General features: G+C 40.5%; 1 protein-coding gene across 1 annotated transcript; it reads left to right on the top strand.

The window, feature by feature from the left end:
• The first annotated feature begins 18128 nt into the window (after window positions 1-18128).
• On the top strand, window positions 18129-86156 carry KCNK10 (potassium two pore domain channel subfamily K member 10). The gene is made up of 7 exons (XM_075104474.1): window positions 18129-18180; window positions 42336-42664; window positions 54764-54881; window positions 57508-57668; window positions 79588-79774; window positions 82948-83090; window positions 84913-86156. Exons 1-7 carry the CDS (start codon window positions 18129-18131, stop codon window positions 85534-85536), a joined length of 1614 nt encoding a protein of 537 aa, XP_074960575.1. The 3' UTR covers window positions 85537-86156.
• The last annotated feature ends 40968 nt before the right edge of the window (window positions 86157-127124 follow it).

Genomic DNA, 127124 nt, shown 5'->3' with positions numbered 1-127124 from the left:
CTGTTGTGGTTAAGCCCCAGTTGGCAACTAAGCACCACACAGCGACTTGCTCACTGCTCCCCAGTGGGATGGGGAGAGAATCAGAAGAGTAGAAGTGAGAAAACTTGTCTGTTGAGATGGAGACAGTTTAATAGAGCAAAGCAAAACAAGGAATTCATACACTCCTTCCCATGGGCAGGCAGGTGTTCAGCCGTCTCCAGGAAAGCAGGGCTCCATCATGTGTAACAGTTACTTGGGAAGACAAACACCATCACTCCCAATGTCCCCCCTTTCCTTCTTCTTCCCCCCAGCTTTATATATTGAGCATGACGTCATATGGTATGGAACATCCCTTGGGTCAGTTGGGGTCAGCTGTCCCAGCTGTGTCCCCTCCCAACTCCTTGTGCCCCCGGCAAAGCACGGGGAGCTGAAAAAGTCCTTGGCCAGTGTAAGCGCTACTTAGCAACAGCTAAAACATCTCCACATTATCACCACTGTTTCCAGCACAAATCCAAAACATAGCCCCGTACTAGCCACTATGAAGAAATTTAACTCTGTCCCAGCTGAAACCAGGACATCATCTATAAATGTAGTTTGTGTTAAATTTGTCTGGGAGAGGTCAGGAGAGGGAATACATGCCTTGGAGACCCATTGGTCCTCCATCTTCTGGTGCTCCTCTGTCTTTCTGACTGCTTTTCTTATAAAGCATCTAATCCCACAGCGTTTCAACTACCATCAACCATGATGCCACAAACACAGAATCACGGAATCACAGAATGGTGGGGGTTGGAAGGGACCTCTGGAGATCACCTTGTCCAACTCCCCTGCTTGATCAGGCACACCCAGAGCAGGGGGCACAGAACCGCGTCCAGGCGGGTTTTGAATGTCTCCAGGGAAGGGACTCCACAGCCTCCCTGGGCAGCCTGTGCCACTGCTCTGTCACCCTCACAGGAAAGAAGTTTTTTCTCATGTTTAAGTGGAACTTCCCGTGTTGAGTTTGTGCCCATTGCCCCTTGTCCTGTTGCTGGGCACTAATGAAAATAGTCTAGTCCCATCACGGCATCAGTGGTATCCTAACCGTTAGCTGTAATACTCTGGTGGCTGCTTGCTACAGAAAACACTCTGTTTTTTTTTTTTAAGTGAGCTGCTCATAGTAATATTTTTATACTTTTTAAATACTTTTTTTGTCTCATTATCTAAATTCTGAATTTCATGTTCACAAACTCTCAGTGTGCCATACCCAACGTGCTGTAAGTAGACTGTTCTGTCCAACCCAAATGAAGGATTTCTCATGGCCTCATCCCTATTGTTCCTATACTTTCTTCCACAGTGTAGATAATTAAAACACCCAAATGTAAGTGAGCGTTTTTAGAAACATAACACAACTATTCCCCTGGTTTCTAGGCAACGCTGAGGGAATGTAGCAATTTCCACTGGTTCCCCCTCAATCAGCAGCCACAGCGTCCTGGGGATGTCCTGGTTCTGAAATATTTGACCTCCAATGGCAACACATACCAGAGCTTTATGTATTTCTAATTGGTCTGACTTACGGTCCTTTGGCCCTTGGCTCCCTTTGGTCTGTGAGAGTATATATATTTTAAGTGTAATTAAAAAGTAACCCAGATGTATAGTGATGTGCTAACACATTGAGTCCTGTAACATGTACTAAATAAAAATAAGCCTTAAGAAAAATTGAATCAGTCCTGGACTTTGATCCATCCAAACAAGTACAGAAATAAATTACACAGATCATTGCAGAAAGCCTACCATTGCTGAAGAAGCAATAACATGACAAAACCTGGAAGATTTGTCCTTTCCCAAAGCGAAAAGAGGAAAAAACACTGAATGTTGTTAGCTGTCTTTTTCAGCAGGGCATTTTCCCCTTTTCCTTGGACTGCATTACAACAGAACATTGTTTTTAAATGCACCTGCACTGTGAAGGAACAAAAGTAGCAGGAATGTATTATGAGGGTCACATTTGCAAGTGTAGGTGGGCATCTGCCCCGCCCTGACACGGACTGACAGATCTATTGCCTTCTTGTCTACTACCTCTGCCCTGTGTATCATCCGACGTAGACACCAAATGGCTATGGAAATGTACAGTTAATAGTATTCAGCAACAAAAGAGCATTTTTAAGCCCAGGGTAGTGTTTATTTTTGTGGTAGAAACAAAGTCATTACCAAAAAAGATTCCAAGACCAGGAAATACCCTGTATGATGACCACTTTCTTGTGCACACTTAGCCCAGAGACAGGATGAGTCTCCTCTGAAAAAGGCTGCGTCTCTGGCAGGACCTCAAACGGTTGCTTGCTTGCTTGGGACAAAGATCTGTTCATAATGTCAGAACTCTGTATTTGTGGGATTTGGCTTTCTTGGAAAAAATAGTTTGTATGTACACTGGAAAATTCAAATCTGCAGTTTTTTGGAGAGTCTTCACTTATTTCAAGCCATTGATTTTTTTGTTATGTTTGCTTTTCCTAACAGCTGTCTACGTCTACCAAAGTAAGCGTACATATGCAGGCATAAAACATCCCAACAACCAGGTCTGCACACCATATTCACAGAGTATTCTAGGAAATCCCTAAATTCATTACACTGTGTACTTTATGATGGAAGTAAATCTCCTGTGTTTACTTGAGTTTTTATTTGGCATCAGTGCCCTTTCTCATCGCGGGTTTGTCGCTTGCCTGTGGCTCAGGGTGTCAGTGTTCCAAGCCCCTCGCTGCGGCTCGCAGCAGGCTGCCACTGACTTGCAGCATCCCCAGCCGGCGCATTCAGACCATTAATCTTGCAATCCATTCCTCTACAACTATCTGGAAAGAAAAACGTTTCCCTGAAATATCAGAGGATGCAGTGCTTTCCAAATGCATTTAAACAGGCTGTCTGAGCAGGTTTTATTTGCTACCTATTTAGGAAATTCTTGTGTTGAACAATTGGAGTAGCTCTCATGCAGCTGGTGTGAGGGGAAGAAGACTTAATAACTACTGAAATAGGGTTGTGTTTGGTTTTTTTATTTCTTTTTTTAAAAAGCACACTTTTCCAGGAGGAACGGTAGGTTCTTTTCTGTTCGCTGCATGTTCTTTGGTCATATGGTTCTTTGAGTTATTTAAAATCACGGGCAGTCTTGAAATATCATTGCAACTTTCTAAATGACAGAAAGTTATGTGTTCTGGCAGGGCTGGAGACTTATTCTCTTTCTTCATGGCAACTCATTTAGTTGTTTTTTAATTGTCTGTATGGCAGCAGTAGTCAGAGATTTTTGTAAAGCTAGGGCTCCAGTGGGAAAGATGATGCAGAAACAATTCAGAGGAGATGGTCCATGTCTTAAAAACTGCAGGTTTTAATACCCTGTAATTATGAATGCAATAAGGGACCTAATTTAAAGTAAGAGGGAATGTGATAAGGAAGATCAGGGGAACTGTAGGAATATATAATGACATAAGGTTTCTATGAACACAGTGTTGAACCACCATACTATTTTTCAGCTTAGAAGAAAAAAACTCCCCTGCAGTATGAATAACTACTACCAAACCCCCTTCAAGAAGCTTCTGTGCAGATGTACTCTGTACAACCATTCTTTCTCTTCAGGTCTATACAGAGTCTTATAATGCATCTATCCTTGTGATACAAGAGTATTTTTAAATGTGTCAAGGAAGAAACCTCTATAAATTGCATAAAATGTTATTCTTGGCTGTCATGTAAAACCTAATAGCTGGGGTGACTCAAGATCTGTTTATATTTATCCTTCTACTGCGTTATTTTCTGTTTATCTACTATTCCCATGAAAGTTTGCAGATGGGAGGCATGTATGTGAAAAACTGTCCTTTATTAGGGCTGACTGCTGAGGGCGGTTCTTTTCTCATTACTTCACTTGAACTATTAGGTATTAAAGAATGCAGACTGCAGTAACTAATGGAGTAATTGGAACTTTAAAGGAAAAAAACTATGTAAATGTCATAACTCAGTTATCTAGACCATAAGAAATGCTTTATTTTCTAACAGATTTACCTATTGTGTCACATGGAAATGCTCATTCATAGTAATTAATGAGAAAGAGAATGAAAACATATTTTTAATATTTGTCAATATCAGAAAATTAGGACTCAGATTACACATATATAAATTATACAAATTCATTAAATCCAGTGAAGCTATTCCTGCTTAGGCTGAGATGAACCATCTACCTCTACCCAGCCCATGGCAAGCAGACAAAAGAATGTCATTGTGGCATTTTGTGTGGCACATCCACCTTCTGCACAGCTACTACGGCATGCTCAGGCTTGCCTAGCAGTGTATTCATCCATGCGCATGCTTGAACAAGTAGGATCCTATGTGCTGAAGAGAGTTCCTTCAGCTTTGCCAAGGTCAGAAGAGCAATTCTCGAGGGCAGCTTTAGCTTGCCTACAAAAGACAGTACAGATGTACTGTGATTTTCCACAGCACTTTGATACATTTTCAATATTTGTATGAATGTGAAATATAGTTTTACTAGAAATAGGCTGAAATTCCCAACTGGAAGAATTTGGGGGTTTATTTCGCTTTAAAAAGGTACTGTAATTACATTGCCTCTGTGTTTATGCATATTGGAAGTTGAAGAAAACAGACTGAGAAAATCTCTGGCAGACTGTGTTTCATAAGTAGTAGCAATTTCAGTCACGTTAACCACTTCTAACTATGTGTGAAAGAAAGCAACGCACAAGAAAATAGCAGGAATCAAAATGGAGTGTGTGAAGTTTAACTGTTGCAATGAAATAATCTAGGAGTAATTTTTCTGTGGAATCATTAATGTTAAAAAAACCCAGCGTTTGGAATAATTGCCATAAGTACTTTCTGTTACGTTGTCTAGGACTTCTCTTCAGCTAAAAGTTATATTCCAAGGAAAACGTCTGCTACTTACTAAAGTTGTATGTCGTTACTGACATCAGAAGACTTCAGGAATATCCATGTTCAGATTTAGACAGAACATGAATTTCACTGTTTTAAATTTGGTATGAAACCTTTTTTATTCTCCCTTCCCATGAACATGTTGCATGCATCAGAAAAGAGAGGGACTTCAGTTTGATGGATGTTTCACAGGCCCAAGAGTCAGGATGCTCAGGGTCTGTTTATAGCTTTGTCAGTGACTTGTGTGACCCTGCGTACACTGGTTCGGGTGCTTGAGTAGGTTGCAGTCTAAATCACCTTAATGTGATTGGTAGTTGATAGTAAAAATGGAGACACTTTGTGCACTTGTCTGCAATTTTTGGATGAGTCTTTTTGCACTGTACTTGTCATCAGTAGAAATGGAAATTATATCTATCCTTTGAATAATATGTATTAAAACTGCAGATCACATGCTATGGATGAGAGCTAAACATAGAATAATATTTATTCCTAATCTAATGTCACAGAAGCCAGTGGTGCTATTTTTAATATTAAACATGAGTACTCATAATGCAGTATAGCAATTCCACACAAGACTAGAAGCGGTTGAATTTACTCTGAGTAAGAAAATCAGTTATACAATGCAGAAATAAAGGAAAACAGAACTAGGATAGGGAGAGGAGTTATGAGTTATAATGGTTTCTTAATGACAACATCATTGTATAAATGTCTTCCATTAGATGTTCAATCTCTGTCTTCAAAGCTGTATGCTTTCATTCTTGCAGCCCTCTTTAAAAGTTTGCTCAAAAATTTGATTCCTTAGATGGCTGGAAACCTTTAAATTAACGATGAGTGGATACCTGGTTAATGTTGTACCGGTATTAGTCTCATGCTCTTCTATTCACCTTTCAGAAGTTAGGATTCCCATTGCCCCAGTTCATGTTCTTCATATGTTCTAGTAAGATCTGTGCTAGAAACATTTACCTGATTCATATGAATTTTATTTCCAAGACTTCCCATGTTCAGTTAATATCCCCATATCTCTTTCCTCCTATGTCATCTACTGTTCATAATAACAATTCTTTGTCTTCCAGTGCATGCCTTTGCACTTGGTGCTACTAATACTAATTGTGTTCTAGTCTTTACCACACAGATTTGTAGTATTAATAAATACTTTCCAAATTATAATTTGTTCCTCCTCAGTATTGGCAATACCTTCCAATTTCTGTCATTCCCACATCCTGTACATTATAAATATGTAAATTAGCTATTTTACAATTGTACTGTGAAAGTATCAAAAGTCTTCCAGGACTGGTCTTCCAGGATCATCACCAGTAACCCCTCTCCAATCCTTGTAGTCTACCTATTAGGAAAACCTGTTTTGTCTTTTAGCTAAGTGCATCTCAAGAACATCTTAGGTTCTATTTGGTTAATAAAGCCTATTAGGTTTCACTGTATTTACTAATTACTTCCAAATGTCCTTGGTTTCTGCTTTCTTTAAAATATATCCTTGAAGAGTGTTGAGGTCAAACTAGCAGGTCTGTCACTACCTGGATCTTTTTCTTCCTTTATACATGACAGATACTCTGTTCACAATTTTACAGCTATTTGGTATCAACTTGACCTTGGTAGCTCGGTAATGGCTAGTCATGTTCCTCTCCCCCGTACAGTTCTCTTTTCCTTTTTTAGTTTTCTCAGAACTATGGAAGGATTTCTGGAGAAATTTCACTGTGTTGTGAAACTTCATAAGCTTGCTCTGTCTGATAGGTAAGGACCAGTGTCCTCACCTTCATCCGCAAAGGGCTACGACACCAGATAACCGTAAGGCAACACACTCTTCAGTAAGCACCCAGTAAACTATACATTAATAGCGAGTTAGAAAATATTATCAGGTTCTTTCCACCTTAGCAGAAGTTATGGGGAAGGAATTTCGGTTCTCCTTACAGGTGTAGTAATTTGATTCCTAATGATGTTTGTTAATCATAGGTCTAGGTCTAGGGATTGAAGAGATAACAATTTCAGACACGATACTTGATTGATTAAAGCTTAATGCAAGTTTCAGACAGCCTCAGTTGTTTTTGACCTTAACAACATTAGCAATTTTTAAGTGGAATAAAATATCTGAGAAGGACGATAACACATGTAAAACAAAGCATTCATGATCAAAACAAAGTGGAGGTGAACACAAGGCTCCCTGTAAGACTGTTGTCTTTAGATTTGCAGATATAGCAATAAAGTTTCCTTATTGCTTTGGAAATGACTGAAGAAAAATCGGTTCTTTTAGTAAAAGTCAAGACAGTAGCAAAAACCTTTGATTTACAAAGTACAATGGGGATGGGGGTAGTTCAGCCATGTCAATTCTGCTGCTTTTTCTTTGTGTGTAAGAAAAAATGATTGTCATTTCATTTGCTGAACGTAGAGCTAGACTGCCTTTTTCTTTTGGCTGCTGATAATTTTCTTTTCATTTGAAGATTTCACTGGCCATTTCTTTTGGATCTTGGTAGGTTTTGAGGATTACATTACTGGTAACTAGCTCATGTTTGCTATGTTGTGGCTGCTGCAGTATAACTGATCTGAAAACTTGTTTCTCCGAAATAATGAAGCATATAGCTATATTGGTTTACTTTTGTCAGTTCCCATGGCAGCCTCTCCAGCTCTAAAGATGCTGTGGGCTGTCAGACTGTTGTGTATCCAATGTTTGCCACAGCTGGATTTCCTCCTACCACTATGTGTGAATCAGAAACAACTGCTAACAAAAGGAAGTTGACTGCTTTTTATTACTAACCCCTGATTAAGGAATAATGAATGTTGTGGTAGAGGATAAAATAGGCCAAAAACAGATGTTTGTTTTAATGACATCATTCCTAAAGGCGAAACGGAAATATTATTAATTTTGTAAAATTTCATGGCAGACAGACACAATGTTAGAGAATTTTCATGCACAAAGCACCTATTCTCTGTATCTCAAAACTTGTTTTGTGTTTGTTGCATAAACAAAGAGAAAAACCCACTTGTGTAAATATCCATCCCAAATCAGAGTGACACAGAACTGAATCAAACCAAGTCCTATCTGCCATGAGGATGCTACACCTCTGAAGCAGAAAAAACCTGTTGAAGAGTCAAGTATCACCTCATTTGTTTTAGTTTGTCACAGCTTAAGTGCTTAATGTTTTCCGTACTTCAGTGAATTTCCTACAAGAAATGGGGAAACAATAGGATCACAGCTTTTCTGTAGTTTGCCTTGAGTGTATGTTTTTACCCAGTTATGAGACAAACAAAATGCATTACGATGCTGAAAAGCATGGAAGGTAATGCAAAAAAAAAAAAGTTTGCTTTGTAATTAAATAAAGTTGCAGTAGATCTTTAATGAACATATCTGTGTTTCTTTCAGATTTGGACACTGCCTCTCAAGACAGTGGAATGAAAATTGAAAAGACAAAGAGAATCATGGGAGTGAGAAAAAGGAAGTTGACACACAAGGATAAATCAACAGGTAGAGATTCCTGTGACACAAAATGAAAAATTAAACAGCCTTTGTGATGTATTCTTTTTGGACTGTTACAAAGTCAAGCATGAGATGTGTGTTATAATTAAAAGATGATGCTATATCGCCAGAAAGTAAAATGAAATGCTGATTTATAATCCAAATAGCCAGCAAGTATAATTCGTAGATGCTTGTGGTAATAGGGAGGGAGGGTGGGTTTATGCAAAGGTTTTGTATGGAATAAACTGCTGGAATAAGAGGTATATTTTTACCAAGCAAAATGGTAGTGACAGATATGTGTGTGTATTGATGCTTGTATTATTTATTTAATAACAATATTTTTCAGTATACCAGTCTGGGTTCTTATGTCATAAAATTACCCTTTTTTCTCTGATTAAGTTGTTGGGCTTTGGAAAATCTCATTTTCGTTTTTCACTGTGTTCAGGATTCTCATGAAATCAGATGAGATGCTAGACCATTCTATAGACCAATTACCTCATCTGTAAATGGCCATAATAATATTTATTCTAAAAGGTTTCCGTGATTCACTTTTCCTAGTAGAGTGTTTTCAGATACTCAGCTGGAAGATGCTAAAGAAAATAGAATTAGCTGAATTATGTTTCTCCTTGAAAGATCAAGTACAGGCATTGGCAAAGGCAAGTTATTGATCTATCTAGCAAGGACCTGTAACAGTAAACTTCCATGCCTGTTTATATAATCAGTGGCATCTAATGTTAGTAGAGTCAAATTTCTGTCAACATTTTCATAACTATAGCTGCTCTGAGTTCCAAATTGGCATTCAGAAAACTTGCACCATAAATGTACATGTTTACACTACTTCTGAACTCTACAATGGAGTCTGTTTTTACCACTGTCTGTGTGGACAGCTAATGATGATGGTGACAGAGCCTTCATCCATTCTATCTCCCTCCTTTACTCAAAAGGCTTGCCAACGTAGTTCTGTGCTAAATTCTTCACTTCTTTAATTCCATTAGCATGGTTACAGTACTGATGGATTTGGTGGTGTGAGCCTAAAATGAGATCAAAATATTTAGGTGCTTAACTGCCATTGACACAGTCAGAGTTTCATGCCTAAATACCTTTGGGAACTTGTGCTATAGTCATTTATAACTATGGATCAGACTAATTGGTTTGGATTCCTGAATTCTTGAATGGTCAACTGGAGATCTTTTAAATGGGCATCTTTTTCTCTGAGTGAATACTCAGCACTATCTGAAAACTCTTTCTTTCAAGGTGTCTTCAGGTGGGGTTGGAAATCACTTGTCACTTTTGAAAGCTTTGGTTGACAGCTGCTGTAATAAAACAGTCACCAATACCCAATACTCTTCAGTATTTCAAAGAAGTGTTCCAAACGAGGGGGAGGTCTTTCCCTTAATAGACAGCCTTGTGAATCTATTTCTTTGTGACAATAAAAAAAGAAAAAAAACCCAGAGTGCTTTTCTGACTTGTACATGCATTTTGTAATACAAGTAGTTTTGATCTGGCTGTTCAACAACCATGTTATGTCTCTGGGAACTAAAGATTACCTGCATCACATTATTTTGTATGGTAAGGAAGCAGATTAGAACTACTAAATGGGATCTTTATAAACAAATACAATGCAAAGATGTAAAAGGTATATAGTGGTTTATATTGTTCCTCTTAAATAGAAGATCCCAAGACTTTTCTGTGTATTACACACAGGTAACTGTAGCTGTTAGAGCTGTAAGGATGCATTCCCGAATTACTCCATAAAAGGCATAAAGAATGTGTGCATTCAGAAAGTAAATGGATAAAGGAGGCTGCTTGGAGACACCCTGTAACTGTTATCTTAGGAAGTTAATGTACATTACATTTTTCCATTCTTCAACATAAAGATATGTTATCTCAGTATAATTCCCAACTCATGTAATCTCTTCATCACCTTTATATTCCCAGACTACATATAGTCCAGAAGCTTGCTATAATTCTATATGGTAGCACATTTCTTTTCATGCGTAGCAGAATGAAATGGATGTCACCTGTTGGTCTGTAGGCTGTAGTGGATCTACTAACTGTGAGAAGCCACTGCCTATGGGTTGATTTACAGTGAGCTTCTCACTTTGCTGAGAGTACGTCATGTGTGAATAACACTGCAGTCTCTTGCCATGTTGCATCTAAACTGTTATAATTCCACTATATCTTTTCCTACATAATACTATGAAACAGTTAATGAAATGGAGAATATGTTCATCAGGGTAGTTGTTGTAGAAGGTGATGTTATATACTAGGATGAATCTAGTCTTTTAATTGCTTTCTTTTTTACCAAGTCCGCTACATTACACTCACAGGGTTGTATTTGTGTTTCTTATTCATGACTATATGTCTGTGCTTGTACGGTTTGTGTAGAAACTCAAATTGGGATGCACCTACTGTTAGGCTACGCATCTTCAGAAATGCAGGAATAGCGTTTTCCTTGCTGGTATATTAAGACATGCACTCATGAGCTGTTTTCCTGATTGTTATTATAGTGCCTGTCACACTGTTCCTATAATTAATATTAATGTTTTCTAATTCACACTCAGAACATAGCCCCCACTCTTCCTACAACAGAATAATAATTTACTGATTTGATTTTGCTTGAAATATCATCATATTCCAAAGTCATCTTTCCTCAAGAGATCCAGCACTGAAAGTGCCAGTGGTGTGTAGATACAGAGACCCAGGCAATTCAGAGTGTTAGCCTTTCAAACAATGGCTAAACTACTGATTGTAAAAGTTCTACGTCTGTGTGGCTGAAAACACACATATTTTGGGCTACAAAGTTGAGGGAAGGTGGGGGAGAGTGCTGGGAGTAAAACTGAATAGGAAGCCTTATCTCATTCCTTTTTCCACAGCTCCATACTCAATACCATTGCTTTCATATTTTGGGAACAGCTTCTTACTACATGAGCCATGTGAGAAATAGGTTACCTAATTTAGAAAGTAGTAAAGCTCTTCTAAGTACTGTAAAAGTGATGATGATTAATGCAAGAGTTGTAGTCAGCCCTTTAAGTGCTTAGTATAGCTTCTTTCTTCCCCTGCTGTTCAGAGTAGAAAAGAAATAGGCACAACTGAAAGCTATAGGAGGACTGGTCACAGTGAATGGTGTCTGGGCAGGCTGTTCCTCCCAACTTTAACTATACTATAGCTGCATTAATCCCTGCATTTAATAGGCTGCTGAGATGATATACTGCATTGAAACACACTGAAAGGAACAGCTGCAGTTAGTGGCATATGTGATTCTAAGAAATGATGAAGGTTTTCAGTAAAATGGGTGGTAAGACAATGCGTCTGAGACCAGCATTAACAGCTTTGGTGTGCATGGCCCCTGACCCTGCCCTACTGGCTGATAAGGCTGCTGTAATGTCTGCAGGAAGTAAGGTCAGAGTACAGGATAAGCATCCTTCCGTGCAGCTGAATTAGTTCTACTAGTCCTGCAGACTAAGAAGGAAATAGGTTATGCAGCAATACAGAAAATAACCTCAAGTCTTGCCCAAAATCCCTGTGTGTTCTAAACACAAAGCTTTGTAAGTGTATTTCTTACACCTGGATGCGTTAAACAAAAAAGCATTAGAGCAACAAGCATATACATAAACCCGTGCTACTTGGCTCTATTTTCCTTGATCTACTCAAGTAGAGCAATTTTATACTACTCCTTGAATGACTCCTGTATGTGCAGGTGTAATTTAATATATTTTACACTTCCACTCATTCATCCCCCATTCTGCCTTAAAGCTGAAGAGCCTGTGTCCCATTTATCCTCACCCTTTTCACATCAAGGCCATCTATTCTCCCATTCTTCATTCGTATCACAAGCTCTGGGCTTTTCCCGTTCACTTTTTACCTCATCACTATCATGGTTGCCCGTACTTCTGTCAGTACCGCCCCTTCATCCACTGCCCCTCATTGTCCCTCTCCGGATATTTTGTGTGCTACTCTTCCCCTGTGCCTGCTGCTACGTTCTTCTACAGAGCCTGCGTTGTCACCGCGTTCGGCAGGCCAAACTCTCACATGGGGTCGGGAAGCTCATGCACCAGGGAGGGTCAGACCCATGTTTTCTTGTGCCGTCAGCCCCGGGGTCCGCCCAGAGCCCGGGGCCGGCGGGGCCGGCGGGGCCGGGGGTGCCGGGGGTCCGGGGGGTGCCGGGGGGTGCCGGGCCGCGGGGCCGCCCGCCGCCCCGCCACTGTCCAGGGTGCTGAGAGCCGTCACCCGCCGGCTGGCGCCTGCCCGCGCCCTCCGTCCGGCCGCGGGCGAACGGCAGAGAGACGCAGGTACCTCCGAGAGCCAACCCCCGCATTTCCTGTTTAGTACAGAGGAAAGTTATCAGCCTGCTGTGGTAAAGCATCGTGTATCTTTCTAATAAGAAATCTTAAAAAAAATGACATGAGGGAAGAGACTGCTATAAAATGAATATGGTGGCTTGTTTTTATTAATCAGGCTTGCTATTTTTGTCAGATATCAGCCTTTGATCTTATGAAGATTCTTCAGGGACATGATGGAAAAACTAAGAGCCAGATTGTAATTCTCCCATGACTATGATTCAGGAGTAATTGTACTGAAGTCAAATTAAACTAATGTGGAACAGATGTAAGTGGGTTCAGACAGAGACTCACTACTATGCAGCTTGAGTTAAGACTTTTCTACATGGCAGATCTTTTACTGAAAAAAATTGCTGTGTTATACTATAACATTAATAATGTGCATGTACTGTACTTTTTCAGATAGAATAAAAATGGGAAGTAACTGCTCCCATGTAGTCCGTGCTGGCCTTACAAAGGGGTTGATATAACAGGTGTCTGAAGGCTAGAGTCTGGCTAATGAGGAATGGTTACCAGAAAATAACTGAGGATGAAGAAGGTGATTACAAACTGAAAACCAGGTACCCCCTCTCCTGTTCTGCCATTTAGGGGATGGATGCTTAAAGTGGGTCTGAGGATATGAATGATGGGTTAGGATATGAGAGGCAGGATCCATAGTGTATTCTGCTTAGTGTCACTGGCCAAAGGAACCTGCAGACCAGCTGTGGTAACTCAAACAGGTCAGATCTGAGAGGATATTATCCTGGCAAAGGTGTAGTTGCCTCAGGTAGACACACTGATTTCAGTGAAACCATTTCTGCCAATAAGTAAATTCTCTGTTCTGTTGATTCATCCCTGAATGAATGAAGACACAGCACTGCATGCTATGGCTTAAAAAGTGCTAAGAAACTGCATGCAGTAGAAGACAATAAAACCAGTAAGTTGCTTTTCCTTGCACAGTACATAGCAGTCCTGATTCTTAGTTAACTTCTTGATTCCTAATGATACTAAAGCTTCTGAAAACCATCTGAAAAAAAAGATCTTCAGGTTATCCTAGAGAGAAAGCTTTAAATGTCTTCCTAGACAGAAGGCTTCCTAGAGAATAAAGAAGTTATAAAAGGATTCTGCACTGGATCCTGTTTAAATCCATACTACTGAAGGATGGGTCAACAGTATATAAAGAACAGAATGCATTTCACTTGGGTTATTCTCTGGCTCTCTCGGTGTAGCATAAATAACAGCAGCCCTGTGGCGATAAACTGAATGAAGAATGATCTTCACAATCAGAAATACCAGATTTCAAACAACCATACTGTTAACCATAAACTGAATAGTTGTTATATATACAAATAAGCATATTGCAAAGTGATGACATGAAGACTGTCTAGACTTCCATCTCACCATGTCTTATCTCTTCAGTGCATCCAAGATATGGAACTTATAAATTACAGATTATTTCTACCTAATATTGATGCATTTTTCCATTCCTGCTTACTGGATTTAAGTAGGTACAAGAACTATTTATTCATCTGTTCTGCTATGGCTTTCTTTGCATTACATTAGAACAGCTCCCAAATCACTCATGCCATATTATTAATGAACAGTAAAGGGGCACTTAGCATTTTACTTTTCTTTCAATGAGATTACTTGTAATAGAAAGCCTCTTGTCTATTTTGTGTCACAGGCCCAGTCCCGTAAGGCCATGATTCTCAACTAACACCAACTCTGAGGATATTGAGTCTGAACAATGAGCCCTAAATGAAAAGACAGGTGAGTTTGATAAACTACTGATATAAAGTTGAGTCCTGAAAATTCTTATGCAGGTACTAAAGTAGATTGATCATGCTATCTTTATTTTTTTGTCTTGGTGGTCTTTCATTTAAATAGTAAACATTACTGAATCCACTTAGCTTATAAAAGTTGACAGGGTAACAGCTTGAAACACTATAGCTTCAAGGCACCAGTTCTCCCTATCACGAGAATTCAACATCACAGAGGGGTGAAAGGCCTTTTATTTGCATAAGATAATAGTTACGTTTCTATGCAACAGCTGTGCTGTCAGTGAAAGATGCGCTCTTTGTGCCAAATCCATCTCTGGAGTAACCCCATCGATTTTAAATGAGTTACTTTGGGAATAAATTGGCCCACTAGATAAAACTGCAGGTCTGAGGCATTGAAATAATTGAGCAAGATTTCCATGATTATAACATGGTGAAAAATTGCAAAACAATTACGTGATGTCATGCATTTATGTACCTGACAGATCACAATTGATTTGCAACAAGATTTTTAAACCATACAGCTAGAGCAAACGTTTATGTAGAGCTTACAGACACTTTTTGGTAGTATGGGAACATTAAGAGGATACAAGAAACAGGAATATTGTATCATGTCATTATTATCTACTTAGTGTTATTGTAAGTCAAACAAATATGAGATGTCTCTCTAAGGTCAGTTTAATAATAAAGGATTCATGCGGCCACATGAAAATTTGTCTTCTTTAGACAGTATCCATCAGGATCTGTTTCTTGTAATGAGCTACCTGAAGATTTCACATCTAGACTATAGACTTCTGTGTATGTTAGCAGGAATTTAATGCTGTTGGCCTTTCAGTAGCCTCTCTGACTTTGGTGATCTTGGGTGAGTTCTCAGTGGACAGATGGCTGTGGCACAATACCCACCTCATCAGTTAACTGCTGGTAGTTATCGCACAAAAACAAAGTAGTGCTTGGGTTAGGGTGACTGAGCTCCAGATCACAACTGAGTAAAACATGTCTATGTGTTAGTTTTTCCCCAGTAAAGTACAAGGAAGATGCCAGTAAACTGGGAACTGTTTTGAATGCTCAGGAAAAGTTATATACATGCGTATATAGCAGATATATTTGTGGGTGTAAATATGTAACTAGTTCTTTAATGACACATATTCGATAAGTGATCTTTTGGGGGGTTCTGAAGCCTTCTTTGAAGACTTTTTGGTTATTAGAATAATGAAAGGATTTCCCAGTCATGACAAAAGTGACCGCACGGCACAATTAGCAAAGCCTACCCTCACTTTTGTTTCCATTCAGTTTGCAGAAGTAGCATCAACAGGAATCCCAAAGCCCATTCAGAATGCATCGTGGTTTGGTTGCAAAGGAAATACCTTGTGCTCCTGATGTCATCATTGCAATCATCTCAAATTCAAGTCTGACTGAGCAGGCTCATTATCATTCTCACCATGTCCTCCCTTAGAGCAGCCTCTCCCTCCTCCTCCTGTACAGCACAAAACAAGAGCCACAGGGGTGCCTGGATTAGGGAAAGGAGAGACACCCAGCACCTCCCCCCAAGACAACTTGCTGCACTACTTCCATCTAGTTCCTTCAGACTGCACACTGCTTTAGAGGACCTTGCACGCTACCACTAAATGAAGGTGTGCGTTCACAAATATTGATTTCCCCTTCTTGTTTAGGGTTGAACAAAGACTAGGGACAAGCATGGATGTATTTATTTAGCTTCTGAATGTGCATATGAAAGAGTGTGCCAGCCTCCACAGTAAGAGTTTCCTGAGAAAAGCCACACATTTCAGACAGCTTTTTTTTTTTTCACCAGGGCAATTTTTTCCCTTTTGTCTTACAAGGTTAACTACCATCTGAGCAACAGATAGGAATGAAAGACAGAGAGGGCAGTTGAGCAAAAAGAAGTACCCGGCAAAAAGCAGGGGACAAATTGTCTCAGGCACCAAGTTTAGGTCACAATCATGTTTCCTGAAAATTCAGAAGGTCCTGACTACGGACCTCGGGACTGATTCTGTCTCTGACCCACGGCCCACGTGAATTTGTGGCTCTCTCCCCCAAATCATCCCCAGACAATGATCCCTTCACACAAGGAGTTGCTTTCCACTGTGGAAGAGAGGAGGCAGGACAGGGTTAACCTCGCACAGTCTTCCTTCAGGCCCCCAGAGGGGCTGGGGTTTTGTTTTCCTGGCTGAGGGAGGGGAGCTGGGGCATGTATTGTAACTGGAACTGGAGACCTTTCTGGTGTTACCAGCCTGTTTGGGTTTGAGGGAAAGCCTGGAGCAGGAGGGAGAGGAGGGAGACTGCAGCTTGGAAAGCAGCGAGTGTCTGGTAATTGCACAAGGTAAACCCAAGTGTCCTCCATTTCCCTGAAGCCCCCTGAGAGCTTAGGGGGGCTCCGAGAGGCCTCCAGCCTCCCTCCCGGCCCTCCTGCCCCATCCCCGCCGCCTGGCCGCATCTTTCAGCTCCGCCGAGCCAGCCTTTCCCTTGAGGCCAGGTGTCTGTCCCTGGCCACAGCGCAGAGAGGAGCGGGGACAGGAAGGGGCGCAGGAGCCCCCTGGCTTTCGTGGTGCCCGGTCCTGGTTCCCCAGGGCCTGCGGGGGCTCGGAGCGTCCCCTGCTCTCCCCTCCCCCTGTGCTGCAGAGGCTCTGGATGCTGCCGTACTCCTGCCATGTGCTGCCGCCGCCGCTACTGCTGCTCGTAGCTTAGTCGAGCGTGTCTCCGGCTGCAAACTCCGCCAAACAAGCCTGCATCCTCCTGCAGGGAAGGATACCCAGTGAGTACCAGCCGAAGCCTGCCCCCTCCCTAGGGCACCTCGCCACCGCCTCTTACAAAGGGACTCGCAGCCTCTTCCCTCGCTTCCTCTCCCCACCCCCTTTTTAAGCCAGTGCAGAGAGGGGCTCCGTGCATTCCCTCCAAAGCTATAGGGTGTCTCCCTCCTCCTCCTCTTCCTTCTTCTTCTCCTTCTTCTTCTTCTTCTTCTTCTTCTTCTTCTCCTCTTCCTGCTCCGGCCCTCCTCGGAGAGCCGGGCTGCTGCTGCATCAGCCGGGGTGGTCCCTAGCCTCGCCCCAGCCATGCCGCTGCGCCTTACCCGCCGTGGCTGACTTTTGTTACCCCTGTAGTGCCCGGGGCTGAGCGGAGGTGTGCTCATTTTCGGGGGTGGCGGAGGCTGCAGAGTGTGTGCGCGGGTGGGAGGTGCCCCGGGGGCGGGGGGCTGCCTGTCCCCCCGAGCTGTGCCAGCCTGCGGCTCGCCGGCCCCGTGCCCCCTCAGGTGGGCGCAGCGGAGGGGCCGGGCTGCAGCGGGGACCCCGCCACCCTGACATCTGCAGGTGGACCTGGCGAGCCAGCTGCGGGAGCCTCCCAGGAGCCAGCAGCACCCTGGACCCGCTGCCCATCTCAGCCTGCTTCGTTCCCGCTCCTCCCCAGACCCTCTCCGGTCCTCACTCCATCCCTTCTCCCCCTCTCTCTGCTGGGGTGCCGGCACCCCTCCTCACCTCGCTGGTTCAAACCCCTCCGCTCCACTCCCCTCCCCGCCCCTCCCCACCTTCTTTGATTTATTTGTGTATTTCTTTCCTTAGCAACCACCAGTTCCCCTCAGTCAAACAGCACAGGCTCCCTATAATTTGAAATTAATTTGTTTGACTGCAGCACTGAGACAGGAAGGTTGGGAATTTATTTAATTCTTTTTCCTCCCTGTGCAAAAAGGAAGCGATGAAATTTCCAATCGAGACTCCAAGAAAACAGGTCAACTGGGATCCTCAAGGTTGGTGATTCTCTATTACTATCATTACTATAATAATAAAAATTATTGTTGTTCCTTGTGTCTAGTGACTCGTAGGAGACTATTTGACTCCAAATGGGAGGAGACGTTGGATGCTTGTCTGCTGCCCATGTGCACTGCTCAGTCTTTCTTGCTCAATCCTGGCAGTGTGTTAGAAAATGCTCTTCAGATGTGGGGTTGGGTGGGTGTGTGGGGAAAACCTCTTCTAGGTGTAAGTTTTATGGTTCTATATTTGATATCTCTCTTCCTTCCCCTCCTCTCCCTTTTTCTTGAGTATTTCCATGGCAAACTTGCCTGGGATGGCAGAGATCTCTGGCTCACAGCTTTGTTTGTTTTATCTGTGGCTCCTTTGTTGTTTCTAGTGATCATTGTCTCTGCTAAATGGGTGATACAGGAGTGGACACAGATGTGTCTGCTTGCTCAGGGCTCCTCAATGGCAAATGTTGGTTGGCAAGCAACTGGAGCAAAATGTCGCTGCAATATAACTCAAAGTGTGGATGGTATAAAAAGACACATTAAATAATGGAGCCCAAAGGGACCTTTAGGCTCTTTACTCTGTCCTGTTAACAATTGATCAGCCCAAGTGGATAGTTTGATTAACTCTATAGTTAGGCTTGGAGTCTGTCTTGGGGAGTGTGTTTGTGTGATGGGGGAAGGAGATTTACGCCAGTGCAGTGGTTTTCAATAAAACGATCCAAGTGGTGTTTTAAAATAACCCATAATGAAATGCTGTCCTTTCCTGGCATGGGGAGGAGGTTTGTACGCAACCTACAGAAGAAGTGACTGAATAAAACCCTACTGGTAATTTGTATACTGGTGTGTCATATTTCTGTGCATCAGTACAGGAGCAGAGCAACTTGAAGCCATATGCTCAGGTTTGCAGCAGAACTGCTGGCAGCCAGTCACTGCACAGCAGTGCTTGCAGGAAGTATGAAGTGATAGCACGGGCTTTGATTATTCAGCTTTATTCCGCAGGTTTGGTTTTAGTGGTCAATTTGTCTGTCATCCTCCGTGCCCTCACATCTACACAATGAAACGTTAGAAACAGTTTCTCCTGCTGTAGAAGGAATACAGCAGAACAGGCGTCTTTCTGCTGAGCAGATCTGATGAGTTGTTTGAATAGTATACACAATTAAGCTTTAGTTTAAGCCTTACTACATCTTTAATTAGGTGAAGGCTGAAATCAACACATCAGCCTCCTCTGCCCTCAGCTTCACAATGAACACATGGATAGTAGCGCTAAGAGAGATTTTATTATTTTAATAACAGTATATTCCTTATCTTAGGGTCAAAATTCTGTGTGGTGAAAACTTGCTCTCCCCAGGTGCTTTCTGAATGTATGTTTGCTGCTGCTTCATTTCAAGTCCTTTTTTTGTATTACAAAATGCCTTTTAATGCAAAAAAGCTATTTCCTGCCTTCCCCTGACAAGGCACACGGGAGGCTGTACTGGTGGCATTCTGTGTGCACCTCTTTGCTTGGCAATCAGCTTTAAAGCATATGGATCCAACAGGTGGCTGGTCACAATTTACTAATGTGTCCAAAACCGTAGAGTACCGTAACAGGTAAAAGACTTCAAACCCAGCACGTTTCCTCTCTGCTAAGCTGAATCCCTGCTAAGGACTGCAGAATCTTACCTGTTATTTCCCCTCAGTGTATTGACTTCATTAGCCAGGCAGCAAGGGTGCTAATGTATACCCAGGAAGAAGGCAAAATATGTTAATTTCTATTTCTCCAAGGGACACAGGAAATAGATAAAATTTGGTGGAACAGAAAAAGGCAAATTGTTAAGAGAAAGTTACCTAAGGCCCAGTCCTTTAACTAATAGAGGAACGGTGCAATGACATTGTACTAACATAGTTCCACTGAAGAATTAGTGATGTCAGTAGAAGAAAAGGTAGATCAGAGTTCCATTCTTTTTGAAATGAAAATATATTTATGTAGATATAAATGTTAGCAAAGATCTACACAAAATCACTTAGAACCCTAAAATGAATTTGATTTACAGTCACATACGTAGTCTGTTCTCTGCATGTACCTGTGAAGGATGATGTTGTTTTGCATCCTATGTGATACCCTTGGAGTTAAGAACTGAAGTAGCTTTTCTCAGATACAAAGATCAACATGTAGAAAGCTGGTGGTGCAAGGATACAAACAGTCCTAAGTCTTAAAAGCAGAGCTCATGTCCAGTTAATGTTCACATACATACACCAGGTTCATTTCAGTGCGTATTGTATGATCATGCCCTGTTCTGGTCGTCAGACAGAGAACGTGCTGTTTCCACAGTTCTGTCTAGTAGGAATTGTGCTAACTTGTGCTAACAATACTTGAAATATATCAACTGATGTTCCTGGCAAGCAAGCTAGCAGTCCAACAATGTGAGAGCAATGGTATCTCAAAGGTTGTTTAGATCTGATTGTTTCAGGCAATATTTTCTAGAAACTATACACATTTCTAAAGGCCAGGGCCCTTGTTGTGGAGGTATGGCTGGCTTGGGACTGATAATGTTGTTGCTTTGATCCCAGGTCAAAATGATAGTCATTGAAATGAATTAATGCTCAAACTCCATAATGCTGACTGAACTACAAATATTTACATAGATAAATAGATTAGACTCTGCTGGTAGCTTTCATCTGTCATAAAGCTGGTATTCTCAGTTCACATCAGCAAGGATCGATATACCATAGAAAAACTTTGTGGAGAGAACAGTTTTAAAAGAATAGAATTGACATGAGGGATGGTGTCTGACAGACATCTAATGGGAGGCTGATTTCTCAGCCATTAAACTGGAATGAATAGGGCATGGAGACTGAACTGTGCTTTTATCCTGTTGTGTAGTATCTTCACTTATCTTGGGTATAGAGTCTATCTGTGTGTTCCCTGTAAGTGCTGAGTGTGCTTTCTAGATAAACCAAATATTTCATAAACCTAGAAGTATACCAGGTCCAGATTCCTACAGTGAAGTCCCCTACCATCCCAGGCAATCAAACTATATAAACCCTTTATCAAACAGATCAAACTCCATCCCAAAAGTCATTGGGACTTGCCCCTAACAATACAATGTGAAATATGTCCTAGAATCTCATATACACAGATTAAAAACAAGACTATTCACATACAGTGAGTGAACTGGGTAAGAAATGAGTAAGACCCAAGAAGGCACCTCAAGAACGGTTTAGGAAGACTGGACACACTGAGTAGGGGTACAGGATCTCACACCACTGGGCCTACATTTTAAAAAACAAGCCTGCCATTGTGTTACTGGTGGAATCAGCTTGGATATACACAACAATAAAACATTTGATCTGCCTATCACTGATTTTTGCTTGTCCCATTTGGTGCACTTCAGGTAAAGCAATAATAACTGAAATTAGTGAAGGACCAGATTTTTAGTCTCACACCTCATACAACTTCCCAGCTATACTTTTCAGAACATAAGATTGGGTTTGTAACAGCATATGAAGATATTATTGGAATTGCTGTTCTAATCTCACCTCTTCCCTGCTTTCCTCTTGCTGTTTGTTACACCTATCTGTTGTCTGTGCTTAAATTGGTTTATAATCTCTTTGCACATGTATTTTTATACAGTACCTAAAACACAATGGGTTCCTCATCCTGACTGAGAAACCTGGATGTTACAGCAATATAAATTTTTTTTAATATGAATTATCTGCTTAAAATTGCTGTTTCTTTGTAGAAAAGGGTAGATGAGACTGTTTCCAATATGCTCAGAAATTATCCCCAAGCATAACTGTCTTGCAGGATGATGGTGAGATGTTTTTTCCAAAGGAAGGATGTCTGTCTTGGTGATGCTCTGAGTAGGCAGACAATCGAGTTCAATCTTATGCCATCCTTTGTGCCAAAAGCTTTTTGCTGTCATTGCAGTGATATGGATTGTCAAAGCCTTTTGCTTTTCCAGGTAGATGTTTATCTCTACATTGACCTTTTGGAACTCTGAAGTTTTCATACAGGTTCCTGCATCCTTTCACAAATACATTGTTTGTGTAGGATGGCTTTCTACAGTTTGGAACTCTAAAATCGTGCATTTGTTTTCATCCTTACATTTAGTGTGGGAGTTAGTGGCTGGGGGGGAATTCAGTCTGTGGTTAGGAGTCTGGAGCTCCTCTTCAGATTTTGCCACTGATTTACTGTTTAGCTTACTGACTTACTGTTCAGTAAGCCACTTACCCTTTCTTTTCATCCCTTTTTCCTTGACTGCAAAAAGGGAATATTAATACTTACCTAATGCACAAGGGTGTTGTGAAATATAATTACCTTGTTTAGAGCAATCTAAGATCTGCTATCGAAAGTAGAGCATACGTATTGCAATCAAATACTAAAACAATTAGGAGGGAGCAAAACAGCCTGTCATCATACACAGATCACATCAATTAAGAAATAAGGTTATCTCTGTACTTTACAACTACAGGAAACTAGTATTACGTGTGCTTCTTTACAGACACTGAAGACTCAATTGAGTTTCCTATTAGAGGTATCTAAAGACCTTTGATATTCCCCAGCTGCCACTCCAGAGGAGCTCAAGTCTTCCATAGGTCCTGTGCCACTTGCCATGGGATTTCTCCCTTCACCTGAGACACCTCAAGCAGCACTGTACACCTATGTGTGGGAAACCTGAGCTGAATCTCAAATGCCTTCAGGTAGGTGATGAAGGCATCTTGATGACTCTTTGTTGGAAAAATCTTCAGCAACAGCTACTCAGTATAAATTAAATTGACGCTGCCTGCAAAGTCTTACAAACTGCTGCAGTACCTGCTTTATCTGCTCTTTGTCTCAAAGAGACCGGTGCAGAAGGCGTTGATTATAAAGGCATAGATGAGTAGAATGAGGGTGTTCATTTCTGTCCTCTGTTTTTGAGAAGATACATAAAAAGAAGTGGAGTGCAATTGTGAGCTAGACAATATCTTTCAGCACTAGTAAGTCAGTTCTTAGTAGCTCAGTATAAGAAGACCGCTATGGAAAGCTATAATATGTAAAAAAGTATTTCTGATCCCAGCAAATGATGCATGGTCAGCAGGGAACTGACCATGTGCTATTTGTATCACAAAATCTTGATAGCTACTGACCCATCTGATAGAGCAGGATTCTGCTGTGCCTAATGAGCATGGGTTGCAGAACAACAGTAATGAGTTTATTTTAAAGAGACATCTGAAGGAGAATAGGAATTGGATAAACAGGAGGACACTCCTGGCAGTGCATGGTGTAGGCACAGTAGTGCCAAATACAGTAAGGTGGAAAAGTTGAAGAGTTCGGAAAACAAAAAAAAAGAGAAGGAAGAAATCAGAACTTTACTAAAGGCTATGTGGTGCCTGCACGGGAGACAGATTTAATGTGGTAAAAGATAGGAAGATGTGACTGAATTAGCAGGAGAGGAAGAAAGACAGCAGATAGCTATTAGTTTCATCACTGTTGTCTTTAGGATGCCCTGGAAATGTGAAAACTAAGGATTCAGAAAAGTAAAATTAGTAATAAGAAAGTGGCAGAGTGAAAGGCTGGACAGCAGCTTTCTTAGTAACAGTGAGGAAGGACTGAACTCTAGTCAAGGTAAGAAAGATGAAGGGTAGGGTATCATTAAGATGTCATCTGTATTGTGAGAAAAAGGGAATGAAAAGAATCAAAGGCAATATGAAGCTGTAAGTCTAAGACAGAGAAAGCAGTAGCATTGGCAGCAGTGGAGGGGTTAAGACAGAATTATTATTTCAGTGAAGAACACCAATGCTATGTTTTGCCACATACATGCAAGAGTAATCCATTAATAGGCTTTCGGACTGAAAAGTCCCTGGGGCAACTCTTGAATACTGACGCTACCTGAAGTGATGGAGTTTGCTTTTGGGAGAAAGATGTATTACATCGGTTGTGATTGGGTAGGTTTTGGTTCAGCTTTTGGTGTTTATGTGGATTTAGGTAGCTAGTGTGTGGGCTATATCAGCTTCAGATAGAAGAGTGCATATATATATGGTGATACAGTTTAATTCTTACTCTCTTGATTTATTCCAGAGCTAGGAATTTTACCACTCACTTCAGTGTGAGCAATGTGAGATTCTTCATTTTAACAGTATCAGAACTGTGTTGTCCCTCCAGGCTTTACTGAGTTAGAAGTAGAGTGCTTGGAGTCACTGGGAACAGGGACCCTAGATGTTGTGCTGTAAATAGGGTAAGTACCTGGAGTGAAATGGGGAGAGAACAGTGAGGAGGTCAAGATACAAAACAGGTAACAAGCACACTACCATTCAACAGGTAGGATATTACAGGATCAGTGTAATAGGAATGCCTAACCTTTATTTTGCAATAATCTCAGCATAATAGCAAAAGCCAAAGCAGTTAATAAAAATGCTGAACAGTTGTCTGTTTTTTAATAGAATTTTTATGTAAAAAAGTGACATTCAGCAAAAGGCTAAATACTAGCTTTTTAAATACCTTTTATAGGAATGCCTCTGGTTTTTGTTTTCTGAAAGTAAGAAACTGAAAACATCCTGGGACCTAGACTTTGTCAGACAGAAGCTGCTCATATTCGAGTTCCTGAGACATTGGTTATACTTCTATTGTTTGCCTATAAAGCACGTATATGAGAAACATTTTAACTGAAATGGAAAATGTGCTCTAAGATGAACCCACTGACTTTCATAAATAACGTGCCATGCAGTTCTCACTGGTTACCTCAATGAGATAAAACAAGTGAGAACAGCACATATCATATACCCTTGTACTTCAGGGTGGTAGTACCAATCCCTTTTAGTCCATGGATCATTATTATTCTCCCAACATACTTTCTGGGCTGCTTTTCACAGGCACAATCAAACATTAGCTCAGATTGTTTAAACAAAATGATATTTCAAAAGTGAACTATGAATCTTTTACCATGTTAACGAACCACAGAATTTAGGAGATATTTCCTTGGTCTGGGAATGCCAAGCCCAAGAATTCAGATTTCGTCTTTTTGTTTAACTGCTAATAAAATTCTTATGCTATTACAAATCTTATTATTGACAAAGTGTCCCAAATGTGTGTATTATTAGGTGTTATTCAAATGTCCCAAAACACAAGCATAGGAGATCATTGGTAAGATTTTGATGTTAGAGTAGAAATTTCAGTGTGGGTATATCTCGGTGTTGGAAGTGGAAATGAAAGCCAGTAAGGTGATAGAATCTGTTATTGAAACCTGTATAGAGGGAAAAAAAGGGTGGAAGAGAATACACAAGCCTGGCTTCACTTTATTTTTTCTGGTTTTAAAATGGAAGGTAAATATCCTGCTGAAAGCTGGAGTTGTGACAGGGGGCATGACATATAAAATATATGAAGGGGATTAAAACTTGTTGCACTAGGATCTGGAGTCCTGACTCGGGGCAGTGTTCAGCTGCAAAGTCTGGGTGTAGGTTCAGTTTTTTTTTAGAAGTCCAGACATGGTTAGGCCTAGCATTTTGTTTGAGTTGGCTATTTGAATTTTAGAGGACATTTGAAAAGAAATAAAGACTTAACAAGGAGAGACAAAGGAAAGCTGCTTCAGGTAATGTAGATTACAAAAGAATGGACTCAAAGTATGACAGGGTCAGATCTGCTACCGGAGGTGCAGAAAATGCAGAACGAAAAGAGTGCACCCGTGGTAAGTCTGAAAATGCTCAGAAAAAAAAAAAGGGTGGACATGAAGACAAGTTTGGCTGCCTCAAACTAGAATTCACTGTTTTCAAGCACATGATGTTCCTTCTACCTTTCAGAAGTAAGCACATAACCTAGGGCATATTTTAAAAAAATTAAGTCTCTTTATGCTTTCTGTTGGTTCCTCAGGCATGTATCAGGGTCCTCCTCTGTGAGCAATACTAAAGCACAGTATGAATAATGTTATGGACATATTACAAAATATCTTCATCTCATTAAGTAGGTATCTTTAATAGATGATGATCTGTTTATTTGGCTAGTTCTTCATTGGAGAAACACACTTATGTTTCTTCTGTTTTTTCCTCAATTCTGCCACCAAAGAGATGCATTCAACAAATTTTTAAATTGCTTCAGTTCTCTGTCTTTCTGATATCCCATAGATTATGCATGACTGTGTGACCATTGTTTGCTAAAGACAATAGACAGTTTAACTAGTAGGGGATAATAAAAGTTAACACATCTTACAAAGCAATACAAGTTATTTTGGTATCACTGTCCTACAGGATCATCACACTGCTTTAAGGATTGGGCTTTGAGTACCTAGATTTTTTAGAGCCATATGTTCATATCTCAGCAGGACTGACTCATCTTTTCTTCCCTAGGAAGAAAAAACAACATGTTACTGACTTTACTGGATGAGGATTTGGATTTTGGCACCTTAAACTTGTGCCACTGAGATTTGTAACATTCAGTGATATGCTGCTAAAGGGTGCTTGGATTATTTCTCTCTTACTCGATACTGTAATATAATAGTAGTGGCATGATTTGAAAACAGCAAATACATACTGACAGCTTGTCCAGGGCTTTTATCCCCTCAATTTCAGCTTTTCATTTTAAAGAAACAAAAGGCAGTCACTAGCTACTATGTGTGAAAAACCTTAATGATGAAAGAATGATGAAAGAATTATGAAAGAATTATAAAAGAAATGGTACTGCAGAAACTCCCCGCTGAATTGAAGGAAGCAGCTTCACACATCTCAGACATTCCTCTAGGTTAACTCAGATCCACCACTGATTGCTTAACTGTTAAGACCGCTAAGTTTGGATTACACAAGAAAGGGCCACACAGAGAGGCTTTGGGCAGCAGCAATCATGACAGCTACAGAAACAACACCAGAGCCACCTCTTCATGATGCTACAGCCACTAGACTAGTTTGCCTTCATGAGAAGCGTAGTTCATTACTGGATTACAATGATATACTGACATGTAACATTGTGACTAGAATTTCTCATTGCTACCAGACATTATTTGTTGATTCAGTTTTCTAAAAGTAAGCATCTGCTGCCATTTAAGGGACTGTAAGGCAGCTGAGACATTTGCATAGGCCTGGTATATATGATAATGAACCTAAGGGAGACCTCTGCCCTTCTGGAGCAATAGCTTAAGGCCAATAAGAATATCCTAGGACCCCTCACTTGGTACTATATGATATGGATGGGCAACTGAATTATACCATTTGAGTGTGACTTAGTTGGAGAAAAAAACACCCATATATAGGTAGGTATCTAAAATGCAGAGGTATTCTAAGTTTCTAAGGACCTGCTATGGTTACGGGAGATATAGTCAAATACAGTTTGTGGAGCCTGGAGAACGTGCAGTAGATGTCTAGTTTAGAGTCAGCAGAATCACTCTCCAGGCTGCACTGACCAATTCGACCACACCTGTATTGACTCTAATGGGATGTATTCCAAGTTATCGCAAAGGAAAGAAATTGGACAAGGGTTGTTCCTGCTAATATTTTGAACTTCAGCTCAGATGGCTTTGGGTAGCTTCTTACTAGGAGGATTTAGGGCAGGTATAGACCATGTTTTCCTGGTGGATTAATTCTCAATTTGTGCATGCTTTGGGGTTACAAGAAGTTACACCATCATGATTAGTGCAGCTCTACTGAAAGTTAAAAAATACTACTTTGAGCTTGGCATTATTAGCAGTGATTTCATTTGTTTTCACCAGCTCTGAGCACAGGAGAATGAGCACACATCCACCTGCTATACGCTGTGCAGGCATACTTTTGCTTTGGTGAAGCTTAATTGTGGCCAAAACTGATTAGAGGGCCACAACTGTCTTTTTCTTAAGTCTGATCTGTGAATGCATGTAGCTACGTGTTCATGATGCAGTATGGCAACACTGAAGCGAGGTGTTAGAAGCCATTCCATATCAGCAAATGCCATCCTTGTGTAGCTATAAAGTTTTATTATAGTTCAGGTTACAACTGCATTTCTACAGTATTATATGAATAGAAGCTGAGCATAAAAAAAGAAAAGTTGTGTAATTCAGTTGTTGTACCAGACTCCTTATCATCTAAGATACCCGAAATTATGTACTCTGTAACAAACCTGAAGCCAGCTTTGTGCAGCCAGAGTCAGCCTGGCATTGACCTGGAGCTCTGTGTGCCTCACCAGTCTCCCAGTGACACTGTTCATCTGTTCTGCCTATTACATACTGCTGTGAGCAGCATAATCTGTCTGAAGTCTCTTTAACTTACTTTTGCTTACCTGAGCTCTCTTTGACTCACAGTCACTTTCTAATAATTTTCTTACATGGAGACTGGACAGGTAAATCATTCTGAGTGGCAACTTTACTGGTGCAACTTATACACTACAGTGTAAAAGAAAAATGTATATGTTATAAAGAATTCAGAATAAGAGAAAATAAAAATAGCTATGCTGAACAAGTGCATTTCAAAGAGCAACTTTCTCTTCCTTGTGAAAGATCCTTTCTGCACAGAGTAATTTTATAATAGCTATCTTATATGTATTCTTCGTCCTGTTCTGGAACAGGCTTTCAAAATATTGAAAAGCCTTCCTTCACTTTAACTAAGGCTGTTACTGTGTATAGGAATTTAAGACTGCTAAATAGACTGGATTCTCAGGATATGCAAATAGTATAGCTCCAGTGAACTAAAAGATAGCTCAGTTGATGTGCTTATTACAAGATTTCTTGCCACTGCCACATGATTAACAATCCACTTTTATTGCTGTTGCCCAGAAAATTTGAGAAATTATCATTTGATTGAAGTGGTGGATCATTAATGAGATTTGCTCAGATTCAAAGTATTTTTCTGTAGATTCCAATCATTAGCCAGATTGGGGAAGACACCACTAGACTGATGCAGAAATTTTTACTTCTTGTTTTTACAGAAGAGTGTCAGTATGAGCTCTTTAGGTTTGGCCAGTAATGGGCAGATACATCCATAAGGATGCCCCAAGAAATCTTTGAAGGGGAAGAATTAGTGCTGACACTATTCTTACTCTGGGGTTAGAGGCGGTATTACATGTGTTTTTCTGGCCTTACTCATATGTGAAAGATCTGTTCCTTGGCTATTAACCTAGTCCTGCAGGAGATATTGTACTGCCCCAACTGAGCTATGTATTGGCATCTCACAGTTTCAGTCTACACTATAATCAGTGGTGCTGCTAAAGTCCTTTTTGAACGACTGAGGTGATCAAGAGATTCCTTCACTCCACTGTTAGGCTGTGCCCCTGGCAGACAGCCAGCGTCAATCACATTTCAAACGTAGATTAGATAGCTTCCTGCTAATAATGAATCTTTGCTTTGTTGTCTCCTCCACTTGTTTGTCTTACCACTAATTTTCTGTCAATAAGAATGTTCTTCCTTTTGTACACAGGCCTTCTTATGCTAAGTTGTCAGACTTAGATTTCCTTCACTGCTTGGTCTGACCATAGGCCATTGGCTAAATTTCTTTTGTGAATCCTTGAGACAGGGTATTTGGAAGATCCCAGTCCAGCTGCTCTAGCAGAAAGACACCAGATAAAACCCTGCCCCTACATCATCCTATCAGCACTTTGAAGCAGAATACTTCGAGCTCCCGTGGTGGGAGATTCAGACTCTTCCTAAGTGTTACTGGAATCCTGGGACACTTCAACTCATTTCATCCAACATCATGTCATGGTGCAATGGAATTATTTTTATTTGTCTTTAAAAAGAAGATTATGGATAAACAGCAGCATCACTGCTCCAACCTGTCTGTTGTTCATCGAAGGGTGAAGTCTGCAGACTTCATAGAGCAGGTATCTATTCCTTGGTGCTTGTACATGGGGCTTGTGAAATACTGACAAGAAAGCAGTTTTCCTATATATTACCTAATAAGGAAAAACAATGGTATGTTAATCTCTTCTGACAGGAACTCTTTCACGAAGTCATCCCTATACCCCAAGATCTTGAGCCTAAAGCACTTGCTTCCTATTTGGCTCTTGCCAGAGCAGAGACCTGCATGAACTAGAACTCCCTATTTTAGCAAGGGCAAGAAATACTGATCAAATATTGATCTAATACTAGGGAAACAGGTTTAACAGTGATCTATTGGTTTTAGTCTTATTTCAGAAAGGGAAAGGTGAGAATTTTTCTTCGGTTTCTCTGTATTCAGTTTCTCTATAAATAGCTTCATAAATCTGATGATAGCACTGCTGCCAATGAGTGTGTTGGAACAAACACAGTCACCAATCTTGAAGCAGGAGGGCTCCGTATTTGGGACTCGCCCCTGTCAATCACTTCTAATCTCCCCTCAACTCTTCCTGCTCCTCACTGTAATGCTCCTCCACTCTATTTTCCATTTGCCAGTACCTGAAGTTCATTGATGAGTTCTGTCACATGTGAACATGTGCTTGGCTCCTTGCTCTGGGCTCAAGTGTCAGAGGCAATGGGGAGGGTAGCTGAGTGCCGAGTGCCGAGAAGAGGAACTGAGCAGGGAGTTACGGGTATGCTGCCTCCCACGCTGCCAGCACGTTTGGAGAGAAGTGAGGGACAAGAGCAGATGGATGGATTTGGAAGAGGGCAGGGTGGAAGAGAGGTCAGGAGAGAGAGAAAGCAAAGCAAGGGAAACAAAATTCGAACTGACCTCCAGCAGTGTACAATCTCACTCCAGCACAAGACAAATCTCCCTCAAGTATTCGTCTGGACTTGGCAGCTCTGTAAGTAGTGCTAGAAATGGTGTCAGTAGCAGTGCATCTTCATGTTAATGCCAATAAGCGTTAGCTAGGAACCCCCTGAGGAGTGCTGTCCTGAAGCCAAACCAGAAAGAATAAACCGAAGATGCTTTCAGCTGTTCCTGGAGTTCATGTCCTGCCTTAGCACATCCATTTTTTTGACCAGTTAGCTGTCACATATGCCTTTGAAAAGTACAGTGCCTGGGAGAGGGAGGAGGGAGGGGAAAGTATCCCAGCATCCCATGACCGTGACTTTTGCAGAGGTTTTTTAATGTCAGTGGATAAGTTCTGGCTGATACCTGCGCAAGCCAGCGTTGGGCTTCCTGTTGTTTCCCTGCCATTTACATAGTCTCGGTAGGCAGGAGCTCTACGGCTGTGTTTGCAAAAGAGTAACTCTTGAGCAGTCCATTTTAGGTTCGTGGGCAGGCTCTGACTGTGGTTCTGACATTTGCAGAGAGGCTGGGTCAGAATCTGGAAGTTCTTGTAAATAATAGCAAGAGCAGCTTACACACGGGTATCATATTTGCTTTATAACCAACAAAAGAAAGGAGTCTGATTTATGTCTGTCTATTAATTTTGTAATAGACAGACCACCATTTTGTCCTGTGAAGTGGAAAAGAGCATGCCCCCTAAAAGAACTTGAAGATTTGCTAATACATTGATGACAAATCATTGTACCTGCTTGATGCACATATGACAAAGACCTTGTTTTAATCAACTTTCAAAATTACTCTGGAATTTAATTAATTTGCTAACATCTCTGTGGCAACGTTTACATGTGATGAACTGTGAACACATACAGTATTGTTTTTCCTCAGTGTAAACAGGGGTTTACCTATTATTTGTAAAATGCTCGGAGATATTTAGATAATCATGAAAGATTATTACAGATTTGGCACAACTAATGCAAAGAGGACTGTTGAGATGTGTTTGACTATCTTACACAGAAGGGGAGGGAAAGAATTTCAAGAGCATTCTCCTACTGTGAGTCAGGACTAGAATATAAAGATTAATGATTTTGAATTTTTTTTAATACCCTTAACATTTCACCAGTTTGTTTACAGATCCTGTATGATGAATAAAAGCCTACAACATTAGGCTGTTTGTTACCCTTCACTGATAGCTTTTCTTCTTGTCCATAGTGGTATGCAGGGCACAGACTGAAAACACTGACCTAAATGATTTCTGGCAGATGATTTTATGCCCTGTTCTTACATATTTCCAATAAGGAGACTTCAATATTTTAGTGGCTGTTCCCATGCTTATCTGTCCTTGTAGCTAGAATTTTTCCTAATAAATAATCCCCTACTTTCTTGGTACAGATTAATCAGTTATTTCATGCCTTATTCTTAAGGGATCTAGGAAGGAATTAATCACTGTCTTCAGTTAGTCAGTGTCTTATTTACATTTGTGAGACTACATTTCACATTTTTGCACTTAGTCCAAAAAGCATTTTCATTTATATTAAGATAATACTTTGTAAAGTTGCAATGAAAATTGAACTGGGATGTTGAAAAGATGACTGCGTTGTTAATAATATCTTCATCTTCACTGGTTGCTAACTATATGCAGCCATATGAAAGGTTGTGTGGAAACCAAAAATGAACATGAAGTTAAAGGAATAAAGTACAGATGTCCAAAATAGGAGTGGCTTTTTTTGGGTAGGTCTTAGAACAAATGTAAGTCTGGGAGCAGGAGAGTGGATTTCTACTCCAGCCTTATTTGTTGTGTGATCTTGGTTAAGCAATTTCTTTGCTTACTTCCGCTATACTTACAGTTGTATTCAGTGAGAGTTACACGCTGCTGTCTGAGCTAGGCCAGCCCAAAGAAACTGTGGACTTGAATCTATCCAGTACAGCACTATTTTGAACCAAGTATGTCCTGCTAAGTGGCTAGGCCTGTAAACAGAGGCTCAGCACTATGCTAACAAAACTATCCAGCTTTTCTTGGCTTGAACCTGGTTTCTGTGCAAACCTTAATGAAAGTCGGATCAGTCTGCAAGAAGGAGCCTAAAACTACTTTGAATACCTCACATGAAAGATTAAAGAAAATTATTCTTGTCCAGCATCAGATTTTTCCAGAATGACTTAAAAGACAGTGATATATGGTAATTATTGCCATTTGTAATATATTAAAGGCAGGGACACCCCTGTTCTAAACACTGCTGATGTTAGGGCTCCTGTTCTGAAGGGTTTATTCTTTATGAAATAAAGAATTATAATATGTAACTAATAATAAGGACATACACAGAAACTGAATTAGGGTTGGATTTGTTGGCATAGTGAGATTTTCTGTTTTTAATATGGTTAAGGGCACTGAGACTTTAGTCCTGCAGACTTTTTATTTTCCTAAGCAGCCATTGTGAGTTTTTCCATTCCCTGCTTTGAGAGCTCCTTGTGAGATGGATGCTTGAACTGCCATTCTTCTGTGCTTCAAAGAATTTACAGTTAGAAATGGCAGCACCTTTTAGAAATACACTAAGTACAAAAATGGTATTCAGACCCTCCTCCCTCTCTCACTACACTTTCTTGACTAAAATTAAACTAGCTTTTACATACTTCTTTTCTATCTCTTTGGGGAGACTAGGTTCAGAATTGCTAAAGTGAAATGATAGAATACCAGAGTGTCTTTCAACAGCCTCACAAAATCCATTGAAAACAAAGAAAAGGGACATGCCATAGCTCGGGGGGATGGTAACTGCATAGACTTTTTAACCTTTTGCACACTTGTTAAACTAATCACAACTAGATTAATAAGTAATCCAGCTAGTCAAGTTTACCGAAAACCCAGTTTCTAGCTATTTAACAGCTGCAAGCCGATTGTGATTTTCTTATATTTTTAAAAAATTGTCAGTCAGAGATATCACATTGTATTGATACTTTTCCTGAATTGGTTAAGAGTATATGCACTTCCTGCCAGCATGAAATATTTAATGAATTTGACATTTAGCTTTATGTGAAAACGTATGCTGATAGCATCCATTTTCTTAAATGTGTATAGAAAATGAGTGAAATAAAATGCTTATGTGTGTGAAGGAAAAATGAGAATGAAAGATGATAAAAAGTGAAAAAATCAAATCCACTCAACAAGACAAATGTTTTTGTTCCATGTTGACCCAGCTCCAGTAGAGAATGAGAAAAAGACATTATTGTTGGAAGACTGCTTGATCTCTCTGTAGCTAACTCGTGTTCATCACTGTAGTTTAAGTCCTCATCTATACATTGATATTCTTAGGGCATAATTGTAATGGACTGGTGACTTTTTTGCCAAAATCCATATGTACCCCATGACTGCTGAGACTCAGAGGAAAACCAGCGCTGAACAGTCTGAGTTGTGTACTCACCTTTATTGCCCCTGTGCAAACAGTCTGTGGTGGGTTGACCTTGGCTGGCTGCCAGATGCCCACCCAACCGCTCTCTCACTCCTCCTCCTCAACAGGAGAGGGGGAGAAAATAAGTCTCAAATGTTTGTGGGTCGAGATAAAGACAGGGAGATCACTTAGTAACTACCATAATGGGCAAACCAGACTCGACTTGGGGAAAATTCAGAGAATCATAGAATCATTAAGGTTGGAAAAGACCTCTAAAATCATCAAGCCCAACTGTCATTCCTCATTCCTCACTGCCTGTACGACATTTTCCCCTTTCTTAACTACGTTTTCTCAGAGCTGCTGTCAGCTTCACTGCTGGGCTCAGCTGTGTTCTGCGGTGGGTTTGTTCGAGTCAGCAGGAACTGGCTGTGTCTGGGATGGGGCAGCCCCTGGCCTTCTCCCACAGAGACCACCACTGTAGCCACCCACTACCAACACTTGCCACCAAAAACCAATACACTGTTATGGAGACAAGGTAGGCAGGTACTTGGTTTCAGTCAGGCACTTGATGCACAACTAAAGCAGTGACACTCTGGTAGTACGGGCAGTGGAAATTGGAGAAGATTCCCACAAGATTTGTCCCTTGGGAGAAACTGCTACCAAATAAAAGCGACAGTGGTCTTCATTGGAAGGCAAGATTCATTCTGATGACTTACTGCATAGCTAAGTTTCTTGTCTGCCACCAAAGAAGCTCTCCAGGAACAAAGAGGCTTAAGTTCTCCTTAGTTCTGATCTCCTGTGCACCAGCATCACCACTCTGTGAAGACTCTCGTAGTTGGGAAGCTCTCTCTACAGAAAGAGAGACCTTAACTCACACCACACTGACTTCTTAATTTCTACCGTGTTCCATTTTAGGCTGTTTAAATTTTTTTATTTTTGCCTATACTACAGTTTTTTGGTGAAGAAGAATGAAAGCCACATTATAAAACAGTGGTGATTTTTTTTGTTTTCTCATAAAAACTGCATTCCAAATCAACTAAGCAGTTGGGTATTCCAAGAGCTATTAATTAGTATGTTTCAAGTATAACTGATGAAGCAGAATTATGTAGGGTTTTTTTTTTTGAAACTTACAGAGAATCATAATTTTGAACACTAGCTGGGAATATATGACAAATGATAAAAAAATTGCAGAAGCTTTTTTATATGACATTTTCTCCAAAGCTGCTGCCAGGGATGGCAAAGCAATGGTTAGACATAATTCCCTCTGGTACATATTACTGACATTTCTCTCCCCACCAACAGAGAGAACTAATATATGAACTTTTACTCTGTTTCTCTAGCATTATCCTCTAATAGGAAGCAAATGGTGACTTTATTCCTTATGCAGTTTTGTAACCTAACGTATTCTTCCCTTCTCCCCACCCCACTCTGGGAAAGGAGCAATTGGGAGCAATCAGTACTACTTTCTTTCTAACAGCACATTCAATCTTTTTGGTTTAATGTATGTTGACCTTTCTGCCTTTACCTGTCTCTCTGTACTTTGTTGAATGCCTTGCCACTGACGACTGCATTTGCAGCAGATTGCTGAGATGTTGCTGAAGTCAGCAGCACTAATACTGCATTAGAGAATCCACTTCAGGGAAAACAATGTTAGATTTAACCAGTGGGGTACTGCTGCAGTGAAAAGCCATATACTCGGAGGCACTCTGTGCATTTTCCAAACAAATGATACTTCAAGCTTTGTTTTCATGAACAGTAAATTTAATAGTAATGCTTCTCACTTCAATGGCAGTTTGCAGCAAAATGCTGTACAAACAGTAGGGTGAGATTCACCTTGTGTGGCAGGCTCTCAATGACTTTCACTGCTCAAGTCGTGTGGTTGAATACCTTGGGGATATGCAGAGGGACCAGGGCCAAACCGGTGCAAAACATGTCAGCGCTGAGAGCAGTTTTCTTGATCCATGGCTCTATGGATCCTGTGGTCCCCAGACAGCAGCGCTTATTATTATGCCTCAGTCCAGAACAACAGCCACAGGGATACTAGTGTTCTGCCCCATATGTAATCATAGCCTGCAGGCAGGATTTTGTCTCCCATTTTTTGATCACAGCTGGAATGTTACCTGTTAATTAGCCCACATCATGCAAAGATGCTGCACAAACACAAAGGCAGACACAATCATTGTCTACTGGGATTTTTGCTCTAAAAGCTAGACTTTCTAAACCAGCGTCAGATTTTTGAGTGCCCAGTGTGTAAAAATCCAGCATTCATTGTGTTGGTTAAATGGATGCTCTCTACTTCACAAAAGCTGTTAAAAAACCACAACAGACAGAGAGGAAGAATGGGGGTGGAGAGGGGGTTGGAATAGCAAGCAAGGCAGGTGGTGGAAATTATTAGCCATGTCCTCATAACACAAAATTTTAATGGCTTAATGATTTTTTGGTTACACATGGACAGAAACTTCCACGTTTCATTACTTCCATCATGCATATAGCATCCACCCGCCTCCTGTTGGATGTACAAATTCCCTTCGTCCTTAAACCTGTGTGCTGCTTCTGTTTGTGACATATTCATGAGAAGTTCCTATGGTTGATAGCTTAATACACTGATTGCTTCAGCTCTTCCTCTAATATACCTCATATCCTTGCTCTGGCTTCCAGGCACAGCCCTGCTATCTTAACCCAGGCAGCCAGTAGCTGAAATAATTTTGGGGAGTCTGTGGGAAGGTTGTGAGATTGGAAGCAAATGCTAGGTACCCATATCCCCCAGGAACCTCTGTCTGGAGATGAGCCAGAGCCAGAGTCCACTGGTGGACTGCTCATCTTCCTGCTTTTCCACACTGTTCAATCAAGAAACATTTTGATGCTAACTTTTAGCGTGTGGCCATTTCAGAAGAGGGTTAGGTGGGAACCCAAACAACTAGAATACTCTGACCAGTGAAAATGAAATAAATGAGGCTCCTGCTAGGACGTGAATGGCCAGTGGAGTCCCTTCATCCCCCAGTCCTTTATGATCCATTTTAGAGAAGGTAGATCCACCTACTTTTACTGGCTGGTTCCAGGAAGCTGTAGTAGGCTTGGCTGGCACCCCAAAGGCATTTCTGAGCCTTTGTGCTCCAGGTCTCTGTTCTGCAACTTCATACACTTGACAAAATCCCGTATGTCTAAATTACATCAGGAGGGAATGCTGGTTTACTAAGTAGTGCTACAGGAAGGATGTACAAGTGCTGATAAACCAGTGTAAGATCTTGTGAAAGCTGTAGGGAGAATGATTTGCTCATGAATTTTCTCAGTGGAACTGGACTGCATGATAAGATTTCTTTATAATCCGAAGTAAACTTCTAGTTTTAAGACAAAGATAAGGAAGACTCCATGGGAAATTTTCAGTGCTTGACTATGTAAATGTTTGAAGAAAGCATAATTTCCTTTCTTTAAAAAATCTCCCATCATATTATGAGGATTTTGGGGAAATATATTGGTACTTATCTTCAGATGTACATCAAAGAACCTTTTTACCTGAGCTGAAAATGCTTTGTTGTCTTCCTTGGATAGACCCATTAAAATGAGAGATGAAATGCCCAGTTTCATTTTTGACTAACTCATGTATTAAACTTAATGCCAACTGCTGGGTTTATGAATGCATAAGTATATATGGCCTCAATCAAATTCTGTGCTGAATCCTGTGAAAGCATCAGATGTGTCGAGTACTCATGTAACACAGGAAAATGGAAGAAAATAAAGTACTAAATAAGACATTCTGTTAAACCTGACATATTTTTTCACAGATAAAAATTGTGACAGCAATACCACAAAGGAGGGTATGTTAATTTTAAAAAAAATGTATTTGGTTTAAACCAGTTGAGAATGTCTCCTTTAAAACCAGGTTTCTCTGGTAAGTCCTATGTTCTTGGCATATTGGGTAACATAGTTGTCAGGGTATAGGTCAGAGTGGGAAAGTCATGCTTAGTGTTTTCATAGCCAAAAGCCAGTTGAACATCCTCTCAGCATTTTGGCTCTTATTCGAATCTGTCCGTCTGAAGTGGCTGTATTTTGAACCTCTCTGTCTAGAGATTTTCCCTTTAAATTAGAACTATTTTCATAGGTCATAACAGGTTATCCACCTCAGCCTGCTGCTGTAAAGCAGGGCCAACTATACCTAAACATTTCTGGCAGAAATTAGTCTAACCTGTTCTTAGAAATATCAGGCTCCTAAAGCAAAGCGTACCTGCAGTAATGAAAGACAATTTTTACCCTGAAACAATGTCTTATGGTGCATTGTTTCAATAGCTCCAATGTTTTGCATTACAGCATTTTGCTTTAGAATAGAATATTTCAGTTGAAAGGAACCTACAATGGTCACCTAGTCCAACTGCCAACTGCTTAAGTTGGGTTAAGCTTTGCCCCAGTCTTTGTGATGGTCAGTGATTGAGTTTTGATTCCTTAATTCTTATCAATATTAGCAGAAATCTCAGGTATTTAAGCTGCTCACATATCAACAGGAGGTCTGGCTATACTGCTCATCCGTATATCAAGTGCAACAAGTACGGTACTCTTGGAGGTGAACAACTGTACAGATCCTAACATTTTAATTTGACTTGTAACATCAATATGTTCATTTGCTTTATTTTGAAGCTTATCCAAACAAACAGGATCTCACCTTTCTTTCCCCACTGTCATCTGCTTACTGGGGTAAGGCCTGGTGTGTTCCTTTGAGGCTACCTGTCTGCTAATTTAGTGCCTGCATGTGAATGGAGATTCATCATCGCTTTCAGTGAGGCAGATTAAGTCTTCTTTGATATGATTTAACAAAGATACATAGAAGAGACTCTGTTCTGGGAAAAGCCTGTTCTGACAGCAGCCTGTTTTGAAAAAACATGGATAAATAAAGCAGGGATTATTCTGCATTTATTGTAAACATATTCTCTTCTCTTTTGCTCTACGTTTGTCCTAAACTATAGCCTAAACTAACTCTACAAATCCAATAATTTATGTAGTCCTTCATTTTCTTAAACTATTTGTATACCACAGCACATCATTGAATTGCCATGTAGTCCATCTTTTGATTTTAGTAAAACTACTTGTTACAACTTCTGGAAGTTTATATAGCTTTTATGTTCATATGTTTGTTCAAAAATTTTACAGACATGGATTCTTACAGGACTCTCATGTTAGAAAAGTAAGCACTATTTTATCTTGTTCTAATGGGTGAAACCATCATTTAAAGGTGAATGGTAGCACTTTTCTGAGAGCACAGGTTTATGGAGGCAGAATTCCAAGTAGAAATCGGGACTTCTGACTTCTTACCATGTGCTCAAGTCCCTAACCCTACTCTCTTGTCATGAAGAGTGAGATAGCTGCTAGATGGAGTATCTACACTGGTTTTCCAATACCTAACTGCTGCTAAAAATCTACCCTGAAACACCTCTGAGGTATTGACTGCAGTTGTGCCTTCCGCATCAGCTTTATAAAAAGGCTGTCTCTGTTATACATCAGTTGCTCAACTAGGTGCTTTAGTAGAGTTTTCCTGTGTATTAATTTATATCATATAAAATACTTTAGGATCAACATTTCTACAAACACTTAGGGTAGCTATTACTAATAGCAGAAAATGAAAGACTTTAACACAGTTCTTCTTAAGAAAAAAGTTATCTTTTATTTCAGATATAAGCAAGCAGAGCACAGTAATCCATTGTGCTGTTTGAGTGACAAAATATTTATAAGAACGTATTATGTTCCCTACCCTGAACTTCCCATCTTGCTCTTAAATCAGTACAACATATTTTCCTTTGAAGACAGAATCAAACAGGCCATGATTTTACTGTAAAGCTGTTATTAACTCTTTGCCAGAAATATGATTTGAATAAGGAACAACATTTATACTAGCAGAGAGGAAAAGAAAACTCACAAAAGCTGTTTTAACTCTACCAGCTCTTAACTTCCTTCCTCTTGACTTATTATTTGTGGGATATCATAAGTCAGGCATCTCTTTCCACTGAATGGCTCGCCCATCCTACACGGGACTATGCCAGTCATGGTAAGGTGGATAGCTGTTTCAAAAAATAGTGGCATGCTGTTTCTGTCATATGGGTTCTGCTCTCTTCTTACCATATGAGCCTCAGATCCTGAGACTATTTTGCTGAGTAATCTCAAGTGTGAAAAATCAGCCCTGAGGGTTGTAGATCTTGTGTTGATTCACAATATACACGGTAGTTATGATCTCTAACTGATGTAAATTGATTGAATTCCATGGAATCCACAGAAGTTATGTTATGCTGATTTACATCAGCTGAGACACTTTTGGGAATACTCAAATTTATTTAGTTCAGTACGGAGATGTTGTGCATCAGATTTAACATATTTGCCTACGGAGGAAGGGAAGTTCTAATTGCTTCACACAACCTCTCCATTTTATGTTTCTTCTGAATACTTTTCTGATATTTCCTGCTGAAGCTCACTGTATCTATTACAATAATCCTTTCAGGAGATTTAAAGAATGGGATAATTGATCTGTTTTACAAAAAATGTGACTGACTTCTAATACTGTCACTCTTCTCCCTATTGTCACTTCAGGTTCTTAGAACTTATGTGAAATATATGTGGAGGTAAGAGAAAGTGTCCTTTTAAGTTTGATGTCACTCCATCCTGGCTGATAAGTGTTGGGAACCATAATGAATTTCTGATGGTCAAACTGAGTAGCTGTGCCACAGGGTGTTGCAAAACTGAGATACACACCAAGGGGATCAGCTACAGAAGCTTTTCCTCTGATCTTGGATTCTTTCTAATCTATTTAGTATCTGGAGCCTCCAAGTCACATATGAAAAGAAATATTAACTCTAAGTGTAAAGCAACTATAGATATCTGTAGTTTATTGGTTAGCAAGTAAGCTGGAAGCTCTATCCTCAATGCAGTTCTTCGAGATGTATTGCTTCTAGGAAGACGTGACTATAGTAAACAGCTGAGTTCTTAAATTATTCGGTGTCATAAAACAGTTTCTATCGGGGAAGAGTTGTAGCCCGCTTCAAAGTCAAGGAGTAATCACATTGTATGTTCAAATTGTATAGAATCAGTTTATGGTGACACTCTGATCAGAGGTGGTAAATCCTTCTGCTTTAATTTCCTAGCAAAACAGCAAAGACACTTTGGCAATAAGTGCAGAGAATGCAGCTAAAGTGACTGTATTTTAACTGTAATCTGATTTAGGTCTGATATGAAATAAATCAATACAGTTTCAAAGAAATTACAGGCCAGTGACAGCTGCACCGTGGTAAGATTGCAGCAGGGATTTGGTTTAAAATGAATCCAGCATCTTTAAAGCCTGCATGTGGTATCATCATAGCAGTGGATGCTGAGGAACCTGGCGTCATCCTGCCATTGCTAACACTAGCAGCAGAGAGTGGGGAAGTATGATGCTGAGACACCTGGATGATTTGGAGGAGAGCCAGCTTTGATTTGGATGCCTTGGTAGCTTGACACAGTGGTCAGGCTAAAAAGTCTGGCTGGAAGCCAGGGCTGATTAGCACTGAGGTACTGCTAAGGTCATGGGGGCTATGCAGTGTCTCAGGCCCAAGCTGGGACATCCATTGTTGTGCTTGGCGTGTGAGCGACTTTGACCTCAGATATCTACTATGCTTTGGCTGAAGAACGATTATGCTAAAATTTGTGAGTCTTCCAGGCTTTAAGAACATTTTTGGAAGTGGTGGTTTTATGAAACTGTGTAAATAACATGGGCCTGCTTATGTTGGTGGTTTGCAAAACATTTTCTATTTCTGTCAATACCAGGCCAGGTAGTGATCACCGATCGTTAACAGTTCAGTTTCCTAGCACTATTAATAGTATTAGTATTATAATTTAAGGACATAAATCACTGCCAGGGTCCCTCACCAAACACCACCTTCTGTAATTTATATCCTAACTAGTAAAAATCTTCATGTTCTTATTGGATAAATGGTTTTCTGCACCCTTCTGAAACTTTTGCGTATGCAACTGGCCCATCCAGTTCTAGAGGTAACAGATGAAGCAAACCCTTGAGGTGGCTTGTGTATGGATGGGCAAAACACACTTGGAGTCTTCCAGATGAAGAGAGTCACATCTATGTGAATAACATGGTTTATGTGAGAGTCTTGAAAATAGTATTTAGGAAAGTTGTGTATGAAGATCAAGGTCATAGCCTTAGGGATTTGATTTTGAATAAGATTTTTTAACTTTGTGTTTTAGTGGCTGTTCCCTCACCAGTTCCAGCTTGTGAACCCGAGCCCAAAACTAACGGGCATTACTCAGCTCCACGACTCTCCATTTCCTCTCGAGCCACTGTCGTTGCTACCATGGAAGCCCCTTCTCAAGGCCTGCAGACAGTCATGAAGTGGAAAACAGTGGTGGCCATCTTTGTTGTGGTGGTAGTTTACCTGGTGACGGGAGGACTCGTCTTCCGTGCCCTGGAGCAGCCCTTCGAAAGCAGGCAGAAGAACACAATCGCACTCGAGAAGGCTGACTTTCTTCGGGAGCATGTTTGTGTAACCCAGCTGGAGCTGGAGACGCTGATTCAGGTAGGCCATGTGAAGAAGACAGTAATTCTTGGAAGTTAGGATAAACAGCTTGGTGGTTCATTGATCAGGTGAGTTGATAGGGGACAAAATTGTTCACAGAGCCCTAGCAATGGGCAGTGTGAAGGGCAGGCTTTCACAGTTAAAGTCTGTGAAAAAGAAACTTTGTCTCCAAAACATTGTAAATAGAGGTCAAATGTATTTGCTAGAATAATGAAAAATGTTTGCAAAGAAAATCAGAACTTAATATCTGGAAGAAATTTATGTGAGAGGTGACAGATTTGCAAGACTTTTGCCCATATTCTCTAAATTTTCAAATGATATTTAGTTCTTAATCCTTCCTCCAAAATTAAACCAGGAGAGCAAACAGAAAATAACAGATGGGAGTTTTGAAATAAATATTCAGCCAAGAATTCAGAACTTACTGGTACCCTAATTCACAGGTTTACTATTGCAAATTTGAGGTAAATGAATGATGAAGAAGTATACAATTAAAAACACAAAATAATTGGCATTTAATAGCTACAGAATTTGTAGTCTGGTCTAGTATGGAAAGCTTTATAATCAATTTTGAACGAAATAAATATCAAGTATGTAGGGATAAATGGAAAATGGATTAACATGCAAGAAAGATCTATCAAGAATAGAGTTATCTTAAAATGATGAAAACCCTAGACAAGAAAAGTATTATGGGTCTTACAAGACTTCAGTAGAGTATCTTCTAGGATCCCACGTATAAACCTATCAGTTAGCCTGGAGAAAATAGAGATTAGATAAGAAATGTGAGATACCTAAGGAATATATTCCAAAGTTGAACTTCATCCTCATATTTCAGACCTGAATTTGTGTCTGAGCCTTCTGAGAGCACAATGTATTTCCCTGTGGGCTGTTGCACCAGGGCTCCGTTGTGATTTCAGGCTGTTTGAAAGAACACAGAGCTGTCTCCTGGATTCTGTGTCCTTCCACACAACTGTGTTATACAACCTTTCTGTAAGTGAATCAAATTTATAAGTTTAGTATTTCTTTTTAAGAAGCTGTTCCAGTATCTCATTGCTGGGATGGAAAAAGCATTTTCCTGCTTTTCAGCCTAAACTTGTTCAGTTTCCTTGTAGCTGGTCTTCCACAGACAACGTCCGATTGCTAAACTGATTTCTCTCCCCTGCCCACACGTGTAGACAGCAACGATCTTCTGCTTCTCCTAAGGAAAACAAATTCTTTCTCTTTCTTTGCAGATAGATATGGGGTCTCCCTGCTTGTGCTCTCTGTTCACAGAAGACAGGTCAGTTCTGAGTCAGAAGCTGTGTGCCTGTACCTTTGGGCAGCCTGGTACTGTAGCTAAGAAGCCAAACCTGCTTCAGCGGGAAGTGGTGTTGTGCTGATGTGACTATACAGCTTTTGGATCAGGGCTGACTTGGATCACATCCTTCGTCTGTCTGCAAAAGACAGGTGAACGTGTTTGGTTGGCAGGGTGAATTCTCTTCAGGGATATTGGTTCAAATGTGTTTCTCATGGCAGTGTTGCAGTGATCTATTTTTCCCTCAACTCCTTAGGTATAATGTGTGCTGACTGATTAAAGGATTTTTTTAAAATACTGAAAACAAAAAGTTTGTATTCCCTTGATGGGAATGTCACTATTAAAATATATGCAAAATTCTTTTTTTTTTCTAGCAGAAAGCAGAACATGTAATAGGTGCAACAAGCAAAGCACCTCAAGAGGATGGTAAATTCCTGACTGCAGTACAAAGATTTCTAAATAGTCCCTATAGTCTAACCTAAGCAAGGTACCAGCTTTAAGTCTTCGTATTACACAACATTTTTCCTTCTTGCACATCAAACGTGGTGACATTAAAATAAAAACCAGGCATACTGTGTCATTAGAAGACAGACCTTCTGGACAAACCTTATTATCTCCTGAGATTTCAGTATGTCCAGGCATTACGCTGTGTAACTGGAAATAATTTTGCAAAGGTAAATTAAACGGGTTTAGCATCTTAGCATGTGAATGTCTTAAGGACAAGCAATGTGAAATATTGAAACAGATTTGTCAATAAAGAGCAAGTCCCTTTGGATTCTTCTGTACGTCTGGGGGTGAAACTCTCCAGGGATGTAGTTGGGTATGCTGATACAGAAAACTCTGATTGTAACTGACTTGCACAGAAGAACAGTGAACCGTTGTTTGAAGATAATGTCAGGGGGTTAATGTTGTGCTTTCATACTTTCATGTCAATGATCTCAAAAGTGACATCTTCCTGGCTGGCACAATGCATTTTTGCATTGCACCAAATGCTGCATCTGCCTTTACAACTGTGATTTCAGACTGACGTGGCAACCTCCATGGGTCCTGGCTGCTGTGCTGTGTGCAGTCAGCACCTGCCTACCACTAAGGGAGCTATTTATAATTAATGTTATTTGACTACCTGAAAGCCTTTAGATGAACACAGACCATGCTCTCCAGAATGACTGTGTTGATTCACCTCTGTGCCTTGGAGAATATGGAAAAAATAAAAAAAGAGAGACCTTAGAACTGGCTTGTATCCTTTTACTGTGGGGGGTGGCTCTGGAACAATCTTTTAAGGAGAAGAGGAAAGGAGTGTCATGATCCTAACAAGGCTAATGATGGAAAAATTTATCCCTTTTGCCTAAATTTCAATCTTTCAAAGGGTTATCCTTTGGAAAACCTATAAGGAAGATGTACGGCACTGTATGAGGCAGCTGTTAAAATGTAGTGTGGATGAGACATCCTTCTCAACTTGATCTCCAATAACGCGTCACAAATATTAGCACTGGTAGCACAAAGCAAATTGCTGAGTCCAGACTGTGAAGTTCATTCACAGACTTCAGAAATAATATAGTGATGAAAGCAGTGCAAATCCCTAGGAAGATTCAAAGTATTTTAAATTTGTATTTATCTCTTGGGTTTTCGTTCAGGTCTGTCTAATACTAACACAATGGCAGATAATTTTTTCATAACAGTAGCAAGTATTTCACAGTGCAGTTGGTATTGTCCAAAGTCACCTGAAGTGGAAGTTCTTACCTGTACATTTTTAAACTCAATTTTTGCTTCTGAAGACATTTGTTGCAGTGAAGCAAGTTCATTATTTAATGCCTTATGTGTTCTATGACTTGACACAATGGTGAATACCAGAATAAGAAAATTACAAAATAGTGTGCTCTATCTCAACAGTTCCAATTTTTAAGAGTTAGAGAGAAGTGAAATGTAGAATATGATAAAAGACAATGAAACTTCAAGTTTCGTTGTGCTTCAAGTACATTAAGCTGTGTTGTACAAATAGCAGAAGGCAGCAGGACTCAAGTGACTGGACATACAGTTGAAAAGAAAAGTAACATTGGTAGTTACACCTCCTAACATATTACAAAACATTTTTTTTGTTCTTATATGTCATGGCATAAGCTTATTAGTAGCTGGGGTCAAAAAGAAGTCATCTTACCTTTGTAATAACACACAGAGTATATAATGGGGAGTTTATGCATCTCAGAAAGATCAAACGTTATCTACCATTAAGAGAGGCAGGCAGGAAGACCATCAATGTGTTTTGGCAACATAATTCATATGGACCTGGCAAGGGTATTTGTATTCTTTTTATATGTAGCCTGTGCACCATGTATGAGTAAAAACTTTTGTAATGAGCCCTGCTTTCATAATGAGCCCCGCACAATGACATAAGATAGAGTGGCTTGCTACTGTAAGAAGTTACTTAGGTTATTGGCGGGCTGCTTTCTTCTTCCTTTTCCTTTAGGGTTTAATTTAGGACTGTGAGTGATTATAGCATAAAAAAAACCCCACCCACCTGGGAACTAATTCATATTATCAATGTCCACTAATGACTACAGCAACTCATTAGACTTAGCCTGTAAGCTGAAAAGGAAACAAGGCTGGAAATAAGCTAGTCAGACTTTACTGGCTGATTATGTTAGTAAGAGGTCATATTTTGTGTAGGCACTTTTGATTAGTGTTCTGAGCTACTTTTGCGCTGAAGGTAAGCAAGAAAGGGAACATCCTCTAAAGATGTTTCAGTTTTCAACTGCTTGACGGGTTCACTAGTGTCATAAGCCAGTTTGTCTTTTCAGGGTGTTTCCTTGTAAAATGAAGAGAACTTGGATGGCTTTCATGTGCTAGAACAAAGCTCTAGGTGGAGCAGGGAGAAAATGTATTTTGAGTTAACTGTGGGGAAGACTTGCTGGTTGCTGAAGACAGGAAAAGACTATTTGAACTGTGAAGAAAAATAATGGTAAATATCTGATTATTGAACCTTCTGCCTGTGCTTCTGGAGGTTGTCTTCTATATGTCCCAACTTCTTTTCTGCCCCTGATCTATATTTTACCTTATTCCCCCTAAAAGCATATGAAGAAAGAACTCATATCTCTTGGGTCCTGTCTAAGATGGTGCAGGCACCCTAGCTTGTAACTTCAGTCCAGAGATACTCCAGCTGTATAGGAGACAGGCTGAGCCTAGGATGCTGCAGAAGTCGAAGCTGTCCTGTAGCTACATTGCTTCCAGAACTTGGCTAAGAAGTTTGCAGGGAGCTAAGCCCTTTGGACTTAGATCTCTGTGCATGTCCCTTGTTGAATGCTGTAGGTCTGCCCTCAGACATAGTGTATGCAAGACAATCAAATCACTGTAAGTGTCGGTAGATTACTGTCTGGCTGATTGCCACCTAAAGACCTTTATGGATAGGCAGAAATATTTAAGGGATGGGCTTTCAAAGCTTATTACTTTTGATTATACCTGAAGAAAATCTGCTGGCCTTCGAAAATGCTGTTGTGGAAAAGTGCATAAATGGGAATTTATAATGAGGATACCTTAATCATTGTGTGAGGGGTGGTGAGAATAAGTCAAGAGGCAGGGAGTACAGGGAAAAGTTATTAAGGAATTAGTCTTTAAAAGCTGCTTGCTAATGAGAAGCATCCTAATAATCATAACAGAGAAACATCAGAGCATGAAAGGCAATTGAAACAACTTTTTGTATGCTTGATAGGAATCTGCTTGGAAAAGAATTGTAGTGGGAGATAATCATTATTGGATTAGCATGATCTGTGGAGAGGAATTAATGGAACCAGAAAAAAGACAAGTTTTTTTTTCTTTTCTTATCAAATTCCTATCCTTGGTTACACATAGGGTACATCCTTTGAGTGGCTCAGTACTCAAGAAGGGTATTATGCTTGTCCTTGGAAAAGATTTATCTTCTTCATGCTTAGGATCTTACTGGAGAAATTAAAGAAACTGAACAAGTGAACCCGATAAAAGCCTTTCTTCCCAGAGAAACCAGAAACAGTCTGTTTGGTTCCTGTCTCCTCATCAGCTGCATTAGCTCCCAGCTATCTTGTCGCCTTTGGGCATGACTAGAATTTTTCTTGATTTAGTTGTCTTAATTAGTGATAAAGATACCTAATACATTAGTGAAGGCTGGCGTGTACTCACTAACACACCTAGGAGGATCAGATATGTGAGTATCCAGGCACAGTGAGAACCACCTGCACCCCAGGGGCCAAGGAGCTGGCAGCTGTGGACCCCACTGCTGCCAGCCAGGGAGCATGGCTGGCCAGGGGCAGCCGGGGACATCCTCCAGCCCTGACTATCAGGGACCTCCCTGGGGACAGGCTGAGGCTGGGCTGGGACATCAGCCCATGGGGCAGGTCCCAGCTTGGCAGAGCCTGTGGCTATGCAGGGCAGGGCTGCGGGGAGCTGGAGCCCAACACTTGTACAGCATCACTGGGGCAGGGATTGAGATGGTAAAACCCCAGTAGTTTCTGTTTCATATAAGGAGAATATAATTGATTTAATCCATGAAGAAGAGATACTATTTTGATCGTATATTGTGGAGGGAAACTCTTGACACCTGGTGAGACAAGTTAGTGTTCACTATGCCTTTCTTTGGACTTTGAGTCCTATATGTTAACAGCAAGGCAGCCCAGGGTGGGCCCGTGCCTCATAGCCTTTAAATATTGCTGCCTGAATATCAACAGGTGGAACTGATAAAACCTATTCCAGACTGAGATGGAGTCTGGATTGTACTCTCTTTGAGAACAGAGGATTCGGTCATCCCAGTATCACCACATATGCTGGGCTTTCACTGTGGGGTTTGCCTTCAGTCCCATGCAGCTTCACCAGGCCATGTGTTTTGGTTACAGAGTGACTGTAGTAAGCTGATACCAAAGGGCCCGAGAGTGAAATACATATCTATACAATGATAGGGAACCAAACTGAAAATTGTGATTGAAATATATACTTTTTTTTAAATAGCATTGAGTACTTGGATTTACTTCGGTACTTTTGTCATTTCCCTCACTACTATCTGCCTATTGGCTTTAGGACACATCCATTACTTGAACAGCAAGAAAAACAATTTTAGCCCTTTGAAGTATTTCAAGTTATTGCCTTCCCTGAATGTGTGGCATTTCAAAAGATAAATTACCATAGATTAATAAGTATTCAGTAAAGAAGAGTGTTTTCTGAATTCATGAAAAATATTGAAAAAATGTTGTGCACTGTGCATGTACTCCTCTTGAGAAGGAAGAAGGGATCAGGGAAGGAAGTAAGTGTGAACCAGCTATGGATACTTTGATGACTTGTTACTTTTCAAGATACTTCAACTATAAAAATTCCTGAAACTACTAGTTTAGAATGTCTTAAATATGAAAGGTTTGCCAACCGTGGTTAGTGCTTTCGAAATTGGTTCTTTCCCTACTCCAACATAATGTGAGGATGCAGCTCTTCAGGTCATGCTGCAAAGCCTATCTGAACCTTCACAGATGGGAAACTTGTAAAATCTCAATTTCTGTGTGAACTGGTGTCACGGTTTAACTCCAGCTGGCAACCAAGCACTACCCAGCCACTCACTCACTCCCCTCACATTGGGATGGGGGAGAGAATCAGTAAAAGTGAGGAAAAAAATAGTGAGAAAACTCATGGGTTGAGATAAAGACAGTTTAACAGGGAAAGCAAAAGCCACGCACACAAGCAAAGCACAACAAGGAATTCATTCACTCCTTCCCATGGGCAGGCAGGTGTTCAGCCATTTCCAGGAAAGCAGGGCTCCATCACGCATAACAGTTACTTGGGAAGACAAACACCATAACTCCAAACGTCCCCCCCTTCCTTCTTCTTCCCCAGCTTTATATGGTGAATGTGATGTCACATGGTATGGAATATCCCTTTGGTCAGCTGGGGTCAGCTGTCCCGGCTGTGTCCCCTCCAAACTCCTTGTGCACCCCCAGCCCACTCACTGGTGGGGTGGGGTGAGAAGCAGAAAGGGTCTTGATTCTGTGTCAGCGCTGCTCAGCAGTAACTAAAATATCCCTGTATTATCAACACTGTTTTCAGCACAAATCCAAAACATAGCCCCATGCTAGCTGCTGTGAGGAAAATTAACCCTATCCTAGCCCGAACCAGCACAACTGGGAAAGTCTTGCCAGTGATAGTGTCCTTGTTTGAGTTTTGTGTCAGTCTTCGTCTAGCAGAATACTTCTGTGGAGGTGGGCTTGTGGTGGTGGTAGTAAGGCATCTTTTACTTTTCGCATGACCTGAAATCACATATTTAAGTGCTGCTAAACTGCAGGGCTGCTCTATTCTTACGGCTCCCTTTCTGTCCTCCACTGCTGCATGCAAAATACTATGTATTAAGAGATAGCATTGGGATAGTTGGATATTTATAAATGAATTATGTCAGTCAAACTTTAAAGGAAAAAATTAATTTGTTTTGGATGAGAAGGGAGCCTGAGAAGCTCAAGGCTACCTAAGGCAATGGGATGCTCCTTCACTTCAGGGTTTAGTGCTTGGCCCTAATAGACTTGCTAAACTGTGTAAACTCAAATGTGATTAAAGTGTTGTAATTAGCTTGCTGACATTCACACACTCAAGGGGAAGGCAAGTGGCATTCCTTGGCAGGAGTAACATGCCAGGGTAGCTGACAGTGTGTCATGGCCTATTTAAACAGGCAACCTGTCTGTTATGCTGATTTACGCTCTTCTGGGTAAACAAACAAACGGTCTCCACTTTCACACCACCTGCAATATGCCAGCAACTGGTGCAGAAGCCCTTTCAAAGGGTTTGGTCCTAAGCACTTCCTTTCTCCCTATCCCTGTTTCTTGAGGTATGGACAGGTGCTGAGGAACCTGGCTTTCTGCCCATGTGAAATGCAACCAGTTCAGTCTGGAGCTTGCTCATGCTGTAATTTCACCAGCAGCTTGGCCTGGCATGTAGCAGCTCTACTGTTAAAAAAGGCTGGCCCTTACTGATCTCTTTAGATATACCTGGCCTGTGGTCTTGCCCATGCACCTCTTCTCCCACTCCTTTCCCTTTTTGTGGGGCAATGTGATGAATAACTAAAAACTGGGGAGCAGATCAGCTGAAACCACCCCAAGGAAAAAAATGTCCTAGAGGAACATTTGTGATGATAAAGTCAATTAGAAATATAGGCAAAAAATGAGTGTGGAAGCATGCAAAATGGAAGGGGAAGAAAAGAAAAAATGCAATAAATGAGCCATCAGAGTGAAGAGGTGAATGAGGAGAAAAGTGTATCATGTAAGCTAAGGATAGAAGAGGTGTTAAATGGTTGTATTTAAAAGTCAGTGCTAAAAGCAGAAGATAATATAAGGTTATACAGAAGATCAGGAGAGAAATATTGACATGAACAGATGTGAAGTGGGGCAATGGTAAAATAGAATGGTTAACCTTGCTTTGCACATGGACTGTAGAGAAAAAGGTGAAATAAAATCACAGTGACAATTCATAGATCATATGTCAGAGGGAAAAGAGATGTGGTTAAAGAAATGGAATACGAAAAGTCAAAAGAACTTTGTATTGATAGGTGGGAATTCTGTGCTGAAAAAAATAAAAGAAAGAGGATGCAAGAGACAGCACTTTGCCATTCCTGTTGAGCCCAGCAACAAGTTCACTGAAATAACCAAAGCTAACAGCTGGTGGCAATATTTAGGAGGAGGAGCAAATATCAGAGTGAGAGAGAAGGGAAAGATCTGGCAGTAGCATGAGTAGTGTGATAACAGCAACATGAAGTGAGGTTGGAACAGAATGGGAGAAAGGCAAAGACCTGGAAACGGTAAGAGGCAGAAAGAGAGAAGCTTGGTTCCTTTGCATTGCTTTTATGGAAATTAATCTCAGCTGAGAACATTTGGGAAGGAGAGAGTTACTTTGAAATGCAGTCATTTTAGCTGCTGTTCTAGAGTGAGGTCTGAATTTCTCTATGACAGGCAACACATTTCATGAGATCTGCAAGCAACTAGAGAGTATGTACCAAACGGCATCTCAGAAGTGAACTTAGAGCAAATCAGCTGAATATGCCAGATGCTGATGAGAGATTTATTTCTGTGCTTTGGACACTGTTGTGGTTTAAGCCCAGTCAGCAACTCAGCACCACACAGCCTCTTACTTACTCCCCTCACATTGGGATGGGGGAGAGAATCAGAAGAGTAAAAGTGAGAAGACTCATGGGTTGAGATAAAGACAGTTTAACAGGGAAAGCAAAAGCCACGCACACAAGCAAAGCACAACAAGGAATTCATTCACTCCTTCCCATGGGCAGGCAGGTGTTCAGCCATTTCCAGGAAAGCAGGGCTCCATCACGCATAACAGTTACTTGGGAAGACAAACACCATAACTCCAAACATCCCCCCCTTCCTTCTTCTTCCCCAGCTTTATATGGTGAATGTGATGTCACATGGTATGGAATATCCCTTTGGTCAGCTGGGGTCAGCTGTCCCGGCTGTGTCCCCTCCAAACTCCTTGTGCACCCCCAGCCCACTCACTGGTGGGGTGGGGTGAGAAGCAGAAAGGGTCTTGATTCTGTGTCAGCGCTGCTCAGCAGTAACTAAAATATCCCTGTATTATCAACACTGTTTTCAGCACAAATCCAAAACATAGCCCCATGCTAGCTGCTGTGAGGAAAATTAACTCTACCCCAGCCAAAGCCATCACAGAGGCTGATGTATTTAGCTCTATCTTCCTTCGGACTGTGAGGCTGCCATGAAAGGCAAATGTGTATGTCCCCATGACACAATATAGTGCATTTTTAGAACTTCCCAAGCAAACATTCAGCAGGCTGATATGTCTGTCTGGTTTGATTCAGTGCTGTGTCAGTCATAAGACAGTGACCTGGAAGCAGCATAGCTACCTCAGCTTCTGCTCTGGATTTAGTTCATTCAAGCACTAGATGGGAGTCTCTGTACTGTGCTGTATTTGTGGACACGCGATTATGTCCGGTGTGATAACTGTGAAGTCCGAGCTGATCACAAAGTTGTTTCCTCATGTTTTCATAGCTAGCCTATTTGTTCATTTCAAATGGGATATATTTACATATATGTATATATGTATATGTGTATAACTACAGGCCTGTCAGCCTGGCCTCAGGAATGGGGAAGGTTATGGAGTGATACATCTTGAGTGAGCTCATCAAGCAAGTGCAGGACAACCAGGGGATCAGGCCCAGCCAGCATGGCTTCATGAACGGCAGGTCCTGCCTGACCAACCTGATCTCCTTCTACGATAGGGTGACCCACCCGGTGGATGAGGGAAAGGCTGTGGATATTGTCTGCCTAGACTTCAGTAAAGCCTTTGACACCATTTCCCACAGCATTCTCCTAGAGAAGCTGGCTATACATGGCTTGGATGGGCGTACTCTTCACTGGGTAAAAAACTGGCTGATGGGTGGGCCCAAAGAGTGGTGGTGAATGGAGCTAGATCCAGTTAGCAGCCAGTCACAAGCAGGGTTCCCCAGGGCTCAGTGTTGGGGACAGTTTTGTTTAATATCTTTATCAATGATCTGGACGAGGGGATCAAGTGCACCCTCAGTAAGTTTGCAGGTGACACCAATTTGGGTGGGAGTGTTGATCTGCATGAGGGTAGGAAGGCTCTACAGGGGGACCTGGACAGGCTGGATTGATAGGCTGAGGCCAATTCTGTGAGGTTTAACAAGGCCAAGTGCTGGGTCCTGCCCTTTGGTCACAGCAACCCCATGCAACGCTACAGGCTTTGGGAAGACTGGCCGGAAAGCCACGTGGCAGAGAAAGAACTGTGGGTGTTGGTTGACAGCCAGCTGAACATGAGCCGGCAGTGTGCCCAGGTGGCCAAGAATGCCAACGGCACCCTGGCTTGTATCAGGAATAGTGTGGCCAGCAGGAGCAGGGAGGTGATCGTGCCCCTGTACTCGGCACTGGTGAGGCCGCACCTGGAGTACTGTGTTCAGTTTTGGGCCCTTCAGTACAAGAAAGACATTGAGGTGCTGGAGCGTGTCCAAAGAAGGGCAATGAAGCTGATGAGGGGTCTAGAAAGCAAGTCTTATGTGGAGCGCCTCAGCGTACTGGGTTGTTTAGTCTGTGTAGTCTGGCTTTCTACAACAGCCAAAGCTGTGTCAAGGGAGGATTAGTTTGGATATTAGGAAAAATGTCTTTACTGGGAGAGTGGTCAGGCATTGGAACAGGTTGCCCAGGGAGGTGATGGAGTCAGCATCCCTGGAGGTATTTAAAAGACATGTAGACTTCAGGGCATGGTTTAGGAGCATGGTAGTGTTGGGCTGACAGTTGGACTTGATGATCCTAGAGGTCTTTTCCAACCTTAATGATTCTATGATTCTATGATTCTATTTTATCCTATTTTTTCTTTTGTTAGCATAAAATATAAATAACTTAAGGAATTATTAATTCTCTGGGAATTAAAATCCTTGGCTGACTAGCTTCAGTTGACTTCACAGACATTATTTGTATTTACCACCCTTTTTGCTGCTTCTAACAGCAGCTGTTCCCATTGGGAGTTTTTCTTTTGGCAGTTATCACTACAAGAATGATGTTTATGCATCTCTTTGTGGTGTCAGTCCTCTACTTCTCAATTGCTTTCTGTCTTTTGTCATTTGCCCATGCATTGTGTCTTCCTTCCTCCTTAATACCTACTTACTTCAGTCATATATTCAGCTCTTGTGTACAGAGGATGCTACTATACTTTGAGCAGGTATTAAAAAGTTTAAATCTAAGGTGTTCCCATGGTCCTAGAAATTTACCACTGGAGCCTATATCAACTTGCACAGGATATGGTAAGGCATGCATAGGGGTGATTTGTTGTCTCTTTCTTTGCAGCATGCTATTGATGCTGATAATGCAGGAGTCAGTCCCATAGGAAATTCGTCTAACAACAGCAGTCATTGGGACCTCGGAAGTGCCTTTTTCTTTGCTGGAACAGTCATCACAACAATCGGTATGCTTATCGTTTATCTTTTAAAATACATAGTCACACTGCAACCTGGATAATGAAATAAATTTGAGGAAGGTAGATCACAAAGAAATAAAGTGGCTGAACTGTATTTCTCTTAGTTGTCAGAAGGCATGCCTCTGGTATGTGTCAAAGGCATTAGGCTGCTGGGTAAATATCAGAAGCTGTTTACACAATTAGGGTAGAATACAAATGCTGAACTGAAAACCAGTAGCGCTGAGGTAGCTAAGGCTTTATAACCCTGTTCTTGATGTAGATGCAGGTGGTCTTAATTTTAATGAAAAATATCAAGAACCAGTGCCCAATGAAATAATTATGCTATGGTTGTTGGGAATTTGGATTTTAATATTATAGATTAATTTACCCATAAGGGTAATTTTCTTCGTAAGTACATCAATTAATTTTGGCTTATGCTCTGAAGTTTGATGTAAGTAATTCTTCTCGTACCCTACACCTTGTAACTGGAAGTGTATTCACATAAATATCACAGTCTTTTTAAAATCCTTCCTCACTTTCATACTAATAATTGGAAGGAAGTCCACGAATTGTACATTGTGTAAAAAAACCCAACTTTTTTTTCCATTCTAGAAGTCATGGCCTTGAAATATTGACACATTTCTCTGTATTCGATGAAGGGTATACTGAAATGCTCCATTTACTTTTCTTGAACCAGTAATTTTAGTAAGTTCATTTTCAGGCCATCATCATCTGTCCCCTGTATACATTGTATCCAATATATTCAGTCTCTTGATCTCTGAATGCTGGCCTTAGAAATACTACGGCTTTTATCCTCTCCTCTGTGAGCCAATTCCTCTCTTGAAGATTGTTCAAGCAGCTGGGATTTCAAAAGATAGTCTGAAGGAAGAAAATTATAAACTGATAACACTGATGATAAAGTTAATCTGCTGACAATTATACAATGGTTTTATAATTTTAAGCTTGATTTCAGTGCTGTCATGGTTAGAGGCCAAGGGATCTGATTATTGGGAAATCACTGGCAAATTGTTGCTTTTTATTTGCATTGCCTTTGAGTATTATTCTGATTTACATATTGGATAAAGTGCTGCTCCATATTACAACTGTGATGCACACACTGGTGACTGTATAGACAAATAATCTGACAATCACATAACCCTCCACTGAAGTGTGAGAATCTGTCTGAATTCTGCAAGTTCTTTATGCAGGTAATACAACAAAAATATATCCTGTGGCAGTTACAAGGCTTGCTGTGGCGATTGTGGCAAACAGTGGAGTCTGTGCTTTTGGCTCTGCCTTTTCTTTGTTGTCAGAGAGAGGGTGAAAGCGATATTGTATAGCGTGTACTTGTACTCCTCCCTATGTTCCTCTGTATACTAAGCCACACTACCATGTATTTTTAATGGTAGCATAAACCCAGCAGGTCGCGAGAAAGAAAATATTTCTGAATCAAATATAAGAAACCCCTCCCTTAATATTTGTTTACTCAATAGACCCAAATGACAACCTTTTAAGTTACTCATTAAAATAAATGCCACTATGTAGGTGTAGTTTATGTAGGCATATCCATTGACATCTGCTATTTAAATAACTTATTGAAAAGAGCTTGGATTTTTGCCCATGTTTACTTAAAATTCTCCATGAATGAGATTTTTATAGGCTGCATAAAGTCTATGTATTGTGTCTGGGCATGAAAATGGTTTTATTTTATCCACCAGGGCCCTGTTAGAGCTCTTCTTCAGCAGAGACTCAGCAGACTACCTGATCAACCTCAGTCCACTGGCCTGTGGAGCTTGGATTTTCTTGGACTTTTAGGAGAAATCTGGGATCACAGATGTAGCCATGAAAAGGACTGTGGGTTGGGGGAGAGGCAGTGTTGTGTGTCAGCATAGTCCTTTCACCATCCCATGACAGAGAGGTGTATCCAGTGCCAGTGTCACACACCTAAAAGGATTAGGACCTGGGAGCCCAGCCTTAATTCCCAAGGCCCAGGAGCAATTGCTGTAGCTGAAGCAGATACTCTCTTAGATCTCCATCTCTCTGGATGCTCTGTGTTTCCACTTTATTTCATCAGTGATTTGTGATTGTTTTATATTTTAATATTCAAATAATTATGTTTAGTCAGAATACAAATCTCTACAACATTTCAATAAAGATACCTGATCTTAAATAAAAAGGTGAAAATATTACTGCCACAGTTCTTGTTTTTTTCTCTTTAACATTAACATTTTAACAGAAATATCATGGCTACTGGAGTTGTAATGCCCTATGTAGCTTCCTAAGGTTAAGTTCACATGGATGGTGCGGGCCAAGAGAAGCAGCAGTGTGCAGGCACCAGGCCAGCATGGAGAGATTTTTGTGCCATGATAAGTCAAGCTAGATGAATTAATCAAACCACAACTTTAGATAGGACCTGAGTCTATAGAAAATATGGATTACTGAGGCTACAAGAAGAACTGAATCACAGGCAGTAGCTTGCCTGGGAAATTCATGCCTTAGAAAGTCTGTAAATAGGAATTACATGTGGAACAAAGGTATATCTGCAGGAACAGCAGTTTTTAAAACTCATTAGGTTTTCTAAAAAGCCATGTAAAAAGCCAAGTTGTGAGAGTCTGACAATTGTTTTTCTCCTCAGGGTATGGGAACATTGCCCCAAGCACTGTTGGAGGCAAGGTTTTCTGCATCTTGTATGCCATCTTTGGGATTCCACTGTTTGGCTTCTTGCTGGCTGGGATTGGAGACCAACTTGGAACCATCTTTGGGAAGGGTATTGCAAGGGTGGAAAAAGTTTTCAGAGTAAGTTCACTGTCAGTTTTCTGCTTGTGTTGTATAACTTGCTTTTAATTGTGTTGCTATTACCTGCAGTCCTTTTTATATGTTGGGCACCATTAAATATTTACATGTTGGGCACCATTAAATATTTATATGTCTAGTTGAGATGATGCTTAATGTCCTTAGGGGCAACTGTAGTTGGTGGAGAGAAAAGGACTTCTCTAGATGGTGACGCAGAGTTTATAGATCAGGCTTTCAGTTTCCTTCTTGAGGCTGTCTCTGGGGAGTGTATCTCCTAAGCTAGGTTCCTTACAAGGACTGGTTGTAAAACAGCCTTCAAAACACCACAAGTTGCTTTGGACATGTGTGTCCATTCACTGAAAACAGAGAGAAGGTAGTGTTAACTTCTGGAGGAACAGGGATGCAGAGTAAGTTCTGACTGTATTACTAATAAAGCCTAAAAGACTTGGAAAGCAGGGTTACTGGAGTGAATGCAAATTTAGGAAGAGAGACAGCTGAGTGATATGCTTTCACTGCAAGAGGACAGATGCGCTGGAGTAGACCTGCAGCTACAAAAACTGGCATAATGCCACTAACTGGAATCGGCTTCATGGTATTTACCTGCCCTGGCTACCATGGGTATATCCTATATTAGATTTCTGTATAGACTTTCTTGTATATAATTTCCCTTCATGTTGACAGTACCCTCTATTTTTGAGTCTGTATCACCATAAACAGTTCTTTTGCAAGCAGTGCCACAGACCTGGCAAATGGTGTTTTGCTAATTTGCCAATGGTTCACTTCAGGGATTCTCTCTTTGAAGCAGAACTTCTAGAAGTGACCTGTGTGATGCTTCCCTTGGAGGCAGCGTAACTGGAGGTAAGTCTTTCCAGGGACGAAGTGGATGAGAAGCTGTCCAAGCTGGTTAGTTTAATAGACACCTATTTCTAAAACATTCCCACAGATGAGAGCAAATTACTTGTAACTGGTTTTGAAAGTAAGTAATTGTGTATTAGACTAGAGTATGGGCAATTTCCCTTTTGATTAAATTACTGTTAAGTGTCCCAGACCAGCCATAAGAGTATCTCTCAGACTAAATGTGGAAAAAGGTGACTAGTGGTTATGGGTGAGTAAGCATGTACATGCCTGACTGGAGAGCACTTGAAAATGGCCTACATTTTCAGGAAAAGAGAATAAGGTTATTGAAAAGTGGCTGAGGTTGGGTCTGTAAACCCAGAAGTTAGCTAAGATCCCTAATTTCTTTTTTACCTAGCCTCTTATTATACCTGCTTCACTTCGAAGGAGTCTCTGAACCTTCCAGCCTGCTTCTGCTGTATTAAAGCTACAATCTCGAAGTCATGATGTGAATTGAGTTAGAAAGTCTTTGATTAATTGTCAGCTGTAATATTGTCTTTCTCTGTGACGTGGACAAAGACCATTAAACTGTCAGCATGATAGTTTATGAATGAAATAATACATGCTCTACTTGAAGTATTTCAAGATTCGCAGATGAATGTTGATAGTCATGTTTCATACAGAATATAGTCCTTTGGCACATAATGGGAGTTCTTTTGGTATTCAAAGTACTCTTTCCTTTTTTTGAGTTAATGCAGTTGCTTGTTGTGTATAACAACCTAAACAATTTCTTTTCCTGCTTGGTATTTTGTCAGCTTCCAAAGCAATTTAGAGATCTGTGGTCCCCTTGTTTAGCCAAGATGTATGTCTATTCCTTTTAGTTTGATTCTCATAAATCCATTTTATCTGTTCTTTTGTGATTTCGTGGACAGGGTTATCATAATTTCTTTCAATATTCCTAGCAATGAGGTTCAGCTATATGAAATATTCCTGATATAGTTTACAAGTTATATGTATGTTGGTAACTAGTCTTAATATCAGTGGTTTCACTTTATATGATTATTTAGATGACATTTGACATATTATATATGATCATTAGTATATTATACACGTTATATACTTTATATTGTTAGCTAATGCAAAATATAATAATAATTATAATTTTAGTAATTATGTAATTTATTATCGCATTGTGTTTACATTGTTAGACTCCATAAATATTTGGACCTAATCAGATGAATCCACAAGTGGAGTAACAGTTCTTGATTTAATCCTGAGCAGGGAACAAAATTTAGTTGAATGTGTAACTTCTGTTTCTTAGTTTGTAACTGTCTCTGTAATGAACGCAAATTCAGCATGTTTGTGGGTGTAAAGCAACCTGCTCCAACCTTTAAAGAGAGGACATAAAACTTAGGGGAATAGTTAGGAGGAAACTAAAAGGATCAAGCATAGGTTAAAAAGACACTGAAAAATGTAGTAGAATGTTGGGTGGTGTGCCTCGCAAATCTTTTGGGGCTATCTGAGGGGTGACTGAGTGTGCATCAATGATATAGTGATATAACGAATTGAATTTCCAGAAAGATTTTGACCAGTTTTCTCATCAAAGACTATAAGGAAATGAAGCTGTGATGAGGTAAGAGAGAAGGTCTCACATGTCAGTACATGTTTAAAGGGTAAATGGAGATTAGGAATAGATGGTAGCATAATTGATGTGATTCTGCTGGAGTCCTTGCTGGAATCTTACCGTTTTAACAGAGATGGTCTGGAATGGTTCAGGCAAGAAGATGAATATGGAGGTGGCAGTGTCTGCAAATTACATCTCTAGATGTTTCAGGATAGCTAAAATGGAAGCTGCAAAAGGATGGTAAGAGGATAAATGGAACCCAGTGTGGTGATATAAAATAATGCATATTAATTTTAAGAAAAGAAATCCTAATATATACATACAGGGATAGTATCAAAATTCACTTTTCCAAACGGAACCTGGGATTTCTGTGGATGGTTGTCTGAAAATAACACTGCAAAACTTAGCAGCAGTTAAAAAGGGAAAAAAGTGTCAGCAAAGGTCAAAACCAAAAGACCATTTTACCACTGCACAAATCCATGGTGCACTTGCACCATGAATATCACATACAGTTCTAATCATCCCATTTTGAAAAGCAGTTAACAGAAATGAAAATCGGTGCTTGGTCTGTCCCCAAAGGCCTTGTAGCTGAGTCTCTAAGATGGCATTCACTAGCTACCTGTATTATTTGCCTTCTGGTGGATCCTCAGGGCAATACGGGACAGTCCAGCTTGTACCCTTGGGGAAGGGAATGGGAAGAAACTTTGCATGTTTCCTGGGCATTATAATATATCAAGTCTCCATGTGCATATGTCTCTGCTTCTGTATGTCTCCCATGCCTCTGTTTATCCCATTCACCCTTAGGGATGTTACGCAGCTGGTGTCAGGGAAGGCAAGAGCTTCTGAAATCCTTGCAACTTTGTCATTGTCTGTACAGGTAGATGGTATTTGAAGGCAACTTGATCTTGCATTGTGGTTAGGATTGTTTCTGAAGTTAGATAAGAGGCAGTGGCTCTTACTGCCCACACTGGCAGGTGGGAAGGAGAGGAAGGTTTCTCTGCTGGCACAGCAGTCTTTTCACCCGACACATTTCCTTAACAGGTCTCTTGCTCCGTCCAACAGCGTAACTGAGCATGGAGCCCATGCCACGCAAGGGACAGCTTGCCCCTGTCATCTCCTGGCATAGCTGGAAGGATGAAAGGAGGATTCCTCCCGGAGGAGTTGTGCTAGTGCACTTCTGCTGCCTCTGACATGACCTGTGCAGAGCCCCACCAAACCTACAGTAATTAGCAGCACAAATTAGAGCCACATTTAGCTATTGCAGTGATCAGCCCACACACTCTGTGGGAATTTTAAGAACAATTTGAACTTCATAAAGGGGGAGAGAGATCTGCGCTTATCAAATACACACTATCCCCACATTATTGACAGAATATTTTAGCAGAGGAGCTGGACACATGCCATGCTCATCCTGTAATCCAAAATGTGGCCACTATTTTGGTGTGTAGATAACCAGGAAAACAACTACTCATTTGTGACTAAGTAGGGCTGGAAGTATTTCATTGCAAAATAATGCTTTGTAAAACCAGGAGCTTTTCGTGACCATTTTAGGAAAGGAAGGCACTGGCAGAGTGACGCTGCCTGGGATACAAAGAGGTGTCCCAAACACCATACATTGGCTAGTCTGCCATCTGTCCTACTGGAGTAATTGTGTTCGGTACAAGTAAGTAAACACCAACCAGGCCAGAGACGTAAACCGAAGCATCCCCCACGCAAGCCCTACCTACTCAGCTACTGATTATTCCTATATGTCCCATCTTCAACAATCTGGGGCAGAACCTGGTTACTAGTCTGTTCTCACATGCATACAAGTGTGATTCTGCAGAAAATGGATATGTGTACAGGGTTACCAGATTCACTATATGCACTGGTCACAAGCATTCAATATCTGGGTTCAGTGATGAATCAGTTCTCCCGGCCCATCTGAGAAAACCATGTACACACTCAAAATCTAATTAAAAAGTTGATAATGCTTATAAATAGTTTTTACCTGGCAAAGCTTTCTAGACACCACAGAAATTAAATATGCATTCCAAGGTGACATAAAACCATAAAAGTAGTATTGTTATCTTACATATGTGAGGGATCTTATGACCCGAGACTGTTTCTATAATAAACAGCAGATCAAACCCCATTCCTTTGGCTTGCTCTGTACACACAGAGGCTGCAAGCTCCTAAAGATAGAAAGGAAGGCACTCCATAGGCAGAGTGCACAGTTACAGAACACAGCAGCTGTCATTATCATGAGTTAAATATAGGCTAAATTCAGATAGTCTTTATTCAAAACTTGTAACAAGTGTTTCGATTCTCACTGAAAGTAGATGGGATGAGCATAACCTGACAGATCTTCCCTCATCTTGCAGTTCAGTACAGATGCAAGCACTCAGCTTGGGCACATGAGCGCGCCAGGATTTTCCAGCTTCTAACGTGAAACCACTGTGAGCAGTTCCTGGACTTGGTTACTGCTTTCACTCCTCTGGCTTACAGCATGATGCTGAGGGCAGGTCTGGCAGAACAGCTGTTACGGTGTGAACTGCAATACAGGGGTGTGAGTGAGAAGCCAGAGACATGGATCGTGGCAAGGCTGCACCCCTGGAGCTCACACCTCAAGAAAATATACTACTTTGTGCAGAAACACAATGTCTCTGTAAACAGCTCACACTTCACTGAACCAGGGACTTGCCAGAACAGACACATCTGCAACCTGTCTTTCAGGTTTTCAGCTTAGAGAACCTGTTCACTCATTGATCTCTTGAGGAACAGTTTGCTCTAGATTTAAGAGACATGTAAGTGTTATGAAAATGATATACACCCTTTTTTCTTTTTCTGAAAGACAGCAGTAGGCATTACCTTAAACTTGAAACAGTCCTAGGAAAAGTAGTTCTTAGTTGGAAGATGGGGCTGGGGCAGGAGTAAGAGAAGTCCCACTGAGCTTATGGAACACCTTATTTTAGCAACTGCCAAAGCTCTACTTTTCCTAAACTTTGTTGTTTGTGTTTCTGAATACATCAGATCTACCCTAGCTATGCTTTCTTTTAGACATTCAACTTCTTTTTAGAGATTTTTGGCTTCTCTGATCTCTTTTGTTACTGTACAAGTGACAGGAATTGCCTTTATAAATTCCTTATCTAAACCTAAATGGAAAACAGATCCTGGGAAAAACCTTTCTACAAGAGAGTAACCACGCAGAGGAGGACCGCTTAAAAATACAGGTTTTTTTCTTTGTCTCTGCTCTGTCCCTTCATTTGATCTATTATCTCTCCCCTTGGTCTCTCTCTTCTTTCCCTTGGCTCACATCAAACCAGTTGCAGTGTGGGACTGATGAGTGAGTTCTCAGCAAAGTTTGCTGTTCAGAGAAGTTGCTCAAGGTTTCCTTGAACCATTCCATTTATCTTTTCTCCCCTAGGGTAGGACCATAGCCCAGGAACCATGTCTGCTTCCTGCCAGGCAGACACCACCCTGTGCTTTCTCTTCCAGCCCCCATGTCAGCATTGATTCTTCTAATTTTTTGGCAGCTGAATCAAACTTTCAGATGAGATTGTTCCCAAAACCAGAAATGCAAATCCAGATCACTGCTTAGGCAAACCAGCAAAATCATTCTGATTTGCACTTTTGTTACTGAATTCAAAGCCTGGGACATGGTTAATAGAAAAAGGTATTGTAACCTAAGTGATATGTGAGCTAGTAAGATCCTATCTGTAGTTCTGAATATATGGCCTGACACATGCATTTCTGAGCAGATTAAGTTAATGAAAGAGTGGTGGAAGTTTCCTCTCCACTTCCTGTCATCTAATCAAAATACACGAGAAATCAACACAATCTCTTTTACTTTGTTTTATTGCATTTCATTACTAGACAGCATCAGTCTGTTATTACATCATCTGCTAAAAACCTACCAAGGATATTAACACCCTATCTTTTCTTTTTTAATAGAATGTTATTCATTGTGATTTTCTGTAAGGAAAAAAGCTACAATTTTTTTTTTTTAATTCACTCAAGAACTTCCACAGGGGAACAGTCCAGCACAAAGATCAATCTGCCATCTGCTGGCATCCTATCACTGGACAGAGATCTCAGGATGGGGTGTGAAATTCAACCTACTGGTGCACGTACACAGTATTATTTCAAAATGATACAAGATTTATGAGCTGAAATTTCAGTGTTTACAGCTTAGCCTAACAATTTACTGGGTCATTTCCACCAAAACAAAATGCCTGAGAAATATAAAAAAGTCAGTCACCAGAAAGAAGTTCTACATTTCCATAATCTAGTAAGAATTTCTTATTGTTGCAATAGATCTAATTGCATTCTGTTATTGGTTATTATCACTTTGATACCACAGAATTCAGCCAGTAACAGTGCCTCAGTGTACTAAGACTGTGGAAACACTGTTTTGTAAACAGTGTTTTTAAATGGTCAGGAAAATATATAGGCAAAGAAAAGGATGCAGTAGTAGCAAGGGAGAAACTTAGAAGGGCCAAAGTCCTGGTAGAACTTAATCTGGCTACTGCTGTAAAAGGCAATAAAAGATGTTTCCGTAAATACATTAGCAACCAAAGGAGGGCTAAGAAGAATCTCCATCCTTTATTGGATGTGGGGGGAAGCATAGTGACAAAGGATGAGGAAAAGGCCAAGGTACTTAATGCCTTTTTTGCCTTAGTCTTTAATAGTAAGAAAGACCAGTTGTTTTCCAGGTACCCAGGCTCCTGAGCTAGAATAATGTGGACAGGGAGCAGAACGAAGCCCCCATAATCCAACGGGAAATGTTTAGCAACCTGCTATACCACTTAGACACCCACAAGTCTATGGAGCCGGATGGGGTCCACCCAAGGGTACTGAGAGAGTGGACATACTGGAGTTGCTGGAAGTGCCCACCAAGCCACTTTCAATCAGTTATTAGCAGTCCTGGCTGACTGGGGAGGTCCCAGGTAATTAGAGGTTAGCAAATCTACAAGAAGGGCCAGAAGGAGGATTCTGGGAACCACAGGCCTATCAGTCTGACCTTGGTGCCGTGGAAGGTTATGTAGCAGATCATCTTGAGTGCCATTCCAGGGCACGTACAGGACAACCAGGTGATCAAACCCAGTCAGGATGGGTTTATGGAAGGCAGGTCCTGCCTGACCAACCTGATCTCCTTCTATGATAGGGTGACCCACCCGGTGGATGAGGGAAAGGCTGTGGATATTGTCTGCCTAGACTTCAGTAAAGCCTTTGACACCATTTCCCACAGCATTCTCCTAGAGAAGCTGGCTACACATGGCTTGGATGGGCGTACTCTTCACTGGGTAAAAAACTGGCTGATGGGTGGGCCCAAAGAGTGGTGGTGAATGGAGCTAGATCCAGTTAGCAGCCAGTCACAAGCAGGGTTCCCCAGGGCTCAGTGTTGGGGACAGTTTTGTTTAATATCTTTATCAATGATCTGGACGAGGGGATCAAGTGCACCCTCAGTAAGTTTGCAGATGACACCAATTTGGGTGGGAGTGTTGATCTGCATGAGGGTAGGAAGGCTCTACAGGGGGACCTGGACAGGCTGGATTGATAGGCTGAGGCCAATTCTGTGAGGTTTAACAAGGCCAAGTGCTGGGTCCTGCCCTTTGGTCACAGCAACCCCATGCAACGCTACAGGCTTTGGGAAGACTGGCCGGAAAGCCACGTGGCAGAGAAAGAACTGTGGGTGTTGGTTGACAGCCAGCTGAACATGAGCCGGCAGTGTGCCCAGGTGGCCAAGAAGGCCAACAGCATCCTGGCTTGTATCAGAAATAGTGTGGCCAGCAGGAGCAGGGAGGTGATCGTGCCCCTGTACTCGGCACTGGTGAGGCCGCACCTCGAGTACTGTGTTCAGTTTTGGGCCCTTCAGTACAAGAAAGACATTGAGGTGCTGGAGCGTGTCCAAAGAAGGGCAATGAAGCTGGTGAAGGGTCTGGAGAACAAATCTTATGTGAGGGGCAGCTGAGGGAACTGGGTTTGTTTAGCTTGGAGAAAAGGAGGCCTTATTGCTTTCTAGAACAACCTGAAAGGAGGTTTTATTGATGTGGGGGTTGGTCTCTCCTCCCAAGTAACAAGTGATAGGACAAGAGGAGATGGCCTCAAGTTGTGCCAGGGGAGGTTTCAATGAGATATTAGGAAAAATTTCTTCACTGAAAGGGTTGTCTAGCATTGGAACAGACTGCCCAGGGACGTGGTGGAGTCACCATTCCTGGAGGTATTTAAAAGATATGTAGACATGGTCTTTTCGAACCTAAATTATTTTATGACACAATGAAAGAGGAAATTTTCCCTCAGAATTCCCAGAATTCCCTTTTACCAGCAAAAATAATGTTTCATATGGACTTGGTAAGTTACCTGCAGGAAAATTTTGAGGAAGAAATTATGCAACGTTTTCCTCATACAGGCGATCACTTTGTTATGAAAAGGCCAACATTGATGTAGCCTTGGAGAGAAATATTATGCAGAGTATAGAGTATGCTGACTTGAAAGACTTTTCATTTCATTCCTGTGATTCTCTGCCTCTCTCACTAATTGGGAATTTGGTTCTTTGATGCTGTTTCCATTTTGCTCCCCACACAGCAGAATAACTTGCTCAGAAAAAAAAAAAGCCCATGTGGTGAAAGCTTGTATAGATAAAAATAAGTGTTTTTGAACACTGATTTACAAACACGGAACAAATGGGTGTAAACAATCTCAGCTCACTATCTGTTCTTTAGTCTGTAACACCTTAAAGGTCCATCTGCGAGTCACAGTTCCCTGAGCAAGGTTAAAAAAGGGGTGCTGGTAAGTCAGCAAAGGATTGGTTTACGTATGTAGATACTTACGTGGTGTTTATTCCAAGTCGGTAAGCACCTGAATGTGCGTTTCAAATCTGAGCATCCTGAAATTTATGGGTGATTTAAAACAAATCCTAGACCCAGATCTGAATTTTGTAGCTAGTTAACACTAAGTTTATGGATACATGCATAGCTAAATACTAACAGAAGTGGTCTGAAGGCAACATGTTGTTCTTCATAATCCTCATAAAGCATATTTCATTGAAAATGGACTTTACAACATAAGAATAATTTAAAAATCTAGATACACTCTAGTACTTGCCAGCAATACATCCAGAGTGCCTTATGAACTTGGTAAGTATTTTAATTTCATTTTCAGTTCCTCTGTTTTAAATCTAAGGACATGCTTTTTGTAAATTAGCTGATGATACAAGTGAAACTAGGGAATGCAGGCACTGTAAGAATCCAGAAATTGCATCACCTGCGTAGGCTCTTTATAAAGAGTGTGGCAGAAAGCAGCTGGGAAGAGCAATATACGGAGCATGGATGCACCAGAGTCAGCAAATGCACAGCCCCTGTTTAATTCAGATTGTCTCCCTCAAACTTTATTTTAGACCAAAAGTAACTGTCTTTAAAAACACAGTCAGTGCTGAGATGTTAGACTCTTTGGAATCATTTGTCTTTAGCGATTTAAGGCTGATATGCTCTCCTCAGGAAAATAAGACTTCAGCACAGTGACTTTTCAAGCATACAGCAATTCAAGCAGTGTATCTATCTCCCACCACACTGGAGTGGATTGTGAACCATTTCTGATGGGTGCACTCCTCCCCCCATCCTCTTGAAAAGGAGTTTCACTATGCAGAAAACAATAGAGCATGGTGAGGAATTGTGTTTCAATCCTTTCAAAAATGTTGTCTGACAGTTGTTTAAATCAAAATCCATGAGCGCTCCTGAAATGCAGAACTTCATTGTCAAGATGCATGCTCCAGGTTGGAAAACTCTGGGTGCCTTCTCCTCTAGTCCATCAGTAACATATCTGTTACAAAGAACACTGTTTAGTCTCTCTGTACTCTACAAATGTATTCCTCTCTCTGCTCCTTCCTTCCTGGGCTCCTTCAATGTCCTTCTTAACGAGAGTTGTTCAAATTGCTTTTCTTGGATGTAAAGCAGTCCAGACCCAGGGCCATCTGGGCTCTTCTCTGTAGTATGTCTAGCAATGGCAGAAGTGTGACTGTAGACTTTTGCAAAGTTGAACTGGAGGAAGAAAGGCAGGAGTGGTACATTTACAATACCTGCCTCTGAAATACTTTTCTCTTTGAGATACTGCAGGCTACATCTTTTTTCATGTTTCTAATCAGTGCTTTAATTATAGTGATGGAAAGATAGCAAGAAGTTTTTGTTGGTTTTTTTTTTTTTCTTTTGATGATCACCTGCTTTAGTAGCCCTCATGCTCCAGTGCCAAAGGAAGATACAGGCAAATGGTAGTCCTATGGGTGAACTAAACAACTAACGGTGTGGGCTGTGACTTCATTACATACACTGACTCTTCATCCACCACAGCCAAATTTGTCCCTGAATTCTATTTTAGGTTCAACCACTGGTTTGTGTTATGGTCTTGAATATGTTGGTTTTACTCTTTGGATCACTTTCCCCCCTCTATTGTATCAGAGCTGCAGGAAAGTATCTTTTTTTGCACAGTGCTGAGGTAGTATGCTAGTACTAAAAATTCATGACAACATCTGCGGATCCCAGTTTTGGCATATTATTTCATCTAACTGTATTTAATTCAGTTAGTGATGCTTACAGCTAATCTGCTTCAGGGAAAATAATCTAAGTGCAGCAAACCTTTTGCTGTTTTGTTCTTATCCACTGGTCTTTGATGCTGAGTGTAAGTTTAGAGTCTAAAGCTTATGTGGGCTGGCTGTGGAGCACATCTTTCTTTAATCCTGCAAGTCAACAACCTCTTGCAAATTGGCATATAATTTAAGGGTTAATATTAACCTGAACAGTTAAATTCAGATCTTAACATCTCTGAAAGATCTTTTAAACTTTTTGGTTTTATCAACAGCATCTATTAGGCCTGTAAGGGCTTGTGAGAAGTATAGCATCAGCCTGAGGTGACTTCAAAGAGAGGATCATGAAGGTCTTGAAGTAAGTCTATCTCTAAAGAGAGCCCCAGGAGGTGTTGAGCCTGGTGGTAGTTGAAAGGGCATTCCTGGGGTTGCTAGAAAGAGAAGGCAGCAGGTCTAAGAAGGGAGAACATGCCCACAACTGGAAGAGATAATAATTGCTCCAATTTTAGAGTCAAATCAGTCTCGCTAAAAAGATAATAAACAGAGGAGAAAAGACTATTTTGAAACCAGGCTTTAAAACTAGCTTAAATCCAGACTATATAGTGTTATCACTCAGTGTATAGTCAGCTCCAGTGCACCAAAACTGAAACCCAATATGTATTGGTGTCCATCCCCCAAAGTAATGATCACTGATATTAATGCAATACCTCTTTCTATGAGTGTTAGGCACCGCACAGTGCAGCTGTTGACTACAGGGCACTTCAGAGGAAATCTTGTACTGTTTTGCATGCTTATGTCAGGCCTTTTAATATATTTTCTTTTTTTTTCTTCATTATTCAATATTACTAGAGGTTCAAACCTTGAATAATTCTTCTTACTAGAGTCATACCCTTGTCACTGAACTGCAGTGCTCATAATATCTTACAGCTCTTAAAAACAGAATATTGTACAAAAACTAGTCAGGAATACATGATTAATACAAAGGCTTTATTTATCAATGTTCAGGTAGCTATCTGTATTACAGTAAATTGTAATAGTTAATTTTTCAATTGGGAAGCAATTTTTGTTACATTGCTTTCTGATTGTGGATAGACTGCAGCTATTGAAGTTTATGAACCCAAGATCCTCAGTTATTTTCTTCATTTACTTTAGCTTTTTTTTTGTAGGCTGCCTAATATTTTAGCATCTCTGAATGTTTCCACAGAATTAATTAATAAAACAAAGACAGGTGTAGTAGGCAATTAGTGGCTAAAAAGCTGATTTAAGTGCAAGATAAGAGAGTAGTTGGCAGTTGACACTGAGCAGAAGGGTTTCCAAACCCTTCTATGGATCATGGATCAGTCTATGGATGTTTTATCATCCTTAAAGAACACAAAACCAATTGAGTAATGATGAAGTAAGTTTTCAGGAAGGGGTTTTCTTCCACAGTTAATTTGAACATACTCAGGCTATTTTTTATGTACGTCAGGGATTATTTCTGCAATATGATCTGTCCTTTTGTTCCCTATTGTTCCCACTATCTGTTTTTTTTCTGTTTTCTATTGTGAAAAAAAGATGAACATTATTTCTTTCTCAGTATCAAAGCCCAATCTTTGCACCTCTTATTTGGTTTCAAACCAGGTTAATATTCAGAATGACCTCAGTATAAGCAATGGCAAGTTGTTTTTCCATGCAAAGCCTGTATCCCAGATTTCCTATTAAGGAAGTGAGTTAAACAATCCTTCTTTATAGTTTGAAATGCTCAGGAACCACTATTGCAAATGGTAAAACTATACCTCCCTGCCTCTTGCTAAAAACCGTATTAGTCACATAACTTTTAATTGCAGTGAAGTGCACCGGAAAGAAATCCTTTGAGTCTCAAGCAATTGTCTCTCATGAAACACATGACAAACGGGAGCTGAAAGCATGATTAAGAGTTTACTGAGCAGCTAGGGTTTCTTAGATAATCTGTATGAAGCTTAAAAAATAAGATACTTCAGTGGAAGCTGCTGATTAATGTCAAAGAATGTGAATTTTTCAACCAGCAGCCTGAAAGCGAAACTCTTTCCAAAGCACTAATAGCAAATATCCTCCTTTTGTTAGTGCCTTAAGTTTTGGTCATATTGCTGTGGAAACTTCTCTGTTTTCCTGGCAGTGCAGTGCTGAAATACCAAATCCTATGTCCCAGGGTTTTGATGCAGGTGTAGCCATCTCTGAAAACCTGATTTATATCTGTCGTGGTTTAACTTGGCAGGCAGCTAAATGCCACACAGCCGTTCGCTCACGCCCCTGCAGTGGGATGGCAGAGAGAATCAAAAACACCAAAGGCAAATCTCATGGATTGAACTAAAGACAATTTAATAGAACAGAAAAGAAAGGAATAATAATAATAATAATGATGATGATGATGATAATAATGATATCAACATTATTTCATACTAAGCCCAAACCACAGCACTGTACCAGCTACAGTGAAGAAAATTAACTCTATCCCAGCTAAAACCATGACAGTGTTCTTCAGAATATCCTCCAAAAATCCCATGGGCAACCTTGGAGGAAGGATCAGAGACTGATTGTGAGGGGGGTGATGGATCTTTAAAGGCAACAGATAGAAATTGCTTCATGAGGGTACCTGTACGTGGTGCCTCATCCCAGGCATGAGGACTGTGCTACTTTTTCACTTAAGAGATGCTACTTCCAGGTTACAAACAGGCTGGATGGAGGTGGCAAATTCAGTGTTATGTTGCTTTATGTATTCAACCTTCACCTTTTAGGACTGTCAAACCACAGTTTTAAACTCTCTAATGTAATACACATGTCCATATTTTCCCTCGGCACATGCACACGTCATTGTGGCAATAAGAACTGTTTTGAGCCACGGGACAAAGTACTTGATGCGCCCTTCACCCTATGCCAGACCTTACCTTTTGAAGGTGCTCCCTGCCCTCCTTTTACCTTTGCAGATAAGCAGTGGCAGCTCCTGCAAAATGTTGGAGAAGGCTGGGAGGAGCAGGGGGAGAATTGTGGCATGGAAAGACACTTCCAGGGGTGAGATATTTTCCAGTCTTTCCGTGTTTGTGCCCGGGGGGAGGTGCTCTCTCTTCCTCCTTTTACTTTCCTTCCACACCTCTGGGATCTGTATCCCACCTACAGTAAAATTCACTCTTTGGTTACTTGGCTAGGCACAAATAGTGTTTTTTCTCTAGAAAGACTGCAATATTGCAATCTTTATAGTGTTAACATCTATAAGAAATCTCGTGGTAAATACAAATACTCTTTGGAGGCTTCTGCAATAATTTCTTGCGGAGAATGATGTATGCTAATGTACCTGAGAAGGGCAAGGAAAGGCTGCTTAGCCAGTTATTCCAAACTAAGCTGAAACTGAAAACTGCACTCTAGAAACAGATACAAGAAGTCTAGCCTCAATATCTACTCCCTGTTTCAAAAGGTCACTGTTTAACCTTCCAATAACTAGTCCAACAAAGCATGCATGCTAGCATTACAAATGCTGATGTTACATTCCTAATCACTAAAGAAATGTTCTGAAAACTCAACAGTATGAAGGAATCTGGATGCTTTATTCCACTGTAGAGGAAGAAAACAAAACAAAATAAAAATAACCAAAAAAAAAAAAAAAAGAAAGCCCAAACAGCTAAAAAAAGGAATATTGAATTTCTCCTCCCTGCTAAGAGGAGATATTTCTAACATGAAGTTCAATTTTCTTTTTCTTGCTGTCTTTGAAAGTGGTCATGTCATGCAGTAGCTAACTAGACCTCTCATTGATCTAGCTACACTAATTGTCTTTCTCTGTTTCAGTGCATTTCTTAATTAGATGCTGAGCATATACTCATAAATCTAGTCTTGCTTCTACGTGGCACTTTTCTTTGCACCATCATAAATGCATTTTATTTTTTCCCCCGAATTGCACAGATGAACAAAATGAAAGCATTGACTCAGCACTGATCAAAATCAGGGTTACTAGGAATGGTAAGGTAAAATCCATTCCGGTACAGGGAAATGACGTGGAACAACAACTATTGACCCATTCTTGCGCTCCCTGGGAGAGGCAGATATAGGTGTAACTCAAAAGGGAGTTGCAGGAAGGAAGGAAGAAGCATACATTCCAAAATCGTCCTCTGCAAGCGAAATTGATTAAGGCTGTGCCATGAACCTCTGTTGTCCTTTGTCTGCTCCAATGTCTGAGAAAAGTACCCCTTACTCAACATGTATTTTCTCTTGGACTGAATACAGCTCAGCCAGAACAGAGGTTTGGCTCATTATTGTTATTTCTGTTTCTTCAGCAGCATAATAAGCAACATGCAAAAATTAGTTAATGCATATCAGAAAGCCCTATGTGTAGTTTCTAGAGAGAGGAAGAAGATTGGTGTCATGGTTTAACCTCATCTGGCAACTCAGCACCACCCAGCCGCTCACTCACTGCCCTCCGGTGGAATGGGAGAACTGGAAGAGTAAAAGTGAGAAAACTCGTGGGGTGAGATAAGAACAGTTTAATAATTGAAATAAAATGAGGTAAAATATAAGAAGTAGTAGTAGTAGTAATAATAATAATAATAATAATGATAATATACAAAGCAAGTGATGCACGATACGATTGCTTACCACCTGCCAAACGATGCCCAGCCCACCCCCAAGCAGCAGTCCCTGTCCCAGGCCAACTCTCCCCAGCTTATAGATTGAGCATGATGTCATATGGTATGCAATATCCCTTTGGCCAGCTTGGGTCAACTCTCTTGGCTGTGTCCCCTCCCAGCTTTTTATGCACCTGGCAGACCATGGGAAGTTGAAAAGTCCCTGACTAGTGTAAGCACTGCTCAGCAATAACTAAAACATCAGTGTGTTATCAACATTATTCTCAGACTAAATCCAAAACACAGCACTATACCAGCTACTAGGAGGAAAATTAACTTTATATCAGCCAAAATGAGGACAATCGGAAAGGTGTATATCAAGGCCAGAAAATTTCTAAGCCAGGGTTTCTGTGTTTTCATAACACAGTATCAGTACTCACATTATGACTGCAGTAAGATCCATGCCTAGAGATTTACAAAAATATCATTAGAGAAAGCTGCTGCTCTGTGAGAAGCTTGCTGCATGTCCCATCTGGGTTTAAACAAACACCCCACAGAAGTGTGGTTTTAAAGGGAAAAGTAGGAATGTAAAAAAAAAAAAATCCTTCTTTACTCTGACCTAGGCCCTGTATGTGTTCAGGATTCTCTCCAAAGCTTAGTAACAAATATGAGTGCTTACAGCTTTTTATATCTGTCTTCCCTATGGTACTTCCTACCGTTAAGAAACGGGATGGATTTTGCATCTTCTTGTGCAGCAATAGTAGCATTCTTTATAAAACATGAAAATTAAAATAGCACCGAGGCACTAAGAGAGCTGGTTAGACAGCAGGGAAAGCCTGTCTGTAGTGGAATGGTTCAAACCACTGTTCTTAACCCACAGTGTCTTAAATGTTGTCTATATTTTAAAATATATCACTTAGAATTCTGCTGCTATGCTTTTAAGGGATATTGCCTTCTTCACTGATGTGGTGAGTAGGCCCTGGCTGGCAGCAAGCACCCACACAGCTGCTTGCTCGCTCCCCTCCCTGCAGTGGCATGGGGAGAAAATAGGAAGAACAAGAGTGAGAAAATTCATGGGTCAAAATAAAGACAGCAAAATCACTTACCAAGTACTGTCACGGGCAAAACAGACTTGACTTGTGGAATTTAACTTAATTTATTGCCAATTAGCATAAATATTTAATTACTGAGTTGGGTGTTTGGAAACGAAAAAACCACAAACATCAAGAACACCTTTCGTCCCCCTTTTCCAGGCTCAGCTTCATTCCCAGGATCATTCCACTCCAGACACCTCTCTTCCACCCATGTTATTGCCGCAGGGCACACTCAGTTCCTCCACTGCAGCAGCAAGTGGCACAGGGGTTGGGGTCAGGACTCAGTGGCTTCTCTCTGCTGCTCCTTTCTCAACCCTTTTCCTCTGGTCCATCACTGGTTCTCCATGGGCTGCAGTCCCTCCCGAGTAGTACCTGTTCTACCATGGAGTATCTCCCCCGACCTTGTTATTCCCTCATTCCCTCCTCTGTTACCTCCTCCTCTGTCTGTTCAGCATTTCTGCCCTTTCTGCACTTTCCCATAGGTACCACCATCTTGTCTGAGGGGTTCAGCAGTGTTCTGTTGTGGGTCCGTTGGAGCCAGCTGGAACCAGCAGTGTTCAGAGAACACAGAAGAACAAAAGATTATTATATGGTTCTTAGATGTTCTCCATAAACTAGTGATATTTAAAATACATTTAGTTTCAGTCTCACTTTGGATGTGAAAGAGCCAGGACAAGTTAGAAGGAAATCCACGGTGAGAGGTAATGGCAGAAGTGAGATTGATGCGATCATACCGCTCATCACCAAGGTGCTCTGTGAGCCCAGTGCTGTGACAGTCTTTCTGTACAGCCTGTTGAGATGGGCATCGCACCTTACTGAAGTATGTGCCAGGCTCTGGATCATGGCTGGCTTACATTTAACTGAGCTGAAAGGCAAGCAGTGTGAAGCTATGACTATTGCACTGTCTATACTAGCCTAGCAAAAATGTTTTGACTAAGAACATACCCAACGTTTGTGGCAGAGAAAAAAAATAGAACCAATATGTGTGATATTCTGTTTTATGCTTTGAGTACAAAGACTGGCTTTCCTCTTGTTAATATATTTGATCTGGAGAAGGTGATTTAGAAAGCAAGCTGTTTAATTAATGCATGGGCAGAGGCAATGTGTTCCAAGAACAGTTTGCAGGATAGGAGAGGGCATAGAGTTAAGAGCAGGTGAAGGGGACAAAAGAAATGTTAAAGATATACATTTCTTTGGAGGAGTGCCCCAAAATACAGAGCATTGTGGAGAGGTGAGGACAGCATGTTCCGTGTAAGCACATTATACTAGCACTAAAAATATGACATTGGTCATCTAGACAAAAAGGTAAACAACTTGCTTGGAGTCTTGGGGATATTAGTCAGGAATTCAGAAAAGAAAATATTTGGAAGATGGAGGAGCCATCTGAGCTCCCTGTGAAGAAGCAAATGTTGCAGTGCTATTTTTGTTGAGTAGTACTGTATATTGGGGTGTTTCTGTGAAATGGGAGGTGATGCTAGAAAATCTTGGAATAAGCATATATGAAATATTCTGCTCGTGGAAATATATATGTTCCGTATATTTAGCATTTAATCTAGTCTGATAAATGGCTGCAGCATCCTTTGATCCAATTAATGTGTCCTACTCTTTTTTTGAAGGAATATGTATCGTCCCTGAGGTCTCAGCTTGGGAACATAAGAACCTTGTGTGGTCCTTTTGTTGTCAACAGTCAGATCAGAAAAATTGTGCCTGAATTAATTCACCTGAAAAGGGCAGGAGCCATAGAAGAATCCAGTTCATCAACTTTGATCTGTAGGACCAAAGAGAGAGAAAAGCGGAAAAAAAAAGAAAGGATTTCTCTTAATTCCTGAAATTATTGGATAAGATCAAAACTGATAAGAGCCCCCATGTATGTAATAGAAAATAAGGAAAAAGTGAGGTCACAATTATTGTTGGAAAAGATGCGAAAGAACTAAATTCCACTCATAAGGGTGTTTTCATGTGAATGTCCGTCCTCACCCTCCTGGCATTAGACCAGGTTGACAGTAGGTTGTTTGAATTACTATGAGCAAGATGATGTCGGTGATGCTGCCTGTTTAGCACTTAGCCACCTTAAGAATAAAATCAGCACCTTCATTAGTAAATCGAAATAGCCCCTCATCAGTGATTATATCACAGAAAACTATTGTTTTCTTCTTAGATTCCCCCTTTAATCTTTTCCAGATTAGCTGTAGGTAGATTTAAATTGTAGTCTCTCTCATTAGCAGGCACTAATTTATTTATATTTGATTAACGTCTTACAAATTATCTGCTTCATCAATGTGGAGAGTTTTAATTTTACTTAAATCACTATGAGATTAACTACTTTTCCTGGAGAGAGGCCTCTCTTACTGTTTGATTTTGACATCTATAGAAAATTCTGTATTTTGCCACAAAATGGGCTCAGAAGATGTGTTAGCCTGGCTGGAGTTGCTCAGCTATTTGCCAGTGTTTGGCTCGCAAATACTATTTAAAAGAGAAGTTTGTATGACCGTTTTCAGATTTCTCAAACTTTAGTGTTATATATATACACATAGTGTTATATATCTCTCTCTCTCTTTTAATAATGAGTTGGTACAGTGTAATACTGCAGTAGCTTAGGCTAATCTAGCCTTGTCTTGATACAACTGTGCCAAAACTGGAATGTAAAGGCTGCATTTCCTTATTCCTGAGAACCTGGGCAGCGCGAAGTTATGTTCTTTGTAGTAAAATGGTAAGGCCAGCTCCATCTGCAAAAAAAGCCCATACAAACCAACCTTTTTGTAATGTGTGATTACTACAATGTACATATTCCATGAATAACAACATGTATGCCGTAACGCTTTTTGGATCTATAGCAGTTATACTCTACTATGAATGTCCTCTGAATGCACCTCTTAGTGTAAAAAGATGCCCCTTTTCACTTTTACCCTGAATTTCATGTGTTATTGTCCATTAAGTAATCCTACTTCAGAGTCTTGCTTTTGTGCTCTTTTCAGTAGCACTAAAAATGCTGTGCCTGATTCACCATTGCTTTCTGACTTTATTTATACCAGTGGAAGAGTAAGAAAAAAATAGACCCTCAGCTGCTCTGCTTTTGTGTGGGTGAGTGAGGTGCACAATAACCATGAGTCAGGCCTTTCTGCAGATCCTCTCATTAACATAGTTACCATTTTTACTTAAAAAACCCAACCACCTTCAGCTGAATTTATCGCTTATGAACAAGTGATGTCCTGAACATTTGGTACTGATTTGCAGGCCATTATTTCCACTCCTGTTTCCACCATGAGACAAGACAATCCTGACACATATTGAAATGCATTTTAATATTGCTATGTGGGGACCGGAGGAAGGATTACTATGCATAACTTTGCTTTACTAGTAGTGCTTGGCAGCTCCAAAGTACTTTTTGTCCGAGGATTCCCAGTACTATACAGCACTGCATGTGCCTCCTAAATTCCACTTTAGCAAGGTGTCAGCCATTTCATTTTTATGTATCAGGAAAGTGAAGCATTTAGTAGAAGTGGACAAGTCGCCTTGGCCATACTACAACTTGGTTAAATCCTCAGCCTCCATGACAAAAAGCAAGTATGCCAGTCTAAGACACCATGTAAAAATCCATATGATCCGTTGCTTTCTCTTCACCACACGTACAGTAAGTCTGAAAGCCTGCCACTGTGAATGTGTGTCCATACCCCTTAAAGAAGCTAGATCATCCTTTAGATTTTAGCAAATTGCTCAGAATGACTCTCCAGAAAAAGAGGAAATAAGAAGTCAAGTCAGGTTTTATATTCTTGTGCTGTTTTTCTCTGTGGTACTTCAGTGGCAGTTTTTTCCATATCTTGTATTTGATTAATCTTATTTAGGGCATTATATTAATAATCTTACTTAACCATTTCTGTTTAGCCAGACACAGAAAACAATGTGCACATGCATAAATTAAGTGTAGGGATCACCTCACAGTTTCAGAACTAAAAGTATTTATGAAATATGGTATATCTATGCTGCTACCTGGGTTCTAAATGCAGAGCATCCCAGGTCAGATGAGTGCCTAATAATGGTCTGACATTGCACCTCCAAAACAAATGTTCATGCTTTAGCAGTGGTACTGCTCACAGCTGGTTAGATATTAACTAGTTCAGGCAATATCCCTTTTTGTAAATTATAAAGATAACTTCTGAGACATTATTTCCTGCCTAGGCAATATCCTAATCTGAAATGAGATCTCATTTCTGGGTTAAGGGAGATGCTTGATTTCGAAAACTAATTTGGAGATATGTGATTTACAGTGACCTCCACATTCCTTTTCCAGGATCAGGATAAATACAGAATTTACACTGCCATTGTAATTAATCCACAATAAGATTTCTAGTAATTTCCAGGTTTCTTGTGAAACTCTATTGAATTTTGAGTTTATTTACAGTAGAGAAAATCTGAAATAAATCTGCCAGAATCAGCTGTGTTAATCCAGGCTTGCATCAATATTACTGGAAACAAAATCTAAGTTTATATTAAATGAATTGAGAGTTTATATGATCTGGGAGTGTAAAACATTGCAATTACACTGCTCATATTTGTATTCAGTTCACAGCAATCAGTAATACACATATTCTTTGTTCAAGAACTTTCCAGTGTGGCTTTACGTAGGTCCTTTTATCTCAGGTTATTTGCTATTTGACATAAATTCTTTATTTGTGGAGTAAAGCAATAATATAGCTATCTATTTTTGAAAAGCAGATTTAACCTTCATATTTGTGAACGAAAGCTGGAAATCTTGAGTCTAGAAAACTAAAAGCATGAAATATTTCTACATAATATCTCAGTGTTTTAGAGGAAAAAGTTCATTTTCGTTCTAGTCTTGGTCTTGCTTATTGAATGCTTGGTGCTGGTGAAGCAATGTGGGTGTACATATACATGTATGAGGTGTGAATGTGCACTTTTTCTTATGCATTGAACCTGAACTGGAGAGTACTGGAGCCTTTCTGAAGCTCAGGACTTTCTCCAGGCTGTGTTTCTGGTAGGTTAGTAACTGCTTAGTGCATGGAAAATGGGAATCACAGTTTTCTGGGGCCAGATATAGGGGTTCACTATTACCTGGGCAGGTGACTCACTAATGGGGAGGGAGGGCGGTGTTCCACCTAATGAGCTCACAAAAGGCGGGAGACATACCAGGTGACACCAGCATGATCAGTGTGCCATTCACAAGGTATACAGTCCCAGAAATCCACTTTAAAATATTTTTTTTTCTTTTGTTATTTCATCTTTCTAGAAAAAGCAAGTGAGTCAAACAAAGATCCGGGTGATCTCTACCATCCTCTTCATCCTGGCAGGCTGCATTGTCTTTGTGACTATTCCTGCAGTGATCTTCAAACACATTGAGGGATGGACAGCCTTGGAGTCCATCTACTTTGTGGTTGTCACTCTGACTACTGTTGGCTTTGGTGACTTTGTAGCAGGTGAGCAGCTTTGAGCCTAGGTGCTGTGCATGGGGACCTTGGCTCTTAGAATTTGTTTTCTGGTGTAGAGAGGTGGCTTTTCACAATGTATTATATTCCAGTGAAATAATGCCAGGTGTTTCTGTTGGGGTTTCTGTGCAATAGGACAGCAGGTTGATTTAAGGTCCAGGTGCCTTGCCATCTGCATGTTACAAGCTTGCAGCAGCGTAGATAATGGGAGCCTGGGAAGTCCTGATTATGCTTTATCATGCAATGTATTATGCACAAGTCAAATGACTTTCCTATTGAATTCAAGGTTTGTATTAGTCTATTAGGGCTCAATCTGAGGCTGACTGCAGAAGCAAGTAGCCCAAAATGATGAATGCATGAAGTAGGGCTGAACCACAGGGCTGGAGAAATCTCTGGTTGACTGCAGTAGTGGGCTGCTACTACAGGAGCTGCAGCTTTTCAGAAACTGTATTTTGTTCTCTAACCTTGGCAGAAATTTTGACATTACAGTTGCCCTGTTAAGGAAACTCATGGAGGAAGAGAAGGACTAATGGGGTATGCATCTCAGTAGTAGAATACTCTCCAAGATTAATACAGTACTAGCAGGAGCTATAAATATCCATATTTATCAATTTCTAAAAAGGGAGTCAAGATTGTTGGCTGGAGAGATAAAAGAGATATTTTTTTTCCCACACAACTGCTTTACTAGCTAAAAGGTGGTTAAAATAAGTGGATTTTTTTTCCCATTAGTGCATGACCTCTACTCCTCATTCCCGTTAGTGGTCCTAATTAAAGGCATTAAGATGCGTGTGTTACAAACAGCCATATTATGCTACTGTTTTGTTACTTCCTATAAATTAGTGAAATATGAATGAGTTAAAAACATCAAATGAAACTACAGAGATATATAAAGTTTTCTTTGCTGAAGAGCTGCAGACAAGCCTTTTTGTGCAGAAGACTCTATTCCTCCTTTTTTTAATGACATAATGGCACAGAAGACATGAATTATTGAGAAAAAAAGGACACTGAACAAAGCCCCAGATATAAAAAAGAAGTGTTTTATGAGCATTCGGATATAGATGTGATTGTATGAGCTTGGTCCATTTTAACCACTTAAATGTGAAGAGAAGCTCACTGATATTTTGTCTTTGTGGTATAACAGTGTGAAATAAAAATAATTCACAATAATTTTCTTAAGCATATCACACTTCAGATTGTTTTATTTAATAATATAATAGTAAAGAAGCTCTGAATATTAAATTAAATTGTTCTATATCCAACATGATTAGGAGAATATAATCCACAGCTGGGTGGCTCCTAACAACCAGGATTTTTCAAAAATCAAATGGAGGACCCTGAATGACAAAACTTCAGAGGAAATCCCATAAGAGTTTAAGGCAGGTGATCACCAGGAGATATGGGTTTTATTGCTGGTTTTGAGACAGATTTTTTGTCACTTTTATTTTCTGTCACTTTAATCTCTCAGTGTCTCTGTCCCTTCAATATCAAATCAAAAACACTACATTGTGTTGGGTAAAACAGCATCAATGGAGCTGTGCTGATTTATTACACCTAGAATGTGTCCCAGCTCTTGGCAAATTGGGAAAGTTTTTGTAATACTGTTGGAGATAAAACTGTGGATGGAGCCTGAAGAAACAGAATATCTGATAGGCTGAAAAAAGTGGTCTCATACTTTCTCAGTCATCTGATTACTCCATGAGATAGACCTAGATAATCTCTTTCATAGCAAGCTTCCTCAGGGACACGTATGATCAGAAGAGCCTTGTACCGTAGCAACAGCAGCGACCACCTCCCATTGTTTCACACTTAAAGACTGGAAAAAAGAGAGTGATTCATACAGTCTATGGGGAGCGATTAACAGCAAAACCAATATTTGGGTCCCTGTCAATTCTCAAATATCTGACTTTCCATGGGGATGTTCGAACACTGTACATACACTCATACTGAGTCTGGATAAAATTAGAGAGTGATAGGAATGTCTTAGATTGCAAAAAGCTCAGGCAGAAATACTGAACTGTGTTGTCCGGTGATTTTAGTAGGGGAAAATCCTAAAATCTATCTGTAGTTATACAGAGGTACAGGTTGGTGTCTAGCTCTTGTCTAACCAAGGCTGGAGTCCAGGAAACATGCAGTCCTCTGCCCAAGTCCCCTAGTAGCCTTGCTCTTCAGGCAGAGGTTTACACAGGTACCTCCAAGGTGGTGGTTGTTCACGTGCATTGAGGGATATGGCTGTGCCCATGGGGCTGTGCAGACTCTGCCGCTTGCTCTCTTCAGCTCATGGCTGTGCCTGCCTCTCACTGGCTCCCATTCTTGCAGCGCACATAGCACTGTGACAGGACTGGGAGTCTCAAAAGTGAGGTTATTGTTGCTTTCTTTTGGAAAAGATAATTCTGTTCTGTGGTAGGCAGTAGCTTGGCTGCTACTGCACTTATGTTAGGCTCTTTTGTAGTCCATTAGATTTGCTAAATGTCTCGCATACTTGTTTTACCAGATCATCCTAGTATGAGGAAGCATCCTTGCATGAAGACCGTATAGGATATTTGTTGCTTCATTTGATCCATCTCTCTCAAGTCACTGGCCAGAGAATGCACCCCTATAACGATACCCAAGCAGACAGTGTATCTTTGTTATCAGGGCTGATGCACAGTTGGCTTCCTGTCAGATATCCTGATTTGGAGGGGAAGACAAAGCTACTTTTCTTTCTCCTGCACTTAGGTCTCTCAGTCCTGCAGCTAAACCCCAAAAAATCTGGAAAACATAACCTGAGGGGGTTGAACTGTAAAGTTTCTCAACCACCAGGCTGCAGGCAGTTCAGAATAAGGAGGGCTAGCTGTATTAAACTTTTCTTTTGGAAAGGTGTTCATGCTGTTGCAAGTACTGTCAAAGCAGGAATTTCAGACTTGCTTCAGAGTATGAGCAATATAAAGAAAAGTGTTTACTAGGTGGTCTGGCAGGTCACATAGCAGAAGAACAATAGGTACTTTTGAAGTCTTCAGTTAAGACAGACTGCTCCTCCCATCTGACAGGCCTCTCATCTATTATTAGAACTACAGTGAAATTGGCAAGAGTCAAGGAATACTTTAAGGGATTTCTTAGAATTGCAGATATTTTGTCATAATTTTGGCATCTCATGATTCCTAAGCATAAGTATATGCTTATTTCAGGAGGAAATGCTGACATTCATTACCGGGAGTGGTATAAACCCTTAGTGTGGTTCTGGATCCTTGTTGGCCTTGCCTATTTCGCTGCTGTCCTGAGCATGATTGGAGACTGGTTAAGAGTCCTATCCAAGAAGACAAAAGAAGAGGTATGACTACTAATTTATCAGTGCTTTGACATTTTATAAGAGAGCTTTAAGTGCCTGATTCCTGCATCCAGAAGGATGCTCCTCTGCATGACCAATGCTCAATATTCCCCATGATTTACTCCACTTGCTGCCTTTGGTATCCAGTTAGTTCTGATCTTTATCTCCTGTACAAAGAGAGGAAAAAAAGCAACGGAAGCAACCTAGGTTACACCTCTATCAGTACTACCAAATACACAGAACACATCAGTAAGATTGCAATTATGGAATAAGAGAGGCCAGACTTCACTCTGAAACTAGCTACAAAATTGTGATAAAAATTTCAGTGTTCTGTCTTTAGAAACAGAGATGCATGGGTTTTGAAGACATTAGTTGGCTCTCTTCATTATGAAACAAGAATCTGCCTTTAAACCAGGGTTTTATACTGGCTTTTCCTACTTCTCCCTATGCCAGCTTTAGAGCTGAAGTCTATTGTGGAGGACGTTAATAATATAATTTCAATTTTTAAGGCAATCTCCTCCTGCATTACTAGCAAAGCTAACCTGGCAGGGTTTGCCAAAGAGCAGGTGTAGACAAAGTTCAGTAGAGGGGTAGTGCTGTTTATCATTTATGAAGGCATCTGTGTTACCCGAGGCCCCGTGCATCCCCTGTGCATCTCCATTAATGAAGGGGGCTTCACAGAGAGTTTGGCTGTCAGGCTGATCATCAGCAGGCACCTATAGGTGGGAATCTGATCTCTCACAGTGGATGCGAGATGCCTGCTGCCACAAGTAATATGGTTCTAAATGGACACCTGCTCACCTGGTATGAGGAACCAAAGATTACTTCCCTTGTGGATCACTGAATGCAGAAACTGAGTTCTGCTACAGCAGCCCAAGCAAAGCATTGACTTTGGTGGGCTCCTGCAGACATCGTACTCCTGAATCTGTTCTTTAGCTGAACTTTGGAAAAGGCCTGTGTTGACTGAGATATTGCTTGGTCATTTATTTTCTTTTTTCTCATTTTGGAAGAAATATTTATTCAATACAGCAGCCATGTAGGTGCTTTATTCTTAGCCATTAGGTGCAAAGGAGTAAACCAGAGAAAAGCAGTGAGACGTTTAAGGACACACTTATGGTGCCCACACAGAATATGTGTTGAAAACTCCTCCAGCTGGCTTGAGGGTGATATTTGGACAGTTATGCAATGGAAACCTCCATTAAATACAGCTACACTTGTCCCTGGGAATGAACTCTGGACTGGATCAGTCAGAAATTCACTTGAAGTTATCTAATTGATGTTTCCAACATTAGTCGCTCTGTGGCTCTGTGGCACTGAACAGAACCTTCAGTGAGACTGAACAGCTCCATCCATCAGCCATACGGGAAAATACATTACTGTATTGCTACACTGGTTGTTGTGCTGTTCTGAAGCATACTGGTATAACCACATGTGATTAATTTTGCCCACTCCTGACCATCTACTACTGACATTATAAGTCACAAATTTTGTTCTTAACCAAGGAGGGATTAGCATGAACACCTCCCATCATGTAACACAGCTGTAAAATGTGTGGGGTGGTAAAATGTGAAACAGGCAGGCAAGTTATATGCCACATAAGCCATTAGCTAGTCATTAGTTGGTGTGTTTAGAGCTTGCCCAGTATAACCACTTTGCTGCTGAAGTTTTGGTCCAGATAGATGCACTGGAGCTGGGACTGGTGTCTGATTTTATGCCAGAGAAGAAAGTGTTTGTGCTGCTGTTCTATAGCAAACACTGTCACTTAATTTTTCTTTTTCTTTTTTTTTTTTTTTTTTGTTCATTTCTCTTTCTTGTTGTTGTAAAGGTTGGAGAAATAAAAGCTCATGCAGCGGAGTGGAAAGCGAATGTGACAGCTGAGTTCAGAGAGACACGGAGGCGGCTCAGCGTGGAGATCCACGACAAACTTCAGCGGGCAGCCACCATTCGGAGCATGGAGCGCAGGCGCCTGGGCCTGGACCAGCGAGCCCACTCCTTAGACATGCTTTCTCCAGAGAAGCGCTCTGTCTTTACTGCCTTGGAAACAGGACGCTTCAAGGCCTCATCTCAGGAAAGCATCAACAATAGGCCTAACAACCTGCGCCTTAAAGGGCCTGATCAACTCAACAAGCACGGGCAGGGAGCATCCGAGGACAACATCATTAACAAGTTTGGATCGTCTGCTAAGATGACCAAAAGGAAAAACAAAGACCTCAAAAAGACCATCCCCGAGGATGTGCGTAAAATTTACGAGACCTTCCGAAACTACTCCTTGGATGAAGAAAAAAAGGAAGAGGAGATGGAGAAGATGTGTAATTCTGAGAACTCTTCTAGCACTGCAGTCCTGACCAACTATATCCAGCAGCACTCAGACTTGGCGAATGGAGTGATCCCCAATGAAACCAAAGAAAGGGAACATGAAAATAAAGCGTTACTTGAAGACAGAAATTAAATGTAAAGGATGCTTGACTTGAATTAACAATGTTAGTGTTTTTATATACTTATATATATTGAGACACGTGCCTTATACAGACTCCTTATTCAGTCTGAATTATATAGCATCGAAGAATATTTCACTGTGCCATAAAGACTCAAGTTTGCTCTGCCAAAACAAATCAGGAACACAGCACTGCAGAATGGCAACAGAAAGCCACACACATGGAAATTTCAGCCTGTATAAGATTACCAGGGCAAGACACGAAGAGATTGAACCACGGCAATATCACCAGAGTGCTCCTGTCATGGCCTAATATTAGACAAAGGGCAGCTATGTAAGAAGAGCCTTTGAAAGGGAGGAAAAAGAGTTTATCTTTGTAATGGAGTATGCATCCATAAAGCCTTCCCCTGGTGATTAAAAAGAGGAGAAACGATTGGAGTGAACTAGAAACTTTCAGTAAGGCTTAGTTTATGTTTTGGCACGTGATCCAGGCTAGATTTTTTTTTTTCCATTTTTGAATCAGATGCATTATCTTTCTAAACTCCAAAAGAATGTCCATGGACAGAGCTACCAGCTGGGTGCTGGTTTGAAAAATCAACACAGACATATTTAAGGGTCGGATTGCTCTTTTGATTAACAAAACAAAACAAAAAAAAAAAAGAAAAAGAAAAAAACTCTGCGCGTATTTATCTTAACCACTGACAAAAAAAGGAAAAGAAACAAATGGATTTTTTTTCTTGTGTAGGAAATATTAAATATAAAGTCACAGCAAGAAAGCGCATATGAAGAAAAATGCAACATCTTGGGCTATGTTGTTTAAAAGAAGAGAAACACTAATTTAATGATATTTGGCTATATGTATAAAACAGTGGGCCAACTGGGTTTTTATAAAGAATTTCTCATTCACACTTTCTACCACTGAAAAAAACCTTCAGTTTTAATGCTGTAAGACTATGAAGACAGAAGGAAAGCTATAGCTTTTGCATGTCAGCAAACTGCTGTTCTCTGTAGCTGAATCTGAACTTTTAAAAATAGACATAAGAGCATATACAGTATTGAAATGAGGGCCAGGGCAACTATAGAATCTCAGGGCTCTCTGCCCCTTTTGCTGGGTTTGGGTTTAGACATAAGCTGCGGTCATAAGCTCAGAAAAAGTAAACAGGAAAAAGAAATTTAGGAAAAGAAGTTGAGAAAAATATGGTGGTAATCTTTTAAGTGCTTATAGCTTTAAGTGCCATTAATGCTGTCATATTTTGTAACTTTTTAAACAAGTATTTTGAATTATTTGTTTTATTTCCTTTCAGGTACTATCTCTGTTTGACATTTGCTATCTCTTTTCTTGATAAAATCTAAACATGAGCTCTCTGTATTTCTAGACTAAAGTGAAATGTAACCAATCTTTTGTGGCGTCTGGACATATGGGTATAAAAAATACAAATGTCCCTAGACTTCACAGTAAATATTCAAAGAAAAGGCTGCAAAATAATGGGAATTGCAAACCACACTATATTTCTGTAGCCTCAGCCTGTGGGCTACTGTGTTTGCTATTGCAGATAGAAGATTTTGCATGCTGGAAACAAGATTCACACGATCGCACCAGCAATGCTTTCCTGCGCCTTCACAAAACCTTAAATATTCCTGCAATTCAGACTGTAGGCTTATAGGGAAAGTAAGCACAGATATAGATGGCAGAGACGTACCGAGTCTTACAAGCTAGTGAAACACATAGACACTCGCAGGTCATACAGACAGACTTTTGGATCTGCGTGCCCATGTCTACATACACACAAATGCATGCTTCATTTTCTGTGACCGTTTCTGAGATATTATGCACAATGAGCCAAATCAAAATCTAACTGGTCACCAGAATACATGATTGCCATGGCTATGAATAGAAGCATGGCAATGCAAATGCAAATTTTGAGCATGCGTATTTGCCTATCTAATTGACTCTGCACAATTTGCAGGAGTGAGCCAAATTCTACTAGTGCATTGGAAGAAAGACCTTGTTAGTATGTTCTATCTCCTAGTTCACTTCCTTTGACATATCATATCATCTTTCTAATTTTGTTATCTGTCTGAAAATTAAGGATGAAAAAACAATGTTTGAAAAATTTCAGGTCATTTGGGATTGCTTTAACTCAATAAGATCCAATAGAAATTGAATTCTGCTTAGTTTGCCAATTAATCTCTCAAGGTGCAGGGCTGCACTCTGGCTTTAGCTTACTGGAGGTAGGGCAGTAAGCCCAGTCGCCAGGGAAGGTTTCATCTGCCTCAAGAGCTGCTGTGGCTTTGGAGGCTTCTGTGCCACGCAGCCCTGTGCTCTGCTTCACAATGATGCAGATGGCTACTTGTGGCCATCCTCAGATCCCATCCTCCTCAAGCCACAGGCAGACACCAACAAGATGCAGGTCTGTTCAAGCCTTGGAGTTCTTTAGCCTTCCTGGTGCTCCTGGTTTTGGCCAAGCCTGGGATGAAGTTCAGCTTTGAGTGCCACACATGAGCAAATCTTCTTAAGCTTTCTTACTCAGAAATACAGTGAATCATGTTGTGCTAATTCTGTAGTGCCAGGATGGATGAAGCATACCTGGATGTAGTAAAGTTTTATGTTGTTCAGATCTGGGGTTTTACTGTGGCCTGGTGGGAAGTTAGGAGTGAATGCTACAATTTAGATTTGCATTTGAATTCCAGAAAAGGTTCAGAGGTGCTCAGACATGCAATTTGTGTGCTGGGAATTAAAGTACTGCCTGGTTACACCATCCTGTGCTTTGCTTGTGTGAAGGATCAGGCGCACAAAAGCATCTCATCTGACTCTGAAAGCATGCTAACAATGAAAGCATGAAAGTGTGCTAACAATTCTCCTTGGTTACCAAATGCTGAAACCAGCATCATGCATGCAATGTTATTTGTTACTCAGCTGAGTTCTTGCAAGAAATGCTTGCCTGTAATGGAAAAGTCCTGCACAGATGCACAGGCAGCTGTAAGGAGATGCATTTCCTATATGTGAAATATAAGGCTTAGTCATAGCCAGAGCATTTCTGCTGATTAGAGTCAGGGAAAGCAAAAGTCTGTCTCGTAGGACTTGTCTGTGTGAGCAGGGAATTGGACAGTGGGCAAATAATGGAAAACAGGTCAACATGGACAAAGTGACTGAGAAGGGAAAGTTTGGTGGCCAAATTCAGAACTATTTGCTCTGATGGGATAGAAGGACAATGAAATCTTGGCCTATTTTTAATCTTTAAACTTCCTGAGTTCTCAGTCTGTCCCCTGTCCTGATTCTAGCTGATGGCGTGTGTGTCTTACTCTAGTTTCTGCCTGGCCATGCCATGCCGGAGTCCCTGGCTGAGATTTTATCAGCAGTGTGTCTTCAGCAACTCCTGGTTTGGGATATGATAGTTTGAGGGACAAAGGACAATGTTAAATAAACTCCCAGTGAGATTCTGAACTGAGCATTTGATGACCTTTTACAAGCAAAATGCTCTTTTTCATTCCTCTCCATTTCTCTGTCTGTGAAGCTTGCTGAGAAAGCTGCCAGACTGCTACTGGAGTAAATATTTTCTCCTATAGGATTGCCTACGAAATACCTCAACATACATTATTTTTATTATAATATGGGAAGTGCATATGGTGTATTGCATAGGGGACCGGACAGAAGTGTCTGACAACTAAAATGACATTTTAATGTCCTAAATTTCTTCTCCCCTTGTAAAGGCCATTTCTTGGTTTTAGTTCTATGCAACAGCTTGGGAGAGAATCTCAGTTCAAATATCAAGTGTTTTTATGGCTAAAATTCTCCTCCTTTGGCATTTAATAATACTTATAAAAAACTTCTGATGTTATTTCTAGAGAGGTGTTCCACCATTATTGAAAGTTTTAGCAAAAGGTAGTCTGAACCATATCCAAAACTCTTTGCTCTAAATTACACCCTTGCACAGCAGCCTGAAAATAAAAAGTCAAACAAAAGCAAGACTTACTGACTTTAGCTCTCAGATCCTGCCCTGAGCACAACATGACTTCGCATGGGAATTGGGACCTGAAAGAACAAACAAAACATGGATTTTCTGTAGCTGCAGCCCTCACACTGAGGACAACTCAGTTTCTGTTTTCCTACAGCTTTCAGTTCTGCAGTCCTGTCTTGTGCAGGAGAATTCTGGTATGCTCCTTTGGGGATCTTCCTGAACCACTAACCATCATTGAACTTGTGCAGATTTTGCATGAGTGGTTTTGAAAAGATTTGTAACTTCATCCATGTGGCAGTCTGTGAATTTCATTATCCTTTAATAGGGAACATTATTTCTAATAAATGCTATTAGAAATAATAATAAATAAAAAGACCAGTGATTTATATTAATGAAATCTGCTTTTGGTTGTTGCTGTGAAATTATAAATCATCTGAGCTTCTGCTGTCTGACTTTATGATGTCTCTAGCACAAGTCTGCTCCTTCCAAAGCCATTAATGGGCTATGCCAGAGACTTTCTGCAAAATTCTTTAACCCACAATGAATGAAAGTATGTCTGTGAGCTCAGGGTGTTGAAAACCCTGTCTTTTAAAAACTTGCATTTTCCTGAAGAATTTGTGTTTATGCTGTACATGGGCTGTTTGTTTGCCAGCTTTGGTTTTCTCAGGGGCTTATTTGTGTTGTCAGGTTGCATGATGTCTGCTAGTCTCACTTTTCCCACCATCCACTAAAAATAAATAACAGGCAAAGACCAAGCTTTATGTTATGTTGTGTACTAACCTAGAACAAGAAGTCTTCTACTACACAGACGTGAATTTGAAAGGTGACTGGGAACTGCTTCAGTCCTTCCTGTACATTTATTTATTCTGACCTATGTTTCATCTAACATAAGGCCAAAATCTGACCCCACCAAGTCAGTGAAGTGGAGTTAGCTTGGTTTTTTTAAGCTTTTTAGAGCTGTATCTGTGCCATTTACACTTACTGGGATAGCATTATATCAGTACTAAATACAAATAAGCCCAGCTTCAGAATCAGTTCCCTAGGCAATTAAATATCAATGAAAACATAAAGCAAATCAACACAAATCTATGAAACTCAAATAAAGGCTTGTAGATTAATGTGTGAAACTAGTTGCCTGCAATATGTCAGGAAAAAAAAAAATGCAGATCTGAAAATTCTGTTAGGTTGCCTAATTCTTCCCAAGGACCCCATCTCCTTTACTACCAGTAGCAGTTACTCTCCTTAATACCATTGCTGAGCTGGACCATATTTTCTTCCTCTTGCCACTGCAGCTGAAGTGCATAATGATGTTAGACCCTGTTCACTCATGCTGTTGAAATCAGAGGAAGCAGTTGTGAAAGCTAATTTGGGAGTCTCCTGATGTAGCCAGCACATGCTCCATGAGCTGGATCACGCTGGGGTGAGAAGGTCACTCTAAAGGCAAGTCTCACCCACAACACTGGTGAGTTCTCATGAACTGATTGGAAAAAGTCTCCAGTTGAACATGAGCACATGCCCACCCTCCACACGGCACATGTAATTGGTCCTTGCACACAGACTTAATGGTGATGCCTCCCCGCTCCATGCAGGTGGATGTGAGCTTCTGTGCTCCCTCAGCTCTGGTTACAGGTCACATCTGAGCTGAGGAAATACCAGTGCTGCTGCTTTTGGGGGAAAGTGGACATTTCTGTAGCAGGTGGCCTTCTGAGGCAAATAGGATCTGCTTTCCTTGGCGGAACTCCTTGAGAGCAAATCACAGGCAGGTGATATTTGGCATGTGAGAAAGAATATGTTAGTCTCCCAAATATATTCCACCTACACACTCTTTTTTTCCTTCTGAGAGCTGGGTGCTTAAAGAGGAAAGCTTACAGTGCCTATTGTGAGATATAAGCCAAACATACCAGCTTTCAGCCTACCATTTAGCAGTTTCTCAGATCCTGGAGTCATGTAGTAGCTATAATTAGAAAAAGGCAGGATTTATATCTGGATCACAGCTTTCCAGCAATTTAAATTTATTCAGGCCACTGTTTAAATGTAGTTTTAGACTGGTTTTTTTTTCCAAGTTCTGATAAAATTCAATCTGGACCTTGTGGACAGGGCTGAGAAACCACTATTAGTCATTTTCAGCCTTGCGTTTGACAAAGAACTTTTTGAAAATATGAGGAAACATTTTGGTGGGATGCTGATCTACTATTTTTCCTGATCAAATTGTAGTATAAACAATCAGTAAATCCACTTGGAAGGATGTTCTATTTACTCTCTTGTCTCTGTCCCTCTTTCTCTCTCTCTCTCTGTAAGATTTTATGGTGCTTTAGAAAGGCATTTTCAGAAAAGGGACAATTTCATAGATGTCATTACCAGGGTACAGAGCAGAATGTTCTTGTACCATCCTGATAAGTTTTGCTGCTATTGTCTTTATTTTATGATGTAATGTTTTACAAAGATGGAAAAAAAATTGCAACAAAGACCTTCTGGATGATGAAAATGCTTTTCCTGTTGTTTTTTTCTCTCTCTGTTGTCCTATTACCCAGCAAGGGCAGAGGAGCTGTAACTAATCTTCCCTTTTCCATATCCCTGTGGAAAACAGTGCATTGCTGGTAATCTCATTGTTGCCGGATCTTTGTGCTTGATTTTGCCCCTCCTACCTTTTCTGTTTGGTTGACAATCCAGATTGCAGTGTTTCTGGCTTTCTAATTTGGGAAGCATTGGTGCTGGGCTGGTTTCAAAAGAAAAGTAGAAACTTCCAGCCATACCTCTACTTGTAGTGAGCCATGATTCTGCACCTGGTGACCAGTCAGTAGGGAAACAAGAAGCAGAGCTTTGAGGAGGCTCCATCGCTCTTTCCTAGTCTCTCTCCATTGAAATTATTTGCCAGGATGTCTGGAAGAAGTTACTAATGATGAGGAAGGAGGAGGTGAAGTTTTTTGACCTTGGGAAGCATAGACAATGTTGAGGTTGTCTTTTACTGTGATTTTTTTTTTTTTTTTCCCCCCAGCTTTTTGGTGTCTTCATGTTGGCTACCTTCTATGTGAGGCCTCAGTTTCCCCTGCTGCCTTGTTTTTTCATCAGCTTGGGAAACTGCAACACAGGCCAGTCATAGTGCATTCACAAAGGATGCAAACTTTTGAACTGCCATTCCTTTGTCAGCAAATGGGGGTGACAAAAACATTCCTGCCAGTGCGGTTGATATTTCAGTATAGTGTATGCAAAGATCTCTCATGGCTGATCCTTCCCTTGCCTTTGAAGAAAAAAAAGAAAAAAGTATTCACTGGAGTGAGCAAAAAAAACCTCCCCTGTTTTTATGCCACTCTTTATATGCTGTTTGTGCTACAGAGTCCATACTGGTTCTTTTTACTTGCATATTAATTGTGTAAGTCAATACATATTTCTCCAAAGCGCACCTCCTAGTTTCAGATTATCTCTCCTCCCTGAAAAGCATGTGTCTCTTAATCGGACCTGCTTTGGCTACTCTGTATCACTCGTTTTTTCTTGTAAAAATGGTTATTTGCATTTTCTAGATTATGCACATTCTCATTCTGCTTGTTCACTTGATTTCTACTTCCAGGGCATGACCTTATCTAGCTACAGCTGTTTGCTCTGACTTTGTGACTATTGCCTGGGATATACAGAAGTCTACTTTGTTTTTAGAGTCCTCCAGCAAGCTGATTTATCTAGCCAGCTGACCCAAGCAATTGTTTCTAGAGGTGATTGGGAAAGACAATGAAAAAAAAAGCAAGAGGGTGGACGTGTGACAAGTTGTGAAATACTTTCTTTCCAGCCCAATATCTCTATGCAGGATGCTGAGGGTTGCACTAAGTTTCTTGCTGAAACATGATTTTCTCAGTACAATTTGCCATTTTGCATAACACCAACTATTTTTGAAACAAGTTGTTACACAGCAGAAAAAAAATTAAGGTTGCATTAAAAAATAATAAATTTAGAACTAGCATACTAAAACTGAATAGTGCAGGAAGGAGGATCCCACACAGATTTCACAGCACGTTGCTTGGGCTGGCAGGTGACAAGCTGCTTCCTGGCAAAGCTTTAGATCATTTCCACGGAGGATGTTGGAGACTTTCCCCAGTGTAGGAGACTGCCTCTGGGTCATCCTTCCCTTCTTGCACAAGGTGCTGATGTTTTTCTTGACGGTGCCATTTCTTGGGCTCTCTTTTGGGAAAATATCATTACTGAACCAAATTTAAGCAGGATAGATGGACACCATAGCTTTGACTTGAAGCAGTTAGCTAAATGGACCTGTGCCACTATTTCCTTCTAAGTATTATCATATGACTAGGAAGAATAAAGCAGTAAAATAAGGTTGCATTATGTTCCTGAGCACGTTGGGACTCTGAGTCTTGGTCGTGCACATAAAGACCTTATTTATGATATCCACGCTATTAAACTGAACCACAATGTGCCATATAGGTTAACTGGTGGGGGTCCAAAACTGCAGTCCTTCTCTCTCACTTAGAACCATGAGAGTCACTTTAAAAAAGAAGAGTGTAAAATGAGCAACATAGTCCTACTTTTAAGCAGAAATCTGAATATTTCTTAGGGTGGACAACTGACTTTCATGTTCAGCCAAAAGCAGGAAAAACAATATTGTATTTCCGGAGGGGGGGAAGGGGGGAAGAAGGGAAGAAAAACAAACAAACAAGCAACAAAAAACTCCGCACCGAAACCTTTTCCCTAAGCCACTATCTCACTGAACATATCTGGACTTCTGTGCATTTCATGCTTTTGCAGGTGTCATCAATGAAAATAAAGACACACACACTGCATTTTGCTCTTGTTAACCTTCCAGAGCTAATCCAGCAAGGAGAAAGTCAGCTGGCTATTAATCCCTTGTGTGCACTACGTACTGATCTAACAATTGCAAGCTAATTGCTTTCCCTTGCATGACTATCTGGGCAGAATAAGAGACACAGAAAATTCCACAAAGGACAGAGTTTGACCTGCAAATCTCTTCTTCCTACGGGGGTTTGTGGGAAAAAAAGTACCCAGCATGTTCCAGAGCAGAAGCTGGGAATGGAAGGATTGGAAAAGAAACAAAACAGCACATAAACTGAGGCTGTTTTGCAAAGAATCATTAAACACAGCCAGGAACCTCATGAGGTCATTTTTATGTCACATTACAGACATGGGGATGACTTTAAGATGTTGCAGCAGGAAAAACAAGAGTCCTGGCAATCATTGTCACATCTGTTAAAGTGTGTTGAGAGGTTGGAGCCAAGCGAGGTGATACTCCTCCACAGTGTGAATACAGCAGCAGGCTTGAGGCATTAAGCACAAACAAATGATGACTACGTGTTTTGTTACAAGGGAATAGCACTATCTGAGGAACAACGGGATTTCCAGTGAGCCTTGGGTGCACAAAGATACAAGTTGTGCTGTCAGATTTACACTGAAGTGTTTAATCCTCCAGCTGGGGCGCTTCTCAAAGACAACAGCATACTCAACTGTTCAGCCAGACCCTTTCCTAGAGCAGGTCCGTCTCGAGAGGAATGCATGCTGTGCTGTGGAGCCAATTATATTATTTTATCTCCATTTCTCATTCTAATGTAGCTCAATTTGGTAAACTAAACATAGTTTGTCAGGTTTAAAAAAAAAAACCAAAACAAACCAACAAACCCCAAAACAACCCCCATTATGGGCCGCAATTGTCACCTTTTTCCCTTGAATCCCTTCTGCACAGCTGCCTGCTGAGAATGATTTATAACAAAGCAGAGTCTTGCTGTTTGAGGAAAGGTGTATGACTGGATTTTTCATGGGAAGGAAAAGAGGAGGAATCCCCCTGAAGTCTGGACTTGTCTTAAAATAAACTGGTAAATAAAATTTTTACTATCTCACCCTACAAATATTAATTCCTTTTTAGCAGGAAGTTGTTTTATCTTTTACAGCTTAACGAGAGCTTTAAATGAATAATTTCATTTCTGCTTTTCATTGCTTAAGTTTCCTGCCCTGCTAAGTCTGCTCTGACCTATTAAAATAGGCTCTGTAGACTGATCTCCCTCACTCAGGCTGAGCACTAATAAATTATTATCCATGCCCACTTGCAATCCTGCATGAAGCAATCTGATCTCATTAGATTTTATTTGGCAGTTCCCAAACAAGCCAATTTAATGTAACAGCAAAACAGATTCAGGCTGTGCTTGGCAATTTCTCTTGCCCATCACTGGTCACACCTCCCTCCCTAGGCTTCCTGTTCCTGCTTGCCTGCTCCTCATTAACACCCCTAGCAAGCGGCCCACCTACAGTAAATTTAATCTAAGATCTCTGCAAGGTAGTTGTTGATTTATCTTTTTTCATGTGTGAAGGGAAGCTGTGAAGGCCACGAAAACTGAGGTACTTTCTATAAATTCGATGGTGACTATTGTATTTGTGGTCCTGAGGCTGTTTGTTTTAAGCAACGACCATCTCAGCATACTGGTCTAGACAGACTTATCTGTTGTTGACATGTATAGTAAATTCCCCTTAAGCATTCAGATTATGAAGAAAAAGAGTACACTGGGGATGCCCTCAGATGCTGAAAAAAGTTTCAAAGAAATATAGTGTTATATGTCCAAAAATGTAGCTCAGTAAGAGGAAATAGTTAAGTCTCTTCCTTTCTGTGTGCACTGGTATTGCTTAGATATTTAGGCAGTTTACTGGTCAGTTTGTACTAAGAATTAAAAGGAGACACAAAGGTGCTCATGGACCCAGAAAAAGAGCTTTGTTTAACAGCCATGTGAGCTTTGGAAAGAAAAAATAGGCTTCTAGAGAGAACCTGCAGAGTGTTGGAGGAGGTTATTGTGTCCATTAATGTGATTATTAATAGCTTGTGTTGCAATCAATATGCATCCGGAGTGCAGAAGGGCAGAAAACATTGGTTGAAATGTCAACCTGTCAAGCAGTAACCTTGGATGTGTCAGTGTCCCTTGGCTAGGCAAAGATTTCAAAATGTTACTGGCTATGAAACGGCCAGATGTTAGGACGCTGCAGTGCCAGTATTCAGTGAGGAAGAGTGCAGAGTAGACAGATGTGGCTTTTCTTCTTATACTGTGTGTGGGGGGCCTTCTTTGTCATCTCTGGTCCACTTAGCAGAAATACTCTGTTTCTAAGTATTTTAATGACCATAAAAACCAAAGTCTCACTGGTTTTGTTTTTGTGGTTATTTTTGGGTTTGGGTGTGTGTCCCGTCGTCCGACCGTCGCCCCCCCCCCGCAACAAAAAAATCTCTGAGATCTTGACAAGTAGTAGGAATAGTTTTCCAGAGAGGAAAACTCTGCTAAAGAATAAGAGAATAAGTTGATTTTTTTCTCTTTTTCCAATTTTAGGAAAGAAAAATGGGAGTGGATTGGATGAAAGGATACTATATTTGGATCAGATTTTAAACAGGGGTATGATCCAGCATTAGGTGCAAAATTGCACAAGGCTAGCAAAACACTACAGAAAAACCTTAGTCCCTGGGCTAAGAACAGTCTGGAAAATGAATTAAATCTTGGTAAATTGGAGCTCTGAATTACTGATATTTAGGTTCAGAGATAAACTCTGGAAGACAAAAAGGTAATTTGGGGTCAAACCAAAATGAAGCATTATCTTCTCAATGAAATACAAAAGCAGTAAAGAAAGTTCAGCCAAATCCAATTTGCATTTCAACCTGAATCAAAATGGCACATTTCCATTGAAAACGAACTTTTCCCTGAAAGTTAAAGGAGCTTCCAATGAAAAAAGATTGGCTTACAAGGTGAGAAAACACTTTGTCTTTTTTTTTTAATTCCAGATGAAAGAAATCAACTGAACTTGGTTTGTCAACCTAAATGAGAATAGTCAAATGGTTTAGCCAGCAGGAGGCATATATGGTTCAAGTAAGAGAAGGCTGCTTCTCTCCTGTTGTACACCAAATCTCTCACCAGTATGTATGTAGCAAAATCACTAGAAAAGGCAAGCTAGCATTTGGGAAACATAGTCTTTATCCCAATAGGAGTTTAATGATCCAATCTTCATGTGAGCAGCCAATGCTAAGGTAAGGGCACATATGAAATCTTAATAATATAAATTATTTTGGTAGCATAGTAAATTCTACCTGAGTATTAACTTCAGCTCTGGGCAGAGATGTTTTCTTCCTTGAGGTACTTGTTTCAGCTTCATGTTTAATGTACTGCATTGTATTTCAATAGTCACAGAATTTCCATGAAGCACCAAAAAGACAGGAAAATGGGAAATGTAGGACAAATTGTAGTGTTGTTAGTGACATGATGATAATACTTATTTAAGTTTTGGTTTTTTTCTTTTTTTTTTTTTCAGTGGAACATTTTCTTGCCAGATCTCATGTGCTAAGAAGTAAAAATTAATTCTTGTCACAAATACCTTGGAAACGACCTATCTGAGGCTACACAGAAGCTTGCATCCAAGCCAGGGTTTTAACTCTGACTTGCTACTATATGCTTTAGTAGCAGGCCAGCCTTCCTCTCTTGATTGTACCACGACTCTCTCAAAGTCACAACTTTCCCTATGAATAAACTGCTAGGTTAAACTTCGATAGTATTCCATGTCTTATTCTTTAAGATTCATTGTTAAATTTGTAGTCAGGCACTAAAAAAATTAGGAAATGCCAGAATTAAGATTGCCCATGCACCTTAATTCCTCTTACATCTACTTTATAAGACAATCTTTGATTTATGTCATCACATACTTGTCATGGTGTTTCCATCTCATGCCGTGTGTTCTGCACTGTGCTCAGTTATTAAGTATTTTAGCTTTTCCTTCATATTCACTGTATAAACCCTGGTCTTATTTGCTGTAAACTGTTCCACCCATGCTCTGTAGATCGATATTTTCTCATGGGCTTCTTGGTAGCATTAATCACTAGTGTATCTGAAAGGATTCACGGGTATTAACTGCTTTTTTGTGGTGCTACATGGAGGTAAGGCAGTGGTATTCTTCCACTCTAACAGAGAGTAGGATGAAGCACAAAGGGTGTCTTCCCATTAATGCTGTGGGTTCAGCCTGAGGAGCTGGGAACCTGAGATTTTACTCTAGTATTATGTAGCACTTCAGACTTTGGGATATAAGGATCCAGCTGTTTAGCAAATCAGCCCCAGATATAAGTGTCCAGCAAATGAGGATGAAACAGATTCCGATCACCTTAGAAAAACCTGGTTGTGTGACTTGTTCAGCATTTCCGAGCAGAGATAAAAGAATCCAGTTTTCTACTGTGGCATTTAATTTCCTAAACTAAGAGATTTCTTTTAGCTTCTGCACCAGAGATTTTGAAGACAATAGTCCTTTTTACTGCATAGTGCTGATTCATCCCTAGGACTATTGTGTGGCCCAAATAAGATGCACCTCTTCTGAAACTTTGGAGAAAACTGTGCCATGTTCCTTTCTTTTCCATTTCAATGAGAAGCAATACTTCCAATACAAATTTTTCCTACTTTTAAGAGTAAACTTTCTTCTGTTCCTTACCTCAGGCCACTTTTCACAGAATCACAGAATGGTGGGGGTTGGAAGGGACCTCTGGAGATCACCTTGTCCAACCCCCCTGCTTGATCAGGCACACCCAGAGCAGGGGGCACAGGAACGCATCCAGGCAGGTTTTGAATGTCTCCAGGGAAGGGACTCCACACCCTCCCTGGGCAGCCTGTACCCCTGCTCTGGCACCCTCACAGGAAAGATGCTATTTCTCATGTTTAGGTGGAACTTCCTATGTTCCAACTTGTGGAAGGAAGGAGAAAGGTGTCCAAATCACATCCTGAAAGGACACAAGTGTTTTTATAAATTCTGAGCAAAATCCTTGAGGAATGAGATTTGATACTTACCCTTCCCTTCATTCCACATAGAAGCTAGTTTTAGGTTAGGCATCAAAACTGTTAAATATTCTAGCACCAACCTTTTAGACACTGAAGAGAGATACTGGATTTGTCCTGAAGTCCTTTCCAAGTTCCAAGAAGAACTTAAGATAAAAAGGCCTTCATCACCTTGACCCAGGTCAGAGCAATGAGACAAGAGGAGTATCAGTGCCTGAAGATACTAATCATCTGTAAGAAGGAAATACAGCACAGAGGGTTTACAAAATTGCTTTGCTCTCTCTCTTGGAAAAAAAGTAGTATGATGCAAATATTTCCCTGGAATGAGAGCTAACTTTTGGTGATGTATTACGAGCATCCAGTCTTTCTGTGCCCTGGCTGGACTGCATATAGATGCTTTATTTTCAAGCTGGGGGGAAGAGTGACACATACATAGATAAGACCATGGATGCCTCAGAAAATGCTTCGTGCATGCAGTTCAATTTAAATCCTTGTATAATATCTTAAATTTGCAGTGGGTAGTGCATTACTAATGGAATGCGAAAGCTCCACAAGCCCATCATGTTTGCAAGTTAATCAAAAAGCTCAATAAAAAAAAGTACTGACTTTCCATTTGAAGTATTCAGGAAGTCACGGAATTTCAGATGTCTAAAAGGACATTAAAATGAGCATCTACATGCAGCCATGAAGATCAGCTTCAGAAATGGCACAGTTTTCACTCCTCTCTCTTCAAGCAGAACTTTCTTTTTGGCTTTGCAACTAGAAAGCAGCATAATTTTTTTTTTCCCCAGAAATGTTTCACAAGTTGCTTGTGGATTTTGAGTTACTCTTTGATTAAAGGTGGAAATTATAGCTCAGTTTTGGAACTGCCTGTTGAACACCCTCCTACACAGTCAATGCACTGAGCCCTCATGTTTCTTTTACATTCTGTCTCCACCTCTGTAAAGACTTCCATCTTTTCATGACTACCCCTTTGTGTCCTGCAAAGGCTAGTAGAAGTGATGAAGTAACTGAGAAGCAAGCGAGTATTTAGCAAGAGAGATCCTGAAATAGGACCCTTCTCTAGAGAGTCTTACTACAAAAGTGTCCAGTCTCTTTTTCGCCAACACTTTTTCTCTTTTGTCCTGCCAAGTGCAATATTTTGTGCAGTCTTTGCAAATATCAGATGTTACCAATGCAGAGTGAAAGTAAGCCTTTCAACCTGTGCCATCCAGTAAATCTGACACTTAGAAGCTGAGGTATCTATTGGTTTTGATATAAGACCTTGATTTCTCATGGTCAGTTGCCCTGGCAAGTGGGAAAGAACATAAGCTTCTGGCAGAAGAAAGGATTACAGTAGGGTATGAGAAGTACCCTCCCAAGTCAATCTGGCCAGTCACTCTGGAGCTAGGGAGAGGGCTCTTCAGTGCTGCTGCTCTCCTGCCCTGAGCAAATGCTTATGGAACAATCCTGCAGGAAGTGGGACCCTCATGTTTGTCTCCCATGTTGTCCTTTTATACACAGTTTAGAGATTTCTGGGTAGTACACCTCCCTCTAACCTTGATATTCAAAGGTCTCCTGAAAGCCCCTCATATCAAATAGACCTAGCCATCTTCATACACCCTTATGGCAACAGCTTTACTTTGACCAGCAGTCTCCTTTTCTTTTTCTCCCTTTACTGTAGTTGTTTGGTAAGCTCAGATGCACTTAACCCAATAGCTTTTATGCTGTTTCAGTCTACAAAGCAAAAAAAAATTGCATTGAGGTCCCATGGAAGATATCTTTCTCTTCCAAATCAATTCCAATCACGGATCTCAATGAGAACTGGGTTTGGTTTGCATTTCTGTAATCTGCAGTAAAAACTTTAAGTAGTAAGCAACATTTTGCTTTGAAACTGGAAATCTACTGCTTGGCCACACTTGTTTCTTTAGTGCATCTTTTTTTTTTTATGGGCTGTGATTAGTTCTGCTTTTGTTGATGTTTTTGTTTTCCTCTTTTTTTTGTTTTGTTTTAATTATAATAAAAAATGCCTCCATTCATCCTCTGGTGACCCTGTAGAAAATACTGGTTTTATATGGCTGTTGCAGACCAGGATCTTGAAGTCTTGGAGCATCACACAGAGTCATTTCTTTACTTCAATAGCCATAGTGAAGGTCTGTTTTGTAAAGCTTCATAAGCTTTTAGAAGTTGTTACCTCTTCCAGCCGAAACTCCTGTGATGGCTGAGCCTCTCCATTGGTCCTAGTGAGGTTCAAGTAAAATACAGAAAAAACCTGAGTCCAGTTCCCTCTCACTTGACCATATTCATTATGCTGGGCTAACAGCAACAAGAAGCAGAAGTTATTTAGTTTTGGCACTACTTTACGATGGCTTTGAATACACACTACAAAGTGGTGAAGCTCCATTACCAATTTTATATAGCAACTTGTCAGAGTAAGCTGCTTGTGAGATGGAGTCACTTATACATTGATTTAGTCCCTTCTAGTTGCAGAAATCTCATTCTCTAAAATGAAGAGGATAGAACACGCCACACATCACCTGTAAAATTGCAAGGAGGAAAATTTAAGGCTCATCCTGTAACTTTTCAAGGTCTATTGCAGGTGTTGTAACTTAAAAGATTTGAAATTAAAAGAGAATTGCATTTTTGCCCAGGTCCAACAGACTGTGTTTTGAAAGCCTTCATTTCTGAATCCAGTAGCCTATTAATCATGGAACAGAAAGCTTTGCCAAAGAGTTCTGATTTATGTTGCAGTTAGAAATTTCTATACAGTAAATGTTTGGTTCAGTTTCAAACTGAAGAAATGGCTTGGGCATAGTGTTATCAAAGGACATTTCAGTCCTTTAGGAACAATGTGGAGTAAGAAGGGGAATAAACCTCTTTGGAATTTTACTTTTTACATAAGTTGCTTAATTTTAGTGTAGGGACTTGTGGACTTCTGTGGGAGAAGAGGAACAGAGAAATGGAAATTCACCCTTCAGTCCCATCAGGAAACATTCTGATTTACAGCCATAAATTGCAAAGACATTGAAGCAGCGTTTTCAAAGACTTCTTTATGTGCTGCATTTTCATGTTTCACTGACAAAGGAGCATGGCAGAGCCTGTGTGATGCTAGTCAGGAATGGGGACTGGTCAGGAGTGGGTACCTGTATCTCCTTGCTGTGTCATGTGTGCCTGATCCTTAGATCAGGGAGTTATGTTTCCACTTGCTGACCCAGACAATATCTAGTTTGTACTATGTATAGAATGAAATATTTGAAACAAATTTTCTTCTTTTCAAGGAGTGAGATCCTGGAGTACTGTGTAAAGACTAGCTCCTGTACTCTTAGGTGTGTAAATCCAAAATTACACTGCTGGATTGACATGCCAGTATAAGTATACAGTGTTGTGTCTTGGACAAGGATGGGGACTTTATTTCAATATAGCAATATATCTCTGAGGACCCTTGCTAATGTTAATAGGTAAGTAAAATAGGGCTGTGCATGTCCAGTGTCATCAATATGTGTTATCATGCCATGCCACTTCAATGAGATTATCTGTTTGTATATGCATCAAAGGGGAGAAAAAAATGTTTAACTTGCTTCAGTGAGTTTTAAGCAGAAAGAGCATAGATGATAGCTGAGGGTTTGGAGCACACTGCACCATATAATATCTCGTTCAGGAAATCTTCTGAATTATTGATTATATTTTTCTTTTCTTTTTTCATTTTGCAAGTCACTCACCACATTCGTGATAGCCAGCCATAGTCTTCTGAGGTTATCTGCATTAATTTAGAAGTGGCTTCTAATTGTCATGTTCAAAGTGGGATGTGCCCCTTTTTTCCTGAGATTGTCAGCAGACAGTATGGAGTGATTAATGTGGATTCCTGCCTGCCACCGAATGGCTTGACAACAATACCTCCTTTCAGTTGTCTCGTAAGCAGGTATTAAGGCAACAAAGGCCTTTGGATAATGAAAGGACCCAAATTCAAATACGTTGTTCAGAGGTTTTCACATCTGCCTCTTTCAACCAGACCCACGATACTGCCTGTCTCCCTCCCCCTTTTGGGACTTCATGCATTTTTACTGAAGATTAACTTCAAAAAGGGGCTTGTGCTGTTTCATCCAGAAGGACATACTGCCACTGTGCCTGGCAGGTGCTGACTGTCAATCACGGGGACCAAAGTATCCAGAAAGTGAGGTCTGAAGGTAGTAAGAAGCCAGGAGAGAGGGTATGAGCTGTCCTATTCGAATGCGGACTCCGGCATACAACCTGGGACCAGCTGTCCTTTGTGGCAATGCTATTGTGTATGCTGGATACTTTGTGATAAAGTGGTTTTAGGCAAACAAGGAGATGACAAACCTGCTCTGCCCTCTATTGCTTAGTGCTGTATGTGGCTGCCTCATACTCCCTCTGCTCTGCAGCAGTGATTACCTGTGGCTCTGAAGTGGGAGATTCCCCAGCACGGAAGAAATAAATGCTGGCTTCCTTCTAAGCTCAAGGGATGCACAGGAAAGGGAAAGAGAGATTAAATTGTCTCTGCAGAAGTGTCACTGGCTCTTTGAGATCTCAGTGTTCAGCTAGATGGTTGGGTGATTCTTGATGAGCCTGCAGATAGTTCAAAGGACTATTGGAAACCATATGCCTTGGTCTATTGCTTACTTATTCTAATATGTTTCAGCCTTCACTGTACAGTAAATACACAACTAGCACATGGTAGGGAAGCAGAATCTACTCACCAAGATGAAATGATCATTTTTGCATGAATATGCTCATGCATGTGCTGGGGTGGTTCTGAGCTTTATTGCCAACCCTTGGTCCTGGGTGGCTGCTGTGCCATGCCATGAGGTGTCTGCTCAGCGCTCCTCCCCACCACAGGCTGTCCACACCTGCCCTTTCCATGCTATGTCCTCGTGAATTCCACAATAAGGAGGGAGAGGATATTGGATGCTCTTCTAGTCACTAAAAAACACCTCTTTTTTCCAGAGTGGGGAAAATTGCAGCTATTGTCTGGACTCATCAGAAGCACAGCAACGAAGCCATTGTTCCTTGAGTCTTACCTTTTAGAGTACTTATCTCCTTTTAATATAGCTTTTCCAGTATCCTGTTATCAGAGGAAAGTCTCTAGTCAACATGCGTTGGATTGTGTGGATTGTCATACACAAGCTTTTGATGTTGTTTCATGTTGTTCGTGACATAGTTCTTCTAAAAGAAGCCACTGGGTGCTTCTTATTACCTCCCTTTATTGTTTGTTTTCTCAGATGAGACAGAGATGAAATTCCTTCTCTGATCATCTGAAGCCTTGCTAGTGCTCAGCATCACTTATTTAAGAATTTCTAAATTACTTAGCCCACAAGCTGGTGGACAAAAGCTTTTTGCCTCAGGCTCCCAAACCATCTCTGCAAAGGATGTTTTGCTCCTCACTTCTAATTACATCACAGGTAATTGCAGTGCCTGGTGCTACATAAAGGGCAGCTGGGGAGAGCTGCCACCTGCTCCCAGGGGTTCATGTGTGGACAGAGACCCTGCTGGGCTTAGAAGGGGAAGCAGTACTGCCAGGACACACTGTGGGCAGCCTTGTGGGTAAAACCTGTTGTGCTGTTGATGGTCACCATCCCTTTAATTCACAAGTCCATGTGAGAGGGACAGCCTAAGTATCACAAGGCTATATTGACAAGGTTTTCTACTCCAGGAGAGGAGTGAAAGTCTTTCTCAGGCATTTGGTGGAGTCCTTCAGAGAGCAGACTCACTTGTGAGTGATAAGAATCAGTCAAGTATTTGACCCACAGCCAAGGGGACTTGTGCGGTTTAAGCTGTCCCATCAAAGATAACTAATACAGTGGGAGCAGGGTTAGCACTTTGAATCAAGTTGCATGCTTTGCCTGCTAAAAACTATGAAGACTGAATTAATAAAAACTCTCATCTGAGAAATCTGACCCACAACGTTCAGCTGAGGAGATCCAAATACTACGAAGTGTCTCAGACCCACTGCAGCAGCACAGAGCATCCACACAAGCTGTGGGTATGCTGTTGTATTTGCTCTTCCCAAAGTCACTGTGCCTGGGTCAGCTTAGATGGCTGATCTGATACACTCTAGTCTAGCTGGGGTGCTTGTCATTCAGTTTGGAGAGGAAGGGGGGAGTGGTCATGAAGTGGATCTCCCTGCCTTCTGGGTTAGGAAGAGCTGTGTGCTATGGAAGCGGATGAGCCGGGGAAAGGAACAGAGCATGTGAGATGGTTCTAGCTGTGGGTGGTAAAAGGCTCAAATGTCCTGGTCTAAACTGTTTCCAGCACAGCTACGTACAGCAGTGATGTCACTGGTAGCAAAAAACCCAAGGCATCTCAAGAGGAGAAGAGAGATTTTTCACACTTCAGTAACCTCTTTACTGTATTGCACCCAGTATGCTGCTAGTCAGGCACCTGTACCAGAAGTCTTTGGAGATAAGTTGAAATCCCAGTGGTCTTACATTGTTCTGTGCTAGAGTTTCCAGGGCTCCATCCACAGGGAAGCAAAGCTGTGCCTTCACCCTACTGCTCAGCCACTCTCAGGACTTCATCCACTGAGCAGTAACGCTGCAGCAATGTCTCCACCTGAGAAAATCAGCATTAATCACTGTGATAGACCCTGGGGAAACCACATGGCTGAAGTTGACAGAGGACTGGAGAACAACTGGGATGATAAATTACAAAGTTCTCCAGGGGCTGAGCAGCTTCTCTGCCTGAGCAGCCTGCCATAAAAGGATCTTATTTTGCTAATATTCACTCTCTGGTGTTTTTCAGGCTGTTCCCTGACTGAGATTAAGAAAGAGCTACAACATTCACCCCCAAAGTTGAGTGAATGTAGGTGGATATGGGAGGGAAGCCTGCTGTTCTCTCCTCTGCACTAGCTCCCTCACCAGCCACTCAGTATGGAGTTTGCAGTCAAAAGAAGAAAAGAGGGAGTGCTGCACATTGCACAAACTAAGGCCATCATCCCCAGGGGCTGAAGATTGCTTACCTATTCAGTCCCTGGCCTGAGGATCGTGGTAAGTCCAAACATTTGAAATAAGCTTGGCAAGACCCAAGTGGTTAGTAATGGCATGCAGTCCTCAGAGGTTCAGTCCAAGGAAAATAAATACTGCAGAACGCTACTGGGAAGCGAGTTGTCTATTTGAGGATCTTAGAGCGTTTTAGAAATGTGTTTTAGTTCACCATACCAAGTAAGAATATTGTTGTGCTGGGCCAGACCAGGTGCCTATCTTGGCTTATGTCTCACTAAACTCCCTGTTATATTTTGCATGACAGTACCATGAGATACAGAGGTAGGAGTGGAACATGTACCAAATCTTCCTCCTCCTGCTTGCTGCTTCTCCTCCACTTCCCTGTTCAAGCTACTAGACAATATAGCTCACATTTTCCCTTTCCCACTGAGACCTCCTGGCTGATTATTACTATTAGCAAAGCAGCCTGACTATACTTTTCTCCTCTTTGCTGCATTTTAGCAAAGGTCATCAGTGTTAATAATTGAAGCAATCATTTATATTACTACTTATCATCCAGATGGCTCAAGGCAGTAGTGTAAAATACAATAGAAACAATTTAAAATAAATTAGTTCCTGCTAGATTTAACAAAGAAACATTCTGACTCTGATGCCACAAACAGCAGGAGCTAGAAATTTGGAAGGTAACAGAGTGATGGTGAATCTTTTAGTGCTAAAAAGTGCAGCAGAAGCAATTTCAGGACAGCTAGGCATCCCTGTAGCAGCTTCATAAAAGCTTGCACATGTAAATAGGAGCAGACCTAGAAAATAGGGCTGAGGGGGCTGTTACAGATCAAGAAGACTAAGTATATACACCAGCTGATCGGTGCTAAGAAGGAGAACAACTCCAACCCTAGAAATCTATGCTTTTCTTGGCATGCAAAGCTGTGTGGGAGTGCATGCAGCTGTACAGTCTCTGCTATTGTTACCTGTGCTACAAGGTGAGAGCAGCAGGATACTGCTGCTGTGCTCCTGCAGCTGTGTGTGTAGATATGCTCAGGAGGGCCTAAATTACCATGTGTCTTGTACAAGCTTGTTATGAAGATACTTCCCTTATTCTCTATTTTAATGACCTATGGGATCAATTTTAGTACATATGTTTATTTTCCCCCAGCCAAAATTTTATCATGGTTAGATACAGCTTGTTCCCTGGGAAGTGAAACAAATTATGAAAGCAGATAAATACGCTGCTTTCTGGAAATCGTCTTCCCTGTGGGAAGCTCTCTCTGCTTGCGTCCCCATCTGAAGCCAGATAATATCAGAACTATAAAATGTACTTTAAATCTCAGCCTCCGTCACTCTGGTATGTCACAAATATCTAAAACTTCTGGTTTCATTGTTTATGTTAGATCTTCCCAAACTCTGAAGGAGCTGCCTGTTCTGAACATAATCCAGCCTGGAAAGCCTGCAGTTGTCGAATGACAGTCCTCAGAGCCATGCATTAACGGTGGCACTGGGTAAATCTGGGTGCAGTTCCTTACCTTGCCATAGCTTGCTTTGTTTTACTTTTTCATGCCTTTGACTTCCATCAGGGTCTTATGAATAGTAAGACACTACAAGGAGACGGATGGTATATGAGTATAAGAGGGCTGAAATGTGGGGAAGTGAGGTGGGGGATCCATTTCAAGTTTGGCACATCTGTGATTAGAAGCCTTCATCAGGTGAGAGTTTAGACACCCAGCTCATGTTCCACGCTACAGGGGGTACCGAGGTGAGAAGTCAATAGGTGTCTACCTAGGTGTTGGTGATATGAATTGCTCCATTGCTTGTGCTTGCTGGGTATCCAATGGCCATAACATGTTTAGTGCTCCAGTAGATACCTAAAGGTAGGTGTCCTGATCGGAACCCACTGCCTGAGATGTCACATCCCATCAAGGCTGGCTTGGCAGGCTTCCACTTGCCAGCTGTGGTGAAGTTTCACCCCAGGCAGCTCCCCTACCTGCTCTCCAAAACCAGGGTGTGCAGCCAGGCTCTCATTTACCAAGGAATGGCTGCAGCAGGCCTGAGCACACCTTTGAAGCCCCAATATGTTGCTCACATGTGCAAACGGAGGAGGAAGGGCAGGGCTGCCTGACCTCAGGGAACCAGGCTCGCTGCACTTAGGCGGGGCTGGGAAGGGCAGAGTTCTAGCCACGCTTCCTTTTCAGCCTGTGCACCTCCTGGCTCGGCTGCAAGTGCTCAGCACTGGCGCTTCCTCTGGGGCAGGTAGGAGGAGACCTTCATTTGCTTACACAGTATTTAGCTCTGACAGCACTACCTGCCCTCCTTTCCTCCCCTGCAAAGGTACACAAGGCTGTCTGCCAGTCCAGGGGAAGGAAAGGGGACAAGGGCAGGATCAGCTCATTGCTTTTTTGCTCCCCTTTTGTGAATTAAAGACATTCCTCTCCCTGCTCTCTTTTCACTATTTTTTTCCTTCTCAGAACATTCAGGGGCTCTTTTATCGCCGTCCTCAAGTGTTTTCTGTGTATAGGTGGTGTGGAGCAGAAAGGGCATATGGGTGTGGGAAAATCAGATAAACCTATGAGCTGGCAGTGGTGGCAGGAAGGAGGGAAGGACGCCTGTATCTGGGGTAGGATGCTACATGACATAAGTGGGGAGGGACAAAACTGGTAAGGTTGCAAGACAGTTATACTTTGTCTGATTAAAAAGGTGACATCTGAGAAGATATGACAATATGAAGGACTCATACTGTAGGGTGTGGGTGTTTTTGGTTGAGTGTTTTTTTTCCAGAGGTGATGGTGATTTCCTAACTGTGTTCTGCAATGACCTGTGCGCAAGAGATTAGAAGTTATGAGGGATTCGAGTTCTAGTGCTGTGGACAGAGATAAAAGGCTGGTCTTTTTGAAATGGTAAATACTGTCATGTTGGTCCTTCATGGGCATGGAGGTGATAGAGGAAAGTCATGAGCACCTATTTTGAAACTGGGGTTGATATTACAACTGGAGTCTAGACAGGTGTATATATAACAAATGGACTTTTCATAACATGATGAATATTTGGATTTGGGAGAGAAAACTCCCATTGTATTTTTTATATTTCGAAATACAATTAGGAATGTAGATGCCTTTAAGGAAAATGGTTAATCCTGTGGTTACTAAACACTGTTTGTCTCCACCTTTTTTATACAAGAGAGATTTTTGCATAAACAGAAAATAGGATTTCATTTTTTATGATGCAATTTGGAGAAACACAAGTGACTCCAGTGTAGATAGAGTTTAGCTGTTTTGCAAGTTATTAGAAGTAGGTACAGTTGTATCATAAAAGAGAAAAACCCCTCCAAAATCCTCGCAAGACAACTGTGGAAATGTAATAAACGCTTGCTATATTGGCAGAGGGAACCATTATGGGGGAAATCTGTGTACCGAAACAACCTCTTTTAAAAATTCAATCAAGGACAGATGAATTATGCTTGAATATGATTGTTACAAGCAAGGAAATGCTATCTGGATTTGTTCTTAGTTTAAACCAATTAAGAAAAAAACTTTTATGCTTGAAGTTACCCACATATCATCAATTTTCTTCAGATAACCTGCTGAAAGGAATTTATGGGCCTATAGTTTCAGATTCATGCTTGTAGCTGTGACATTCAAGGTTTTTTTTTTGTCTCATGGCTGCTAAACAGCTTCTTTAAAGATCTTTACTTCTCCCTAGTCCCCAGGCAGTTATTAACCCACTTGCAAGCATCTTCTGCTTGTCAAAGTTGACATACTATGCTGATCCCAGATATGAGCCGGGGACCAAAACGAAAGGAGCCTATGTCCATTTTCCTCCCAAGTATCTCATAAAACTGATTTTATGAGAAATTTATGGAAAATGTTAATCATTGAAAATGGTGAACTGAAATACTGTAAAGTCAATATTGCATTAAAGAAGTGCTCAAGGTAGTATCATGTACACACTTAACACATGAAGATAAGCATCTTCATGCTGGAATCCTTATAAGCTTTACAACATTGAGAAATGCTAATACGTGTCCACCAATGCTGAACCTCACCCAAGCTGTTGGGCTAAGTTGAGAAGTAGCAAGGGCAGGAGCCTCAAGCATGACCGAGTGGGAGTCCAGGGCCACAGTAATGCTGTGCCTTGGCACTGCCCATCTTTATTACCTGACCACTAATGGAGAGCTTCATTGTTACAGGTATAAGGGGAGGTTGTTAAATATTGAAGTGTTGATAAGCAAACTAGTTCTAACCTTCCCGCTTATTTTTGTATCTGTGGTTACCTAATCTAGTCAGATCTCATTCTGGGATCCTCTCCAATGTGTAGGTGAAAAGTTCACTTCTAGTGCTTCCTCTTCGTTGTGAACATTTCCCTTCCTCTCAGGTCAAAAGGAGATGATAAAACTTAAGCTAAGAGTCTTATTAAGCCTTAGTTTATAAAGCAGCCTAGAAGTCCAGACTTTTAGAAGTCTGTCAGTACTATATATCCTGTAGCATTTCCTACTTATTATTTGTTTTAGGAGCAGGATTCTGCTAGATAAGTGCTACACAAAGCACTAGCTGTGACCTGGGCTCCTAATTTCTGTCAAAAGTGTAGAGCAGATGGAGAATAAGTGCAGACCCCAGAGCTTTTTTTTTCTACTAATACTATTCAGGGCATCACTTCATATTACAGGCACAGTCTGTTTAGGCAAGAAGGTACCTGATCTATACCAAGATGGATTTCTGCTGGGAAACAAAAATTTCATAGGTTGTGAAACCTGTAAATCTATGTCATGATGCAGGAAAATCAAACAGACAACACAAGTCTTCCCATAAAAATTTTTTTCATAATCGCTCTGAAGTCTTCTTCAGTTTCTGGAAGACAGATAGGGCAATTTGAACCTTTTTTCTTCATGTTTTGATGTTAAGTCCTTCCAGTACAAGGGTATATTCTTTTTGCCTCTGTCACCTAAAAATTACCAAACTGACATTTGGTAATTAAACTAAAATTTACTGAGATATACCAAATATCTTTTGTGTTTCCCAGCCTGAACATTACCTTGGAGAGTTTGCAGAATGAGAGGCCATTCTATGTTTTATTAATCTGCAAAGCCTAGCAGTATCTGCCTATCCCTTGCTTTTCTTCTCACACCATCAAGGGTCCTTCAGTTAGAAGGTGGAGGCAAAGAAAATAACAGCCCTTCCATTCTACTCTCAAACTTTAATAGGTTAAAAAAGCAAGAAATGGGAAGCTAAGGACCCTCCCACGATCACTGCTATGGAATCACTTCTAATTTACACTGTCGTTTGTTGCATTCACCTGAGAGCCTTTCTGTGGCAAGTGCAGCCTCATTGTTCTCTGGATTGGATAACTAATGGGGTAGAACTGCAGATGAAATTTATCCAGCTTCAGTCTCAACTATAAAGCATCAAATACTATTTCATAATGATGCATGCAAACTGCCAGCCTACTGAAACCAAAGCACAAGAAAAATTGCACTAAATTCACAGTAAAAACATGTGACTGACTACTACAGTGGTTAGCCAAAGGGGTAGGGAGATGAAGGATTGACTCATGCTAGACTTTCTTATAATGCTTCTTGAGGGGAAGAACACAACTAGGGCAAGATACCCCCAAAGCTTCCTCTTTGGAGGGAATACTGAACTTTCTGAAACCCATTACTCATCACTTTTCCCTGGGAAGCCTTGAACTTGAGTCTAGCTCCCCAGAATGAAAGACTACGTCCCAAGTGTCTTTGGCTTTCCAGAGCCAAATGGACAAAGTTCTTATGAAAGAAATTCTTAGACTTACAGAATTATTTCTTTAAAAAAAAAAAAAAAGGAAAGAACGGTGGACCAAGAATAATAAAATTTGATAGGTATATGATTTGGCTAGAACCACACTGGTCAACAGAAAAAGAAAGGAAGGAAGGAAAGAAAAGAAAAGAAAAGAAAAGAAAAGAAAAGAAAAGAAAAGAAAAGAAAAGAAAAGAAAAGAAAAGAAAAGAAAAGAAAAGAAAAGAAAAGAAAAGAAAAGAAAAAAGAAAAGAAGGGAGGTTTTGGCCTCAAAAGAAGGACCAAGTTCCTGCATAAGCAGAATTAGATGGAATTCTAATTGGGGCTCACCTGCATAAAATGCCAGACTGTGCACTTAGTACACAATTTTTGAACAATTTTTGCTCTAAACTGTGGACTTGCCAATTTGAACAATATGAGAAAAGTCTAGGTGGATTGGTTGACTGGATGATGATTAAGAAATGCTCAGCTGGTTCACCTCTGGAAAAGAATTTTAGCTGATGTGAACCTGCTTTTACCATTCAGTAAGCTTTGATTTGGAATGCTGTATATCGCTGTCAGAAAAGGGATTTAAATTAGGATAGATTTTTGAGGATTAATGTGTATGTAGAAGTGTCCAAAGTCAGGCCCTGGCATCATTTCTCCCCAGTTTCATCAAGTAGTTGCATAGATGTCTATTACACTACCCAACTAACAATGACTTTGACCAAATTTTTTTATGAAACCACTGCTTGAAAGACCACAGTCAAAAAACAAACAAAAAATCCCACTCCCCAAGGCTTTACTGAGTGGTGATTCACTTCTATATTTACCTTGATGAATGTGTATTCTGCTTTTAATAATGACAGGAAAAGGAGATTCTGAGGAGAATTAATTACTTTGTGGAGATAATGATTCATCCATTCATCTAAGCTGGTATTTAATTTCCAGGAAGTGCATCCATAGTACTTAAACAGTAGTCATATAAAATTTAAATTAAAATGACTTTGGGCAACTTAATTCGACATGAATGACTGTGGGAATATGCTACCCTTAGCTCAATTCCAGCTGAACTGCATTCTAAAGACTTATTTGAAAAGTCCTGTTATAAGCATGTTCCTGGCATACCCGCAAAGCCACAGATTTGTTATTGTGGCTGATATTTTTATAAATTTGCAAGCTTAGGGCAAACAGGTACAGCCAGTTTTGGTATGATGTAAGAACTCAAATACAGGTTATGCTGGTTTAACTCAACCAACAGGAACGGCATTGTATAGACGCTCCTGCGGTTACCTTGCTAATACACCTCTGTGTCATATATGACATCTTAGCTGTGTCAAAAGCACCATATTATATTTCTATTTTGAGGTGATATGGTAAAGTAGTGTCTGTCTTAAGTGGTGGATGTTACATAACACTTCTTGAAAACTGCCTCTGAAGTTTGTGTAGTTTTTATGGATACATGTCTGTTTTTTTCATGAAGCCTATTTTACTCACCTTTGAAAGGCAAGTTTCTAGAAGTATGATACTGATTCTTTCTCCCTTCTTCAAAAGATTTGTTCTTTGTTACTTGTACAGTTTCTTTTCTTCCCCCAAAAAAAGAAGTGGAGATCATACCCTATTGCTTTTTACATGAGCTCCTTTTTTTTCCACTTCTCAAATGGTGCTATGCTGTTCACAACCCAGAAAAAACGGCTTGTGCATCCCCTCCGGTGGAACAGAGGGGTATTGTTGCAGAATGGAGAAGAAATAATCCCAGCTCAGCTCCGGACCACCAGTGTGCTGACACAAAGTTGATTTAGAAGGGCATTACAGCAACTACAGATATTTTGGTCTGAGCAGGAAGCAGAGGAGACAGCCAAAAACTGCCACAGAGGATAGTGAAATCCCCTCTAGTATTGACCTGCTTAGGTCAAAATTTGCTTTATTTCTGAGAAGAGGGTCTGTTACTTCCTGTCATAAGATATTTTGCATTTAGTCGCAGGGAAGGACAGGCTGCCCAGTGCAAACACTTCACTGGGTAAAGGAGAAGGTTACTTATCTTCTTTCTTCACCCACCATTACTTGCTGTCTTTCTGTCATCAAGGTCCCAAATTGAGCACAATTGTAGCAGGCAAGATAGTTCAAACAAGTCTGAGAGATCAGAAACCATTTAATATGCCCTGCTAATTTTTATCCTTTAGGAACTATTTCAAATGTGTCTAAGTCAACATCTAAAGAGGCTAGAAAATCCCCCTTAAGATCGATAAGGGATGCTACTGTCTTATGTCAAATATTTTAAACCCCCATGAAATTAAAAGGTAAATACAGGGCAGACATGCTGCATTTTCCCAAAGCTCAGGTTTTCTGCCAAACAGTTCATGTGGTCAAATCTTAAACAGCCTTCTGTGAGCTGCCTTTTTCATCTGGGTTTGAAGCAGAAACCGAGAATTCTCACTCTCCAGTAGACTGGAAATAAAAGATCTTCTGCTCTCCAAAGTGCAGTACTCTCTGGCTTGTCTGCTTATTTGTGTTCATATATGTCAATCCTGAAATGGGCATGTGTCTATAAATTGTATGCACATGATGAGATGTGAATTTATTTAGAATAACATTCTCATCTGATGTTGCTCCCATTGCTAGTCAGCAGTTTTCAACTCAGAGCTCTAGCTGAGAAGGAACATCTGACTATAACTAAAAAATATGAAAAAAGGAAGGACTGGAGCAATGTCAGAAATGCAGAAAGCATTAAAGATAAATGTCAGTGTAATAATATTGAATATCTGCTGGCAGGTAACAGTGACTTTAATGGAAGTTTGATACAAAGGAGGTTATGATGTTTCTTGCCCCATTTTTCTTTTCTCCTAGCCAGAAGCAGCAGATGAAAAATGAAGTTTCTCAGCCCTATTAACCATTGATCTTTGTTGATAGTGGAGACATATTTTACTAGGCTGTTTCAGTTGCGGTCCTAAGCCAACAGTTTGTTCTATTGATAAAAACAATTCTAGAATTAGATAAAACTAATAGTTTAAAAAAATGCACAGTATGTATTTCAAGGTTCCTTTTTGCCCTAATTTCTTTTTGAAAAATAATTAATCTGTCAGGTAAAAGAAGCAAGTAGTTGTCTATGGCAATAGCTAGGTCTTTGACAGCTTCTTGAGCTGTGTTCCCCATCCATCACTGAACAGTAGCACTGTGGCCATTGTTCCCTCAGTAACCCCATTTCTCTGCAGTACTTTATAATAGAGCTTCACGTTTCAGATGGATGGTTTGACATAAATACTGCAGTGATGCTTAGACTGTTCCTAAATTTTCTCTGTCTCTGAACAAAGGATTCCAGATTTGCAGCCAACAGATTTTTCTGAAAACTGATACTGCTATCTCTTACCCCTGCTTTCTTTTCATGGTTGTAACTTTAGCTGAGACTGCACAGGAAAGGGGAAAAGAAAATGTATCTTAAAATATTTTTTTGATAACTGCTTCCATGTGACAGTTTTCTTTTCCTATGACCACTTATTTCAAGATGCTTTCTGGTATCTTCAGATCAACACAATCTGCTGTGTGAGCAATAAAATTTGCAGCAATGGTGGAAAACACAAGAGAAGCTGTTTTTCAAAGCAAGATGAACCTGAGCCATGTATTTTGTAGCACAACAGTGATTGCAAATGACCTCCAATGCTGAGCATATTTGAATCTCGTTTTTCATTAGTGCCATTTTTATATGCAGTCTTCTCTGTGTCTAGCTTTTCATTGAAGCTTCTGACATTTTCTCCTACATTTCACCTTTTATGGCTTGTTCTAACCCCATCAAAAGATGGTTTTTTCAGCAGGCCACAGTATTGACGTGGCAGATGTGTACAGCATGGTTATTCACTAACTCACCCTTCAGAGCTCTGCCTGGAGAGTGCTGGGCAAGCCTGACTTAATAGGTTTGTTGTTGGTTTGAACGTGTGGAAATAATTCTGCAAGGGCAAAGTTGCAGATAATTTGGATACACTGACAGAAATTTTAGAGATATGTAGGTTCCTGTGATTCTACAGTGATGTTCAGACCTCAGAAGCTCCCCATTTACACATCAAAAATGGATACATGCTGTGTGAGGGGACAATTTTCTTGTGAATAATAATCATTGTTTTACAAGTCATGCTGCTTTTGTTTGAAGGATTTAATTCTGTGACAACAAGAAGGAAATGAAGGAAAGACAGGAGAATACTCCTAAATATCTATAGCTAGCAAAGAAAGAGAAAATATCAAGGAGATTTCAGTGACATTTCATATCATGACAGCATATGAAATCCAATACATTGCTTGTTGTTGTTTATAATTCTTTCTAAATACCTGCCTCTAACCAGTAAATTACTGCTCATGTCTGTAACATGCTTGTAAGATACTTTGCAGTTAATCCTTATGAATGGAACTGTGTTAGAAAACATCAATAAGATTTAGAAATACCAGCTGACATGGGCAGATTCTTGAACATAGACTGAACACAGGAAAAATATACTAGTAAAATTTTTATTTAAATTGCAGGCATTTCCATGATATGTAAATATGGGAAAAGGGAAGTGCCCACAGTCTGACTCTCATCAGTTTTGGGTGAAAGGTCATTGAGAAATGATCAGCGGTTTCATGGTGTCAGTAGCTACCTCAGGTACATCGTGCTGTTCTGCTCTGGCTGGTTGTCAATTACAGCAACAATCAGCCATGATTTTAATTAGTATTCTGCATTTGTAGCAGGAAATAATGTTTAATTTTGGTTGCCAATTGAGGACTTTCCTCTTCAGTACCAAAGCTGGTTTGTATTGACAGGGTGTATTTGCTCTTTCAGTAAGGGGGGACCTGGCATACTCCGGGATACCACATGTAGTGTTCAAAGTAGGAAAGCAACTGTGTGTATGAAAGTCTTTCAACAGTACTTAAGGATCAGTACATTGCTGAACAGAGGGGATTTTGCATGTTTGCGAATTTTAAATGTAAGCATATGATCTTAATATTTTGCAGAATTAAATGCTACAGCAACTTTTTCCAGCTATCCAGAATATGAAAACATGCTTACCTATATCATATACTCCTCTGTCCTTACAGTATCTGACAGTAGCTTCTTTAGGTGTAGTGAAATATTTGAAGGTAAATGCTGACTTTCTAATGGAAAACACTGCAAATGGAATAGCTATTTCCATGAAGTTATTCCTCAGTGTAAAAAAATTTAATGAATGATCTTCATTTCTCTGCTCATAATAAATTGGTGGATTTCATTATAGCATCAACTCCCATGCCTGCCCCCAACCCCTAATAATCATATTCAAAGTCTCCCAGCAGACACCATACAAAAGGGAATATGGTTTTGTCTTGCCAGCTTGCAGTGCTGGGGCAATGCAGGCAGAACTTTAATAAACTTGTGGTTAAATTCATGACTTAAACATCATTTAATCGGTCAGGAATTTACATTCTGAAGTCCTCCTTAATGCCATTTGATTGGACTAGTGTTCCAGGTAAATTAAAACAAACAAAAAAACCCCAAAGGTATCTCATTATGGCAAATCATACTTCCCTCTGGATCACATAAATGAGTTAATATACTACTGTATGCTTCCAAATGTATTTATTAGCAGTTTACTTTCAACATGTTCTTCAGTGAGCTGTTCCTTTTACTAGCCAGCTGTTTAATTATATATTCTCTCTATGTCAGCAAATGATATCTTCTGTCACTTAAAATGTTAATGGGTAGCACAGGACTGATACATCTGTTTGAATTGGCATGAATGTAGGAAAAATCCCACACTGTGCTGGTAGGTTCCTTCACACGACTGTTCCCACTTCTTTAGTGCAAACAAACTGTACTAATTTAAAAGATTTGCTATTATAACATTCAATATAGATGAATCATAAAATTGCAGCTTTGAAAAATTGTAATGCCAATGTAGAATGAAATTGAGGTGGAATAAAAATAACTTGGGTTGGGTACTCTGTGAACTCTAGATGGTGTTGGAAGCTGTATCTACACTACCTTAGCAAATGCTGCCTGTGCCTGGACTTGAGTTTGCAAGCCGTGCACAAGTGTTGTTTCCACCATTCCAGTGCCATTTGTTCCACTCAACCTTGCATTTCTAGTCGTGTGCCCTTCTTGGGACTTGGTCATGCCTCATTTGCCTGCTTTACATGAAGCTGGTTGCTCTCTGTCTCTCTCAAACAGACCTGATAAACAGGTATCAACCTCCACTCTGAGGTCATCTCCCTGCTGCACTGCAGTCACTGCTAGCAGATGGGTATAGCATCTCACAGGGATGGAGAGGTCTGTCTCAGGGGCCTGTAAGAACCAGAAGGCCCCATGGTGGGCAAATCCTCAACTTCTATCCCATCTTTCCTTCTGGGAGGTATGGCAGATATCTTCCTGGGAAGCAATTTCTTTCATCACTAGATGCCTGAACTTTGACTGGGTCCAGTCTCTTCTCTAGAAAGTTTTGGTTTTGGAGGCAGTCTGTAAGCATCCACTGAAAGGACCTTCTTTTCCACTCTAGCATGCAGTGACACAGACATAAAACTTCTGGATGAGGCAGTTCATGCTCAATGCCAGGTACTGGCCCTGCAGATACAGCATTTTGCATGTCTGTCATAATTGCCTCAGTTGTAGGTTTCCCACAAAAAAAAAAAAGAATCCAAAACAATTGGTAGGAGGGGCAACCAAATTCCAAACACCCCACTTTACTGTGTTAAGCACATTTTGCACAGCTAGATTCAGTCTGAAAATGGTGGTGGGGCTGAGGGGTGGGGGCATGAAGTCCAGAGTTTGTTGACATTTGCTGACTGGGTTGCGTTTGGAAGGTCATCTTTTCTCAGAATCAACTGACTATATCTTGTCTGCAGACTCCATTATAAATTATGTATTTTATTGATACTTTGTTATTAAATCAAGCTACCTCTTAATTTACTAGGTGACTATTTTACTACTTTATTCTGGTCTGAAGGCCTGAAGTAATTATCATTAATGCCTTTTAAATAAAATCAAACACTCCTTCCATGAACTGTTCCTACAAAGTGCTTGTTTTTTGTTTTGAATGATCTAGTTTTGCAATATCCAGCCTTATACTGAGACACTTATTCGCCTACATTCAATGAATAATATAAGACCAAAGGTTTTCTCTTATTTTTCTTTTTTCTTCTCTTCCTTTCCCTTCCTTCCCTTTCCTTCACTTCCCTTCTCTAAAATACTGACATAAAAGTAAGCTTTGTCCTGAAATTCTCTACCTGTATTATCATAATTCTTCTGCACATCAGGGCAAATATGATCATAGTTAACCTGTTTCTGCCTTTCAACATTATGCAGTGGTGGCATCTTTGATTTAGTGGAATGCTTGTCTGGCTCCCGTTGTCCATCCAAACGGGTTTCTTGCTTATACTCTGAGAGAGAGAATTGGAATCATGTTGATGACGTCCTAAGTTGCAAAAATATATGGCAGACAATGGACTTGTACAGAGGAAAAGAACTACTAGTGGTAATGATGCTGGTCAATAGGGATTTTAGCAGATAAGGATTCCTGTAACGTAACAGGACCTATAACCAATAGCCACCATTGTACCACCTAATTCCCTGCCAAGTGTAAATGTAACAATGATTTGAAGGACACACACGCACAAAGCACTCAACACCTGATGAATCACAACAGCTCTTGGGCTTTCCTGACAAAGGAAACTACAGAGGCAGTTAGAGGAGAAGGATATCTTTGGGGCTGTATACCTCCTTTATATTGCTGTCAAAGCAAAACAAAATGAGCAACAGAAGTCATGAATCTAAACTTGTTGCGTGACTGAAGCAGTTGAGCCATGACTAAAGCTTTTATGAGACACCACATACCAAACTGCCAACATTTAGTAGAAGGCTGAACTGTGTTCCTAACAAATATTAAAAGCACAAATGTACAGTTGACAAATATGTCTGACTTGCAAAGTTCATTCTGTTTTATTCTAGCTGTTTTGTCCCCATCCTGCCTACTCACACCCCATCACCAGTAATCCGTCTGGTGTCTAGAATGATGTCAACTCTGTATGACTTCTGAGATAACAAAGTTAATTAACGAGTTTAATAGGAAGCTTATTGTGAGAATTTGTTTTATAGGAGACCACTGTGGAAAAAGCCTGTACATGCCTGCTTCTGTCAGTCTGAAGGTAGTCACTTGAGGACCTCTGAGCTGCTGGGCAAATGGAGAACTTGGAATCTGTCCAAGAGAAACTTGAGAATCTTTTTGATCTACAAATGGGTATATTGAAAAAGCCATTTGTCCCTTGCTCACTTCATCAAACCTGAGTTCAGGCTTCCATAATTTCATTTTTCCCTCAATGGGAGTAAGATGCTTTTGTCTTTCTCCATTTTTGTATGATACTTTGCAGATTTGGTGCTCTCTTGGTGTTCAGAGACTGAACTGTGGACAGCATGGTTGACATGAACAGTCCTAATGACATGGTCCATGCAGCAGGGCATTATTCTGATAAAAATTAATTTTAAGCAAATTACAGGTCATTAAAGAACAGTAAGCATATAGGAAATCTCTTTACTCGTTGCTACTGCACAACTGATTATAGACAGGCATTCCATGGAAAGCAAAATCCAAAGCAATGTCTCGAATCCAGGAAGTCCAGTATCCTGAAATCACAAAGTATACTATCCTGAAGTCAGAAGGCAGTGATCTGAAAGCTATGTTTATTTTAAGGCAGAAATGCAAGGTGAGTTTGGCAAAGCAAAGAGGAGTTTCACCTTCATTTCTAGGTGGAAGTGTCACACAACATTGGTGTTTAGACAAGATGTACCGGATTCAGGTAATGAAAGACCCAGAAGAAAGTCCACATGAAAATGTTGACTTTATGAACGAATCGTGCAGTATGTTTCAAAGGTACATTGAACACAAATAGTCTGTGACAGGCACATTAAACTGTTCGTGTGTTCTCACCACAGAAAGCAAAGCACAGCCAGACGCTGGGTGATCCTGTAAAAGCTTTTCTTTTGTTTATAGGTCTTTTTATTAAACCTGTTTTCCTAATGGAAAAACCAGTAGAAAAAGAATTACTTTGTGTAATTTCTATTTACAAAGATTAGCCACTTCAATGTTTTCTTTTGTGCTGCTTTTTCTGTTTCAGCTCTGATCTATCCCTCCCACTGTCACCTCCAAATTAATTTTGTACAATCTTACAGCAAAAACATTGATATTGAAGAAACATTTTCCTTGCAGCCATTTTGAGACTGGCTTACAGCTATACCTCACGAATGAGTGCATGAGCGAGTCTGTGTAAGGGGACAAGGGGTAAAAATAGCTACTGCTCCACACAAGCTGAGTGATGCTAAAAAATTCCTGTATGCAATGGAGGGAACGGGATTTTCACTGAATAATAATTTGAGGAGTCCTACTTTTCCTGAACTGTTGACTGACAGATTGCAAAGTCTTGGACCTGTTTATTATTAGATTTGTGAATTTCCTTACTGGATAATTCTCAGGCTGCAATTTATGTATAACACAATAAATAAGCAGCTGAGTGTGTGAGGTTATTTATGGAGTCATGTTCTGCCCTTATGTACACAACATGAGATTTACAGTGTAGCTTGCCACAGAGTGCAAGCAAAAGAAGCAATATATGAAATATTTCCTTGGAGAATACTTGGGCTAATAGTGATCTTTTCACACATTACAAATGCTACTAGAGGCGAAGACTGCAGTCTGTCCAAAGGAGTAGGAGTGTTCATCGTCAAAATATCTAATAGTAGGTATACGTAAACCAGCAAACTAAAACAGAGCTGGACTATTTGATACAAACACTTAAATCTGATCTTTTCTCTTCCTTTCTCTCATCCTACCTACAGTGGAGTGGGGAAATGTTCTGCCTCAGTGATCACAAGAAAACCATTACTGTAAACACGGCTGCAGTGTGCATGCTATGTGAGCAGAAATGTGTGAAGGATGGGTCCCACATCCTCCTAGACCCTCAGCGTCAAAGCCCCTTGAAATTGAGGCCTCCGTTTCTCTCGGATGAATATTATTTCTTGCTGTCCTCACTTTTGGAGTCTATGAAGGTCATGACAGAAATCAAGCTCGATGGTTCTTCCACATCTGTAATGGCAGGGGATGCTGCAAAATGAGGTCTCTCAAAGCCCTTCAACTGAGAGGGAGATACAATGAGTTTCATGCTGGACCCATTTTAGAAGGTTTGGAGTTAGGATGAGCAGCCACATGGCCCCATACCAGGCAGGCTGTGAGCAAGGAGGCAACTGCTTGAGGCTGCAAGGGGGAATCCAAGGAATAACGTAGTAATTAGAGTGGGAGCTTGCTCCAGGCATTGAACTTGTTATTCCTGCTTATGCAGGGGACAGGCATGTCCGTGGATGCACTCATGTTTGTGTAAAAAGATGCAAGAAATATCAAGCAAACCAATCTTTGGTCAAACACAAGGCCCTCATACCTAGGTATCACCTTACACCTTGGGAATGGTGGAGCCCACCACCAACAGAGCTTCATAAACCTCAAGTTTAAAATCCTGAAGTCTTGTTTCCTTCCTGTGCTATGTGGTGATGAGACACAGGCTAGCACCTAACCAAGACACCCAAGCACACCATGCCCACACAATACCCCCAGCAGGGATCCCCATCGGCCAAAAGGCTTTAAACTCATCACTAGCTAGAAGTAACCTCTTACTGAGCCAAATGCTATATAACAGCTTACAGCACAGGCAGGTTATAACCTCAGGCCGCAATGGCTACAACAGCTATGTGATCTGAAATTATTTAGCTCAAGCTTTACTTTAATTTTTAATCCATCACCCTTGCACCATAGTAAGGCTTTTGTTTTCTGGTGTTTTAGAGGGGAAGCTGCTGACATCTGACTCATGATTTCTTGCCGTGTGTAGGTGTTTCTTGGAGCTCCATCAAACATTGACCCATCCCGATGCTGCTCACCATGCGACCTGCCTCTGAATCACAGCCACGGCACTGGAGTACTGCTTAAGGCTGGAGCATCAAGGCTATTCATATAGAATAACAAAAAAGGTATCTAGTAGCTAAAGGCACCTACTGTATGTCTCCTACTTTGTAATATTTTTGTTTTGTTTTTGCACATTGAAAACAAAGGATGGAATTTAATTTCTGGTAGAACCAGGGTTGTTGCAGTGGAGTTGGACTAAAATGAAAATGGTCCTAAAGATTTGATTTACTGGCTTCAAAACCAGATAGAAGAAGTATTAAAAAATTGTAGAAGGCAAATGCAGCTTTCCCTGCTGATCACTAAAAGTTAACAGTATTACAATAAGTAAGATGGTTGTCATGGTGACCGAGTATTTGTTGATGGTAAAATATATAAGGCAAAGCTGAAATATTTTTAATTTAAAGCTCAGATGTCAGGGAACTGAGTAGCGTAAGCAAGAGCAGAAATATATTTTTGGTAGATATATGCAAGTAATCATTTTTCCTATGAAAATTCCCATCACTGCTCAGTGTTTTTCCTGCCCCCTTCTTATCTTCATTAAAGTTCTGAATAGGCTTCTCTTTTGCCAGTGCAGGAAGCAAGCAAGACAGGTTTAAAGGGAGATGCAAGTGGGCACTACTCATAGGCAGACTTCTGGTAGTAGACAATAGGCCCTCTTATAGCAATATTTTAAAGAGAAGAATAATCCTTAAATCTGAATGCTGCACTATACATTCTGTGGTCCTGGCACCTGCAAATACATAAGCACTCAGCTGAATAACCTGCAGCATAGAATTAGTTCAGCGCTTTTTTCTCCTGAAATTGTCAGATAACTCAATTGTATGGGCTCCATAGACTAAAATTCAGTATTCTTTGCCTAAAAATAGCAGTCATTAAAAAAAAAAAAAAGTTAATGAAATATTCAGTTGCCTCTATTTAAATTAAGGGGAAAATCCTGTTAAGGGAGGAAGTGTCTGATAGACTGGAAGATAGCTTGCCACGATTACAAATTAGTTGCATGTAAATTACTCTCGTTAAGCTGTAATAGGCCCTACTTCTTCAAGGAGCTTTATGAAACCATTGGGGTGAAGCTGCCCGCCTGAATTTGATATCAAATTTCCCAGCGACTTCAGTGCCTCTGCGCTCAGTTGAAGACTAATGAACAACAGTATCCTCACCTACAGATGCGTACTTCCAGATAGTATTTCATGTCCATGGCAAAACATGCAATGGACTTTAATATGAGATTTTCACGAGGTCTGGGACACAGAGCTCCATTATTTAAGTGTTGGAAGCAGTGAATTTGCAGAAAGCCTAAAGATCATCACCTTGTCTCTCCTTCTCCCTGTTTTAAGGGCAATGAATGTGATACATGGAGATGAATATCTGAGCCATTTGTGTGTAATGATTGCTAGTTTACAGGGGCCGTTTTGGTGGTGATAGTAGTATGGAAATCAAGTTTATTTCATCATATCTAATGTCATTTTGATCATGATGTAAGATTGTCAATCATATGTCATTGCATTTAATGATATTTTTAGCAATATACCACTTTATGCTTTACGATTTTAAACAAACTGGTAAAAAATTAGCTACTAACAATCATTATAGACTAATAGTCAGAGTCAAATCTCATTGAAATCAGTAATAAGACATGTATTAACTTTAACAGGCATGAGATCAAGACTGTAATGGTAAATGACATGAGCTAGGTACTTTGTGAAGATGTCACTTCAGAATAAAAGAGGAAAAATGTTTAAAGTTCTCTTTCTGTAAGAGAGGAAAAGATGTGGTTTTAGGTTAAAGTTGAAAAACCTCTCAGATGACTTTGCTAAATAATTTCATTTGTTAGATAATAAAATTTGCAGATTCCTATACAGATTACCAAACTAGTAATTGTTTTCATGGAATTATTAGTAAACACAGCATTATTATTTACAAATTGCATAAGATGAAAATAAATACAAGGGTTATGGGAAGTCACTTAATCCACTGGGCTAAGAAGCAGTAAGAATGATTCTGTCAAAAATGCTTGAATGCAGAAGTATAAACTTTCTATAGATGTTCCCCACCCACCCCGTATTTTTAAGAGGAATAATATCCACCATTTTCCTGGGTCTCCTTAGACAACATTTTAGCAATTAATTGGTTTTCTGAAAGGAGAGCTGGGTGAAACATTTACCATGAAAGTAGTTTTTGGATGAAATTTCTATCTCCCTGCTTTATAATGCTTCTGCAAAATAGTATCAATTCCATGTTTATGGAATTTTCATTAAAAAAACATTCCTTAGGCATGGGTGAAACTGAAGAGTGAATTTTATTGTTTGGCCTAAGCAGATATATTAAATCAATGTAGCTCATATTATTTCAATAGCTCTGTATTTCTTACAACCGAAAGTGTGTGCCTTTTAAAAAGTTGAAAGTTCCTCAAGGTCTCAATTTTGCAAAGTGCAACTTCTTTGAGGTGCAAAACTGGAAAGTGATATGCAATTAGATTAAGGCTAAAATTCATCCAAATAGGGATACTTGACTGGTGAAGGCTTGGTTTCTGTGAGAGCTGCAAGTATTCGGCCCTTGGGAAATGAGCAAGGAGACCTGTGTGAGCATTTATATTTGGAAAGCTTTTGAGATGGCTTTCCTGGGAGGTTACACAGAATTCAACAGATCTGAGAGTAGTTCCACTATTAGCTACCTGTAGTACAGGCAGCACAGATACAGCTAAATACAGTAGACATGGTAAACAGCACAGACATCTGCTTTCTTCCACTGGCCTTACTCTTACGCAGAAGAAATACTTGCGGTGAAGAAAAGTTTGTTCTTTTGTCTTGGTCCTAATAGTTCTGAATGATGCCATGGGGACTGTCATGAAGATATTTGGTCTCCTAGAAGGTGGACTATGATTCCCTCACCCATCTCTCATAGTCCATAAAACCTTGTACTGCAGTGGGCAGGAGTTGCATGCGCAATTTTGGGAGAACTACAGTTAATTTTTTCTATCCTTTATAGGTTTCCCCTCATGTTCAGCACTGTAATATTTGCGTATATTATCTATCCCCCAGTCAGGTGCCAGTGGTAGCATTGTAGGGGAAAGAAATGGTCACATAAACATAATTTCCTTTGCGTTTACTGTGTTTACAGCTGCTATTTTGTTCTTACCATTTGATTTTGTTATATAATTCAGACCTGAAACACTAGCCTGTGAGTTTCCACTGGACTGTGTTAAAAGGGTATCTGACTTCCTATCGGTTTCACCCACCTGCTTTATAACTGTTCAGCAGAAACAGAAAACTAAGGATACAGATTTCCAGCACAATGGGAGGGAGAAAGCTAAAACACTAAATGTGCCGAGGCCTTTTTGCGTATGTGAAATCGGGCATGTCCCTGCCCGTCAGCATGGCCTGGGGTCTGGAGCAGCTGTGAGTCACCTGCTCAGCCTCCAGCCACGCACAATTACGTACCCTGCCCAGCCGGGGCTAACGTGTTGTGCTGAAGGGTCACAGGTGAAATAGGAGACCTTTTTTTCCTAATCCAGGGTAAAGTGCCTTTCCAATAACATATGGGTGCAACCTTCAGGGTGTTAGGGTTTAACCGCGAAGGTTAGGCTATTCAGAATGCAGCAATTACAGATGCGATGACACGCAATTCATTCAAATAAGCACTTGTTTTCTAAGAAGGATGAATACTTCACCTCTGTTGGAGCCCAGCTGCAGTTCTGGACACTTGTGAAAATCAGGCTTTTTATGCCTAAAAAGCAACCACAAAACACAACCAGGCATATTAAGCACAAATGCCTCTTTGTAGAGAAATGAAAAAAAGGCTGAAATTTCAACAGCTCATTCATGAGGTTTTTCTTTCGATGGAATCCTGGTCTTCAGTGATATTTTATTGGTGGTTTTCTGCCTCAGACCTAAATTAAGGATGATTGTAGTTTGTAGCTTGACTAGATGTCTTCTGGCTATGTCTAGAAAAGCAAATAAGACCCTAGAAAGCATTAGTGCTTGTACAAAGCACAGCTCTGAACACTTAAAAGGCTCCTACTAGTACCTTTGTTCTAACACTATTTTTTTCTTGATGAGTTTTTGCTGTGTTAAGAAATGAACCATTAGCCTTTTTATTCCGAGGAATACTGGTCCAGAAATTTCTCAGTAATTTCAGAATGTTTGAGTTCTTCAATATCTTCAACATATTCTTTTGGCAGCAGTTAACGCTTAGGTGACTCCCATTTTCTTATTGGAGTATTACACAGCTTTGAATAATCCTTTCATAA

The sequence above is a fragment of the Phalacrocorax aristotelis genome, chromosome 9, assembly GCF_949628215.1.
Source record: "Phalacrocorax aristotelis chromosome 9, bGulAri2.1, whole genome shotgun sequence".
Taxonomy (NCBI): Eukaryota; Metazoa; Chordata; class Aves; order Suliformes; family Phalacrocoracidae; genus Phalacrocorax; species Phalacrocorax aristotelis.
The sequence above is the reverse complement of the archived record's forward strand: the minus strand, read 5'-3'. Positions and strand labels throughout refer to the sequence as shown.

Bases quoted from the DNA above. Each gene is read 5' to 3' on its own strand.
- KCNK10 (XM_075104474.1), top strand. From the start codon at position 18,129: ATGAAATTTCCAATCGAGACTCCAAGAAAACAGGTCAACTGGGATCCT. The intron at 42,665-54,763 runs GTAGGCCATGTG...CTTTCTTTGCAG, and splicing joins AGCTGGAGACGCTGATTCAG to CATGCTATTGATGCTGATAA. The intron at 54,882-57,507 runs GTATGCTTATCG...TTTTCTCCTCAG, and splicing joins AACAGTCATCACAACAATCG to GGTATGGGAACATTGCCCCA.